General features: G+C 44.6%; 2 protein-coding genes across 3 annotated transcripts; one reads left to right on the top strand and one right to left on the bottom strand.

Annotated features, from left to right (window-relative positions):
- The first annotated feature begins 17,499 nt into the window (after nucleotides 1–17,499).
- Nucleotides 17,500–26,612, top strand: AGT (angiotensinogen). The gene is made up of 5 exons (XM_004578875.3): nucleotides 17,500–17,621; nucleotides 19,926–20,784; nucleotides 23,663–23,930; nucleotides 25,423–25,567; nucleotides 26,313–26,612. Exons 2-5 carry the CDS (start codon nucleotides 19,956–19,958, stop codon nucleotides 26,502–26,504), a joined length of 1,434 nt encoding a protein of 477 aa, XP_004578932.2. The 5' UTR covers nucleotides 17,500–17,621; nucleotides 19,926–19,955; the 3' UTR covers nucleotides 26,505–26,612.
- Nucleotides 26,613–31,976: 5,364 nt separating this feature from the next.
- On the bottom strand, nucleotides 31,977–80,573 carry COG2 (component of oligomeric golgi complex 2). 2 transcript variants are annotated; one of them, XM_058669332.1, is made up of 18 exons: nucleotides 80,369–80,573; nucleotides 68,340–68,501; nucleotides 66,455–66,520; nucleotides 63,971–64,051; nucleotides 62,354–62,457; nucleotides 59,014–59,122; nucleotides 58,281–58,460; nucleotides 55,701–55,825; nucleotides 51,930–52,056; nucleotides 48,653–48,792; nucleotides 43,767–43,828; nucleotides 42,526–42,677; nucleotides 39,677–39,874; nucleotides 38,139–38,211; nucleotides 37,755–37,897; nucleotides 35,727–35,866; nucleotides 34,463–34,643; nucleotides 31,977–32,625 (listed from the first exon to the last, which is right to left on the bottom strand). In XM_058669332.1, exons 1-18 carry the CDS (start codon nucleotides 80,438–80,440, stop codon nucleotides 32,530–32,532), a joined length of 2,211 nt encoding a protein of 736 aa, XP_058525315.1. In that variant the 5' UTR covers nucleotides 80,441–80,573; the 3' UTR covers nucleotides 31,977–32,529. The 2 variants fall into 2 exon arrangements, with proteins under 2 accessions (XP_058525315.1, XP_058525316.1); XM_058669333.1 differs by having other exon boundaries at nucleotides 80,331–80,430.
- Nucleotides 80,574–118,100: the final 37,527 nt, after the last annotated feature.

Below are 118,100 nucleotides of genomic sequence, written 5' to 3'. Positions count from 1 at the left end.
CATTCACTCAGCCCAGGGAGTTCTGAATATTATCTTATAGGGAAGACAGGGAAATAACAGGCCTGACACGACAGACTCCATGTTGAGCTGGGCTCCAACTTGGATGCGGTAACTGCTTCGCTCATAAGACTGTAGCCAGACTGAGAAAACCACATGCGGCTAGACAAGAATACTTGAACCCCTGGTTAGACTGCTCAAGCATGACTAGGAGAAACCTGACTTTTACCTTGTACAACAACAAAGGCTTGCAAAGTTAGTGATAAGTAATTTTTCATCCCTAAGATCGTTCTGCATTAGCTCAGCCCCCCGGAACCCTTCCCGGTTTGTGGCTTTTGCCTTCATAAATCCTGCTGTTTTGTCGTTCAGTTTGGGGTCAAAAGGTCTTTAGGGAATGGCTCCCCTCCACTACTGGCCAAAAAGGACTTTTAAATCTTTTCAGCGCGTGGCGCTCCCCCGTATTGGCTTGCTTGGGTACAAGAGCAGAAGACATCCAGGTTGAACTCTGTTGTCATTTGATTGCTGTATGTTCCCAAACTTTGTGTTAGGATCCTGCCCATCGTGATGCTGGTTGTTAGAAGGTAGAGCCTGTGAAAGTTGGGAAACCACAGCCCTGGGGTCCTAAGGAGCGGGATGAGCGCCCTCAGCCGTGAGACTCCAGAGAGCTGCCAGCATCCCAGGACACAGCCAGAGGGCACCAGCCGTGGGCCAGAAAGCAGAACCTCACCGGACACCACATCTACTGGTAACTGGATCTTGGACTTGGATCTTGGACTTGCAGCCTCCAGAACCACTAGCTGTAGATGTCTGGGTTTTGGTGGCTACTCCATCTTCAGGGTTCTGTGACTGCAGGTGGAACAGGCTCAGTGGAACCCCAGCTTTTTGCCCAGAGGTTTTTTTTTTTTTTTTTTTTTTTTTTTTTTTTTTTTTTTGCCCAGATTTTGGATGAGTTACTCCTGATGTCTGCTGTCTCCTCCCACCTCCGCAGTGTGTGTTAAGACCATCAGTGCTGCCTGCCACCAGGGCTGGGCCAAGAAGCAAAGCCTGGCAGATGCAGGGGGCAGAACTGTGGGCCTGCATTCCTCCTGTCCTCCACAGCCTCTCTCCATCTCCAGATGCTGGCTGTCCTGGCCCCCTTCTGAGCCTCGCTTGCTCTCTGGTCATATCCCTTAGTCCACCCACCAAAGACCCTGGAGTGTCACACTGCGGCAGGAGCACACTTCTGGTACAGACAGGTGGTTGTTCTCTGCTCACTGTGATGGAGAAACCCCGAGCCCTGTCAGCTCTGCCTCACAGTGATTAAGGAGGTCAGCTAGGGAGACAGGTGCACAAGGAGAGGGCCATCCATTTCTAGTGACACCTCAGTAGGAAAGCGATTACCAGCCCAGATTTCAGAGAATGTCCCCTTCAGATGCCCCAGCAACCAGCAAAAGGACCTTGAAAGAACATTGTCAAGAACCGTAAGACACATCCTTAATACTGGGTCTTCTGCAAGCCCTGAGACTCATATTCTTAAGAGTCCTAACCTCCACAGGGCCTCGCTATGTGCTACGAGAACCAGCCGTTCTCCTTAAAACCTTTCTTTATTTACCAGATAATCAGAGAGCTGTATTTGTCATTTGTGAATCAAACAAAAATGCCTTGGAGTGGGGAACATCTCCCACCACAGCCTTAGTTCATATTGTTACCTGCTCTGCAGGACCCTGGAAGTGTCTGCAGCCAGAGTGTGTTCTCAGGGGTTGCTGCTTATTCATCCCCAAGGTCTGTCGTCTGGGAAGCTGGTGATCTGCCGGATGCAGCCAGCCAGCTACCTACAGCACTGCTCTGGCTGTCTTGCATGCAGTCCAGGACCTTACACAGCCCTGGATTCCCCCATGCCCAGCTCAACCCCACCTCCTGCCTATTTGCTAAATGAATACTGACCCAACGTTGACCCCAGAAAAGTCAATATTGACCTTGAATCTCTCAGTGCCACTGCCCTGCACTGTTTGAAGCTTGCTGGACCCTGTCCCCTTCCACTAAGTCAGAGAGAGGGTCCTAGCCTCGGGTGAGAAGTGCCCTTCTTATAATAAAGCCCTGTCCCGTTGTCACCAGCCTTGAGATGTGAGTGGCTTTGAGCTCTGCAGGTATTTCCAAGGACCATTTATCATGTCAGCAGCATCTTCCTCGCCTGGGCAAAAGCACCTGCTGAGTGACTTCTACATTCCATGCTCCTTACCCTGGCATCTGGGTGTGCCTTTCGGGTCTCTCGTTTCTGTGCTGTCCTTCCCACTGCCGCTCTCTCTTTACTGCATGTCCTAGGGCCTGCTGGAAACAAGTTTTGTTTTTCCTCCTCCTCGTTGTCTAGCAGGGCACTTGGCATGACTCTGGATACTACAGAGCAAAACTTCAAGAGACCAGGGCCTTGGCTCAGTCCCTGCAAGGCCTGCTGCTCCCCAGGCACCCTCAGTGGTCTCCAGTTCATTTTTATCCAGTATATGAACAAGTCATCTACTCCTACCTGGGACACTCTCAACCTGGATGTTTACATCTGAATCCCATGGGGTCCTTGCAAAAGACACTCTTGGCTGGCAAAGCTGACATAAGTCCTATCCAGTCATCTACAGGATGTTTCATATACATTTCAAATACAGAGAAAGTGTTTCAAAGGCCAAGTCTTCTTTGTTAATACTCTGCGGAAAAGAAGCAAAGGGGACTCGCCTCCCCTATTTATTTTGGGTAGGTTAAAGTTCTTGATTTGAAGTTGTGTTTGTCCTTATAGGTGTCCAGGAGCTGCTGGAATCTGCCCAGGCAGCCTGGGCGAGTAGTTCTGGCTGGAGGCTGGTTGAGGCCAATGCGTTCCTGCAGGCTGGGAGTGAAAAGTCCAAGAGGAAGCGGAATGTGGAGGCCAAGGGCATGGGAGCTGTCCTGGAGTGGGTGTTGGAGAAGCTGCTTCAGGCTACAGCTGGGCCGCTGCAGAACTGGAGGGTTCCACGGACAGAGATCTTCGGCCCTTCTTAGTGCTAATGTGGGCCCACAGCTGGAGCTGAGAACCCGGTCAGTACAGGGGCGAATTCACAAGAGCAAACATAGGTTTTGTTAAATGCACATGCACGCAAGAATCTTCACAGGGGGGTGACATCTAAGACGTGGCCGAGGCCCCGTGTCTTTACACTTTTCTGGAAGGAATGATAGGACTAGGGGGTGCCTGGGTTAGAGCAGTGTGTCCTAGCAGTGTCACTAGGAGCTACTTGGGGACAGGTGGGAGGAACAAAGGGAAGGAAAACCAGGTTTGCTCCAATGTGTTGGTTTGTTTGGGTCCCTGCAACCACTGTCACGAGCCTCTGGGATGGGAAGGGATGTCTCCTGGAAGCAGCCTTAGAACTGGTTGCAGAATGGCAAAGGCAGACCAAGCGGTGCTTTCCGACATCTCAGCTCCTCAGGTGACCCTGGCGTGAAGTTATCGATAGAACAACATGGCATAATCCTATGTAGTATGCCCTTTGCTCCTTCAGGAGTCTGCTTGCCTTGGCATTGTTGCCTCAGCCTGTAAGCCTCATGGTACCGGGCACGCCTTCCCTGTCTGCTGGCAGAGATCCAGTTCTGGGGAGGGATTTCCACCACAACTAGCAGTGAGTGCTTATAAAGGCTCACTATTCCCTTCCTTCTGCTCGTCCCTCCTCTTCCCTTCCTCCTTCCCTTCCTTCCTTCTTTTCTTCTTCCTCCCTCCCTCCTTTCTTAATGGTTCTTTTCGTATGTGGTAAAATATCCACAACAGGAATTGTCATTGTTAAGTGCACAGTTCAGTAGCGTTGAGTACCTCCACAATGTTGGGTAACCGTGACCGTTATCTATTTCTTTTCATCAGCCCAAACAGAAACTCTGTACCCATTGACCACTACCTTTCATTCTCATCTCCCGCTTGCTCCTACTGACCTCTATTTTCCTGTCTGTGCCCATGCATCTCACTACTCCAGATACCTTATATAAGCAGGAATCACACATTATTGATTCTTTTGTAATCGGCTTGTTCAATTTAACATAATGCTCTCATCTATGATACGGCAGTCACAGTATGGCTTGTGTTAGGAATTAGTGTGCCATAATTTCCTCCCCTTTTAAGGCTGAATACTATCTCATTGCACAAATATCCCATGTCTCATGCTTAAAAATAAAAAGGAAAAGAACGGTAGTATGGAATGGTCTCAAAAACTAAAGGTAGCAATACCATATGAACTATCGATCCCTCTACTGGGCATATATCCAGAGGAAAGGAAATCAGTGTGTCCAGGAGGTATCTACACTGCCATGTTTACTACAGCACTGCTCACAACAGCCAAGATTAAGTATCCATAAACAGATGAGTAAAGAAAGAAAATATAAGTATTTCATTAGTGTATACACACACTTATTCAGGCATAGAAAAGAATGTACTCTGTCATTTGCAGCAGCATGGATAAGCCTGAAGGAAATACGTTGAGTGAAAAGCCAGGCACAGACTAATTAAATCCTCGCAAAACCCCACAAGGTAGGAATTTTTCCACTGGGGGTTGCGGACGACATGTAAATATGTCAGAGATCGTTTTGACTCAGTGAGAAAGAATATAATGGCAAGAATAATTCATGTGCTGAAAGAGGTGCAGTATTAGCGGATTCAACATTACCTTATTATCCATCTCCCTGCTACATATGTGCTACGTTCCCTGCTACAAAGGGCGAAAGTGAGGAAGAGAAGTGAAATGCTTGGGTGACCTGCATCACAGAAGTCTTAGCAAATGACATCATTGGATTGCTGTTGCTATTGCGTCCTGGCTACAGTTTAATGCATATGAATCTTCATGTGTCATGCCATCAGACCCTTGAAAGCAAGAAAATATGCTCTGTGTCTCCCAGCACCAGGGCAGCACCTTATGCAGAATGGCCACTGCCATTTTTCCCAAAAGATGAGAATAGTTGGTTCCTCAAAGGTGTGCAGCATTTTTTCACTCAGGCACAGTGTCTGTGGGGTAGAATTCTGATAGACCCATGTGGCTCCTCCTTTGCTATTTAGTTTCTGTTTCTTCTTGGGTCTTTACTGGTATCAAATTTTGATGGAAAACTGTGCATGTCACTTAGGTTTTCCACCTGATGACACAGAGCTGCCTATAGTATTCTTTGTCAACTTTCCAACTTCCTCTGTAACTGCCATGTGTTTATATGTGCTCAGTAAATATTTGATGACAGTCTGATTGATGGGTTCCGGTTACAGCCAGGGATCAACCAGATGGAGGAACTGATGCCTTGCTTTCTGAAGAACTTCTGGGGTTCATAGTTGGGACACTTAGTGTCATGAGCAGGTCTGTCTGCTGTAACCAAAGGGACTTGCCAACAGGAGTTAAGATGTAAGAAGCAATTCCTGGCAAAGAGATCTTGAATGTCTGAGCAGGAGTGAATGGGATTGTGCTTTTCCCTTGTTGCTTTTGGAGGGGTGAGAGTCCCTTTTGGGCATCAGGGTCACTTCTAAGCAGCACCAGCGAGACACAAGGGCCCTCCATAGCTCACTGGAATGCTCATGTCAGCCATCTTGCCTAAGTGTGCCTCTTTGTAGAAAACAGACTTGGAACCTTGATCCCAGAAGAACAGGAGAAGGGAGAGCTTCAAGATTCCCCACCCAAATTCTTTGTCCCTTTCGCAGAGAGCGCAGGTGTGCTGTTGCCAAGCATTGAGAGACTCGAGGATGTGGTGTAGGTAGGGTAGATGTGGCATTTGGCTTCCTTCAGTGAAGCCTTGTTGCCTTTTGAAGGGGGCAAATGTGGTGATGGATGCAGGGGTCCCCCAGGACCTTTGGTTCACCAAGTTTGAATGCTGCACACAGAAGACCCTTCACTGACTTAGGGGTAAGGATGCTTGCAAAGGATGATGGAAGAGGCTCACTCACTCACCCACCAGACTCCTCACTGTTCATTAATCTAAGCGGTCTAAATAACTAAGTGCTCAATCAAACTAGGTTTTTGTGTTTGAAGCATTTTAACTACAACAAAAGGTCTCTTGCCCATCTTGGCAACAAAGGCACCTTAGGCCAAACACTTATAACTAGTCAGCTTACCTAATTACTATGGAACCATCTATGGGGTGGTCTGTTGGTAATTTGGGTAAAGTGGCTGTTTGGGGTATTCTTCCTCTTACCAGAGTCCAGCTAGGAGAGTCCTTTAGCTCTTCAAGGGACTGACTGAGAGGCTTGAAGGAGACTGAGGAATCCCATGGACACCTGTACTGTTGTCTCTGCTTAGCAGACACTCCTCACCTTACCAACCTCCTGCGACTGATCTTCCTAGCCCTCTCTGAATTCTCTCCTCTACAGCAGGAAGGCATGAACTCACATCTCTCCAAATTTCTTTGCGATGTTCTCTATAAATGAAGACTGAATATTCAATAAATATTATTGCTAGGACACAGTTTTTGCAAGAGTAGTATCTCGGGGCAAAAGGACAGCATTTGTATCACCACAGCCATGGCTTTGATGGGAAAGGACTGACAACATTTTCCACTGGGACAGCCATTCCTTACCAAAACTGATTCAAAGGTGAGCAGAGCTGTTTGCTGTACACACTCCCCGGTGGCAAGCACCAAAGCAAATACACAGGGTTCAGACCAGTGACACGCTGGCTATCATAGTATTTATGCAAATAAGTCTGCATGGAGGTAATAGACTTGGAAACAATATTTTTGTTCTAATCTTCCTTGGACCTCACCCTCACTCTTATAAAAAGCACCCCAAGCCTGGCCAGTACCATTCGCAGATGAGGGAATCAGCAACAAAACAGCAAAGGGTATCACAAATTTTTTCATTTTAAATAAAAATATTTTATTCAAGATTTCTGGTGATAGTGATAAATTTTCACTGAAAAGTATTTTCTGGAATAAAATCTGCTTAGCCAATTTAATTCCTGAATCAATTTTTATGTCATCTACTTAAATCAGTTTCATTTTTCTGAAAGTTAATTGATTAAACATTTTCTATTTTTATTACTTGAAAGTAATTTTCATCAGGATAAATTCTTTTCCATTTAAAGTTTATACAGAAGAGCTGATTAATCACTTAGCACCTGTCCTCCTTAGGTTGTCCTAACAACAGCTTCTTCTACTGACAGTTTTCTTTTATCAATCCAAAGTTTCGATAGTGTCCAAGGCTCAAATTTTGCATATATAAGGTTTGCCAACAGCAAGTCTTCATTAGGCAGTTCTAGTCATTGTCCAGATAGGCCCCGATGACTGTTTCTGCCTGGGATATTCATTACGAGTTGGATAAAGTATGTTGTCAATACTTTTGGTTATGCTTATGTTCAGAATTCCCTGGGAGGTCACTCCTTCCTATAGGGAAAGAAAAGTAACAACATACATTACACAGGTGCTGCACATGATAGATGTATCTAAAGCTAATATTTACATGGAAACATCATATTCAAATGCAGCTCTGGCACCTCTGCCATTGGCATCTTGAATTAACAGAGCAGGATTGGGTTCAACAAGCTTGCTCTGTAAGGGGCAGGTTATAAATGTGCTTGGTAGTTGCTACTCTCTTACAACCACTCAATCCTGTTCACAACATGAAAGCAGCTGTCTACTATCAGTGAACTAATTAGTGTGTCTATGTTCCAATAAAACTTTATTTGGACAGGCAGATGGCATTATGTGTTGGCACATGGTATATAGCGGGCCAGTTTTTAGACTAAATGAGTGTTTATCCTATTATGACTCGTACGAAGTATTCTTTATTTGTCAGAATTGACCATAGACTACATAAACAGGGAGTTTCTGGGATGCACACTAGAAATGTTTCTTTCTACCCAATTTGTCAGATCCCAGCTGTTACAAGTAGCTCTGTGTACTGTGCAGCTCTGTGTAGAACCCACTGGACTCAGGCACAGTTTTCCTTTTTGTTTTTCATTTTAAGTTAGTTTTTAATTAGGTTGCTTCTTTTTCCTAATATTTAGACTTAAAATTTATTTATATGTTTTCTTAAATAGCGAGTTATCCTTGAAGGAGATATTTTATATACAGTTATTTTTTTCTTTTTTTATTGATTACATTGCATTATGTGACACAGTTTTATAGGCATTGGGATTCCCCCCCACCCCTCCCCCAAACCACCCCCATGGTGGATTCCTCCACCTTGTTGCATTACCACAGTTCAAATTCAGTTGAGATTCTTTCATTGCAAGCATCTACCAAGCATAAAGTCCAGCATCTTATTGTCCAGATAAGTTCAACGGTTTCTTGGGAAGACCATCTCTGGTCTGAAGGTAGAGCTGGCAGAGTATCATCTCGATCAATTAAAAGCCCCGACATTACATCAGCAACAATTTATAACATTATGGAATTAGTTGACATGGTATTGAGTAACCAATATGTTAAAAGAGAAAAAAAAAAAAAAAGAATGCAAGCTCTGAACCACATCCTGTGACTTCTACATTGACATTTCAATTATTAGTTTATATACAACCGGGTTCTATACACCTTAAAATGGCTATAGATTACTATTCAGCTGTCTTGTGTCTATTTTAATTTTAGTATTTAGCAGTTTATAGCGATGAAACATGATTTTGCTGAACCTGGCTGTTTTTCGGGTAATCTAACTCTATAATTCTAACAAGACATATGTCAACAGTTTAGGTGAACAGTTTCAGGAAGGGTGTGCAGAGAAATGTTCAATACCCCAGTGAGGAGGAACTAATCTTTGTGTCCCACCCAGTGAGTTATAAGTGCATCCCCACTGACCATTTCCTGTCTGTTTCTAAGCTTTCCTTGTTGTTCTCTGTCTATCTCTTCTAGTGTTTTTGTTTGTTTGTTTGTTCGTTTGTTTGTTTTGAGGGGGTTCTGGAGTGATCCTGATGGTCATTACGAGAGGGGGGTGGGGACCCAAAGTGGGAACCAGGAAAGGACCAGAGAAAGCTCCTCTCCCTAGCCCCGAAGGAAGTTTACTGTTCTTCTGTTTCTGCGGACCACTCAGTGCTCCTGGTTGTCGTTCTGATGACCTTGGATCCTGCAAGGCAGGATTTGGACTTCTTCCACCCCATGTGGTAGATCCAAATGGGGGTGGGTGACCTCAGAGTTCTTGGCCTCCAAAGGCACTCCATTTCCCTGTGATCTCCTTGGCAGTTGGGATGTAGTCCTCGGTGCTTGTAGTGATAGTCCTTGGTGAGGATCTGGGAGTCTTCAGGGTTGGGATAAAGCCTCCTCCTGTCCATCAGGTACAGTTTTCTTGGAAGAGCTTAACATTCTGTAGACTTCAGTTAAGATTCGTGAACTTTTCTGGGGATGGAAAAAGAAGATAACCGCTATTCTGTCTTGCTGAAAGCAGAAGCAAAGTGATCTCTGAGACCCTACAACAGGGGTAACTATCAGTGGAACATGTTTCACAATAAGACAAAATCTGAGAGCAAAGCGAGGCACTCCATTAACCTCGCTCTTCAGTTACAGCTCAGAATTGCTAACCTCATCCCGAGGTAGCAGACAAGTTTTGGACTTAATTGGAGAATTATCACACTTTACACTTTGACAATGCCCTGAAACCAAAGCTACTCAAAGTAAGTGCAAAACTCAAAACCCTTACACAGAAGCCAAAATTCAACAGGAAACATCCAGTATTCCATGAAGTTGATTTCCCCTGGGCCCCTGAGTGGGCCTGAAGGCTATTCGCTCTGATATGAAGAGCTTCTCCATGACTCCTAATGAGGTTTCATCACCATCAGGATGGCATTGGAGAGGGGGTTAGTCAGAGCAGATTAGGTCACAAGGGCTCTGCTTCCCTGAGTGATGAAGGTCATTACTGCAGAGTGGGTTTCTGATGAAAGGCCAAGTTTGGACCTGTCCCCTCTCCATTTTTTTTTTTTTTTTTTGCACTCGTTTGTCCTTCTGTGTTCCACCGTAGGAAGATGCAGTAGGCAGGCCCTTGCTAGAGGGCTCAAAGTTCCTTTGAGCAGGGACTTTGCTGTCTCCAGAACCGTGGGCCAAATACATTTCTGTTCATTATCCGTGCCCTGGTCCCAGATATTGGTTTACAGCCACAGAAAAAGACTGAGTCTTTGGTACTTTGAAGCACTGTTGACAGCTATACTCGAGAGTCTGCTGTGCTACTAAAGGTGCTCAAACACAGCTCCAGAAACAGGGACTAGATTAGTGACTGTGTGCTGATCAAAAGCTCAGGTTCAGAACTAGACATTTTGGTATAGCAGGTTAAGTCACTGCCTGCGTCACTGGCATCTCACATCAGAATGCTGCTTTGAATGCTAGCTGCTCCATTTCTGATCCACTTCCCTGCTAATGTGCCTGGGAAAGCAGTGGACAATGGCTCAATTATTTGGGTCCCTGTCACCCATGGTGGAGATCTAGATGGAGTTCAAGGTTCCTGGTTTCAGCCTGATCCAGTCTCAGCCATTGTACCATTTAGGTGGTGAACTGGGAGATGTCTTTCGCTATCTCTCCTCCCACCCTATCACTCTGTTTTTCAAATACTGATTATTTTTAAAACCTCAGGATTTTTTTTTCCTAGCATTCTTAGCTGCCCTGTGGGCCTTGCATTTGTTGTCTCATGGTTGCACAATGGTTTCTTCATCTCTTGACGTTACGTCAGCAACTGAAGGATGAAGAAGAGACAGAATCTGAGCTTCTGATTCTGCAATAAAAATACAACAGAAGCTCTCCCAGAAGCCTGCAACAGAGTTCTGCCTACGTCTCACTGGCCAGAACTGTCTTACTTGATCAGGATTGGCTACTTAGGAGTGTGGGAAAGTGAGTGTATCACTTTCCTAATTTCTTTGTGGAGGTAGACAAAGCAAGTGGGCATCAGGAATTGGGGGTGGGGATGTCCAGTATCCAACAGTATTTGACATAAATGTTAATTCTACTTTTCACAAGAAACTGTAACTAATGTAGTTGAATTCATTCATTAGATCAGCCATTGTTGAGATTGACAGATTCAAACAACTCATTATGCACAAGAAAAGTCACTGGCATGGCTTTGACTTCTGAACTGTGCTCCAATCTAATGACTTAAGGGAATTTTATTTTCTCAGATCACGGTTCTTCTTTAGCCCATCACTGGCTGGTTCTCCAACCAACAGCCACATCGTTGCAGACAATGACCCTGCATGGCTGTTCCAGGGTGCTGCTCTGGGCAACACACAAAGTCAACAAAGGGTTCCTCAGAAGGAGCAGACTGCTGGTATACACCCAAAGGTAACAAAATCAGTACCTCAACTCATTGAGGCATTGTTCACAGTAGCCAAGGCAGGGATACAACATATGTCCATCAACAAATGAACAAAGAAGGCATGGTTTATATAGGCAATGAACACTACTCAGCCTTGGAGAAGATCCTGCCATTTGTCACAACAGGAATTAATTGGGAGGGCATTTAACTCGGTGAAACAAGCCAGACCTGAAAGGACAGCTATTGCATGAGCTCATGGACAGGTGGAATTTTTTTTTTAATAAGGCAGATACAGGGGCCAGTGCAATGACTCATCTGATTAATCCTCTGCCTGAAAATGCTAGCATCTCCAATGGACACCAGTTCACCTCCCAGCTGCTCTAGTTCCAATCCAGCTTCCTGCTTGTGGCCTGGGAAAGCAGTTGAGGATAGCTCAAAGCCTGCACCTACTTGGGAGACCTGTAAGAAGCTTCTGGCTCCTGGTTTTGGATTGGCTCAGCTCTGGCTGATGTGGCCATTTGGGAAGTGAATCAGTAGATGGAAGATCTCTCTTTCTCTATCTTTCCTCTCTGTAAATGTGCCTTTCCAATAAAAAAAAAATTTAAAAACCTTTATTAAAAAATAAAGGACAGATACAGAAGCATAGATGCAATTAGTGGTTATTATAGATATCAGGGGAGGGGGGAGGAAAGAAGAACATATAGATCAAAGGAGGCAGCAGAAACGGAAGATGAACAGCGAACCTGCATCTCATGTTGGAGTGCCTTGGTTTGAGTCCCCATTCTGCTTATGATGGCAGCTCCCTGCTAAGGTGCACTGTGGGAAACAGCAAGTGATGGTTCAAGTAAAAGGGAGGTGGGTTCTAGGCTCCAGCTCCTGGTTTCATCTTGACTCAGCCCTAGTTGTTGTGGGTATTTGTGGAGACAAGCAGTGGATGGAAGAGCTTTCTGTCTCTGCTTTTCAAATAATAATAATAATAATAATAATAATAATAATAATAGTAATAATAATAGTGTTATTAAAATGCATGTTTTTAAAATGATGCTGAGAGCACCAGCCTGACCCATGCATACCAGTGGTCACACCTGACTTCAAACCTGGCAGCCTCCATTGATCTGATTCCCAGACACAATGTGTTTGGTTTCTATGTTGGACATTGACTTTTCACTCAACAGTCTTTGTTTAATCACAGATAAATGCTGTTGCTAACTTTGCTAACTTGCCCTGATGGAATGAAGAGGAAATAGTTCCTGTTGGGAAGAAAATTGCACTGGATCTGAGCAGGGTTAAGAGTCTATGGTCTGCTGAACAGCTGCTCACTCTGGGAATAATTTACTTTCTGAGAAAATGTTCTAGTGATTTTCTGATTTATTCTAATGACCGTAAAATCCCTCCATAGAGGAGCCACCCAGCTGAAAGCCTTGGGAGTGGATTAAGGGCCTTTTGTCAAACAGAAATCCTGCACTGCTTCCCATCTAACAATTATTATTTCCTTATTCTTTCACCAGTAACGTGTCATTAGGAGAAATCTGGCTCGCTTAGAGACCTCTGCCTTTGTAAAAAGTTTGCCTTGAATTCTGCTGGTACCATGTACATCTTTACTCCTCGTGCTGCCCTCACCCTTGCCCCACAGCACAAGTGGTAACTGGCTCCTGTTGACTGTCCCCAAGGCTTGTGTGGCACCCTGGTAGGATGACCATAAATGCAAGTCTTCCCTGTAAAAGAAAATACAAATTACTGGATCATACGGTATGTTGATTTTGAGTTGTTTGAATGTTCTCCATACTGATTTCCATAGAGACTGTACCAGCCTGCAGCCCCACCAGCAGTGGAGTAGGGTTCCCTTTTCCCCTCAACCTCACCAACAAATGTTGTTGGTGCTTTTATTCATGTGGGCCAGTCTTACTGGCATTAGGTGGTACCTCATTGATGTTTCAAATCAACATACCGTATGATCCAGCAATAGCACTCCTAGGAATATATCCAGGACACTTGTTTTATGAGAAACCAACATACACTGCTATGTTCATAGCAGCACAATCAGTAATTGCAAAAACATGGAAGCAGCCAAAATGCCCATCAGCAGAGGATTGGATAAGAAAGCTATGGTTCATCTACTCCATGGAATACTACTCAGCTATTAAAAAAAACAAAATGCAGTTCTTTGTGGCCAAATGGGCCAAACTGGAAACCATAATGCTAAAGGAAATGAGCCAATCCCAAAAGGTTAAATACCAATGTTTGCCTTAATTTAAGATGATATGATGTTATGTATAACATGTTATGTTATGTATGTTATATGTTGTGTATAAACTAAAATTGAAATGTCAATGAGGTGGTTACAGAAGGTGGTTAAGAACTCGCATTTATTTTCAACATACTGGTTATTCATTACTATGTCAATTAACTCCATAATGATGTAAATTTTTGCTGATGGTATGTTGGAGCTTTTAATTGATCGGGATGATACTCTGCTGGCTCTGCCTTCAGACCAGAGAGGGTATACCTAAGAAGCCGTTGAACTTGACTGGACAATAAGATGCTGGACTCTATGTTTGGTATATGCTTGCAGTGGGGGAATCTCAACTGAACTTGAACTGTGGTTATGCAACAAGGTGGAGGAATCCACCATGGTGGGAGGGTTTGGGGAGGGGTGGGGAGAACCCAAGTACCTATGAAACTGTGTCACATAATACAATGTAATTAATGAATAAAAAATAAAAATAATTAAAAAAATAAAATACGAATTACAGTTCTTGGTCTAATTACATTTAATTTTCTGTCTGGAATTTTTATAGTGTAGGTTTAGATCCACACACCATCTGGCTGTGCTTTCTCTCAAATTCTGTAGGGTAGCCATAGGGTGTGCTCCTACAGTATGGTCTTTTTCAGTATTGTCCAATCTCTACCCTCCACTCCCTGGGCACCACTGCGGAGGAGAGTCTGGGCATAACTGAGAGAGAAAAGTGGCTTCATTTTCCCAAGAATGCTTCTTGCTCATGTGGCCTGGCTGAAGACCAATCCCTTAGAGCAGGATGTCACGATGTCCATCTTAGGTGGGGGCAGGAGGAGGAAGGACCTGCCATGAGGACCCTTGGTTCCCCTAGCAATTATTTTGGAGCTCCTTGGACAAGATAGGACAGTTCCCCTTGTGAAAGGTCTGAGATGGAGGTTCAAATCCTCCTGAGGGCATGGGGTGGCTCTTCCAAGGACCAGAGGCAGAGAAAGCATAGGGAGCAGAATGTTTGTTGCTGTCCACAACAGAGAGGACCCCATGGAACACAGGTGCCTGTTAGCAGACATGTGAGCCACACAAAAGCACAGCGGCTGATAATGGGTGATCAGCAGCTCAGGCTGTGAAGTCCTATCTATAGTGAAAGCGTCACCATCCTCTTGGAAGGCCAGTTTTATGTGATCTTGCCATTTCCTATCAGTGAGACAGGCATGGTACCAGTCTGTGAGCACCATTTGATTAGCAGACTGCTCTCTTCAAATAACAGAATGCCTGGCTAATTAAAGGCCAAGAGAAACTTAGACATCTGGTCAACCCTAGTGCAGCCTGGGGGATGAGTAGAGAGCAGAGGAGTGCATTGAAGGGGAGAATCAAGAACCAAGACCACATGGTTATGATTCTGCCACTTCTTAGTCCCAAGCATCAGAGGAGGCCTTAGAAAACTCAGAGGAAATCTCTCCCAATCCTAGCTTGTGGAATCTAATGATAGCACATTTGGAAGGTTTCTTGCAGTCCCATAGTTGGTACCATGACACATCATTGGACCATTTGTGGACATTACAGAAAACCCAGTTGGATATACACCTGGGTTTAAGGACTTCTTTCCTAAACTTCCTTTAACTTCAATTAAATTTAAAAGTGTACAATATGGCTTGTCTAGAGAGGAAGTAATCCCCTACCCCTCACTATTGACATTTTTATAAAGATTTAGAGGTCTTTTAGAAAGCTGGGATAAGACTCTTTATCAGAAATTGACTTTGGATTCCACATCAACAAATTGAGATTTTTAGCAAAATCTAAATTTTACTCATCAAGCTCAAACTGCCTGCCAGAAAGTAAATAGATCCTCAGATAATTCTAAAGAGAGCAGCTTTCCCATACACAGCCTTCCCATGGGCTGGGAGTGGGTTTCTCTAGTGAATTTCTCTTGCAGAGAAACCTGCAGGATGGATTATGTTTACTGATGCTTATGGTCACTCAGGGAAGCTGGGGGGCTTTTGTCTGAGGGCGGCAGGTGACAAAGACCTACCTGGGGAGCAGAACCATCCCCATAGCTAGATGGGGTTCTGGAAGACTCGTGACTCATCTGACCTTGAAAGGGCCCTGGCTCTACCAATATTGTCCCGAAGTTGTTCTGATCATCCTCCATGATTGTTCCTTTCCATAGGCCAGTCCTTCTCCGCCCCTTGGTCTGGGCCAAGGTCACTCCCTGCTCCTTTCCTCCCTGACACTTGTTCCAACCATAATGAAATCACTGTTGTATAGTCATTGATAAGTTCCAACTCCCCTCAAAACTGCAACCTTCATATTCTTCCTGGGTGACATTGTGTAACTGACTAGAGTTTCCTCTCCTTAGACCTAGTGTAAAAGCCCTCCAACAGCCCCAACCATCTCGCTTCCGGAAGCTCCCCGTTTTGTTGCTGAGCACCAACTCCTGTGTCCTGCATGGCCCCTCCCTGACTCTGGGATTTCTATCCTCCATCTTCCTCTAATCTGTCACTCTCCCTGGTAAAACATCTCTGTTTGTGGGACTCAGATGTTTCATCTGCAGGCTCACTCCCCAAATGGCTACCATGGCTAAAGCCAGACCAATCTGGAGCCAGGAGCATCTTTCAGGTCTCCCGTATGGGTACAGGGGCAATGGGTTGTGCTCCATTGCTTTCCCAGGCCATTAGTAGGAAGCTAAGTAGAGCAGCCAGGACATGAACAGGCATCCATATGGGATGCTGGTGTCACAGGCTTATGATTAGCCTGCTATACCACTGCGTCAGCCCCCCTGAGAACAGTGTCATATTTTAAAAAGCAGGTCTGGCATGAAGCTCTTTATGTTGAGCTGGGATCCATCTTAGGTAAAGTACCCCACCCCCTCCCTTCCACACACACACTTTTGAGCCTGTAGCTGAGAAAACTGTACCCTGCTTGGCCAAAACGCTCAAACTCTGACTAGTCTATTCAAGCATGTCTAGGAGAAAAATGAGTTTCATCTGGCTCAGCAAGAAAAACATGCAGTTAGTAGTTAGTAATTTTTCATCCCTAAGGTAGTTCTACATTAGCTCTGTCCCCCTGAAACTCACCTGTTTGTGGTTTTTGCCCTTATAAACCCTGCTGCTCTGTAGTTCTATGTCCAGAGATCTGTGAGACACGAGCCCCGTCTCCACCATCAGCAATAAAGGACTTTGAAATCTCATCAGTGAGTGGCACTCATCTGTATTGGCCAGATTTGACACAATAATGCCACTCCGTCAGGGGGCATCACCCTTGCCCAGACGCATCAGTCCCTCCCTGGTGACACAGACTTCATCCTCCTGAACATCAAGTCCAAGACACTCTATTACCCAGCACTGACCAACACTGTGTTTCCCAGTGTCTGATGGAGTCTCTTTCACAGAACAGGTGCCCCAAATGGCCTCTTAGAGCCGTTCAAGGTCACACATGCCATAAGCACACAGCAGGGTTAGAAGCAGCCTTGGTGGTAGGTGTTTGGCACAGTGGTTAACCTGCCACTAGGGATACTTGCATCCCACATCAGAGTGCCTGGGTTCGAGTCCTGGTTCCACTCTCCATCCCATCTCCCTGCCCGTGCGTATGCTCGGAGGCACTGGATGAAGGCTCAAGTGGTTGGGCTCCTGCCACCCATGTGGAAGAGCCAGACTGAGTTCTTGGTGCTTGGCTTTGGCTTGACCCAGCCTGGGCACACGTAGGGAATAAATCAACAGGTGGGAGATCTCTCTCTGTCTGTTTCTCTGTTGCTCTGCCTTTCAAATAAAATGAAAATCAACAAAGAAATATTTTCCTTTTAGACAGAAGAAGTAGCTGCCAGGTCCCCTAAGTGCAGCCCTTTGCTCTGCTCTCTGCTCCCCCATTCCGGTCCCCAACCCTCAGAAGCACATCACAGGGAAGGCTCCTGCTCCCATAATGGGGGCCGCGCTCCTGCCAAGTTCAGTCAATGTGTAACTCAGCACTGTCTGAGCTCATTTTGTCCAGTAGGGGAACAGCATCGATCACCAGGACTTCCTGGAAGGGGCCCAGGGTGAGTGAGCTCCTGGCCACTTGGCCAGGCTTGGCTGCTGGTGGCTCCCACCCCTATGGGCTGACCAAGTACTGTGACCCTCCCTCTGTAGCCTGGGAACCACTTCACACCCGCCCCTCAGTTATAAATAGGCCTTTTGGGTGGCCAGTCAGGAGAAGAGGCTGTGCTTGCTCTGGGGACTAACGTAGCAGGTAAGCGGGGGCTCTCACTGTCAGCCAGGAGGAGACTACATGCCATGGGGGGTGGGGTATGGTGACTGCACTGCCACCAGACCTGGGCTGTCGGGCCCGGGTGTCACCAGAGGAACAAAATGACAGGATGGCCCTGTCCCATTTCCTCTGGGCAGAGCTGAGGTCCTCAGGGACAAAAGGGCTGGGCCCAGGGCCTGAGTCACTGTGGCCAAGAGTTCCCCCAGGTTTCTCCCCATGTAGATGAAGAGTGAAACCACTCTCTGGCACACAGGAAGAAAGAATATGAGCTAAGTAGGAACACAGTACAATAAAAACGCCGAGAAAAGCACTGTATGGTGCCAACACAAGAGAGCTGGGGAGGCAGCCTTAGAGGCCAGCCGGGCAGACAGCAGCCTCAGGAGAGGCAGGGCTGCAGTGGGACTCAGAATAGCACAGGTGAACTGACCATGTCCTCCTTAGCAATGGGCTGCAGAGGTCTCAAGGCTGGTCAAGAAGTGGGACAAGAGAGCTGAGACTGAACCCACTGAACCCCAGAAACCCTCTGTCCTCGGGCCTGGCACCCTGTTGACCTAGCCTGGCTTGAGATATATTGACAATGACAACCACCTTTACTTTGAGGTCCACAGAATTGCTTCCCTTGGAGCCCAGGAGTTATAGAGATGGGAGTGTGTGTGTGTGTGTGTGTACATGCACGCGCTCTACGCTGTGTTTACCCTGTATTTACTGTGCCCCAGCTTTGGGTATCTGCCATGGATTTCCCATCCATTGGCCTTCATTCAGTGCCTGGATTTGATAGGAGCTGTAAATTAAGGCCCACACGAAGGCCTGCACGAAGGGGGCTGAGTCTTGAACCCCATTTTGCCATGGTGTGTGGCTTTCTGTGAGAGCCATCCACACCATCAGATGTATGGGAAGGAGGCTGAGGTGGTGGTCAAGGTCAGGAGTCCAGGTTCCTTTGGAGACTGGATCAGCAGAGCAGAAGCAAAGACATCACACCTTTTAGCCGAATGTGCTGGGCTGAGGACGGTGCAGCCAGTCACAGGGGCATGGGGAAGCCAGCTGGCAAGGTAAGATGATAATTGGCAAGGCACAGGTGAGGAAGGGAACTTGTCCAGGTGTGATGGCATACCAGCGCCCTGCCAGTACCAAGGGAACAGGTGGTGAGTCAGACAAAGGATGGGGAGGCTGAGAGGTGGCAGGGCAGTATAGCATACTCCTTCTTGTAAGAAATAGGAAAGGTGCAGTGGAGACCATGAGAATTAAATGAACCAGTAGAAATCCCTTTGATCCAGTAAAGTCAGGCAGAATGCATTAGCAGAACCAGCACCAGCCCTCCTAGTCCAGGATCTCAGTCTAGCTCCCATGTGCTGCTGGAGTGGAGGAGAGGGATTTGATAAGAGAAGGGTCCTGGAGCTCCTCTGTTCTGCCCTGGGGCAAGAGTTGAAGACCTTGGTTGTCCAACAGCCAACTGAGTAATTAAGAAAAATCCTGTCCTGGCCCCAGCCCAGAGGAACGAGGCAGACTGCTGGTGAATGGGGCTGGGCAGGCACGGTTCTGGAGCTCCATGCAGAAAACACAATGCAGAAACAGTTGAGAGCTTATTTCAGGGTTGTGACAGGTGGGGGGATACCAGAGGTTCAGCTGAACCCATGGTGTTTAGTTCTGTTTCGTATTAGGATCATAGGGAAACGAAACCCCCACTGCCAGGCTCTAGCACAAAACCATTATTTAACAGCTGGGAAAGTTAGGAGGCTCTGACTGGCACACACTGGGTTCTTCAGGGCAGAACACATAGCTGTAAGAGTGTGTGTGTGGTTTAGTTGAGCTGCTGGGGGGTCTTCAACAACACACAGTTATTTTCTCTCTGTTACGGAGGCTGTAAGCCCGACAGCAAGGCTTTGAGCTGAGGGCTCTCTCCTTGACTAGTAGAAAGCCATCTTATTGTGTGCTTGTGTGGTCTTCCCTCTGTGTGCATCTGATCACTGGTCAGACTGGCTTAGGACATACCTTACGGCCTCATTTGACCTTCATCACCTCTATGAAAGCCCTATCTCCAAATGCAGTCACTTTGAAATGATGGGTGCGACTAGGGTGCAACGTGGGCCGTAACAGGTGCATTCTGCATCTGGGGCAAGAGCGTGGAGCTTCGCTCCCACCTTTTCTCTTCTGTAATTGCAGACTTGGGTGAGTTTCTCTCAGGCTAATTGACTGCAGGAAGTAATGGGGACACCCAGAAGTGTGGCTCAAGGGAACTTGATGATGGTCTAATCATCACCTTTTCTCCCTTACAAAATGCTATTTCAGGATACGCAAAATTCAGCAATCTGATTGGAGATGGCTCCTGCCAGCGTGAGCCTGGGACTCACCATCATCTGCCTCTTGACCTTGTCTGGCCCGGCCGCTTCTGACCGGGTGTACATACACCCCTTCCACCTCCTCTTCTATAGCAAGAGCAGCTGTGACCAGCTGGAGAAAGCTGATGCGCAGACACCCAAAGAGCCGACCTTCACTCCTGTCCCCATTCAGGCCAAGACAGCCCCTGTGGACGAGGCAGCCCTGCATGACCAACTGGTGCTGGCTGCCAAGAAGCTAAGGGCTGAAGACAGGCTGGGGGCCACAAAGGTTGGCATGTTGGTCAATGTCCTGGGCTTGCGCATGTACAGGACACTGAGTGAGACATGGGACAATCCACGTGGGGCTGTCCTCTCCCCTGTGGCTCTCTTTGGCACCCTGGCCTCTCTTTACCTGGGAGCCTCAGACCCCACGGCCACCCAGCTACAGGCATTCCTGGGTGTTCCTGGGGAGGACCTGGGCTGCACCTCCCGGCTGGATGGGCACAAGGTCCTGTCTGCCCTGCAGGCCATCCAGAGCTTGCTGGTGACACAGGGAGGGATAGGAAGCCAGGCCCCTCTGCTACTGTCCACAGTAGTGGGCCTGTTCACAGCCCCCCATCTACGCCTGAGGCAGCCGTTCATGCAGAGCCTGGCTCCCTTTGCTCCTGTCATCCTTCCACGCTCTCTGGACTTGTCTACGGACCCGGATCTTGCTGCTGAGAAGATCAATAGGTTCATGCAGGCCGTAACAGGCTGGGAAATGAACAGACCCCTGACCGGAGTTGGCACGGACAGCACCCTGGTGTTCAATACTTACGTCCACTTCCAGGGTAAGGAGAATGGCTGCGGGCCAGTGTTAAGGGGTATCTCCATGGTGTTAGTGCCCCAAGCATGGCTGAGCTTAGCAGGCCAGGCCTTGGAGACAGGCTGCGGCAGTGTGCAGAAGGACCACCCCCTGGGAGGGAAATGGCTGCTGCTGGTCCTTGGATGAGCAGCCTCCCACTCACCTATTGCCCTACTATGTGCAATCACTAAACAACCAGAGAGGGGCTCTCCAGAGAATAAGTGCATTTGTTTGGGACCAGCAGAGCTGTGGTAAGCCAGGGATATATTCAAAGAGACCAAGGCCAACGGAAGTTTAGGATGATAGAAATGAGCAAGAGTCCCTAGGGAGCCTGAACCAATAGCCCTTGGCCACCAGAATTAACAGCAAGCGTGACACCAGCCCGAGGTTGAACAGACAGTTGCTGAGCAGAGAGCCTTGTCCAAGTGTCTTCTGCACGAGGTCATGGTGACTTCTGGGCCAGGCTGGGGTTCTGACAGTCCTTTATGCCAGCCACCAGCAAGCACTGTGTGTGAGAACCATGCTTCATAACCTTCTACCTGATGATGTGTGTGTCAGGATGACACAAGGGACTCCAATTTGGCCCTGAATCTTTGCACACTCTGAGCTTTCCTCTCCCTGCTGAGCTGGTGAAAGAGGTATTAGCACCTGTGCCTCCTTTAGACAATTGGCACTGGCAAGAGTCAGAGAAACAGTGCCTCTTGTTTGAGATGACATAGCTATCCAGAGAGGTCCAACCTCCTCATCTCCTGGCCCCATAGGCAAGCTCTAGTCTCTGAAGGGACAGGGTTGTGTTTCTTGAGAAAGATAAGACCCATGCAAAAATGGCCAAGTTGCTTGCTGAAATCACTTCTGGGTTGAGAAAGGGCTATATATGCTACCAAGATGGCGTATTCCTTTGACAATGCCCTTGGAGGATTTCTCATGTACTTGCTATATGATTCTGAGCCCAAAGTCTCAGAGGCAGCATGAAGAAGGAGGTGCAGGCCCTGATTCCGTACTGCTGGTTAAAGGCCAGGCAGGGAGGGAGATCCATGGGCAGGGAAGAGCGAAGAGCCAGGAGCCCTTGGGGGCTGGCGGTGGTGGAGCTGTTCCTGGGGTGTTGAGGGAAGCTGGAGCTGGCAGTGGGGTCCAGGCTTATGAAGAGAAAGAGTGAAGGGTGCCAACTGCAGGTTAAGGCAGGAGGACACAGGCCAGTGAAGGCAGGGCTGGAGACAGGAAGGTCAGGCTGTGAATGTGGAAGCCCTTGGGGATATGGGCAGAACAAGGGAGAGCTCTGCTTGTAAGTCACCCGGGTGGTCAGCAGCATGTGGACTGGAGGCAGAAAAGGTTGTCTGCAGGCCAGGTGACTGTCCAGGCCTGGGCATGGAAACAAGCACTTATGAATGCATGGGACATGGGAGGGTAGGGTACATCTGTTAGATAAGATGAGGTTCTGGCAGGAGGATGTGTGACCCTGCAGGGTACACACCCCCCCACTATGCAGCCAACAGCAGTCTGTCCATCTGATTGGGAGGCTGTCACAAAAGCTCCAGAGTCCCTTCCCAAAACGGCAGTGCTCTCATCAAGTGACATCAGGAACAGTGCGACATGTCCAAGCAGCAAAGACCTGCAGGATTTGCAGCTGGAGCATGCCAAGGTGCCCTGTGCCCAGCACTCCCTGTACCCCGGGACTGGTGACGCTGGCCCTGGGAGGTTCTGTGACACAGTTGACGTAACCTGGAGAGATTTCACCACCCAGTGGAGGGTAGTGAGCCAGGCATGGCAGGCACATGAAGAGGAGAGGGCAGCCACTCACATCAGATCCCAGAGTCATGTTGGAAGTGGCATTCCTTTCCTGGTTTAGCTTTTTAGAGGGGACAAATAATGTAGCCCTTTTCTCCCCCAGAATGAAACGCCGCCTGCCAGCCAGGTGGGCCAGCTTAGGACTCACATGAGCAGTGACCTTCCAGAACTTGTTTGTGCCTGCTCAGGTCACCTGCCAGCATGCTGCTTGGGGCCAGGGACACACCACTCTGTTCTCACAGGACCCAGACCCAGGGGCCTGCTCTCCCTTGGCTGCATGTTCAGTTGCCCACCCTCTTCTCTCCCAAAACATCCACAAAAATGTCACAATGTGCCAGAGGACTGAGGGGACATGGGGATGTGCAGCTGTGGCTGACTGGAGACACCTTAAGGAACAGTGCTACAGACAGGGCTAGGTGTCCCCTCCCATGTGGTCTGCCCAGGCGAGCTCAGCTCTCCATTCTGGCTGCCCTTTGTCCTGCCTTCTGAGCTCAAGGTCTCATCCACAGTCTTGCAGATGGGAGGGGAGGAGGGAAGAGAGAGAGAGAGAGAGAGAGAGAGAGAGATTGAGATTCAGTTGCAGTCCCTTCAAGGCCCAGTGCGCAGCTCCACAGGTCACAGTGAGGTCGTGTGTCTGTGTCTCATGTTGAGGGAGAAGCAGAGTCTTCATTCCCAGAGCCTGTGCCCTTAGCCCTGTGTCCTGGCAACATGAGAAGGCAGGGTGGGGACTGAGGACGGCAGCAGTCTGAGGCATTGGCATCCCATGAGGGCACTTGTTTGCATCTCGGCTGCTCCGCTTCCAATCCAGCTTCTTGCTAATGTATCTGGGAAAACAGTAGAGGATGTCCCAAATGCTTAGATCCTTGCAATCCTATGGGAGACTCAGATGTCATTCCTGGCTCCTTTAGCATCCGTGGGTTGTGCTGTGGTGGTGAAGTCCTATACCTGGGCTTTGCAGGAGGAAGACCTGAACTGCTGTTGGAGCAAGACTGAGATTAGCGGCAGGCAAAGTGGTCAGGGGTGGGATGGGTTGTGACAGGAGATGACCCCTCCTTTCTCACGTCCTGTCTGGGTTTCAGGGAAGATGAAAGGCTTCTCCCTGCTGCCTGGGATCCAGGAGTTCCAGGTGGACAACAGCACTTCGGTGCCAGTGCCTATGATGTCGGGCACTGGCAGCTTCCCACACTGGAGTGACGCCGGGAACAACTTCTCCATGACCCGTGTGCCCTTGGGTGGGAGCACCTGCCTGCTGCTGATCCAGCCCCACTGTACCTCTGATCTGGACAGGGTTGAAGCCCTGGTCTTCCAGCATGACTTCCTGAGCCGGATGAAGAACCTGTCTCCCCGGTAGGAGCTTTTCCAGGGACCCCCAGGAAGTCAGGGCAGGGACAGGGGGTGCTGGTGCTTGCTGAGCTGTGGGTACTGGGAAGGGTTGAGCTACTCAATGCCAGGAAGGTGGCTTTTTCTGCCCTTCTATTTACCCCTGATTCTGCAGAGACTAAAACATTTCAATGAGAGGGGTCTTTAAACATCCCGCTTTCTCCCTAGACATCCAAAGCAATAGGACCCAAGGGCTTCTTGGGACAGACACCAGAAGGGTAGGCACATCTTTGCAGCCTGGGGTGAAGCCTTCCTGGGTAGCCTCTATGTTCTAAGGCAGCAGCCCCTGGGGGTTGAGGCATCCTTAGTTCTTAGCTGCTGGACTGGAAATGAAACGTGACTTTCAGTTGCATGTTAGACTGACCTTCATAGCAGATCTGGATCCGCTGTGAGGCAGACACCTGCTCCTGAGACAGGCACTAAAGAATGCAGACAGCTTCCTGAAGTCTGCTCCACCCTTTTAGAGCATGGTTACTTTCATTGAGGTAATACACATATATACATACAATTGCAGTCCTAAACACTTTTCAGTGTACAGTTCAGTGGCATTCTGTCCATTATTCTGTGCAACCATTGCCATCAGGCATATGCAGAACTTTCTCCCAAACTGAGCCTCTGATCCCATTCAACAGCAGATGCATGACCTCACTGTGACCTGTGGAGCTGCATGCTGGGCCTTGGAAGGACTGCAACTGGATCTCTCTTCCTCCGTCCCTGGCAGTCAGTGTAACGTCTTCAGGGTGCCTGCATGCTGTGACCCCTGTTGAGGTGGCTCTCCTTAGCTCAGTAACATCCCATAGTGTTATGCACAGACCATGTGGTGTTATTCCACCCTCCTGGGTGCTGGACACTCAGGTCACTTCCACCCCTAGGCTACCACGAACAATGCAGCTGTACGTGTGCGGGTAGCATCACCCTTCTCAGGATGTACGGTGTTGCTGGAAATGTCTCTGGGTTCCTGGGAAGGCTAAGGAAGGAAGTGGCTCCATGTGGAAGTCAATGGAGGGTGCATGACATGTGCCCAGTGTAGGCATGGACAGGACATGTATGTTCCCTCCTCATTCCCTTCCAGGGCCTCCTCCATACAGAGAATGCCAGCAATGGGTAGCTAGTGAGCCACAGTGCATTGATTAAAACTTAAAAAAAAAAACTTATCCAAGTAACACACTTGCTCTCTTTCAACACAACCAACTTAAAAGCAGAACAGAAGAGAGAACCACAAACCATCATCTGTCACCAGATCATCCCCAGGCTTATCCACCTTGGAGTGTTCCGGATTTCATGAAGGTTTCTTATGGTCTTTGTTGCTGATGTTTTTCTTAATGGCAGGGTGAGGGGCAAACATCTCTTTCAAGAACAGGAGTCAGGGGCAAACACACTTACCCGGCTTCCCTTGTGGCCCAGAGCCTCATGGGAGGAGTCAACTTGGTACCTTGCTAACCACTTGTTGCCTCTCCAGGGCCATCCACCTGACCATGCCCCAGCTGCTGCTACAAGGATCCTACAGCCTGCAGAACCTGCTCGCCCACGCCAAGCTGCCCACCCTCCTGGGTGCTGAAGCCAACCTGAACAAGATCAGTGATGCTGATGTCAGAGTGGGGAAGGTTTGTGCCTGTCACGGTTCTGAGTATTCACGGGGTGGAAGGCACACATAGCAGGATGCAGAGGAAGTTGTGGGTGGGGTTCCAGCAGGACAGAAGGGACACAGGGGCAGAGCCCAATGAGGATGGGCTGAGGGTGTGAGAAAAGAGGGAGAGCTACAGACTCCAACCTATTCTGCTCTACCTCTTGCTATGGGCATGTCCTATAGCCTCATTCAGCCTGGCCTAGCCTTGCCATATCCCCAGCTGCCACAGCAGGTGCAAGGCTGGGAGTGAGAGTCCCCAGGCCTTGTGCCCTGTGTGGCATGGCTCCTCTTTCAGTGACATACTCAGCCCAGGACACACTGTTCCCAAGCTCCGGGGATGAAGGTAGATGCTGGGGGTGCCATGTGGAATACTGTGGAGAGGAGAGGGACAGTACAGGAAGCCTGAGCCCTTGGTGCCAACTTAGCTGGGCTCGAAGCAGCTGCAGGGGAGGGAGCCAGGGTCTCCGCCTAGGACAGCAAGGTAAGGGGTAGGGATGGCAGGGTGCATGGCCATATCACAGAGGAGAGCTCATGCGAGTCGGGCCATGTGGGTGATCAGGGTTGCCTACACCAGCAGACCCTTATCTACACGCAGCAAGGGTGGGGGGGTGCATGTGTGTGCATCTCTGTGGTAGGCTGTGTAGTGTCTCATGGCAGGGCAGCATGGCACAGCTGTCCCAGGGCAGCATGGCACAGCTGTCCCACCATCTGTTGCTTTGCAGGTGCTGAACAGCATTCTTTTCGAACTTCAAGCGGACACGGGCGATCAGCCTACAGAGTCCATGCAGCAACCTGGTGAGCCTGAGATCCTGGAGGTGACTCTGAACAGCCCATTCCTGTTTGCGGTTTACGAGCGTGATGCCAGCACCCTGCACTTCCTGGGTCGTGTGGTCAATCCTGTGCTTGAGGCCTGAGACTGGGTCCCCAGCAGGTTGGGCCCTGCAAGGCAGCTATCCTTGACCTTTGAGATGAAGGCCAGCAGGCCAACCTGGGCCAAGTCAGCAATTCATCACCACTGTTCTTCTAACAAATCAGCCAGGACTCTGCTTGGTGAAGGGTGCTGTGTGTAAGGCCCTTTGACAAACGCATTACCATAGAGGCGTCTGAACTTCTGTCACAGTGTAACACCATGAGTGATCATCCCTTGTGTTATTAATAAATGACTGGCAACAACCACCCTTCCACCCCCATTTCTAGGAGTTCAACTGATAAGACAGTGCAAATAAAAGCTTTTTTCTGGCACCTGGAAGTGATTTCCTTGAAATGCCCTGGCCAGAGGTTAGCAGTCTGTTGCTGTTCTGGGTGATGTTTCTCCAGGCTCTTCTGTTTGTAAACAGTGGCAACCAAAGGCAGGATGAGCAGGGGTTGCCCAGTGGAGGCTCTGCCTCCTTCCTACCAGCAGAAGAAGCTGGGCATGTGAACACTGCTTCCTTTCCAGGGACCTATGGTTAGGTGCAGTTGTATGGGAGATGGAGAAATAAATGCCCACAGTGTTTTCAAGTTTCTTTCCAGCTTTTGAGGGCTTTTGCCTGTATTCCTTCGGTGGGACTAGACCCACAGCTGTACCATTTGGGCCAGGTTAAGGAGCAGGTGGGCAGCCAGCAGGCCTATGCTGTTGGCTGGGAACAGTAGTGATGTGTGTGTGTGTGTGTGTGTGTGTGTGTGTGTGTGTGTGAAGCACTTTGTCCCCTTTTCCTTCCACAGACTTTGGAAGAAGTCAATTCCTGGTAAGAGCTGGGGAGAAAGCTGCCACCACTAGGGACATGAACCGGCACCCATCTGGGATTCCAGTGCTTATAGGGGGAGGATAATCAATTGAGCCATTGTGCCAGGTCTTCAAGGGTCCTCTGTAGGCAGGAGCAGATGGTGAAGACAAAAAGGGAAAGCAGATGTGACCACGGGAACAGGGAGAGGTCAGGGATTTGGGACAGAGGACAAGCAAGGCAAACAGCCCCGGAGGTTGGCAAGGCAAGGTAGGGAACCATAGTCCCACTCACTGCCTGCCAAGTCCATTGTGTTCTCCTGGTTACAGGGCTGTCAGAGACAACATTTGGGCCATTGCAGAGTCAGGCACCTGTGAGAAACCCACACAGCAGCCCTGACACTCACACTCAGACATGATTGATCAAAGCTGGTGGTTGGAGACTTTCCAAACGGCTCCTGACCACCTTGGAAAGCACCACGAATTAGGGGCTGGTGTTGTGGTGCCCTGGACTGCCATATTGCAGTGGCTGAGTTAGAGTCCTGGATCCTCTGCTTCCAGTCCAGCTTCCTGTGGAAGCACCCGGGAACCAGCAGATGATGAACAAAGTACTTGGGAGACCCACATGGAGTTCCTGGCATCAGCTTCATGGCTTGGCCCAAAAAGAACCTGTTTGTTCTATGTTCAACAGGTTGGTACAGGGTTGAGACTGGTGCTTGTATCGTCTCTGAAACAGCTGCTGGATACTGGCTATCTTGACAGAACCACAAGCCCAAGAGTCAGAGATGCTTTAGTCTCACCACTATCCAATACACAACAGCAGCAATGTGCAGAATGCCTCGCTCCAAGCACAGGCCTCGGCAAAGGACTTTGGCTAGTCTGTATTACCTCTTGACCAGCCCCCGCCCCCAACTTGAGCACTCAGAGCCAAAACTGGGGGAGTTGCTTAGGTACTTCCCAAATCACCTGTGAATGGGAAACGATTTCAGCCTAGTGCATTGGCTCCTGGATTCGGAGCTACTTTTCCAGGCCCCCAGCACACACCTCCCCTCATTGAACGAGGGTTTGGGAGGTCCTGCAGCATGCCAGGGTCCTGCCCTCCCTGTGGTTCTTGGGCTCCCTGTGTGGTCCTGAGTGGTGACCTGGGATGGCAGCAGCGTGGGATGGAGGAGCAGACTGCTGGGGCTTCTAACTTTATTTAAAAGGCAGCTGGCAGCAAGCCAGCCAATTTCTTCTACATAGTGGGCTGCTTCTGCTTCTGGAAGCTTCTAGGAGCACAGCACTGCCAACTGATTATTCTTGGGTCATACTTTCTGCGCAGTGTTACAGATGGGAAGCTGGATTCGGGCTGTCTCAAGCAGATTAATAACAGACATTTCACAGGTTACTCAGCACCGAGATATCACTTCTAGGGGCTCCTCTTGAAGAGTTCCTTGCCAAATTCTAAGTCTTCTTAGTGCTGCACAGTGCCTGCCCACTAGACAGTGCAATAATTCAACTGCCATCACTTCCCATGTGAGATTTTGGAGGGACCACCAGCCAAGGGAAGGCCTTCACCAGGTCCCAAATCTCTTCACGGGTATGAAAGATCAAAAGATACTCGTCACTCCTCTGGCATGAACACTCAACCTGAGGCGGTGTTTGGCTAAGACCTTCATAGAACAAGTTGGTAAGTAGAGCAGGCACTTGGCCTAGGGGTTAAGAAACAGGTGAGGAAGGCCCCACCTCATTTAGGAGTGTCTGACTTCAGTACCTGATGTGGCAGCAGTTCCCAATTCTCACACACCCCGGGAGGCAGTGGTGATGGCTCACGTCACAGGGTTTCTGCCACCTAAGTAGGAGACCTCGATGGAGCTCCCAACTCCTGGGGCTCCTGGAGCTCTGATCATGGACTCAGCAGGAATGTCTAGGTGTATCCAAGGCATGGTCATTCTGGCATACTCACAGCACCCCCAGAGCTGATACTGCACTCGCAGTAACTTCAGAACCCCAGACCAGAGTCTTTCACAGTATATTAAAAAGGCAGAGCCATGGGAAGTCAGCACCTACCCTCTGCATTACAGACTGGTGGAGTGACCACCCTTTCCAGCCATCACCAGGTCAGTAATCCATGGGGCAGTGTTGTCCTGTCCCTCTGTGCAGCTCTCATGTAGGCAACTCCACAGAGAAGTTCAATGGAACCTTGGGGTTCCTTTCAAAAGTCTTGGAGAGTATGTTGGACCATTTCTGAAGTAGCTCCAAACCCAAACCCATTTTCTTTCCTCCCCCTCAACCCCCGAGGACATAGCTGGAATGCTCCCATGACTGAGCTCTGTGCCCTGGCTGTGCCCTGCACCCTCTTGTTCATTTTTGGTTGACTGCAGTGAATTAGTGGGTTAAATGGTGATCTCCCAAAATATAAGCCCACATCCCAATACCTGGAACCTGTAACTTTAATTGCGGAGAAGTCTTTGCAGATATAAACTAGAAGTCTGGAGATGAGATTCTCATGTCTCAGCTGGGTGAATACAACATCCCATAAGGGAGGGACATAATGAGAGAAGACACAGAGAAGGCCATGCAAAGATGGAGCTCTACTGCCCTAAGCCAAGGACTACCTGGAGCTGTGGGAAACTTGGAGGAGGCACCTGCAGGGGGAGCACAGCCTCACCAACTTTGAACTTGCCCCTCAGGACTGTGAGAGCATCCTTTCCTATTGGATTAAGCCATTGCTATAGCAGCCCTGGGAAGTAAATACAAGAGGCTGCCCTTGGCTGAGTATGGAAGCCAGAGCTTGTAGATGGTTTCCTTCCAGTAAGAAAGGGTCCCCCACAGCCTCTTAACAGCCTTCCCAGGGGCATTCTGTCACACCAGCAACAAACTGCTGTGTCTGAAATCCTTTTTGAGTTTAAAAATTACAGAGTTGAAATCAGTTGGTTTTGCAGCAAAGGAGTACTACATCATCCTTAAACTATTCAGTTTCGACTCCCCAAAGCAAAACTAATAAAACACCTGTCAAACAAAGAGGTCCTGGGGACAGCTACAGGCAAGTGTTTTATTAACTTTCAACTTACAGAACTGTTTTTTAAGCCACCCCCCCACAATAACTGACATCAGTGCCATCACTAATTGAAACATTCCGAAAGGCAGTGCTGCTGAATCTAGCTTGAGACTGGACCTGACCGGGTCAAACCAGCCAACAGTTTGGATTCCAATCTGAAAATGTTGACTCCATCCTAGTGCTGACACTAGGCAGCATCAGTTAGTGACTGGTAGATTGAACTGCCCTGCCTGGGTTTAACTCCTACTTAGTTTCTCTATGTTTCCTCCATAAACTGGGAATAATTCAAGCAGGCGAATGAATTGCATCCTTCTTAAAAGGCAAAGCAGCCAGGGAAATGGGGACAGACACAGAGGTGAGCTGTTGACAGAGACTGAGGTTGCTTCCTACTGGGTCAACCTGAGGATGGCTGCAGCTCTAGCCCCGTAATGTACACGGTTTGGAGCCACTATCAGTTACCAGAGAAACCTGCATGGAATGTGGAAGCTGCACCCAAGCAGCTAGTTGCTCATTTACACTCGGCAGGGTGCTGCAGGGCTGGGTGGATGCTGCTGAGACCTGTGCACGTAGAACAGAGCTGTGGGCCTTGCTCCAGTGGATGTGGGACACTGGTGGGCCTGCAGCTCCTCTAGCTCCCATTGGATCTCTTCCTTTGGCTTCCTTAAATCCTGACCCACATACTTGGACAGCTCCTAGGTGTCAGCTTCCCTTGTAGCTTGCCTCATCACTGAACTTGGGAGGCATGGAGGGAGCTGCAAGTGGGGGCAGGTTTTATTTACCCACAAGCCCCAGTTCATTTCTGCACTTACCACACCTCCCAACAGCCTCGTGAAGCTGGGAAGTGGGATCTCACCCAGAGCAGGTCAAGCCCTGAGGACAGCCCCCTTCTGCTGCGTCTCTCCTGTGGTTCTGTTGCTGACAGCACACCTCAACACTGAACTGTAGGAGCAGACATTCCCCCTGCCTGGGGCAGGGCCTATGCTGCTATGTCTACACCAGGAGCAGAAAAGAACTCTGAGCACCACTGCCTGAGGACTGTCACCTGGGGACGGGACTGGGGGGATCCTCCCCTGGTGGGGGCCTGGGGCCAGCCTGGGTCCACACACACCTGTGCCTCTCGGTGCTTCCGCTGAAGTTCCCTCATTTCTCAAACCAGATCTTAGTAATACGCTACAACATTCTTCCCTCAGTCCAGGATCTGCCTTATTCAATTCTCTGCTGTTGATTTCTTCTTTGCCTTCTTCCTCCTGCAGTCAATCTTAGTGAGATGTGAAGAACCACAAGGTGGGGGAATCTACACTGCTGCTGTCACACAATCATCATAGCTAAGCAAGAGGTCCACGTGGTGCGCTGACTGCATGTGTACCCAGGTAAGTGAAGGAACACACTACCTCCTTCTAGTCTGCTTACCAGTATTCCTAACTCTTGGCTTAGCTGCCTTCTATGGCCATGCACTTGTTACTTCTCCATGCAACTTAAGTCCCACAGACCTAAAGGGAGGTTCTTGCTGGAGAGCCCCTTTTCATGGGTGTCTTTTAAAGGGTTGCATCTGTAAGTAAGGTGACAGGTGCATTACTGACAAGGTATACTTCACTTGTCTTGAATTCACAAAGAGGTGCAGACACTGTTGGCAGATGCTTCATGTATTCTTTTATTTAGGAAGCAGACCCTTCCCAATTGGTGCAGCTCCTGCTGGAGACCTGGGTGCTCTCACGGGGTGGGTGAAGCCAGAGCAGTGCCATCCTATAGCCTCTTCCTGAGAGCCTGGGAAGGGGCAGTCCTGGCCACAGCAACAGCTTCCACCCAGTGCGGCAGTGCAGTTGTTGTTTCCACTGGCAGGACTGTAGAGACCTTTTATATTCATACATATATATTTTACTTCAGTAATATTTTGGAAATCAGCTCTTCCACTCTAAGATTTACAATAAAAATAAAATAATTTGTTCTGTAAACTATAGTAGAAAGTTTCAAACGTCTTAAAAACTGTCTTCCATACAATGGAAAAAGGTGTTAGTGTTCTTTTTTTGGGCAAAAGACCCAAATGTGCTGGGAGGATGCATGGTGCTGGGAATGAGGCTGGGGAAGCTGGTGGCACTCCCTCGCTGGGGAGGCACAGGAGAACAGAGCCGCTTTCTTCCCTTAGGGCGCCGGCATGCAGTCAGCTTCTCTCTCCCTGGGGTGGTCCAGATGCTTACGGCTATTCTGCTGTTGCCAGGTCCTTGGCAGCCACAACCAGCTCAGACAGAGCTGGGAAACTTTTGATGCCACTTGTTTTCAGGCCCATCTTTTGTATCTGCAAAGGGCACAGAATGAATTATGTTACTACTATTGGGCTGAATGTGAAAAGGAGACCTTAATAAACAACAAAACCCCAATATCCACCCCCCTATCCTCTACTAACCTAGAATGAGATGGTTCCCTAAAGACTGGCAGACAGCCTTCTCCTTCATGGTGAAAGGGTTATCCTACTGCAAAACATTACTGTTCTGGGGTCAAACACTGCATCCTGGGAAGCCAGGATACTGATTTATCTTGGTCTATCAAATCAGACTTTTGCCAGGATGAAAGTCTCTTTTGTGAACTTGGTAAAGAAAAATGCTAGTGGAGAAAATTCACATGCAAAAGAAATTTTAAAAAATCAATTGTTTTTTAACTGGAAAACTTTCAGAAAAGCATTAGCTTGAGTTTTCTTTCTTAAATATCACTAACAACGTTTGCTTAGACTCTGAGAATTGAGGAGATTGGCATAGCAGCTATGAACAGGATCCCAGGGACCAGGGAATGGCACACACTGTTCTCACGTCTGTTTAAAAGAGGCAGCAGCAGTACCACACAGACACACAACCACATACACAGCACACAGAGCGGGGAAGACCTGCCCTGGTCCTCTGGTTCTGGGGAGCAGGACTGTGGCACCGCCTTTACTTCGGCTCCTCCTCCCCCATCCTCCCTTCTCCTACTTCTCTCTGTAGCTTATCTGCTCTTCACCTTCTTGCTGGTAAAAAGTTTTCAAGTTTCTTGTGTGACACAAGAAACCAGACCATTGCTTTTTGCCAAGATATCTAAAGTCATCTCAGGGTACAAAAAAATGATTTGTAGGGATGACTGTGACGTATAAAAGAAATTCCTTAGTTAGCTAGAAAATCAAGTATCTCCTGATGGAGAGTTACTGTTTCATTGATTTTTCTCTAGCAAAAGTCCTTCTTTTGTAAAGAATTATTCATTTATTTACTTATTTAAAAACCAGAGGAATAGAGAGGGAGAAAGAGAGGAACTGAAAGAGATCTTTCATCTGATTCACTCCCCACACAGTCACATGAAATAAAGCTAAGTCAGGCTGAAGCCAAGGGCCAAGAACTTGATCTGGGTCTCCCACCTGAGTGCCAGTATCCCAAGTACCTGGGCCCTCATGGACTGCTTTCCCAGGGGTGTTATCAGAAAGCTAGATTAGAAGTAAAGCAGCTGGGACTTGAAACAGAACTCTTCTCTGGGAAGTTGGTGTCACAACCTAACCCATTGGCCCTGAGAGGTCTTCCTGTGCTGAGAACCTAGTTTCTGAACACCTTGGAGTTGCATGACATTCTGAGGATGTCACCTCAGGAAAAATGAAAGGCACTGTGTTTTCTCCACACTGCCCTCTATGTGGTAAAATACGCACGTTATTAGTCAGCTGTATGCAATGATTCTGAAACCTGGGTGTTACGGAAACCCAGGCAGAGAAGCAAAGCTGCACTGGACGCTTTCTCACATACACCAGGAGAGGAGTACTTGCTCTCCTAGTTACTTCTTTTGAGTATTTCAAAAGCCCTTAGGCTGGCACTAATTACCAATCAGGCTTTGTCCCAGAAGAAGAGGACACCATCTCTGTCATGGGCTCCCCCTTCAGCGGCTGCATGAACCAGTACACATCAAGAGCAGCAAAGGTCAGGCCACTGGACGCCACATGGAACTTCCCAGTGTTCCTCCTCACAATTCCTATGCACAAACCCTAAATCTTTCAGTCATCCAGCCGTGACTCCCCCACTCTAGACCTGGAGCAGAGACTCAGCCCCTACCTCAGCCCCCCTGTGCTAGGGTGGGCCTCTTTGGTTTCAGACCTGCTGGCACTGGCGGCAGCTATGACAACTTACCTGCTCTCCTAGGTACTGCACATCCAAGGCCAACTGCAGCCTGATCTTGTCGTCATCGCTCATGCCGCTGCTGGGACCAACGGGGTTGGCCACGGTGGTTTTTCTGGCTTGTTTTAGCCTTTTCAGGCTCTCTTCCATCTTCCTCACAGAGCTGAGAACATGTGACACGGTCTCATAATACCTGGCACAAGACACAGTTATTGCTGAGAGGAAGACTGTGTCACAGCAAAGTTACTGGCTTTGCAGATTTATAAGGTTAAAAACTCATTCCCAGTAAACATTTAGTCATGGTAGATATTTAATGCTTCCTAAGACTGTAATAAAAGTAGAATTTTCAGTCTCCAGCCTGGTACCCTCTTAAGAATTTAAAAGAAGTATGTGCATGGGCTATTAAAAATTTTAACACCAAACACTAAGAGGAAAGTCATAGACCAATTTGTCTTTCACATACTAAGAGTGGAAAAGCAGTTCATTCCTTGTATCAAGCAACAACTTCACTCACAATCAATTCTAGAAAAAGTTCATCTTTTAAAGTATTTACGATTTTAAATAAAAGTTACTGCCTTCAAAATATTCTCAACATAATTTTCATTCAAAAATGAGCCTCCTTTCAAAGCTTTGCCCATAAGCTGGTGATGTGTTTGGAATGCATTTTCCATGAAAGCTATATTAGACATCATTGTCATGTTCAAATGGCTTTTGAATTCATAAGCAATGAAACAAGATGAACTGCAAAATTAGTAAATCAATAATTAAACTAGGTCCTATACTTTTTGGATGTAGCTCAATGCTGTCATTTGAGGGAAAGCAGAGTTAACTAGAAATGAATGGACACCTCAGGGTTATATAGAAATTGATTCTCTCAGCTGTAATTTATATTTTAAAGCATATATTTTTTTCCAGTTGCATCTCACAGATGTGAAGTCCTTTGGGTGGCATGGTTCAAGCCTTTCTGGGCTGAAGAGCCCGGGGAGAAGGACGTCATCGCTCTGAGAGAACAGCACTGCAGTGAGAGGAAGCAGGCACAGTGAACACCAGTTAGCATGGTAAGACCAGGTGGAGGGAAGGAAGCCCACAGAGCCAGTGTGTCTGTTTGTGTGTGTGTGTGTGTGTGTGTGTCTTGGGATGGGGGGTAGCTCATGTGACCCCATTCTGATTCATCCAAGGACAAAGTGCTCTGATGGCCTCTCTACATATCTATGTGCAACTTCTGCCCAGGACTTTTCTAGGCAGGTCCCAGGAGGCCTACGTTCTAGTTACTTACTTATGTGTGCTCTCCGAAAGAGCTTCTTCTAGCCACTGCTGAATCACTGCGTGTTTGAGCTTATCCTGGTGTCCATGCTGAAGCTGGTGAAATGGCTTCAGGGCACTGTCCACGTAAGAGGAAGCTGCAGTTGGGACCTCCTGGAATAACGTTGGTAGGGGTGAAAGATGCACAAACAGAAAGAGAGCAAGAGGGGGAAAGAAAAAAAGAGAAAATTTCTATGTTTCCGTTTTGAGACAGGAGCCTCTGAAATACAGATGTTTACAGAAGGCCATCTGCAGAGCATTCAGGAGTCCAGAGAGGACCCCCAGAGCCAGGCTGCACTCCAGGCTGTAGGCAGCGGCAACTCCAGCCTTAGTGCATGGCTTCCCCAACTTGATGTCCTCACTACTCACCTAGCCATCCTGCTAAATCCAGCTTCAGACTCAATGCTGTGTGGGGGTGCGGCTGACTTCTGAGATTGTACATTGCTAACAAGCTCCCACAGGCTGATGTGCATGCTGCCTACCGATAAACTGTCACCTGAGCAGGATCTAGGGACAGTCATTCAAGCTTTTGTAGTTCTTATTTTAATCTGTAAATAAGGATGTTAGCAACCATTTCCTAAAAACAGTAACATGTATGTAAATACTTAGTACAGTGTCTGATCCACAATGCAAACTCTCAGTAACTAACAATATTATTAAAAGTCTTGCCTAATAGGAAAGTTAATAGGTTACTGAAAATAATGTATTTGGCAGAATAAAACAAGTCCCACCCACTCTCTCAGCTTCAAGTCAGACCAAAAAGAGCAAATTGGGTGATAAGAGGCTTCTGCTTACAAGTATTAATTTTAGTTCAAGTTCTAGATTTTTAAAAAAGTAGAGTACGAGAGAGACTGAGCGAGCTTATTCTTCCATCTGCTAGTTCATTTTCCAAATGGCTGTAACAGCCAAGTCTAGGTTAGGCCAAGCTAGGAACCAGAAACTTTTATTGGGGCCTCTCACATGGGTGGCAGGGTCCAAGCACTTGGGCCATCTTATGCTGCTTTCCCAGGACCATTAGCAGGGATCTACAGTGAAAGCAGAGGAGCTGAGACTCAAACCACACTCTGATGTGGTACGCCAGTACTGCAAGCAGTGGCTTAATCTACTGCATCCCAGTACTGGGCCTTGCATATCCTAGAATTTAAAATGAAGTAAGAAACAGCCCTAGAGGGGACTGGCACTAATCTCAGCAAAGCTACAAGGAGCCATCATGTCAGACAGAAAGAGCCTCACAACCAGCAGACAGGGGCTCGCATTCAGCCAATCAGCAAAAGGTCAGATGTAAGCCAGCTGTGCTTGTAAGAACTGCAGATACTCCAAAATGGTACATCTTAGGACATTTTCAGAGGTCCTGAGAACACATTTTTATAGTAAACTAACTAAAAGACTTTAAGTCTAAAGTCTAATTCTAAAACCAGGGGGAGGGGGAGAACAAGAGGGAAAATTAAGTGAGATCTTGCAAGAACGAAATGGGAATGGATGTATAAAAACGAGCATTCAATAGGGAAAACTAAAAGAGTAATTCCCCAAATCATGACCATACAAAATGGGGAAATATATATATATACAGATCTCCAAATGTTATTCAAAAAAAGGACCCGATAAAGCAGGTACTTTCTTTTATTCCAGACTAGCTTTTTAACTCAGCCAGTTTTTCCCCCCAACCTAAGTACTTTCAATACCAAGGGAATAACTTGAATAAGGATTTTTTTTTTAGAACAGAAAAGTATAGGACATACAAACATTATTAAAATGATTTCTTTGGAGAAAAGCATGCATCCTTTTGCTCCAAGAATTCTGAAAAAATCGCATCCTACAGAGACTCATCTGGGGCATCTGCTCATCCAACAAGTACAATGATCTCTCTCCTCACAGATGCCTGTTCTGAATGGGATGCAGTCAGCCTGCCTCAAGCCAGTGAGGAGCACCTGGTCCTGCCTCTCCTTGGCCATACCCACCTCCTGGGCCTTTCTAGCAACCTCACTCAGTGCATGGCACTTACCTTGTTGGTTCTTCGGTAAAGCCTGGGAACCTCGAGGGCGCCTTTCAGGTAACTGAAGCACGACTCACTCAGGTCCTGGATGATCTTGCTACTCAAGGGAGGGATACAAGCTGATAAAGAGCTTTGAGAGTCCTCAAGGGCCGCTGTGGGGATGGAAATCTTGCCTTTAGTCATTTTATTCAGGTCCAGGCATAAATTTTACTGTAAATGGTATCAGAGCATTTAGACAATGTCTTATAATAAACCAAATTATAACACAGAAGTTAACACTGCAGAACAGAATGCAATCAAAGCTATACAATTAGAAAAGAAACTGTTAGGTTACATATAACCTAAAATCTCAAATTTTAAATTATTTCCTATTCAAAGATTTGTTGCTGTTACCTGAGATAGAAGAAAAATTCTTAAATCCAATTATTTCAAGTCTGGGCTTGATTATTTCCAAAAGTTCTGGAAGCTGAAATAAAAACATACTTTATACATTTAGTTACTTTTATAAATCAAAGGAAGGGTCAATCTGCATCTACAAACCACAGAAATATTGTTCATGAGTGGTGAAACTAAAACCTGGACATTCAGTGATATTAACTTAAGGAAAGTAACAGGCTTAATGCTGTCACTAGAAAGGAACTCTTGGGGCTGGTGTGGTGGCCTGTCATGCTAATCCTCTACTTGTGTCCCAACATCCCACACGTGCCCCAAGTCCAAGTTCCAGCTGCTCCACTCCTTTGGCCTGGGGAAGCAGCAGAAGACGGCCAAAATGCTTCAGCCCCTGCACCCATGTGGGAGACCTGGAAGAAGCCTTTATACTGGCTCAGCTTTGGCCATGGTGGCCATTTGTGAAGCGAGCCAGTGGCTGAAGATCTGTCTCTCCCTTTCTTTTTCAAGTAAAAAATGAATAAATTAAAACAAAACAAACCTCAACAACAAGGGAGCCACAGCTTAATGGTTATTAACAGGCACACAGAATAAGCAAAAGTGTTTTTGTTTAAAATATTTATTTTATTTATATTGGAAAGTCAGATATACAGAGAGGAGAAGAGAGAGAGAAAGATCTTCCATCCATTGATTCACTCCCCAAGCAGCCACCACGGCCAGAGCTGTACCGGTCCGAAGCAAGGAGCAAGGAGCCTATTCCTGGTCTTCCACATGGGTGCAGAGTCCCAGTGCTTTGGGCCGTCCGTGACTGCTTTCCCAGGCCATAGGCAGGGAGCTGGATGGGAAGCAGGGCTGCCAGGATTAGAATCAGTGTCCATATGGAACTCGGCACGTGCAAGGTGAGAACTTTAGCCGCTAGGCTACCTCTCTGAGCCTAAGCAAAAATTTTGTGTTCTGTGCTTCTCCGTGATACCAAACAGCTCTTGTGGGAGCCCACATCTTGCTGAAAATGTAAAACTGCATTTGTTCAAGCACCACAAAACATTTAAACTTGAGGGAAGCAGAATCTTGTATGAGAACTGAAACACTAAATTCATCCCACAAAGTTTTCCCAATGTTAAAAGCAAAAAAACATACTTTCAATGCATGAAGATGAAGTATTAATAGATATTTTTAAGTGAATTAAAAACAATTAAAATCTAGGTCACTGCAGATCACACTTGAGCCAAATTGAGCTAATCACAGAGCAGGTGGATGATGGAGCCTGAGAGCTTGTCGTGTCATCACTGAGAGGCAAGCAGAGGCAACAGGCCAACAGGACGTGAGAGTGCACTCATGGGCACAGAGCAGGTGCGCGTTCTCAGAAATCTGGTATGCAACTGACCTGTGCCGGAGCAACACCAAGAACAGCAGTGAAATCTGTGCTTTCTCAGTGCACCTGTGGGCCCCACAGTTGTAAGGCCTCATGATAGTGTCTGCTTCCTGCTGCACAACCTTCTGTGAAAACACAGAATTGAGCCCCTAAACTTCTGGAACCAGCTCACCTGCTCCTGCAGCTGGTGCAGGTCTGCAACCACAGAGACGAGCTGAGTTCTGGAAATGGAAACCACAGGTTTTGCTTCTGCCACGGCATTTCCTGGGTCTTCGTTACTTCTTGGGGACACGGAAAGGTCCCTACTACCAGCCATCAAAGGCTTTTTGCTCTCCTTGGCAGTTTCATTACATACGGGCCTGAGTGAAAGCTGAAAAAGGATTTCAGTGATTAACTGCTTTTAACTTACTATATATACTAGTTTCTGTATATGCGAGGGTCAACAATTAACTACAAAATGCCAGCTGTCTAGTGAGCACTCAATAAAAACTAAATACTGTACTGTATTTCCACTGATAGGCATAAAAAGCAGATTATTACCCTTTTTGCTCATATGCTATATTTCTGGTTATGATAAAATGAAAAAATATGCAAAAAATACGTAAGTCCCTAAACTACAAATTAAAAAAAAAACTATATTTAGTGCTACGGTGTAAACATAACTTGGCCCCCCAGTTCACACGGATGGTTAAGTCCCAGAGTCATGGGCTGAGGGTACTAAGAGAGCAAAAGCTAAAGGTGGTGACAGTGTTTGGGGGAGGTACCCAGGGAAGGTAGCTCTCTCAGGGTTGGTTACATAAGCAGCTGTGGGATGCAGTCATTCTCACCGCAGGTTCACTAAATCATTGTTTCTCCACTCACACGCTGCCATGGCCAACCTCAGACCTCACAGCCAGCCACACCAATGGGGCCTGCCTGACCTTGGATCCCCATACTCCAAAACCATGAGCCTCATAAAAATCTTCTTAAGGAGCTTCTCCTAGGTATTTGTCATAGAGATGAAAATCTGACTATACACTAAACAACTTCCCAAGTTAATAATAAAAGATCAAAATTAATGATAAAAATCAAGATTGAAATCTTGTTAACCTTCAAATAACAAAAATAAAAGAAGTGCTCTGTGAAGATATGTCATTAAAGGAAAAAACCAAAGAGAAGCACAGCAGCATCAAGAAAAGGCGAAGTAATTTATTAAAGACAAAATGAGAAGAATTACCAGCTAAGAAGGCCTTATGCATGAATTATAATAACTCCACTGTCCTAGGAACTGTACAGAGGTCTTCAGAAATGGCTGATGGACCAGTGCCATCTGCTAAGACTCTTCTGAGCAGAAGGAAAACAACAGGGGAAAAGCTAACTTCCACCAAGCTCCTACAATACGTCAGGCATTCCAGTTCACAAATAAATCATCTTAATAGTCATGCACAATAGCTGCTTCCTCATTTTACAGATGAAGAATATGAGACTCACAGCTTAAATTCTCCAAGTCAGAGTCAAAAAGTGGCAGAGTCAAAATCTGAGTTTCTCAAAATCTATATTCTTTTCATTAAAACACAATGACTGGGTTTCTCACCTACTTCAGATAACAAAAGATTTCATTGTTCTCAGCATGTGTGATCTTCAAACTGTCTTTTTTGGCCGCAATGCCAGCATCCCATATGGGGGCAGGTTTGTGTCCCACTGTTGCTCCACTTCTAATCCAATTCCTTGGTGATGCCTGAAAAGGGCAGTGGAGGATGGTCCAAGTGCTTGCGCTACTGCACTCACCTGGGAGACCAGGATGAAGCTCCTGGCTCAAGGATTTTGCCTGGCCTAGTCCTGGCTGTGGAAGTCACCTGGGAAGCAATCCAGAAGATAGAAGATATTCTATCGTTCTCTCTTTCTCTGCAACTCTTTCAAATAAATAAACAAATCTTCAAGAAAAAACAAAAACAAAAAACTTTTTTGTTTTAAACAGCAGCAATGTTTTGTTTCCATACAGGAGCAATGCGCATATGTGAGCATTACTGAGACTGCTTCCCACTGAGCTACACCAATCCTCTGTGGATCAAGAGTCTGAGGCTTTACATACAGCAAGAATAACTCTTCAGTGTCTTGTAGACATTTAGTACATTTAGCTATTTCAAAAGGCAGAGGATCATCTACTATGGAAATAATTCAAAAACTATTTTATTTATTTCCGAAGTAGTTAGACTAAGAGATACCCAAAGCACTGGATCACTCCCCGAGGTGCCCTAACAGCTGAGGCTGTGCCAGCCTGAAGCTGGGTGCCAACAACCCAATCCAGGTCTCCCCTACAGGTGTTAGGAAGTACTCGAGCCATCACCTACTGCTTCCTAGGGTGTGCATAAGGAGAAGCTAAAATCAAGAGTGGAGCAGAGCTGGGGCTCAAACCCAGGCACTGTGATAAAAGGCATTTTAATCACTACACCAAACACTCAACCATTAAACTCTTTAGTGTACTGATTACATGGTTTTGAAAACCTCCCAAATATTAACCATTAAAAATGTAAATTTCAAATTTCGAGTCCTTTTAATTAAAATGAGCATCTTTGTTTTAACTTGGGAGCATGAGATTTTGGATTTGAGGAAGAAAAATGAACTCCCCAGGGTGTTGCTTTTCAACCAGACAAGATACCCAAGGGCATCACTAAAGACAATACTTGCAGGGGTAAAGATGAAACACAGAACTACATTCAGTCTTGGGAAGTCACTGTATTGTGGTCCTCTGATCTAACTTCTCATGACAACATGGTATTTTATTTTATTTTATTTTATTTTTTAAAGATTTATTTTATTTTTATTACAAAGTCAGATATACTGAGAGGAGGAGAGATAGAGAGGAAGTGGAGCTGCTGGGATTAGAACCAGCGGCCATATGGGATCAAGGCGAGGACCTTAGCCACTAGGCCACACTGCCGAGCCCAGACAACATGGTATTTTAAAACTTTCCATTGACTATGCAGGTTAATCTTCTCCATCATTCTTTTCAACACTGATGACTCCACAGCTGGCCCTTACCTCGTTGATAAACACAGAGTACCGGGCCAAAATCTGCAGAGTGAGTTTCCAAAGACGGTGTGCCAGCAATGGCAAAAACAGCTCATCTGACCAACACTTCCTAAGGCTGCTCCATGTTCTGTGAGAAGCCAAAAGGCAGTATGGACTTCCAGCTAGAGAAAAAAACATATTTTTAAGGAATTCAGACAATTATGGGATAAATACAGTTTCACCTTTTCCAGGTGTAAATCACTGGTAAACAAAGGAGCATTCTGAAGAACAACACATGGTCAGCAGGGCTACCACTACTGGATGCCCAGGGATGAACACAACCTATTCCCCATCATCATGCTACGTGCTTGATAATTTCACAAGAAGTCCCTGCCAAACACATAGCATTCAGAAGCAACATTTACAGCAGGCATTTTACATTATATCTAGAAACACAAGTTGGAGCAGCAGTCATTTGCAGGGGACTGCACTTTAGAACTGAATGTACCCTGCTTCATTGTCTATTCTTTCCATCTACTACCCACCGCCCCCCATATACCTACTAGATATATACAGGAAGTCAATTGAATATGAGCAGTTTTGGCCAAGACAGATGAAAACTAACTCTGAAGGGGAAGTAGCTTAGTTTAGATTGACAGTGGACTTCACTGCGTAAACTAGAGCAGAAACTGAAGCTGAGGAACCTGAACATTGAACCAAAGTAGCTACATGGAGAGGAACAGAGTAATAAGCCTTTCAGTTGTCACTGGGAATGGAGACAGTATGATGCAGAAACCAACGAGGCTGTCAGGGTATGCAAACATACTGTGGGAAGTCTTTATACCCACACCTCAGAGTTCCGGGACAGCTGCAAGGAAGAGGGCAGGCAGCACGCTCCAACTGGGACTCCCTCTCCGGGAGGGGCGGGAGCATCCTGCACCCTCTACTGCATAGACCCGCCCTGAGTCGGGCAGGAAGCCTGGCCGCAGCCACTTTGCCACACAGCCGATCACTTCAGCACTGCAGGATTACGTCCCCACCACTGGACAAATTCTCTACTGGCCTGCTGCCCATTACATAAAGCATTCTTTTTTTTTTTTAAATCAATTCCACAAAGCATGAAGTTGTATAAACCAGAACATTTGGTTTCTCTTTGCCATGTATTTCTTTAATATCTGAATATTTGAATGGCAGGAAAATGTGAAAGTAGCCTCTGGGTATGAGGGTCCAGAGGACTGATAGTTTGTCACAGATCACTTTAGACAAGTTACCTGGGGCGTCTTCCAGCACATCTGTAAGTGCTGCTTCTAAGGATCCCGCTATTTCTCCAAACCTGAGATTAAACAAGAACACAAGTAAGTGCTTATGCCTCCGTACCTACCATTCCCTCTCCAATCTTGCTTCTTCCTGGCTAACAGGGACTTCCTCCACCAGCTCATGCAGGAGCACATTGTTCTCAGAGATGCTCAACCACCTCGGAAGGCCCATCCCTCCTCTTAATTATTTTTCTGTGCAAGAAAACTATCTTAATTAAGCTACTGTTAGGTATGCAGCGTTACTCTGCTACTTGCAGGTGGCCTGAAATATAACTTACTCAGGTATAAGTTATAATATCTATATATGCTATTACATATAAAACAAACTGCCATTCAATTTCCATTGAGAAGCAGTCCTGGTAACTCTCCTGGGTCACAATCAGCTACTTAGTTCAAGGCCACAATACCTGAGTTGCTCCAACCCTTGTATTATTAGCACCATCATGGGAAGGTAAATGTCTCCAAGCACAGAAACAAAAGCATATTCTGTGCTTGTGTTTACAGTTTAAGGGAAAAAAATCACTACTTGTGGCCACTGATGACTGGCCCTTGCTGCTGAGCGGCCTCCAATGCCTGCAGGTTCCCTCACACGCTTTCATGGACTTTGGCCCAAGGGTCCCTGCTGCCTGGCACCTGGACCTCAGTCTCCTGATGGGTTCCCCTTCACTTCTGATGACAGCAAGTCCTCCTGGCTTCTCATATCACCCCATTATAGACCTTTGTCTTAATAATGGATATAGACGTGTTTTTATGGCTGTGAAATGTAACTTCTAGTTCACTTCTAGCTGCTTTCATATGTATTCTATTTTCCAACTACTTAACTCTTGAATCCCAAATCTCTTTGTACCTGCACACTCTTTTGTTCCCCTTTAGTTTCCCTCCTAGCAACAAGCTGACTCATTCTTAAGATGAATTTATCCAAGAGATAATTTTAGATTCTGATAATATATCTGATGCTCCTTAAAGCGCCCTGCCCCACAGTGGCTGGCCCCCTTCTCTGTGGAAGGAAAGCATTCTGCAACTGTCTAACGAGGCTTAGACAGGCTGGTCTTTGCAAACCGCAGCTGGGAAGGGAGAGGTAACAGCAAGTGAGACAACAGCCCTGGAGATGGGTTTAGAAGTGATAGCCCAAGGAAGCAGTGACGCTGAGCACTGTGACAAGAGGGGACCAGGAGTTGCTCTGCAGCTAGGAGAGCAAAGCAGCTCCTGGAGGGCCACCCTGCTGCCTGAAGTCTATTTGTTCAAAATCTATACAGAATGCAGGAAGCCTGAAACGACCTAACAGCTAGCGCAGCATTGTTCAGATCAGGGAAATAACTAGAAACAACTTAAATGGCCAAAAGCAAGGAACTGGTTACACAACCTGGGTACCTTCAGTGCACTAGCTTGTGGTGTATTAAAGCAAAAAGTCCAGTCTGTACCCCAATGACTGCAAATCTCACAGAAGAAAAAGTACGGGAATCAAAATGCAGCAGAGCACGACATCTAGGCATCCCACGCAGATGCTCTGCCCCTCTGTGAGCAAGCAAGGTCAAAGATACACATACGCAGGTTTCTACCTTCTCAAATTTAGATCTGGGCAAAGTCTCTAGCCATATTCTCCCATGAACACCACAGATCTTTGGCATCTAAAAGTCCCTCAGTAAAGGAACACGCTGGCAGTGAGAGTGGGTGATGTCTCTTCCTCTGCTCTGAAGTATCAGAAACAGTGTGTGGCACATCACCAACTGTGGGTGTGCATGTCTGAGGAAGGAGTGAGGGAGGAGAAGCAAAGTGCTCTCTGTACCTTTATCCTACAGAGATCCTACCTCATAAGGATGAGACATATCCCCTGGATAGAATGGTCTATATTAAATACAGAATACACAGCACAGGTGAATGCTTTGGGAGTGTGAAGTGTTCCCAAAAAACTGTAATTAAAAACAGCATTACCAAGATCCAGTTTTTGGCATTACCAAGACTATTTCATTTACTATAATTTGAGCATGTTTTGAGCACACCTGCATTCATTTTCCTCCTATTAAGTCCTAAGTTTACTTTAAAACACTTATCTAGGGTCCAGGATGGCAACCTAGTGGCTAAAGTCCTTGCCTTGAGCACACCTGGATCCCATATGGGCACCAGTTCTAACCCTGGCGGCCCCACTTCCCATCCAGCTCCCTGCTTGTGGCCTGGGGAAAGCAGTAGAGGATGGCCCAAGGCCTTGGGAGCCTGCACCTGCATGGGAGACCCAGAAAAAGGCTCCTGGCTTCAGATTGGCTCAGCACGGACTGTTGTGGCTACTGGGGAGTGATGGAAGATCTTTGTCTCTCTTTTACCTGTAAATCTGACTTTCCAATTAAAATAAACAAATATTAAAAAGTCCTTGGGCCCTTGCAACCATATGGGCGACCTGGATGAAGCTCCTGGCTTTGGCCTGGCTGGTCTCAGTCATTACTGCCATTTGGGGAGTGAACCAGTGGATTAAAACAACTCTTTCTCTCTCTCTCTGTAACTGTCTTCTTCTTTCACTGCAACTGTCTCTTTCAAATAAACAAAATAAATTAAAAAAAACATGGACAATGTGAATTAAGAAAAGAAACCTACATATAGATTTCAAATTTATTTAATATCAAAAGAAGATTTATCTTTTTGTTCCATTTTTTCACAAACTTTTGGAAGTATCCTCAAGACCAAATAACATGTAGATATAATGGGGTCTCTGGAATAGGAAAGGACACAAGTGTGTTCCCAAGAGTGGTGGATGTGGTTGGGGTGGATGGCTGCTTTCTCCTTTAAGATGATGGGAACACAGGCATCCAGTCAGACCCTGGAGCTTAAACTGAGTGTAAATCTGCTACTGAGAGTGCAACCTTACTACTTCTCAGAAAAATATCTCCAGCTCACTGTCTTCAGCTTTATTTTAAATGGCCCTGAAGTGAATTTGATTATAATGCAACTCTGACCTTAGCCATGTTTACAGAACTTTTTGTCACCCCTCAGAGTAAACAATCTGACACATGATAAAAATCAATAGGAAAGTCCTGCAGTCTTGCTTTATTTTGCAGGATGAAAAAACAAATATACTGAAAACAAGTCTAATTCATAATTCAAACATCTTTTTAAAAAAATTATTATATTTTAGATAAATGCTATAAAGAAAAGTTAAACAATCTCACTGAATGCTGAATGTCAAAATTTGGTAAACATGAAAGTCCGTCAGGCAGGGAGACAGAGGTGAGAAGAGATGCGGCTGGGGCCAGGCTGGCCGTCAGTCTGGGCCAGGGCCAGCAGAGGCCAGAGCTGGCTGGGGGCTCTACAGGCACAGTGAGGGGGAGGCACATGAGGTTACCAGGCAAGGGATCACAGAGCCTGAGCAACAGGACTAGAAAAGAAGGCAAGAAGTGGAGAAATACACTTTTGATGTGGCAGCATCAGAGTAACTAAAGCAGGATTTGTAACTCTTTTTTTCTGCTGGGGCCATCCACCTGGATCTTTATAACATCATTCACAAGTCAGACAAAATCATCAACTTAAAAACCAGCCTGCCACAGATGTATTGGACTTCGAGTCCCACCTGAAACTGCCTTGGCCAAGGACAGACTTAAATGATTTTGGGAGCCTTGTACAGCTCATGGCCAGATATTCCTCACTCCTGTTACTACAGCAGTTGAACTCCAAACCTGGGCTACAAACAAAAAGGAGAAATTCTAATATTATTTCTCTATCACAATCTGACTCTGTGAGAAGCTGCTTCTCTATTTTAAATTCTCCCCCTGACTCAGAAAGGCTTCTTGTTCAGTCCTGGTCTGGAAGATCATAAAATAACAGAATTCCAATGCAGTCCTACATGAACAAATCCTTAATGGCCTACTTTAAGACAAACTATACGATAATGTAACCTTGGACATTAAGCATAAAACACAGTACGAAGGGGCACCCTACTATTTCATTCTGAGAAATGTGATTCAATTTTCAAAAGTTGATTCCACACATTTTCAATCATGACAAGCAATTATAATCAAGGTAACTGATCTTGATTTACTTCTATATAATTTTCCCTTAGAATTCCAGGCAAAAGGACTGCATCATAATTAATGAAAGCATTCAACAATTTACACAAAAAGACCATGATTCTTCAAAAATCATTTCAACTATGACTCTAACTAATGCCACTCTACAGAAGAACTTATTACGACCTCACTCTAGAGAATGTGCAACAAATGGCTACTAATGCATATTTCTATGGAGTGACATTATGTTGCTAAGGGTTTATCCCAAATTTTCCTATGTATTTTACAGAATCACTATCAACATGAATGTGGCATCATCACGAAATGTGGAAGGAAACCGTCACTGTTTTCCAACAAAGAAAGAACACATGTGAAAGGCTATGAGGCACTGGGATTCTCATGAACTGACAGATGGAGCAAGTTGCCGGGAACACTTCAAGCTCTGCTTTTCCCACTCCCTTTGCTGAGGAGCAGAAATGCATGTGGGATGGGTCCATTACCGAGCAGATGATGAAACCCAGGGCAAAGTGAGCAAGAAAGCTGCAAAGGGCCTCCTCCTCTCTCTGTCTCTTCACAAGGAATGAAGTCAGAATGTGTGAGACTGAAGCTGAGCCTAGAATCCACTCATTCCAAGTCTAGTTCTGAGCTCTCCGATGATCAAACAGTAAAACTTTTTTGTCATGCAAGCCAGATTTTGGCAACTAGCATTCTTCCTGTGCATTTCCACTATGACTTTCATTTCCCAAAGAACAACATGATGATCACATAAAGGAGTTATTAATTGGGGCAACATCCTTACTGATACTCAATTCTAAGAAGGGCAAAGGTGGGGATGAATAAATGACTGACCTTATTTGAAAATAAACTGGCAAGTTCCATTTATTATTAAAGCTGTGATAGGCAGGATGTGCTCTTAATCTTTTTACACTGGCCTGTGATCCACACTGCTGTTCAAATCTTCTTAAAAAATCCATGCTTATGGTATATTTCTAAAGTGAAACAAACAAAAAAGATAGAATTTTCATTATTATCAAAGTAACCAGAATTGGGACCATAAATGGAAAACTACATCAAGATTTTTAAAAAGTCAACATTTGGAATCACAGCTTCTGGAGTTGATACCTTATAAGATCCTCCTTCTGATGGTCCACTAAGAATGAGGCAACATGTTCCAAGTCTTACTTGGTAAATCCCATCTTAAACCCAGATATCCCAAGTATATAGCTTTGTAAATGGCAGTTTACATGTTCCAGGACACCACCAACCCCACCCATTGGCAAGGACACAGACTTCACAGTATGATTTCCACAAAGCCCCTCCAGAAGGAGAGGAAGATGCAAACAGACTCAAAGTACGTAAGTCATCACATCACTTCTATAGATGACGCAGCATGAAGAATGACAGGGACTTCACCAAGACCACTGAGAGGAGAAATGTCATCATCTATCATTGTACAACACACCCGGAACTACACTATTTAACTGACAAAACTATTCTACACCTTATATTAATACATAAAGCTAAAAGTACAAGGAGATATCAAAAAGCTAATGAAAAATGAAATTTAAAAATAAGCTTATTTTAGTACAAAAATAAAAATTTTTCCCAAGAACTTTCTGAAGGCTCCTAGTTTGTGAATGAGATTGACAGCTAACTACCAGAAACTACCAATAAACATTAAGCATCAATCTAGAATTATAAAGTCAAAGTTCTAACAGAAAGGTTCATTCCTAGGGTGGGCACATAGTGCAGTGGTTAAGGTACTGCATGGGATACACCCTTCCCGTACTGGACTGTCTGGGCCTTGAATTCTGCCCCTGCTTCTATTCTAGCTTCCTGCTAACACAGACCTGGAGCAGGTAGGTGATAGCTCAAGTAGCTGGTCCCTGTCAACCCATGTGGATTGTTTCTGGCTCTCAGCCTCACCCTGGCCTGATCTGGCTACTGTGGACATTTAGGGAGTCAGAGAGTAGATGCAAATTCTCTATTTCTTTGTTTCTGCTATTCAAATAAATAAATAAATCTTAAAAATATATTTTGAAAAAGAAAAGATTACTCTCCGACTTACCGCATTTCCTGAGTTTAACTTAACATGATCATCAACACTCTGTACAGGGCACAACATTTTAAATTGCTAGTGTTTAAAACTCTTATTTTACTCTGGTTATTTCAACGTATCCCTCTAAAAAGGTATACTTTTTAAGACATAAAAGTAATTGATTCACAAATAAAAATATCACAAGTAACCATATTATTCAACATACTGTAACATGCAGCAGTTAAGAAAGTGGTATCAATGAGACAATAAAATCCTAAATTTGCCATCTTTACTATTTTGAAGTCTATCAAACTCACTATGTTTATATCATACCTCTCTATATTTGTAAAAATAAAAAAAAGCAATTAGGAGAGAAAACAAAGGACCTACAGATGTGAAAATTGTGATAATTAAAATTGGAACTTCAACGTACAGATAAAAGAGCTTAGATACAAGAGAAGAAATAAATAGTAAACTATAAGATTGAAATTCCTAGAAATTATGCAGAATGTAGCAAATATAGAGTGAGAAGGTATAATCAGAGGTCTTCTAGAAGGAGATCCTAGAAGAATGAGAGCAGTTCCAAAGGAAGGGAACTAGTAAAAATACTCCAGAAAGAATGAAAGACATCAATCCTCAGATTCAGGAAACCCATGAAACACCTAGGAAATAAATTCATACTAGACACAGTATACTGGAGAGTACCATATCAAAGCCAATGATCTTCAAAGCAGCCAGAGAGAAAGGCATTAACTACAAAGCAGCAACAATTAGACTAACAGTTGAGTTCAGAATGCAGTCAACAGCCAACGCTCAATGTGCTGGGCATTCTATGTCCAGCAAAACCATCTTTTAAGACTGAGAATGTATTTTCAAAAGCAAACTAACACTTTATTATTAAAAACTGAAGTTCATTGTCCAAGGCCCTCAGTAAAACATCTTCTACAGGACAAATCTCAGGACAAAGGAACATGGTTCAAGTGGGTGGGCTACTACCCAAGAAGGAAAAGTAAACAACTGGGTGATACTCAGAGGACAATGACCATAGAAAACAAAAGGTTAGTGTCTAGTCTTTAGGACAGAAAAATCCAAGAAGAAACAAGAGCCCAGAAACAATGCTCCACCTTGCAAGAAAGGAAACCAGGCAGTGGAGTGATTTTAAATTCCCTATACTGTTCAGGAGGCTACTAACCAACCCCAATCAGGGTGAAATTGTATTAAGTAACCGCCATTAAATAACACATATGAAAAGTCTCCAAAATTTAATGGAACATGTGTATTATGAAAAACCAGTGCATGCATTTCAAAGATTTTCTGTGAGAAAATAACTTGGCTCATAATTCTGTTTCTTTCACAAACGTTTTGAAATATGTTGGCATACACAGAACTAAAGGGCATGACTTCTGAAATAGAAGAGGGGAAAGCACAGAATATGGAGGAAAACAAATCCCCAAAAGTCTAAACACAAAGAACCCGGAAAAGAAAGAGGGGGAGAAGGAAAGGAGAAAGAGACACTAGAACAAAGAGCAAGTACAAAATAAATCCCAATGCGTCAGTAATTACGGTTATGGTAAATTTAATGAACAATCGAATTCAAAGGCAAGGATTATCTTACTGGATGAGTAAACCAAAATCCAGGGAAGGAACAGGCAGAAGTCATCAAGAAGCTAAGCAACACTGGCAGGAGAGCTGGCATCAGAACTCTGGCCATGTGTCTTTATTCTTACCATGAAAGAGCACAGTCTTAAAATAAATGATACAACAGAAAACACATGAATTTACCTTTGAAATTATGTCTTTTAAGTGATAATATGCTCCTTTATTTTTTTGAAAGAAGGAAATATTAGAGCTTTCTATTTTTTATCATAAACATTTATATATATATATATTTATTTATATAAAACACATCCTAAAATCCAATCAGTATCTTGATTATGCAGTAGAAATACACAAGTAATTTGCTATGGGTCACAACTGTAAAGATTTTAGCTTTCAATGGGCTTTAGAATGCTTTTTAGAAAACTGAAAACCTGATTTTTCTGAAGTCTTGGGTCTTTTCAAGAATTAAGTGGACAGGGGAAAAGTTACCTCATGAAATGCATCGGGATTCCCAGGATTAAATAGTGAGGGCAACTTTTCTTCTAATCCTTGTACTATTTCTGGCCAGACAGAATTCACCAAAAAGTCATACCCAGGAACAGTATTGCCTTTTTCACTGCAAGGTAAGAGCAACATTTCAGTCAAATACACCATAATATTCTCATAGAAAGCAAATGTTCACAGTGTGGCTTATGCTTAAAGGTCCTCAGTCTAAATTCCCACAATCTTTTCCAAAAAGAAACCACACTTGTCAGTGTATGTCTAGACACAAATTTCTACTTCACTCCTTTGATCTCTGTCTCACCGCGAGTCTGGTATTCTGCTCACTTGTCTCCTACTTCTTGTGTCAAAGATAAGATAAAAACCACCACACAGAATTATCTGGCATAGCTCTTCCCTCTGAAATAGGCTATAATCCTTATACTCTCATCCTGGAAAAAAAATTTAGTCTAATATGGTAAGAAAAGTAATCTTTGTGTTCAACCCTAGCACCACTAAACCCTAAAGCAATGTGTATTCTGCTAGTTTAGTAATGGCTAACTTACCGCCTACTGCTTTCTTTAGGGTAGGAAACTATGACTTTCACATTAAAATCTGGATATGAAAACCTGATAACAGAAATGTTTTCTCTGTGGGCATGCTTTATGTTGCCTTTTTTGGTGTTACACATTGAATTTCTAGTTCACAGGCTACAATGAGGCAGTATTGAGATTAAACACACACATTACAACACATGTGTACCTGTATTTAACTCTTGGATCTTAGGCAAATCATTTAACTTCTAGGTGCTTTGGTTTTTTCAGTTTTAAAATGAGGTCAGTAATTATAATGATTAACATTCATAAGGCACTTAACAGAATACAGCACATAGAACGTGCATGTTAGAATAAAGAAATTATAAAAAAGATAAATTATTTAAGTTTTTCTTGACTGTAAAAATCTGTAAATGGGGCCCAGCGCAATAGCATAGTGGCTAAAGTCCTCGCCTTGAATGCGCCGGGATCTCCTATGGGTGCCAGTTCTAATCCCGGCAGCCCTGCTTCCCATCCAGCTCCCTGCTTGTGGCCTGGGAAAGCAGTACAGGATGGCCCAAAGCCTTGGGATCCTGTACCCACGTGGGAGACCTGGAGGAAGCTCCTGGCTCCTGGCTTCGGAATGGCTCAGCTCCAGCCGTTGTGGTCACTTGGGGAGTGAATCATAGGATGGAAGATCTTCTACTCTGTCTCTCCTCTTCTCTATATATCCGCCTTTCCAATAAAAATAAACAAATCTTTAAAAATCTGTAAATGTCTTCTAGGAAAATACCATTTCATAGATCTGCCCACTTTGAGACTATTGTATATTGAACAATACATCCTAAATATGCTCTTTAAAAATGATAAGCAAATTAATATTTCATTATTTAGTAAAATTTGCACTTTTGCAGACAACTTATATAAAATTGGGACTAAAAATGATGCTAAGTATTTTCACAATTTTTCTGCTAGTTCAGAAGGATATTCACAAAACAGATTATTAAGGCAATATGCTTCACTGTGCAGGAATAGTTACCAAATCACATTACAGTTTTATCTTAGAAGCAATCACTGGGAAAAAGGAGCAGTGGAAAGAAAACACCTACTGTCCAGCTAATTCCATATAGCTGGTTGAGCATCCCTAACCCCAAACCTGAAACACTCAGAAATCCACAATTTTTTGGGCATGGATATCACCTGAAATTTGCATAGCTGACCCCATATGTGTGACTGGATGATGTCAAAACACATGTGCATTAAAATATTATATAATATTATCCTCAGACTATGTGTTTTAGGAGTATATAAAACATAAACAAATCTTGTACTCAGACTTACATCCCATCTCTAGGATATTTCTGCATCCAAAGCCCAGAATAATCTGAAACCCCAACCTTATCTGATTCCAAACTTTGGATAAGGGATACTCCAGCTGCATCACGTTACAGTCCTCCAATCATATTTAGAGATGGCCTGTTCACCGAAGGAGGAAAGCCAAAATCGAGGACCTTAAACTACAGATACACATGGCGTAATCAGTATGAAACGACATCACCTCCTCATTCCCAAAGTGAATGTCTAACTTAAACCTCAAAGGGAAAATTTTAAGTCTGCAAAATTAATAGCTGACACAAAGTGCTGATTAAAACAGCTAAGCTGCACCTATTTTCTTTAGAGGATATGCCCTGAGTGCTGCAGGTACTACCGGTTACAAAGCTAATGAAGGGAAATTTCAACAAAAAGCAAGGGAAGTCTCACACATCTGGAAATCTGAGGCCGGGAGCTGAGCAAGAAGGTGAAAGACATGCAACGGGTGGGCTAGCAGTGGGTGAGGGTGGTCCAGCAGGGCACAGCTTAGATTCTTCACATTTCTGAGGCCCAGACATGACTCAGTCACACTGAAAGGAACTCCTAAAGCCTCAAAACTAGAGACTTCAAGACCAAGGCTTGCCTCCTCAAACCTAACAACTGCTTGTCTGGCAACTGTGGTTTCTTTAATGTTCTATATGATGTCTAAATGCTTATCCCCAAATCTAAACCCTCATGATTACTAAATAAAGGTGGCAAAACCAGCCTTCACTTGAAATGATATGATGCAAAGATCAGATGTTAATTGCTTTTTTTTTTTTTTTTTTTTTTGGGCAAAGCACAGAACTTTATGACTCATCTCATGCAGAGCGGAACTTTGTCTTTCCCTCAGTTCAATATTTCACCCTACTAACACTGATCTCCAACACAGCATCAAGAGGGAGGGAAAACGTGGGCAGCCCAGGAGGCAACTGCACTGTAAGACGCAACTGCACTGTAATACGGGAACAACAGCCACACATTATGAAGCCAGAGGATGCCGCCTGTGCTGCTCATGAGGATGCAGGATGGTCTCCTGAAGGAAGCAGGTCTGAGCTGCAGCTTTCTGGGGGGTGGGGTGAGCGGCAACACCTCAAAACAAAATCAAAGTAGATGGGAAAAATAGGAGGCGAGAAGAGAGAAAAGGTGCTTACAAAGACCTGGGTGTTGGGGAAGGCAACCGTCCTGTGCAGTCAGAGCACCTGGGGGGCTGGCGGAAAGTTCTGGAGCAGAGTGGCTCAGCTCAGTGCAGAGCTGCCAGGTCTAGATCCTACAGGACTTACACATTGAATCAAGAGGCCTGGACCTTCCCCTGTGAACACTAAGAAGCCAGTGAAGGAGAAAGAGGGAGGCAGTCTAAGGAGGCATTCCAGGAAATGTGACAGTCCCAGTGCTGGACCACAGAGGGTACAAAGGAAGCCAGGACACCAGGTTGGGGGATCCCTTCATTCTGCACAACAGGTGCCAAGGCCTGGACAGGGCCAACAGCTCAAGTGAAAAGCAGGGGGCTATTTATGAAAGAATTAGAAAAGCGCGGAAACTGAATACGAGGATGGAAAGGTGATGACTTCCTGATTAGTTTATAACTTGAATTCAGCTGAACTGATATTTATGGAGATTATGACATTTGAATCATGGAAGGAAAGCCATGTTGATTTCAAATTAGCATCAGGTGAAAGATCATGCAGAGATGCAGAAAGACAGACTCTAGATAGACAGCAGCCGGTCTCAGCTTCATGCTTCCTCATCTGTGACACAAGGACCTGCCTCAAAGAACTGCAGGAAAGACAAGTGAGACAGGCAGGGCCGCATGGATATAGCTTGTTTGGGATCGGTAGAATGCACCATGTGCTGGCATTATGTGTGGGCATGGACACAGAGGGGCAGCCTCAGTTACCTCGAGATGGCTCCACCTGTGACTTCCCGAAGGAGGCAGCAGTGGTGAGGCACAAACTCCAGAAGCTTCTCGTACATGATCTGAAGGCCACCAGCATGAGACTCAACAAAGGGTTTCACAATCACCTGGAAAGAGGAACACCATTTTCTTAAAAGGCATTTGAATGAGAACAATAACCTAAATATACCAGAACAAAGAATAAAGAAAACCTTCAATATATTCTTATTCTCTTGTCTACCCTTTTCTTCAACTGACATGTTTCTGAGACAGTAACACAAGTAATAGAGCATAATCAAAGCCAGTGCCTAGGACTTAGTCAAAAATTCCTTTTTTAAAAAAAAAAAGGTATTTATTTGAAAGCCAGAGAGAGAAGACACAGAGAGAGATCTTCCTTCCCTTGATACACTACCCCAGTGGCCTCAATGGCTGGAGCTGAACCAATCTGAAGCCAAGAGCCAGGAGGTTCTTCCAGGTCTCCTAGGTGAATGCAAGATGCCTAGAAGTTGAACCAGCTTCCGCTGCTTTTCCAGTCTATAAGCAGGGAGCTAGATGGGAAGTGGAGCAGTTGGGACACGAACCAGCACCCATATGGATGCTGGCATGGCAGCTGGAGGATTAGCCTATATAGCCACCATGCTGGGCTTCAAGCCACAGCATTCTGCTCATAGAGCAAATGGAGAGTATGGGCAGAGGTTGGTGTGGAACTGATGAGCCAAGCACATTCTTCTGCTGCCCCTCTGAGCTTGGAAGTAACATCCTTAACACAACCTAAACCAGAGCACCTGACTCTCACTTTTAAGTTCCCACTGTCTCGACCATGGCCCTTTTTTCTATATTATCAAAATCAGCAGAGGGCTTGAGACACAGAAAGAGGAAGGAAAATATATTTCCTCTTGGTGGTTTTTGTGATAAGGTTGGAAGCCCAGAGAATATGTACATGAAGGACAAGTACACAGGGCTAAACAAAATCAAATGTGGCTATAATGTATTTAATCTGCCACAAACTTCAAATATTTCTTTAAAACTAGCACACCAGACTTAGCTTAATACAAAAGACATAAATTATAGGTGTTGTGGTTCAGTGGATTAAGCTGCCACTCAGGATATGTGTATCTCACAGTGGACGGCAGATTTGACTACTGGCAAGTCTATGCTTCCAACCTAGTTTCCTGCTAATGTGCCTGGTAAGGTGAGAGATGATGGCTCAAATGTGTGGGCCCCCCACCCATGTAGGAGACCCCGATATTGGAGTTTCTGGCTCCTTGTTTTCAGCCTGGCCCTGCCCTGACTGTTAAGGACACTTGACGATTAAGACAGGAGAACAAAGCTCTCTCATCTTGATACTTTGCTTTTTAAACAAAAAATCACTTTTGTACAACAAAAAGAAAGCACAATAACTCTTCACCTTACTGTAGAGAAATGATTGCTCGTCTTTACCCTACACAGATCTCTATGGAATGTAAGACACAAATGGAAAGACTGGACAGATGATTCCTTTCCAGCCACGTTAGCAAAACCAACAGCGTTACCAAAATGAATCCCTACATTTCATTTTTACCTGTGGGACTTAATTTTTGTCTTTATACTTTCACCCAGAAATTATGCTGAGTGTACTGTTGTACTTACTGGACAGAAAGAATACATACAATGATGAGGAGAAGATAGTCTCCAAACATTGAAGGCCTCTGTGATTTCTCTTGTCTTGTATCACTTGAAACTGTCACTTTTGGGAAAGATTTTTGGAGTGTCTTCTGGGTCTCCCACATGGGAGCAAGGGCCCTGGGACCCAGATTGGAAGTGGAGCAGCTAGGAGTCCAAACCAGCACCTCCATGGGATGCTAACACCAGAAGCAGAGGCTTAACCTACCATGCCACCAGCACCAACTCCATCCCCCACTGCCATTTTTTAGATACTGGAAATTACTAAATTTCAGCAATTTCACATGGCACAACCTTCAAGCTGGCAGTTCAAAAGTAAAATACACTGGGGGCTAGCACAATGGCGCACAGGCTAATCTTCTACCTGCCAGCACCGGCATCCCACATAGATACCAGTTTGTGTCCTTGCTACTCCACTTATGATTCAGCTCTCTGCTAATGTGCGTGAAAACCAAATGGTTTTCACCAATTGCCTGGTCACACATCTCCCTCTGCTCTCAGAGTTCTACGCACATCCTCTGTACAGGGCAAAGTTGTTACTTATCCACTTATCTCATTCCACCCATCAGAACAGTGGTTTTTAAAACAAGTCATTAAGTTACAATTTACACACTATAATTTACACTGATTTACACCATTGCAATTTACACCACTACAATGCAGACCATCTTTCTAGGTGAGACAGCCATTACTGTGAACATAGGATGAAACCTGAGCCACAGCATGCCCAGAGCCCTAGGGAGAGCAAGCCCAGCTCCCGCCGTGCCAATATAACCGACAGGGCCTAGCCCTTCCTTACAACTGACACTGCAGCAACTACAAGTGTTTATAGGAGCATCTCTGTCGGATCTTCTTGTGACCTTCACATTCAGTAAAAAGTCACAGCCAGAAATGGTGCTCCGTGAATGCCTGTGGACGGACCTCATCTATGTATGGCTTCACTAGCACTTGGCCAACCAAGGCCTCTGCATCCCGGGTCTTGTCAATGGTGGCGTAGGTCCGCAGGCAGTGCCGTACGATGTCCACGTTGGAAGTCTGAAGGCCTTCTAACAGGAGACCCTCCAATGACTGCTGCAGCATGGCCGTAATACCAGCAATACGCTGTGAGAAAACATGGATGAGAAAAGAAAGCTCCAGCTGGAGCAATTTCTGGAAATACAAAGAATAACCTACCAAGTATCTTTCCCTTATAGAGGAATATATGCAAAATTAAAATATTAACATGCCCAGGGAGTAAGACTGAATTGCTCTTCCTCATTGCAATCTGTCTGTAAATGAACTCTGTTATACCAAGGAACTCAGTTAAAAATCACAAAATGAGAAAGTTATTTTCTTATTAAGTCACCTGGTGAATCTTTACGATACACGTCATGGATTTTAAGTCTAGCCAAGGGTTTTAGGTAGATTAAATCTGTCCAAATTTTAAGTCAATTACACATAATTTAGAATTTCGCTCTTACAATTTGGACAGTGTAACTTAATTACATAAAATACATAATGTGTGACACATAGGCAGCAAGTGCCCCAAGACGTAAAAAATTCAAGCTTGGCTTTAAAATTCTGCAGATTAACAACATCTGGTGCATTACTAGGTTAAACCAAAATTATTTAGCAAATCCTGAGACACCAAAGTGAAAACCAAAACAACACTTACTGGTCTTATTTTATCCAGAAGAGGCATGCCTTTGCTTTGCACAGCATGGAACTGTAGCTGGTTAAATTCTGTGGCAATTCTTTCCAATATCTGTCCAGTTAAAAGTGGGCTGGTAGAGACAATATGGAAATGTAACTCTTAAAGCTTTTCTTTCCAAGAGAATCCAACATTTTATGCTTTAACACCACTGTGTGACTTTCATTAGGGAGTCTTCTTCCATGGTAACCTTGTCACAAGGTGAGACCTGCAGCATCCTCTGTGCCATCAGCCAAGGCCACTACCAGCTTTATACCCAGTATGTTATAGCTGTAGTGTGGACTCAGTTAAGTACCAGCTAGTGACGCTACAAGACATTGAACCAAAGGGCCCAGACAGAAATGAGGCTAAACTAGGCCACTGTAGGTACATATACGTCTTTTTTACACCTTCTCTAAGCACTTCTATCCACGACTCCTCTCTCTTTTCTTGCCTGAGTGCTTAACACCTGAATCATCTTCTTTCTTTACCTGCCTCATTTTCCCTTTTTCTAAAATACTCCAACTTTTATTTCCTTCATAAATAAAACCAGTCCTTAAGCAGTGATAATACAATATCTCATAATAGATTGCTTAAAAATTGAATTTGCCAAATAAATAAAAGAGCAGTCACTCTCTAGGCTCTAAGTGATAAGGTTTTCACTTGTATTTGCCATGAAGTATGATGAACACACTGTTCTTCTGAAGCACCTTTTATAAAGGATCACCACCATTCCAAAGAATACGCCAATTGCAAAGGACGAGAAGCACAGAGCACAGAAGCACTTACTGGGCTCTGCTGAGGCAGCCTGAATCTGACGAGGATAAATCAGTGAAGATGCCCACATAAGGGATGTACAATGCTCTACCAACAGTGATCTGTTTGGTTCTGTACTCACCAAAACTTGCAGAGCAGGAGAGGAAAGTAACTGTCCAACGCAATCAACGCAAAAGTTAGCACTGAGTATCCCTCCTCTCTCCAGTGTGGGCCTTTTACTTAGAAATTTCCTAAATGGTTCTGGCCTCTACCATGATAAACATACTAGTCACTAATACGACTCCATTCTACCTTCTTGACAAGTTAATATTGCTGCTATGAGCAAAAAGAAACCTTACACTTGATTCAGAGTAAGAAAGGGTGTTAACATCTATCATGCTTAAGGTGGAATAGTGACTACAGTAAAGTCAATCAAAGTCAAGCAAAGCAGGTCCATCAATGGTTGCTGCGCCACATACAAGTCTGCTAGCCTGTCCTGAAGCCCTGATGAAAGAAGCATGGAGACAGAGAATCTAAATGAAGGAACAATTTCTGGAGAAGGTAATTGTACAACTGAGTTGTATAGAAGGTAACTTCCTTAGTTCTCACTTATCCATTCAGTATATAACTGAAGGAAACAGAGTTTAAGGAAAGCAGACAACAGCAACAATACCCCAATGCAATACAGAAATAAATTTAACAAATTCCTATCATTTTACATGTTTTTTTCCCCCACTTAGCACAGCCACACCATGAGCATGTTCTGTGCTGGATCTATTAGGAATAAGACGCCATCAGGAAGATGATGTGGACGTGAAGTAACAGAAAGGACCATTAGTGCAGATGGACGGCTGCACATGTCAGCAATTTTTATGGAAATCAGGGATGCATGCGTAGTTCTGAACAAATACCAAGAAAAAACAGAGGCACAGTGACACAGAGTGGCTTGGGAGTTCAACATTTAAACTAAAAACACTGGGGAGCCAAGAAAAGACTTTCAGGCCGGCTGAGATAGGATCAGACAGAGCAGGGAGATCAGCCTGGCCGCTGCAGAACTGCTGTCCTTCAGGAGATGAGAGCTCAGCGAACAGGCTGCTTCTTGAAATAGGCAATGGAGGAGATAGAAAGCTCCCAGACTGGCAGCAGACTATCCTGGACTAGTGCAGTAAACAGAAGAGGGAGAGGAGTGAGGAATGAAAAAGGAGAAAATGATCTGCCCACAATTTCTGACATTACTCAACAGAGTGCTGCTTCAGAGCAGAGCACTGAGAACAGCACTCGGGGCAAAGCCGGCACTACAGCAGATAGTGGAGTACATGGATACAGAGAAGGAGGAACAGGTACAAGATGAAAAGCAAAGGTGGAGGCTGGGATCACAGATGCTGAGTGAAACACGGTTGGGAGGGGCTGGTAACACAACTGAGCATAACAGAAAAGAGAGCAAAGACAAACAGGACAGGCCTCACTGGCCTTCTCAGAATGGGCATGAGTGGCGTCTCCGGCAGGTGCACAGGCACAGGACTGGAAGGGACAGAGCGCAGTAGGCCGAGAATACAACAGGAGGGGCTGACCACCTGTGTACACATTATGAGACCCAAGACAGTAGAATCACCTCCTTTTTGGATGTCTCATTTCTTAATCTACAAAATGAGTGGTAGGAAACACATTGTCTCTAAGGGTCCCCCAAATCTAAAAATCTGATTCCTATATCGAAGAAACCCAACATACTTTGTAGTTTGCTCAGGGCTATGGATTACAGGGATATTCAATTAAATTTTGGCTGGTTTTCTGGCAGCCTATCAAACATACAGCTATCCTCACTGACAGTCTCTCGAGCTGTCAGACAACCCTGCAAGTGGGGTACTGTGAGCCTCACTTTGCACATAAGAACACTGAAATACAGACGGGTAAAAGAACTTGACTCAGGCAATCCCACTGCTATGGGTAGAACAAACCATTCCCTTTACACCATACCAAGTGGTTTCCCACTAACGCTGAAACCAGCTTTCCAACTCATTTTGAGCCCCTCATGTGGCTGATTTCAAATTCAGAACAGAAAGGTAATTAAGACTATGACAGTAAAACAAAGAAAATGATCATCATTTTCTTATTGCATAAGCTTTTCCTTAGCTGTTTACGCATTTTAACTAAACATGCATCACACTTCTTCTTAGTGATAAAATGCTAGTTCACTTTGAATCTCAAGATATGTCAACTGTAATACCTGGGCCAGTTTAAAACATTTACAGTGAATGTTATTTTCACACACTGAATATCAACAGGGATTCGCTAGCCCACAGACAAAAACGTTCTAAGAAAAGCACACTGTCTCTGATTCACTCAAAGGGGATATTGGAACTGAAGCCTACCCATGAAGGCTTTCTAATAAAACGTATCATAAACTGTAATGACTCACCCACCCTGCTTTATGTGAGCTCTACCTGCACTTAAAAACAAAGGACCATAGATATAGATTTTTTTTCAGATATGAGTTCAAACTAAAGAAAAAAAAGTCCAGCCCAGAGGTAGGGTAATGTATCAGTTTATGCTTCATTTAGTGAATACTTACCTGCTTGCTTCTAGTGCCGATGTTTCATTAGAATTCTGAGAGTTTAAGATTTTTTCAATTTTCTCAACTGATCGAATAACCTGTATAAGCCTCAACACACACATCTGCAAAAATGAAAATTAACCAAAAAAGTTTGTGTTTAATCTTAATTGCGTTATTTCTTCACAATAAATCCAAAATTCAACATAGAATATTTAGGATTTCTACATAACATAAAATTCTAAGAGGGCAAATCTTTGGCTTTCCAAAACAAGTTTATTTCAACAATAATATAACTTTTTAGTTTAAAAGCAAGAGTTAGATATGTTTCCTTTCTCAGTTTTCATTCTTACTCTTTCTTTTCCCTATCTTAAATGAACCTTTCTTTTGCCACTACGTTTATTTTTTTAAGACCCTTTCTTCATGTTTTATTTTCTGATCAGATTTGTTCTATTTGTATGTGCACAATGCACCTAAGAATTTACTACAGAAGGCAAATATTATCAAGGACTTTGGGTAATGTTATAAAAGTTTCATCTTTGAGGCAATAGTAAGTTATAAAGTCATTCATTAAAGAAACAGCTACCAAGTATCTATTATGAACTAAGGCACTCTTCATGGAGGAACAGGAATGAATAAAACAGGTAAGAGTTCTCTGTAACCCATTAAGTTCGCAATATTTTCTAGAAATGACCTCTATTGCTGTATTTTTGGACAAAAGCTGGGAAGGGAGTAAAAAGAGAAACAGACAGAAAGTCTCTAAAATGGGGTTCTTTTTCGGGACTTTCATATGTAGACTAAGGAACAAATTTAGAAAATGCTGGCCACAGAACCAGACTAGTGTTAGAAGCTTTGGATTCTAATTCCAATTCTGTCAATATAGTATTAAAAAAAACAGGAAACATAATTAAAAATACAGAACCACTAAAAAGTAAAGGCATTGCATGCTGAGGTAGACACAAAGGGGGAACCAGAAGCAACAACATAACAAAATGAAAGCAACACACTCCTTTTTCTCAAGAGGGGTTTTCACAGAGCTTGCTTTAAAAGCCCACTTTCCCTGCACTTTGCAAGTGTGACTCGGAACACTTGGTTTCTGGGTTTCCAGCACTGCTAAAGACGACATGCCTGGTATACTTCACAGTGCTTCGCTGTCAGTTAGCATTGTTTCTCATCTTGAAATTACAAGGAACTTTAATTTAGTGACTACTCAGGTGCCTCTAAAGTTCTGTATTCTTATTTCAAACAGGTGACATGAATGGAAAGGATAAAAAAACAGGAGGAAGGGCCTTTAGCTGGCCTGCAATGTAGGAATCCTTAGCTTTCTTCAAAAAAAAGAAATGTTAATGCTATTGTGAATAAAACAAAGAACAAGAAAAAAACAAGAAATTTTCTTCGCTTTTGAAAAAAAATTAATAACTTGCCCTGCCCCTCCTGTTTATAGGATGTTAATGACACTGGCGTGAAAAGACCCAGGCTCTGCTCTTCACAAGCCTCGCTTGGTTACTGACCCCTCCACACAGGAGACACTCTTCTCTGCAGTGTAGCAGGACGAGTGCCGGGGGCCATGGGCCTGAAAGTGCTTGTGATCACACGAGGCAAGGGTGAGCAAATGCCGCAGAAGTAGGATTTGAGTACCTTTTTTTTCCTGATGTCCTCTTGTTTAGACATTCGTTCGTCTACTGCCCGAATTCCTTCACTGACAGATGACCTAAGACTCTTAAAGAATAAAGAAAATTTACTGCAAATGTTATTTTGTGACATTATGAAATGTATGCATTTAATTAAATTCACAGGACTAACCAGCTACAGGTCAGTTTTATGCAGATACTGACAAAATTGTAAAATCTTAGACACAATTGCTGCCCAGGGAAGTCATGATTTAGGGGCAAAATGATACACAAAGCACAGTCATGCAGCATTTACGGCCAAAGAAAAATAATGCACATATAGGAGCCCGGCGGCGTGGCCTAGCGGCTAAAGTCCTCGCCTTGAAAGCCCTGGGAGCCCATATGGGTGCCGGTTCTAATCCCGACGGCTCCACTTCCCATCCAGCTCCCTGCTTGTGGCCTGGGAAAGCAGTTGAGGACGGCCCAATGCATTGGGACCCTGCACCCGCGTGGGAGACCCGGAAGAGGTTCCAGGTTCCCGGCTTCGGATCGGCGCGTACCGGCCCGTTGCGGCTCACTTGGGGAGTGAATCATTGGACGGAAGATCTTCCTCTCTGTCTCTCCTCCTCTGTGTATATCTGGCTGTAATAAAAAATGAATAAATCTTTAAAAAAAATAATGCACATATAATCAGCATCACAGCTGGTCAGAATGGAGAAAAGATAACCTTGGTCAAAAGGGTGCTTAGTTACTAGCAGAGCAGGTGGAAGACTATGAAAATCTGTTAACAGCTGATGGGTGAGAGGATACTGCTACAAGAATGAACTGGCCCACATTCTCAGGGGCAGGGACGCACACACAGGTGCATGGCAGGTTTCATTTCAGAGAGGATGAAATAAAAATGGAGGGGGAGATTTAGGAGGACTTTGTCCAGCAAAGGGCTTCAGATTATATTCTACACAGTTGAAGTCCTGATGTTGGAGCATGACAAAAATGCTGTTTTGTAACAATTAGGAATCAAAAAGCCAGGGTGGTTGGGAAAAGGGAGAGTTCACAGGTGGAGAATATGTCCAGAAGCTCATGAGCTAAGCCAAGTGTGAGGCTAATTAGAAACTGGGGCCAAATGGAGGTGACAGAAACTAAACTAGACAAATCACAAATCTGCCATAAGCAAGTGAATTCATTTACTCACTCAACACCTAAGATACCTGTTTTGATGTCAACTGTTATACAAAGTAATAGAGACCACAACGAGTAAGACAGAAACAGCCCCATCCCTCAGACTGAGTGGCTTTAGGAGTAGCGGTGAAAAAGCAAAGAAAGTTCTGTGGCTAAATCAGCTAGAACAAGGTGGCCATTGAGACTGCTGTGGGAAAAGGGAAGGGATGTGATACAGGTGAGTGGTGAAGCAGGGCTAGACCACAGAGCCAGTGCCATGGCAGAAATCAGAGAGGAGAGTGGAAGGCTGAAGACACTTGGAAAGATCTTATCTGCATTGGTTGGAGATGCGTGGGTAGGAAGAGGAATGCCAAAATGGCGGTGGGAGACCCAAAGACAGCCATGTAAAGGCCAGCGTGAATCCAACAGTGGACCACAAGATATCATTTTCTTATGAAAAGTATTTAGCAAATTTTATATTAAAAAAAATTAAGCAAGATGCAAACATTCACAACTCAAGAATTAACGAGGCTCTTTCTCGCCTACCCCTCCTGTGGACTTCCAAGCACTGACATTTCTGTAACTCTGCATGTTTTTCAGCATAGTACACAGCACTGTAAGTTTAACCCCTGAGAGCCAACTGTGTGCCACGTACTATCTTAGGGGCTTGATGGATAAGGCCTATGAAACTCCACAGGATCCTGTGATGACACACACAGATGATGCTGCTACAGTACAGCAAGTTTCTCTGGCTCCTCAAAGCTAAGTGGGCTCATTAGCCTGGGGACCTGATACAGACTGAGTGGTGCATTGACAAGGAGAGGAGAGGGTAATGCAGTCTGCCAACACTGCTCCCTCAATCTGTTCGCCCAGATGGAGTCTCTGACTCCCATGGCTTATGGGTGAGGAGTCCCATTCCCACAGCGCACACCAACATACAATGTTTATTAGGCACTGCAGTAATTTCATATTGTGTGTCAATAGCATTAAGCTGTAAGCAGCTTTTGTGGACTCACCTAAGAATCTAACTACAAATGCTTAAAATACTAGTGTTTATAAACTGATGATCACGTACCTACATACAACAGTGGTGTTATTAACAAGCTGCGTTTTCAAACAGCTTTCTTCTCTCTCTCCATATTGTAAACCTGTCTAGGCCAAGAAGCTGTCATCTTCAAATCAAACATTGTTTTCTACTCGCAGCATCACATGTAAAAAGGAGTGAATCATTACGACTGTTACCACTGACCACTCAAAATCCCACCATCTAACAGATAAAAAAAAGTTCTTGGAAGAGGGACATAAGCATATCATTCTTCATGGAAGATTATTTATTATTATTTGTGGAACTTACCAGAACCTCTTCCCGTAACTGTCCCAAAGGTACAGAAAGCTGGTTGAGAGCTTTGTCCATGCCAACCTAAAGGCAAAAAAAAAAAAAAAAAATTGGTAAAAATACATCAAAATTAAAAGTAATAGCTAGAGGCTGGCATGGTGGTATAGCAAACTAAGCTTCCTCCTGTTGTCCCAGCATCCAATATGGGCAACTGTTTGAGTCCCAGCTGCTCCACTTCCCATCCACCTCTCTGCTAATGCACCTGGAAAAGCAGTGGATCATGGGCCAAGTGTTTGGATTCTTATAACCACGGGAAATCTGGAAGAAGTTGCCAGTTACTGGCTTCAGACCAGCCCACATCTGACCACTGCATTCATTTGAAGAATGAACTAATGGACAGAAGATCTATACCCTTTTCCTCTTCTCCCCGTTGATTCTCTCTCTGAAGTTCTGACCTTCAAATATATATTTTTTAAAATAGTACTAGCTAAGTACCTACTTACTGATCAAAACAGACTCTATCCTTTCGATATGACAAAGGGCATGCGCTAACTAAACAACAGAAATGTTATTTTGGCATGCCTCGCCACCCAGCAGCAACACTAAAATGACAAGGACACACACTCTAGAGGGTCTGGAAAAACAGGAACCGCAACCGCAACTGGAACACACAACAAACGAACACACAATGAACCGAAAAACTCTTACTGCCGAAAGCGGGCTGCTTATATACAGTTCTCCACCAATCACTTCTCCCTGTGGATCCACTTGGCGCTACCTGATAGGCAGGCATCAATGACATAATCACAGCGAGGGCATCAGCCTACCCCCGTGACTTCCTGTTTGCCTACTGGCGGGACCAACCCCTCTTCCTGGCCCTCGGCCAGCCGCCACCTTGCCACAGCCTATCATACGCGTGGGACCAGCTTCCCACGCACCGCTCCCCACAGGCATGTAACTGATACTGCCCTCATCTACTGGTTTACATGAACTTTCTACAACCAAGGGAAGCCACAGTAAATCAAAGCTTCCTCATGCACAATTTGCTCCTCAAACAAATTTCTTTAGTGAATTTAAAAAACTATAACTGGCCATGAAATAGCCACCCATCTGTACTTTACAGAACTCAGCTGGTTTATGGGAAAGTCAGATGGAATGTCTCCCTTCAACATTATAACACTTGAGAAAAACCCAAATTAAATAGAATGGGAACAAACTTCTCTGGACATCTAATACTGTTGGCACATATATCGTAGGCATTTCCCCATAATAAATATGGCTCATTAACTTTAATCCTTCTTAAAATTCCCGAAGAAATGGCTACTTTCTACTTTTCTCTGGATAAACATACCCGAAAGCAAAATAAGATATGATCAAGAAGGCTAAATGGCAAACATTGGGAGCTTTAAGACTTAAGAATTTCTAAATAACTTTTATAAACAACTGATACTGTCATTACAATGATTTTTACATCTTATAAATCCTGACTAATGTTTCCTCATTCTAGCTCTGGCTAGCACGTGTGTTTAAAAGTAAACATTTCCTGAAGAACAGTTGCTATTTGAGCCAGCAAATTAACTAACACAGTAACATTTCATGGCAATGAGTTAGCAGCTAACAAAAACAAACCACTCTGCCATCACCATCTTCTGCTCTTCATTCATTCTTACCACCTAGTTTAAAAAATTATCAAGTTAGAACTATCTGAAATAAGTGAAAACTAAAAACAGAAACCTATGCTAAGAAGCTTTAGTTCTTTTATTCTTTTATTCATGAGATTAGTGAGCTCTTTAGTGTTCTCGTTGAAAACCAGCTAAAAGGTTTCTAAAAACATGCAGCACTTTTAAACCAGAGAGAGAGAGACTATACAGTGACAGACAGGATCTGTGAATTTCAATTATACCAAGTTTGTTGAAAGGTTGACAAAGTCTGCATAATCCTTGTTGATGAGTTCAACCATGGCTGTTTTCAGAAGTTTGTAGTAGAGTTCCAGGTCATCTCTCAGTTCTTCCAATTGAACCCGCTTCCTGCAGTCAGACACAAAATGATCCACATCGAAATCCTCCTGAAACGTAAAACCAGAAGAGAAAACAAATTACTGCAATGACATTACATTCGTTAAAAAGAGAGAGAGAGAGGCCATCCCAGTCATTGACAAGGCCACACTGCTGCAGAAGGGAAGCCCCTGCCCACAGGTTACACATGGTGGCAGAAGGTGCTTGCTGACTTCACAAAGGAGTCAAGAAGGGGACCTCTAACCAGAGAGATTCTCTCCTGCTATTTAAATTCTACCATAGTTTATTTTTTAAAATGACACATTTCAATTTCAGTCTTTAGCAGTTTATAGCATTGAAGCATGATTTCGCTGAACCTGGCTGTTTTTCGGGTGGTCTAACTCTATAATTCTAACAGGATATATGTCAACAGTTTAGGTGAGCATGTTTAGGAGGGGTGTGCAGAGAAATCTTCCATACCCCAGTGAGGAGTAACTAATCTTTGTGTCCCACCCAGTGAGGTATAAGTGCATCCCCGCTGACCGTTTCCTGTCTGTTTCTAAGCTTTCCTTGTTGTTCTCTATCTATTCTAGTTTTGTTTGTTTGTTTGTTTGTTTTGAGGGGTTTCTGGAGCGCTCCTGATGGTTATTATGAGAGGGGGGTGGGGACCCAAAGTTGGAACCAGGCAAGGACCAGAGAAAGCTCCTCTCCCTAGTCCCGAAGGAAGTTTACTGTTCTTCTGTTTCTGCGGACCGCTCAGGGATCCTGGTTGTTGTTCCGATGACCTTGGAACCTGCTAGGCAGGATTTGGGCTTCTTCCATCCCATGTGGTAGATCCAAATGGGGGTGGTTGACCACAGAGTTCTTGGTCTCCGAAGGCACTCCATTTCCCCGTGGTCTCCTTGGCAGTAGGGATGTAGTCCTCGGTGCTCCTTGGTGAGGATTTGGGAGTCTTCAGGGTTGGGATAAAAGCCTCCTCCTGTCCGCCTGCTCCACTCTGGGGTCCCGTCCTGCTCTATGCGTATGACCGACTGTTAAGAGGTTGTTAGGATTACCCCTGATTCCCCCATATGCCTTTGTAGTTTTGCTATTGTCTAATGCTAATTCGAGTCTGTTGTCTATGAGTTACCAGTTATGATCCTGATAGGTTATATTTCCCATCTTCCTCACACCTTCTAGCGTGATGTAAGATTTCTCTGCTCTCCCTCCCCATTTCCAAGTATCATGGGGCCTTACAAGTACATTAGGTTTTTTTTTTTTTTTTTAAAGATTTATTATTATTGGAAAGCTGGATATACAGAGAGGAGGAGAGACAGAGAGGAAGATCTTCCATCCGATGTTTCACTCCCCAGGTGAGCCGCAATGGGCCGATGTGCGCCGATCCGAAGCCGGGAACCTGGAACCTCTTCCAGGTCTCCCACGCGGGTGCAGGGTCCCAAAGCTTTAGGCCGTTCTCGACTGCTTTCCCAGGCCACAAGCAGGGAGCTGGATGGGAAGTGGAGCTGCCGGGATTAGAACCGGCACCCATATGGGATCCCGGGGCATTCAAGGCCAGGACTTTAGCCACTAGGCCACGCCGCCGGGCCCAAAGTACATTAGGTTTTACAATTCTTCGATGTAGATCATAAGCAATCTGCCTCATATCATTGGTTACTTCACAATATCTTATTGCATGAGATACAGGCTGAATAGCAATCTAAGCCATTTTAAGGTGTATAGAATACGGTTGAATGTAAACCAAAATTGAAATGTCTATGAAGAAGTCACAGGTTGTGGTTGAGAACCTGCATTTTCCTATTAACACATTGGTTAATCAATACCATGTCAATTAATGCCATAATGTTGTAAATGGTTGGAAATATTATGTTGGGACTTTTAATTGATTGGAAGGATACTCTGCCGGCTCTACCTTCTTGATGGTCTCACCAAGAAACCATTGAACTTACCAGGACAATAAGATGCTGGACTTTATGCTTGGTAAATACCTCCAATGAAAGAATGTCAACTGAATTTGAACTATGGAAATGCAACAAGGTGGAGCAATCCACCATTGGGGGAGGGTTTTGGGAGAGGCAGGGGGAATCCCAGTGCATAAAAAAATGTATCACATAATGCAATGTAATTAGTTTTAAAAAAAGGAAATGCAATAAAAATATATGTTAAAAAAAATGACACATTTCAGGCTCTTCTCAAAATGGAAACAGGAATGAATACTCCCTATAAAACTTTCAAACAAAGAATTTACATAAAGAGGAAACAGTCGCTCAAACTCAAGCTCTGGAGATAAACACTGCTAATATTTTTTGTAACACTAATTTGTATCCTCCCAGATCTTTTTTTTTTTTACAGACAAACTTCAAAATCAAAATACTCATGCTGCTGTGTAAACTGCACCAAGAATCAGATGTGATGATTCCCACACTTGCTAATGCTGCCTCAGCTAATGATCACAATTTCATAATTATATTCATCATTGTGTAAAATACCAAAATATGAGGGAAAATTACTGTACCGAGGAAAACTAAGGCAGGTGGTCTAGAAAACCTTGATACAGGCAAACTGTCAAGAAAATTTTGGCTGAATTAGGTATGGGTAAGATAACCATAAATTTGGGAAGGATTCTATAACCAAGTTGATTATGCCTTCAGATTCTCTCAACTTCAAGAAACAAACTGAAACTGCATGCAAAAAAGCGCAATATGGAAATCTAACCAGGCGATCAATTTTTAGAAACAAGAGTTTGGACCACATCAATAAAAACTAAATACACACACACTTCAAAATCTCTTCTTCCCTCTCTATAACGTTGACTTCTCAAATAAATAAACCTTAAAAAGGGGGACGAACGTCATTGTGGCATAGCAGGTAAAGCTGCCCTCTGCAACACTGGCATCCCATATGGGTGTTCATGTCCCAGCTACTCTCCTTCTGACCCAGCTCCCTGCTGATGACCTGGGGAAAGCAGCACAAAATGGGCCCCATTGTTTGGCTCATTCTATCCATGTGAAAGACCCAGCTGAAGTTTCTGGCTTTGGCTTCTACAGCCATGCGGGGAGTGAAACAACAGATGGAATCTCTGTTGCTCCCTCTGTGTAATTAAACAAATGTTTTTTATTTTAATACAAAAAGAAAAATATTAGGGGTGTCTATATACCATACCCGCCTGTAGTATCAGATAAGAGGACTTGGCAACCCATCATTTCACAGCTGCCTATTATCAAAACAGTGCTTCCTTACCTGGGCCTGGACATTTGGCTTGCTGAGATGACTTCAGCCAACACCTTCAGTCACTGTTATGCAGCATGTGATGGAAAGAATACAGGAGCAGGATTCACCTTCTAATTCTGACCTTCATACTAACTAGTAGTACGATTTTAGGCATGATCATATTACCTGCCTGGTTAAATACTCTGTGAAGTTCTATCCAGATCTGAACTTCATGAAATCATTCTAAAATGTGCAACTCAGTTTTTGTGAAAAAAAAAACACCACTATATAATAATAATCCCCAATTTGGTGCTTACATAACTGTCCTCCAATAAACCAAAGTTGGACAGTGTAAGAACCAAGTCACTCAGAACATCTCTACAGCCAGCTGCTGCCAACAATGTCCCCACTTCATAGGGACTTGTAACAACAAGTATTTCAGGTGCCAAAAAAACTTTTACTTTACATAACAGATGTACTAAACATTGAAAAAGAACCTAAACCCACTGTGGTCAAATGATTTTTGACAAGGTTGCCAAGATCTTTTGGTGGGAAAAGAAGTGATACAGGAACAACTTGGAATCCTCTATGTAAGACAATCAATTCAGACACCAACCGCATACCATACCTCAAAAACCTTAACTCAAAATGAATTAGACATAAATATAAGTGCTTAAACTGTAAAATTCTTGGAAGGAAAGAAAGCAGGATGAATATATACAGCACTTGGGATCAGGCAATGGCACCGAAACAACAGAAAAACTGAATTTAATGTCCATTTATCAAAGGACATCAGGAAGAAAATGCAGACACAACTCATATTTCCTCATCAGAGAAAATATCTAAAAATTCAGGTATATGACAAATACACCAAGAATTCTTGCAACTCTGCAGCTAAAAAAACCAATAGCACAATTTGAAGTTGGACAAAAGATAAGAAAAGACACTTTCTAAAGGATGTGTATATGGATGGCACAAAAATGGCAAATCAAAATCACAATGAGACATCATTTCACACCCACCAGCAGGTCTGCAATTTTAAAAATTGTGGGGGATGGGGAATGACAGGAAGGAAAGCAGAAAATAACTATTAGTGAATACATGGAGAAGCTGAAGCCCACATACACTCAGAATGCAAAATCATGCAGTGTGGGAAACAATTTAGTAGTTCCACAAAAAGCCAAACAGAATTACCCAGCAGTTCCATATATATATATGTGTGTGTGTGTGTGTGTGTTTATGTCTGCCTGTCCGTCTATCTATCTGAGTTGAAAATCGATTATTCTTGGGGATGGCATTATGAAATGCAGCATGTTAATCCCTTATGGGTATTGGCTTGAGTCCTAGCTGTTCCACTTCTAATCCAGCTTTCTGCTAATGTGCCAGGGAAAGCAGCAGAGGATAGTCCAAGTACTTGGGCCCCTGCACCTATGTGGGAGACTTGGAAGCAGTGCTTGGCTCTAAAACTTCCACCCGGCCCAACCCTGCTCAATGACACAAAGGAGTGAGTTGTGGTGAATGCCACAGGGAGGGCACCCTGACTCAGAGAAGAGCAGGTGTACAACACATCCCTGGAGCTCTTCCCTCCACCCCCTGCCCTATTCTGCCTCCGATACAGGGTGACCCCACTAGCATATGACATTGTTGGGAACTTGCATCTCCTAAAGCTTTTTCTAAAACTTCATTTGGTTAGCAAATTATTTAAGTTTGAGAAATTCAAAATGCATACTGTCCACCATCTGTGGACAGATCTATGGATACCGTGGACAAATGATCTTAAAAAGTAATATAAAATAGGGCCTGGCACGATGGCCTAGTGGCTGAAGTCCTCGCCTTGCACATGGCTGGGATCCCATATGGGTGCCAGCTCGGATCCTGGCTGCTCCACTTCCCATCCGGCTCCCTTCCTGTGGCCAGGGAAGGTAGTGGAGAACAGCCCAGAGCCTTGGGACCCTGTGCCCCTGCACCCACGTGGGAGACCAGGAGGGCCTTCTGGTCATTGTAGCAGCTTGGAGAGTGAGCCAGTGGATTAAAGATCTCTCTCTATATCTCCTCTCTGCATACCTGCCTTTCCAACTAAAAAAATATATTATAAAATAATAATACTTAAATTCTTTTTTTTTTTCAGATTTATTTTTTTATTGAAAAGGGTGATATACAGGGAGGAGAGACAGAGAGGAAGATCTTCCATCAGACGGTTCATACCCAGAGCAGCTGCAATGGTTGGAGCTGAGCCGATTTGAAGCCAGGAGACCACAGTCTCTTTCAGATCTCCCACGTGGGTGCAGTGTCCCAAGGCTTTGGGCCATCCTCAACTCTTTCCCAGGACACAAGCAGGGAGCTGGATGGGAAACAGGGCTGCCAGGATTAGAACTGTTGCCCACATGGGATCCCAGTGCATGGAAGGTGAGGACTTCAGCAGCTAGGCTACCGTGCCAGGCCCTAATACTTAAATTCTAAGGAACTTATATCTGATTGTGTTAATTAATCAGGTCTAATTTCTTTATTTAATATTATCTGTGTCTGATGTATTTATGAACGGGCAAAGCAAGTCTACACGCTATAACATCCATTTAAACACCCTGTAACATCCATTTAAAATTTGAGCTCCATTCTCTCTCCTTTATGTCCCAGTTTAACACCAATGATGATCTGTGTAGTGTTTTAGATTCCTTTTTTTCTGGCTTTTTCTTGAGCTATTTAGCAGAACGACCTAGTTCTGAAGTGCTCAACTCTGATTATTACAATCAAAAGCCTAAGCCAACTTTGTGATTGCCAACTTTGTGATTAGCCCAACGTGCACAGAAAACTGATTGTGAAATGTTAAAAAAAATCTGTTCACATCATACTTCTTGCTATGTGTTACTTAATGAATTAATTCTACAAGTAAGATCTCAAAGGGCTGTAAGGCAAATGTTAAATTCAAGGATTAAGTTGTGTAATACTGTAAGAATTTAAGTGCAAAGTCAAAAGCAAGGACAACAAGCAAACATTTTCTTTTTCTTTGCAAACAAAAAAACCTACATTTTACCATGTGTTAGTGAATGAACTGTGTATGCCTAATGTTACTCACATCAGGAAAAGTATTTCATGTAAGACAATTTTTCTTCAAAATGAAGGGACTATTCAATTGACTTCCAACTATAGGTAATCAGGATTTTCATGGTAGTTATGAAAAATATTATTTATTTCCACCTCAACCTGAGGCCGAAGTGAATCTAGGCTTTCAATTAAGAACTGGAGTTTACATTGCTATAAAACAACGATGTCCTGAATTACGCAGGGTACTCAGCAACACTGGGCGAGGCTTTCAAACATACACAGTACTTACTGTCATTTCTGCCTGTCACTTTTCTGTCACCCACCATTCTTACCACTGTCAGGGAGTGTATCCAATCTCCAGGCCAAGGGCCCAGATCGCTGCATGTGCCGGGCTGCCTTCCAAGGTGCCACGGCACACACTGCAACACAGGCTCCTGACAGTTGCAGGACTGCAAGCTGAGAGTCAGTCTTCACTAAGCTCCCGCCCTCTAGGGAGGAAAGTCAGTCTGTTACTTGTTCTCCAGGACTGAGTCCTGGCTGGGAGGTGCGGGACACAGGCTCAGCTTCCCCGACTCAACTGAGTCACACGTCCTGGGTCTCTATGACCTTATCTGCAAATCTCAGAAACCAAACAGCTTCTTTTCTCACAGAAATATAAAAGGCTAAGAGCTGAGACAGACAGTAAATATTCCAGTGCCTCCAACTAGCGAGGAACCGGAAGGTCACAGAGGCCTGATCCGCAGAGTCCCCCATGAGCAGCCAGCAGAGCCCACACTGTGGGCCACAGCCCTAGGCCACTGCTACTCCAGCAACCCATAACACAGAGACAGGACCAGCTGACCACCTGCCTCCTGCAGACAGTCCTATGCCCATGCTCCCATTTCACCCTGTTAGAGTAGGCACGAGCCTCAATAACTGATTTATTTCCTGCTGGCTTATGAACACAAACTGGAGGCTGACCAGGAGGATCTCAGGAGAATTCTAACTTCTCTTTTCAATAAAAAGAAATTACATACCAAACCAGAGGACCAACAAGATCAAAGGAACTTATGAACAGAAGGTCACTCGAAACAAACCACATGCCAATTAAAAACCACCCAGCACACAACAAGCTGCTTTGGAATTCTTGGAAATGTCTGGGGACATGTTTTCTCATAAACAGGTAGGAACTGACTAGTTGCCAGTTGTAATAAACTAGACCAAACAATGCACTCTGGAAAAAAGCACAGAGATAGGGCCCGGCACAATAGACCAGCAGCTAAAGTCCTTGCCTTGAACGTGCCAGGATCCCATATGGACAACAGGTTTAATCCTGGCAGCCCTGCTTCCCATCCAGCTCCCTGCTTGTGGCCTGGGAAAGCAGTCGAGGACGGCCCAAAGCCTTGGGATCCTGCACCCGTGTGGGAGACCCAGAAGCAGCTCCGGCCTCCTGGCTTCAGATAGGCTCAGCTCCAACCATTGCAGCCGCTTGGGGTGTGGAAGATGGAAGATCTTCTCTGTCTCTCCTCCTCTCTGTATATCTACCTTTCTAATAAAAATGAATAAATCTTAAAAAAAAAAAAAAGCCTGTGGTGTGGAGCTGTCACTTGAGATTCTGGAGTCCCATCTCAGTTGCTTCTAATATAACTTCCTGCGATTGTGCCTGAGAGGCAACTGATCATGACCCAAGTAATAATAAGAAAAAAAAAACCAAAAAAACAAAAACAAAAACAAAACCAACCACACACAGCTTACAATGTAGAAAACAGCTTAGGAGAAGCTAAGATGGGAAGCAAGGAGACTTACAAGAAGACTTTATTAGAACAACAGCTTAACCGCAAGGTCACTCTAAAGGTGGGAAAAGAGGAGAATGAAGAAAGTGGATGCAGACAGGAGGTGTTTAGGAAGTGAAGTAACAGGGCCTGGGAAGGGTGAAGGACAGATGTCATCAGGAAAGACTCCTGCTGTGCTGACTCACTCCTAGACGGATGACAGCATCCACTGAGACACGCAACCACAAGCAAGCTGCATGTGAAGGCAAGAGTTTCAGATTTTTGTATTTTTGCTCTTCATTTGTTCAGTTTTCAACATACTGAGCCTCAGCGAACAGCGATATCCAAAAAGAGATGTTGAGGAGTCAGACACTGGTGATCAGGACATGTGTGGGTCCACGACATGAATGTGTGTCACCCGCCAACAGGTGGTAGTGCAGCTGCATGGGGCATATCATGCAGGAGTAAGGGCAGCATGTAAAAATGAGAGGACCTGCAACTGACACCAACACCAACGCCAGCCTCCGAAGGGCTAAGAGGAGGAAAATGACTACACCAAACAGATAAGATACTGAGAGGTATAAAGAACACCAGAGAACAGATGGTCTCAGAAAGCAAATCAAGGTAGCTCAACTAGCTAATCCTCTACCTGCAAGTGCCACATCCCATATGGGCACTCATTTGTGCCCTGGCTGCTCCACTTCCCATCCAGCTCCCTGCTTGTGGCCTGGCAAAGCAGCAGAGGATGGCCCAAAGCCTTGGAATCTTGCACCTGTGTGTGAGACCCAGAGCAAGAGCCTGGCTCCTAGTTTTGGATCAGCTCAGCTCTGGTGGTTCTTGGCCACTTGGGGAGTAATCCAGAAGACAGAGGATCTTTCTCTTTGTCTTTCCTTCTCTCTGTAAACCTGTTTTTCCAATAAAAAGAAGTGTTAGAATATATATAAGAAGAAGAATGAGGAGGTACAGGAAAGGTTTTTCTTGGAGACAAAAAAGTGTCTGCTGCCCTAACGATGAGTGAATTCTGGTGAGAACTGCTTCAGCGGAACTATGCAGCCAGAGCCAGAATGAAGAGAATGTAAGAGTGAAAAGTTGAGAAATCAGAGATAATTCTTGAGCATTTGGTCATAATAAGGAAGACAGCAAGAGGGCAATAAATGAAGGTGAGAGGGTGGAGGGGCAGACACTAAAACATGAATGCATCTGAAAATCAACTGGGGAACCTAGCATTGTGGCATTGAACATTAAACCCTACCTGCAATACCAGGTTCTTATACAGGTGCCAGTTCATGTCCTGGCTGTTCTACTTCTGATTCAGGTCCCTATTCATTGTCTGGGGAAAGTAGCACACAATGGCCCGAGTGTTTTTGCCCCTGCCACCCTTGTGGGAGACCCAGATGAAGTTCCTGGCTCCTGGGCAGGAGTGCCCACTTACTGGCCTCTTATTTTGATGGAAAACAGGTGATGGAGTTATATTTTGAGACAAGGGTAAAGGATGTGGTTTGACATCATACATGGGTAAATGAGTCTATTTTAACCTTGTGAGCATACCACCTTCTCTCCTTCAACCAGTTCTCTCTTGTATCACTGTATCTATCAGTTGGCTGTCATCCCAAGAGTATCCCAAGTCACCCTCTTGCTACAATGCAACAGATTAAAACCATGTCATTTCCTGCTCTCAAGCTGATTATAATGCCACATCTGATGGAACTGCAACCTCTCAGCCCATTCCCTGGTGCAGCCCCAACCTATTAACCTCCCTGGCCTCACTGCTGGTCTTTCTGCCATACTCCAGCCACTAAGGACTGAACACCATCTAGTGCTTCCTGTCACCACAGGGTGAGAGCCATGGTGCCAGCCCAAGCCATGTCTCACACATCTTTGTGCTCTGTGTGCAGACTGCTGGTTAGCACAGAGGGTATGGTCAGTGGGTGCCTGCTGACTGACTGAACAACAACTTCCACCACACTGGCAGACCACTACTCTCGTCGGGCAAAAGTAACTCCACAGCTTTTCATTACCTGATTGGGTTTCAAGAAACTCTGGCTCTTCCAACGCAAACGAATCTGCTAACTCCACCTTCCCTGGTCTCATAACCCACCCAGCCACCACACGTGCTGAATGAGCTGCAACTGTGGAAGGACAACCTGCCCAGAGAGCACCCCACCCAGCCTTTCTATCACAGAGCCAGAGAAACACAGCACCTCCCAAAGGAAACACCCATCACAAGGAACACACATCTTCCGGTCCCACCCAGAAAATCAACAACTGTTTCACCATGCTACAGCTGTTTCGTGTCTGTTCTACATACAAGGAAGCGGTAGCATATATAGCACTCCGAGCTGTAGCGGCAGAGTGAGAGGCTAAACAGCCAGGAAGAACACAGAATTGCCGACATTCTAAGCACCTTGCCCACCTGCTCTCTATCTCTGTTTCAGAGTTTACGTCTAACTTTTGCGTCCTGAAGCTGCATGGCCCAAAGGCATTCTGTCAGCTCAGAGGCAGGATGATTGGGGGGCCATGAGCCAGTGAGGCTGCTAGTGCTGGGCCTGCAGGAAGAGGCGGACCAGAGGATGCTGTAGTCAGAGACCCCTGAAGTCAAAACGAGGTTGCACATCTCCGCAGGTGCCTGGGCTTCCGCTGTGTTCTACCCCATCAGCGCATCTGTAGTTCTCTCTGCCCTCCCTTCCAGGTTAGTTCTTGAGCAATGAGCTTCCGTAACAGTGAACGGACTCCAAGCACACTTATGGACATCATACCCAACACAAACCTTCTGCACCTGGTCTAGCAGGAAAACATTGTTCCAGAAAAAGATGTGCTTGCTGTTGCTGCTCTAGACACAAACCACACGTTAAAGATGACACTGTCACCCACTGCGCAAGATCCCAGCAATCTGTTGAGGGGATCTGAATGCAAGTATCAAAGAGGCCAGGTAATCCCCCAGAAGAAGAAAACATCTTGTCAACTCAGAAAGTCATCCAGAAAGGCAGAATAGCAAGAGATCTAAACTTGCTGGGCCAAAAGTTTAGGTGTCTACCAATGGACCCAAACTTTTAATTTTTTAAAGCTGAAATAAATTATACAACAATGTCAAAGTTCTAAACCATTAATATATGTGTTAATATATAGAGAGAGTGAGAAGAGAGAAAAAATTTTGGGGGGGAGGGGATATGGGTGCAAATGCACGCAGAGGGAGTTGCTGAGTGGGTTAGCAGAGGTTCTCCTAGCGCCGATTCAAAGCCCTGATGCAACTGTACTAGCATGTTAAAGGTGGCCCAGATGAACCTGTATCAGCAATGAAATGTTTAGAGTTTACATTTCCTATCTGCAGGTTAATGCCCTACAATTACCTGCAAACCCACTTCAAGTTAGCGGAAGAATGAATGGTCACCCTGACCACACTGCAAGAGTCAAAAGGAATGCTTCAGGCTCTCCAGTAGCGCATTCTAGAAGCTTTAGACAAAAACTAGGCAAAAACTTCAAGTGCGTTTGTTTTCCCGACGCGACCTCTACACACAAACGTGGGTAGGTCCGGGGGTTTGCAGATTTGCTCCCTACACATTCATGCAGCAACAAGGCACTGGCCAGCAAGCTTCCTGCGCCACAAGGGTGCTGACAAGCTGATCGTACAACACGAACACGCAGCCGAAGAAAGACAAGGGCGGTGACAATTCAGCTTCAAAGCACCTGTCCCTTAACTTTCTGGCCTTTCACTTAACATGCACTATTCTTACAGAGGTGATGTCTCCAGGCTGCACCTGCCAAACCTGAGGACAACGGGCTGCCCACTGCAGCTGGGCGCCGGCCCAGAGCCCGCGGTGGGGTTCTGCGCGGCCCAGGGCGCGGGCAGGAGGAGCAACCCCAAGGTAGTGGACCCCCGAAGGGCACGGCGGGGACACGCACCCCAGGGCCCGGCTCCGGGGAGCTGAGGCCGCGCGCACCTTCAGGAACTCGTCCTTGTTGAAGCAGAGGTTTTTCGGGCCCTTGGGCAGGTTCATCCTACTTTTCTCCATCCCGCAAGCCGCAGTCTCTCAGCACCCAGACGCGGGCGAGGCGAAGACGAAGACGCAGACGGACGCGGCGGCCACCGCCACGGACACTTGCCACGGCACAGGAGGCTGCGCTTCCGCCAACATGGCAGCTCCCGCGCCGCAGCCAATGAGCTGGGGCGCTGCGGGCCGGCCTGTGCCTGGCCGCCAAGAGAGGCGTGGGGACCGCCGCCGCGGGGCTGTCCGGGGCGTGCTGCCCCCGTGTGTCAGACTGCGGCATTGCAGAGTCCCGCGGGGTCTTGCCAGGCCCAGCTCTCAGGAGGAAGAATTGAGACCTAGGAAGATGGGGTTCGCTGTCCTCCCCATCGATTCCACTGAGAAAGATCTCCCTCCGGGGTCTTCGCAGCTGAGATTTCTCCGCTTGGTTATGCAGAGAGGAGTAACCAGGGTCCACAGCTGGCACCCTGATACTTAGGTCCACTTGCCAGGTGGGGGCACTTCCCTGTGGTCTCAAACTCCTGCGTGCTGTTTGAGCACTGAGGGATCCGAAGGGAGTCTCTCCTTTGCTCTCAGCCTGGGAACGCATAGAGGAGAAGATGGTCAGTTGGGCTGACCCTGCTCAATTTTGGGCTCAGTCCCAAGATGGGCAGCCCCGAGGCCAATTTTGGGTCTTAAGGAGGTTTCTTTACTGCCTGTCAAGTCAAAATACACAAAAGAAAAGTCAGCTGAGTAGGACAGTATGATAATCCACCACCTGTGGCACAGGCATCTCACATAGGGGGCTGTTTGTGTCCCAGCTGCTCCGCTTCTGATCCAGCTCCCCCCCCCCCATGTGCCTGAGGACACAATGGAGGATGACCCAAGTCATTAGGTCCCTGCACCAAATGGGAGACCAGGAAGAAGCCCCTGGCTTCAGGTTAGCAGGTCTGCTCATCTCTAGCCATGACAGCCATTTGAGCAGTCTATAATTCTGACTTTCAAGTAAAATAAGCAAACCCATTAAAACACACACACCAAACAAATTTGAGCCTCTGTGTGTGTGTGCATGTTTATTTTGAATCTCAATGGGAAATTTTTGATGTTGTGGCCAATATTAGTGTGCTACCCCCACACACCAATTTCGCTCCCTTGTCCTCCCCCAACTCATTCCAATTTTATTCTGAGAAGCAATTCCTTCTGCTTTCCTTGCCTTTTTCTTCTCATGTCCCTTCCTCTGGCTGTGAATACTGTGGCCAAATAAAGATGATTCATTTCTCTTTTTCTCTCCTTGGGCTTGATAATGCCATCACAAGCCTCACTTCACGCCCTTCACTCGGCAAATCTCTGCTTCCTGCCATGCTGCTTTTATAAACCCGCTCCTTCTGGCACTGTTTTCTTCTTGGAGATGCATTAACACCGTGACGGCCTTTAGAAAGGAGTGGGATGGAGGAAGGCAACACCTCTATGTGAGAATTTCTATTTGAAGTTATCCCACATTGGAAACTGGTCACTTTACTGCAAACTTGAGCCTAGATCCCAAAACAGCACACTCCTTAGCACTGAACCTGGTCAGCTTTGTTGAAGCAAAGTTTCTCTTAGCGTGTTAAAAGAAAAAAAAAAAAAAGATGGTGGCTAGGATTGATGTGGGCTTGGGGTGTATTAATTTCACTCCAGGCTGATGTTTTGCAGTAACACAGTATTCCAATGGTGCTCAGGGAGAAGATGTGAGAGCAGTAACTGTGAAGGGTGGGCATTGGGCCAGAGGATGGGGCACGTGAACAGGTCCTTAGGCAGGGGTTCATGGCCAAAGAGAGATCCCCTTCCAGTTGTTGTTTTTTTCATGAGCTGTCAGGTTGTAGCTGTAGCAGGCAAGCAGCCTGCACAATTCCAGGTGGAGCTTCATCTCCCATTTTTGTCCTGGATGAATTAGCTGCATCATGGGAAAGGAGAATTTTGACTGACAGGAGGATGGAGTTACACCTGGAGACTGGCAGGGACTTCCAGCCCAGTTGATCTAAATGAGCTACCAAACGAATTGTCCTATGTCAAGATGAGTACTGGGCTGTAGCTAGAGACACTGAGTTAACTGCAGAGGTGCCAACCTTCTAAGAGTACCCTCAGTCACTCTCATTTTCTGTTTTTGTTTATTCTCATAGAAATGTTCAGCCATACACATCAGTCAAAGGAACAGAACCAACTACCCCCCATCCCATGCAATTACTGTCATTTCTCTACTCCTCCACCCACATGACAAAACCACATTTTTCTTACTGTTGTTCGAATGTGTATTAAAGCAAACCCCAAAGTCACAACATTTCCAGTTCTCTAAGGTCCCAGTGTACAGATATATAAGGCAAAAAGACATTTGCTTACTAATTTGTAATGCCATTATCACACCTGGTGAAATGAAAATTTCTAGTAATTTAGACTGACTCTGAGAGACCTGGCCTTTAGTCCACAGTTGCCCACTGTTAGTGACTGGCAAGTTGCAAACCCAGGTAGCCTACTTGAAGATGGCAAGAGAGGGAAAGAAGATGCTGGGTAGATGACGTGACATGATTTGCAAGCTCTTACTTTTTTCAGGATGCACCAGGAGTCTAGACGAGTTGGAACTTGAACTCTGTCATTCCTTCACTGTCATTGCCTTCTGATGTTGCTCCAGGCCTGCAACCAAGAAGTGAAACTGAATTAGCACTTGCTGGTGTGATCAACTTGGCTATGCTGAAGGGATTGGGTGGCAAAGAAGAAGGCAGGAATGAGAGCCTCCTGCTATCTTCTTTTCCCACACCCCATTCAAGATTTGTTAGGAAGCAACCAAGGCTCCATCAAGAGGACTGACTTTGGGGCACAGGGGTGCAGTTTGTCACGGCCCGGAGCAGCAGGAAGGACCCTGCTGCTAGCGGAGAACTCTACAGAGATCAAAGGCAAGAGAGGAAGGAAGCCCACACCTGGACAGAGGACATGGCCTGCTGCGTGCACTCAGAGCTGACATCCAGCTGGCGCACACCACATCAGTCATGCTCCTTGGTACACACTGTACACTTTGGAGCTTGCCTGCTGTTGGCCCAGGCCCCTGACCTGGCCTCAGGTTCCGGCTTCAGAAGGTGACTGTGTGGCTCAACAGGGGTCCTCTGGCCAGCTTCCAATCAGCTAATGCTATTTCTGGTAGACATTTGTAGGTCATCTCTAGTAATGCCAATTAAGCATGAAGTCCCTCATTTGGGCAAGACCTAATAAACAATTCATATATCCCAGTTTTCTTCCTCCCATCTCTGATCTACACTTGTCTTCAGTGTGAGACTGGAAGTTGACAGTGTTGTATCCGTGTAAGGTTCCCTTATCTATCCCTAACTTCATCTATCTTTATCTTCAGTAGTTTCCCCCTTCTATCCCTTAGCTTCATCCTTCCTTACCTTCCGTTCTTCACAAAGAATGCCTCTGTGACTTCATTTCTAAATCATATTACCCATCCCCACCTTGACTTTGCATCTCTGGAAAATTCTTAGTGCCTTATTTTCAGTGGTATGTGACTAGTCCCAGTTTTTCTTCCCACTCTCTCCTATTTATAGGTTTCCCATTTTTGACAGGTTTGCTACCAAGCCCTCAAAACTTGTGAAACAAGATGTTATGCTCAGGAAATTCATACGGCCATTTCCTGCAGTAAGCATCACTGTGCTCTCATGCTGCTCTCCCTGACTGTTAGGCAACGGCCACTGAGTGTCCCAACAGCAGCCATCGCAGCCTTGTTCACTTCTGAAGAAAAGATGCTATGCTTGAGCTGCAAGCTGGGTCTGCAGTCTGACAGTCACAGGTGCTGAAATTCAGGCAGCCCTGGGGCTGGGGCTGAGGCTGGAGAGGGCTGGGGTTGGGTTGGAGCTAGGCCCAGGCTGAGGCTGCACCTAGGCTGGGACTGAGGTTGGGGCTGGGCTGGGGCTGGAACCTGGCTGGGGCTGAGTCAGGGGCTGGGTTGGGGCTGGGTTGGGGCTGGGCATCTGGGCTGGAGCTAGAGCAAGAAAACACCTGTTATGGTTTTGACCTCCACTGTGACTCAGAAAGCTCATGAGGATGAATCATAGGACCATTTTAACATTTTCCGTATTTTATCTTATTTTATTATGATTGTCCATGAATTAATTTTGTAGGCATAGGAATTTGTTCCTCTGGCTTCTTTTGCTCCCTCCCTGTTTTCCCATCTGGCCATCCCCCGCCATACTATTACAATACAGTCTTTTAGTAACAGTTATGAGTTTAACATTCTGCACTTAAAGTGTATCATGGCATTGTAGGTATAGGCCAAGGTAGAACATCTAGTATCATGTGGTCAAGGGATATTTAACTGTTTCATGGGGAGTCCTAGTTTTTTGGGGGAAGTAGCTTCTGACTGACTTTGGTTTCTGCCCTTATTGTTGTCCATCTTCCTGAGGTGTCTCTGTTGGCGTGCCCTGAACCTCTCAACTTTCTAACGTTGTCTGGCGCACTCCAATATTCAGGACTGTCTCCACAATATACCACAGAGTAACAAACACTACATCCTTAGTGGATCTAAATGACACACAGTGATGATCTCATAATTTCTGCTTGTCAGGGGTCCGGGCACAGGTTTACTGGTCTGCTCCTCCACGCTGAGTCTCTTTCATGCAAGGCAGAACTGAAGGTGCCAGCTGGGCTGTATTCTCATGTGCAGGCTCAACTGGGGAAGAATCTGCCTCCAAATCACTTGAAACATTGGTAGAATTAATTTCCTTGCACTTGTAGATCTGGGGTACAACTCTTCTCTGACTGTTGAATGGAAATTGCCCCAGCTCCTAGAGGTGGCCTGGAGTTCCTTCAGGGTGGTAGACACAGAGACCAGCAGGGTGTCCTGCTTCAATCAGCAAGAACGAAGTCTCATGTGACGTCATGGAATCTCAGGAATGACAAGCCCTTACTTGTCATATTCTATTGGATAGGAGCAAGTCCTAGGTCCCGTCAACACTCAAAGAGTGTAACTCAAGGGATACATATCAGATGGCCATATTAAAATGCTTCCTAGCACCCCTTCCCTATCCATACTCCCAGTCTCAGGCCTTCAAATTTTTGTTCTTTGCTAGTGACTCTCCAGCCTGCACCCCTCCATGAGCTAGACTTGGGTATCCAAGACTACCTCCTTGTTATCATCTCTGCACAGATTCAACAGGCATCTCAAGGTCAACATGTCCAGAACAAAACTCCTGATTTATTGTCCCACTTGGCTCCTCCTATGATCCTTCCCATCTTGATCAAGATCAACTCAGGCAAAAATCTTAAAATCATTCCAACCCTTATATTTTCCATACACATCAACAAACCCTACCTTTTCCCTTTAAAATCTACCCAGAATATCAATTCTCCCCACCTGCTTTGTCTACCTCTGTGATCTTTGCCATTTGAATCAGGTCTTCTGGATGGGACTGGTTTTGCCCAGTGTATGTCCCAGAGGAATATGGCAATATCAGGATACATTTTGCTTGACACAGTTGGAGGAAAGGACGCTACTGGCATCTAGTGGTTAGAAACCAGGAGTGCTGCTCAACAACCCACATCCTGGAGGACGTGCCCCCAAATGTCCGCAGTGCTGAGCCTATCAAACTCTGAACTAGAAAGAACACAAGTGGCTTCCTGTGATATTATTGGTGTGTGTGTGAGTGTGTGTGCGCACTTTGCTGTCCTTCTTAACTCCCTCCTCAGAACATTAGCATTTCTCTTCCACAAGCTGGCTCAGATAAACTTTGACCTTCTCTACTTTTCTGTCTCAGAGATGACCGCAAACAGAGTCCCCGATAGTAGACCTTAATATTCCCATTCCAGGGGCCAGCACTGTGATGTTGTGCATTGAGTCTCTGCTTGTGGCACTAGATGTTGCTTTGAAGCTGGCTCTTCTGATCCAGCTCCCCACCAATGCTCCTGAAAAGGCAGGTGATGGAGCTCAGGTGCTTGGGTCCCTGCCACCCACATGAGAGACCAGGATCGAGTTCCAGCCCCCTGGCTTTTGGCTGAATCAGCCCTAGCCATTTGGGAGTGAACCAATAGATATATTTTTTTTCACTCTCCCCTTCTCTCTCTTTTTCTGCCTTTCAAATATATGTCTTTTTTTAAGAAAAAAATTCCAGATGGAAGGAATGCTATACAGAAAGGTAAAGAAAATCTGAAGAGCCAACTGGCTTTGCTGGGTTTCCCCCACCCAGTTTACTAGTAATCATACTTGTGAAATAACTTTTCCATAAAATTAAAAAAGAAAAAAAAGCAAGATACAGGACAGTCCACCATGTGGCAGCTTGTAGGAAGGCCACAAGGGCTCATCCATGTGCTGGGAGGGTGGCATGTGGAAGCTTCTGTGCTTGGGATCTTCTATACCTTGCCTTATGAAACCTTCATCCAACTGCCTTTTTGTATGCTTCAAAATGTTCTATAGATAAACCAGTACCTTTTTGTGAAAGGCAGAGAGGCAGAAAGAGAGGGACGGAGAGAGCTCCCCTTCACTAGTTCACTCTCCATAGGTGGAGTCCTGCGAGTCTAGAAAGTTAATGCAGTTGACATCATGGGAACCCCAATTTGCTGCTGGTTCCTCTAAAGTTCTAGAGGCCAGGCTTCAGGACAGTAGCTAAAGTGAATGCATTTTGAGGACTGAGTCCTCTCTTGGGGACCTGATGCTCTCCAAGTACAGAATGTTAGAACCTAACAGAGTTAAAGGCCATCAGCTCTTGTCTGCTGCAGAGCTGAAGGCTGGCTTGTTGCAGGTGAGAAATCTCCCAGCCTTCTAAGGTCACTCAGAATAGTAAGCACAAATTAGACACTCCTGGTGATTCATTTGAGAAGTAATCACGTTGGATTAAGAAGTTCTCTGAGTTTTCAAAGCACAATGTTATGAATCAACTTTTATTTGCAATTACTCATCTTGTAATCAAAATTTTCTCAGGAAACAAAATACAAATGAACACAATATTAACCATGGGTATAATTTGGACGCTGATTCTCAAATTGCTGAACATAACTCCTTATTCCACAACTGTAGCATACCATCATTTTTGCTTGTGAAACAGAATATAAGTACAAACAAACAGAAGCTGCTTGTTTCTTTGAGATTGATTGTGGGTAATGAAGATTACCCTCTCTCCAAAGACAAAGTCGATGTGTCTTCAACCTAGTGTGAACTTACATTTCCTTCAAGGCTTACATTCATACAGTCAAATCATACAGGCTCAGTAAAGACAGCAAGTACGATTGGAATCAAAGCAGCCATTGATCATCTTGGAGTTTTAGAGTTGAGGGCTTTTTTTTTTTTCCAAAGAAAAAAAATCTATAGCTAAGAAAAGCATCTTCCTTTGTATCTTCTGAGTGCTAGGCCTCATGGACTCTGATCCTCTTTCCATCACTGAAACTGAGCCAAGAAGCTTCGTGTCTTTGAATCCAGGCAGCTCCAGGCAGTGGATGACTCAGTGTGGAGGCAGTGGTCCCAGTTTCACACAGCCTGCCTGCAATGCACAGCCCCCATCTCTCAAGCCCAATCAACAGGAATGCAGACGGGATGGGCAGGTTCAGTGTATGAGGACTCCTCAACAGACTCCGACAGCGGGAGCTCATGAGATGTGCCCACGGCACTCACAAGTCAGCATCCTGCAAGACCTGTGTATGGTGCCAGAGAACACAGTACAAACCTAAGCCCTTCTGCTTCCTGCCCTGAGATCTCAGCTCAGAACCACTGTCAGGAGGAAAGGATGCTGGCGGGCTTGAGGCCCCTAAAGGTCAGATAACCACAGCAGGAGCTGAGGTCATTGTCCCCAGAGATTTTGTCTCTTCGCCAGCAACAATAGATGGACAGTGGCAAGGGCAGATGGGTCACGTGGGGCTTCTAGAATGGAGAATGGGGCAAGAAAGCCTGACTCTATAGTTTGGGTGGATGGGAATCATAGTCTTTACTTGAATAGATTGTTCTGGTTTTCTGACATGAAAATGCCAACATAAATGCATGATTTGCAAAGTGTAATTAGGAGCATTCAGAAACCTTAAATCCAGGAGGAAGTCCCAATTAGGTGTCAGAGAGGCTAAGCAGCTATCAAAGATAGGGGGGCAGACAGTGTCCGACTTCAAAGATATTTTCTTTTAAATTAGTTTTATTGATTTGTAGGGCAGAGCTACACAGAGAGGGAGAGGCAGAGAAGGAGAGGCGTTCATCCTTTGGTTTATTCCCCAAATCACTGCAGAGACTGGGTCTAAGTCAGGTCAAAAGCAGAAGCCAGGAGGTTCTTCTGGGTCTCCCTCATGGGTGCAGGGATCCAAGCACTTAGGCCATCTTCTGCTACTTTCCCTGGCACATCTGTAGGGATCTGGATGGAGTAGCTTGGTCTAGAACTTGCACATATATGGGATGCTGGCACTGTAGGTAGCAGCTTAACTCACTATGCCACAGCGCCATCCCAAGATGCTTCTTTCTGAGAGTTTCATGTTGATAGCAGTAGATTTCTACTGGCTCAAGCACACCTGTGACATTTCTTGTTCAAGGCTGCTAAAAGGTACTGCTCAGCCCCCAACAGAGTTTTGTCCCCACATCAGACACAGAACACATTTCTCTGAATCCTTCTACAGTGCTGGTTCTTTACCACTTTAAATTGATTTCAACATATATGGCATTCGTTGAGTATTGGTAGAGAAAAAATTCTAACTTGAACTGGCTCAAGGGGCTGGCAGAAGGACTAACAACAAAATAATAGGAGAAAAGATGGCATTTATTTACTCACATGCATCTGAGTGTGCCCCAGTAATGGCTGACTCAGCAAGCATCTAGGAGCAAGGACTTTCCTAACAGCTTAATGGAGAGCATATGGAGAAATAGAGCTTCTAGAAAAATAAATGGAGAGTGGCTGATTTTTGATACAGTTTGTGCAATTTCTCATTATGGGGCTAAGTGCTGAGGCTGCTTCCTCACTCAAGGCACCAGAATAGGTTTATTCTTAGAAGTCTGCCTTTTGTCAGATAAGGGAAGCTCCAAAATGGAAGACCTTTGTGCACTTACTGTATCCAAGTGTCTCCCTTTCCTGTGGATTCCACATCTTGTGGATTCAATCAACCAGGGAATAGGGATATTTGAAAAAGGGCAGATGTTGTATAACAATGGGTTAAGCCACAGCCAGCAACACAGCATCCTAAATAGGGGCAGCAGTTAGAGTCCAAGTTGCTCTACTTCTGAGTCAGCTCCCTGTGGATGTGTCTGGAAAAGCAGCAGATGGTTGTCCAAGTACTGGAGTCCCCACACCCACGTGAAAGACCTAAATAGAGATCTTAAATCCTGGCTTTGGCCTGTCACAGGCAAAGTTGTGCTGATCATTTGGGGCATAAACCCAGCATATGAAAGATTCTCTCTGGGTGTGTCTTCAAATAAAGAAGCCTTTACTTTTTTTAAAAAAAATTTGCATCTGTACACAACATGTACAGCCCTTTTTTGGTCATTATTCCCCAAACAATAACTGCATAATAACTCTTTACGTATAGTATTTTTATTGTGTTTAGGCATCCTAAGAAACCCGGGGATGATTTCAAGTATATGGCAAGATACGCACAGGCTACAGGTAAATACCATGTCACTTTGTATCACGCACAGCAGCATTTGCGGGGGCTGCTGGAACCTCCAAAGAAAGTCTCCCTCCAAAGACATCCATACTGGCTTTTCATAGGAGGGAAGTAAGTTCTGGGGGAGCTAACAGGTAACTGTATACCACACCTGCTGAATGACAGTAGAGGAGCCAGATACAGGCTCTTTGGCTCCTGGAGCCCCAGTTCCTGCAGTCATTCTTCAGCACTGCAAAATCAATTCCCTGAAATATCATGGCCTCACACAATAAGCATCCATTATTTCTTACAATTTTCAGGATTAAAATATTTCTAAATTTATTTTATATATCTGAAAGAAAGACCCCATCTACTAATGAATGGATAAAGAGAATGTAACACACGTGCCCCTGGGCTACTGCTCAGCCAAGAAAAAGGATGAAGTCTTGTTGTTCACTGGAATTCAACTGGAATTCAACTAGGCTTAGTGAAATAAGCCAAGCAGAGAAAGACAAGTATAGTCCAATCTTACATGTGGAATCTAAAATCAAGTGATCTGGTAGCAATTCGGAGTATAATGGTGGTTATTAGAGACTGGTGGGAAGAGAAATGGAGAAGGGCTGATTCACAAATGTGAAGTTACAGCTAGGCTGGAGTGAGAAGTTCTGGAGTTCCGTGGCATGATGGGGTGACTTTAGACAATGTTAATGCACTGTTTCTCTCCCTTTAAAGAAGACCATCAGAATATAGAATTTTGGGAGCTTTTACCATTTTACCATAAAGAAATGTTAAATGTTTGAAGAGCTAGATATATTTACCCTGATTGAACATCACACAATGTAGACATGTATTGAAATATGTAGTACTCCACTTTCTCCCTCCACTTGGCCCAAGAGAGAGACAGAGAGAGAGAGAGAAAGAGAGAGAGAGAGAGAGAGAGAGAGAGTGTTTTATCTGATAATTCACTCCCCAAATGTCTTCAATAGCCAGGGCTGGGCCAGGCTGAAGCCCATAGCTTGAAACTCAATCTGGGTCTCCCACATGGGTGACAAAGACCAAAAGCCTTAAGCCAATCACTGTACTTCCTCCCAGGACCCACTTTTATCAGGAAGCTAGTATCAGCAGCAGAACTGGGACTGGAGCCCATACACTACAGTACAGCATGCAGGCATCCCAAGCAGCATTTTGACCACTCCAGCAGACATGGGCTCCAATTCTGGGAATCTTAGGGAGGTTCACTGAGATGTTAGACGGGTCAACAGCTGTCTGCAGAATTGTTTGGGGTGCCACAGTCCACTTCCTGGGTGGTGGATTCCCACAAAAGCTGCTGAATGCTGGTGGGAGGGCTCAGTGGACATCACCTCAGAGGGCCCTCAGCCTGGGAGCTGGCCGCCCCAGAGGCCAAAGCAGCAGCTGTAATGAAGTGTAGGCCCTGGTCCCAATGCCACAAAGTTTGACTTCTGCAGTATCCTGCTGGTCACGCAGATCAGGTGAGGAACTGTGGGAGAAGATCACACAGGGCACAGGTTCCAGGAGTGAGCATCACTGGGACTATCTGCCCCTTTATATCAAACATTTCCTCTGTCATTTTAGGGAAAAACATCATAATCAGAGCCCACTCTTGGGACTGTAATCTTACCCCAGGCCCCAGTAAACTAGACCAAACCAAACCAGAATGGAGTCATTCATGCTAAGTGCCACAAGGTCAAAGCAAACTTACAAACTGGTCAGTTTTCAAAGCCAAACAACTTGCTAGATTCACTGCAATCAATTCAAAAGAGCCCAGTGAATCAGATACTGAGAGGGAAGTCTCCTTGACGTGAGTCCAACAAGGAAAACCACTTTGAAACAAGCAAGTCACTTCTTGCTCCCCGCTTCTGCTTTCTTCCATGCTTTCAAATCCCACTCCTTCAGCTCAGGCATCACAGCAATTTCCTATTGTACCGACAGAAGGCTGCTTGATTCTTGAATCCTAATAGAGGTCATTGCAACCTTTACACGTCTGTGTTTCTGATGCTTCTTCAGGTGTCTGGTACCTGGAAGTTTTCTGTAATTACTTTCTTCCATTCCTAGAGTCATCAGTGTGTGGAAAATCATAGGCATCAAAAAAGACAGGGAGCAAATGAGCAGACAACATCCCATAGTGAGATCTCTGGTGTTAGATGAGAAAGATAAACTGCAAGGGGCTCATTGGTTTGCAATAAGGAGCTCGCTGTGGGGAGAGTGAATGCTTACTTATGGAAAAACAGTAATGCAGAAGAGGCCTGAGATGGCAATGGTAAATAGTTATTTCAGTAGTATGATGTGAAAAGAAGAAACAGGTGGGCAACAGAGAAGGCAGAATCTCGTGTGTAGGATTTTTTTTCTTCTAGATTGGAAGTTGCGAAGCACAATGACAGGTTAAAGTTAAGGAACTGTTGGGAAGGCTGAAGCTGAGGGTGAGAGTGTAGGAAAGAGGGGAGTTTGCTAATAGTCTAAGATTTTAGAGGAGACCACAAGGGAGGGTTCCAGTTATCTGTGTTGTGTGACAAGGCACCCAAAATCTAAAGGCTTAAGAAGAGTTGCTTTTTGTTCATTTGTTCTCATGAAATTGCAAACTTGTACCCAGCTAAGTGAAAACAGTTGGTCTCTGCTCCCCTCTATATTAACAGTCCAGGACTTGGGGCTGGAGACATCTGAAGACTCTGCCGCTCTGGTGCCTGCTGATTCGTTCAGGCTGTCTCCTGGGACACTTTCATGGGTTCTTCCCCCTCAGCTTTGTGGCTGGATTCCAAGCTACCCAGGAAGAGAGAGGAGGCATCCCCCTTTTTCATGTCTTAGCCTGGGAAGTCAGTCACAGGTCCAGCTGGGTTCAGTGGGAAGGACCAGAGACCCAGAGTGTCAGTGCCCCATTCTAAGACAGAGAGTGGGAGGGGACATGTTGGTGCAGCCATCTTCGGGAAACAGTTTACAGTATACAGATGGTCCGCGTACAACTTGCCATTTGCAAGTTCAGCATGTTCATGAGTCAGTGGTTCATCTGGTGTCAATGCTATACTAAATGAGGAGGAGCTGGAGAAGACAGCACGAGCGTACATTTGTGGGAGTGCTTCAATATGTGACACCCAAGGGGCATTAGCCCGTTGCAGTGAGGCACACCATTATATCTAGCACGCTTGCAGAGATGAAATCTGCCCAAGCCAGCCTTCAGGGGGAGGGCACTGAAGAGCTCTGCAAAATAGGGGCTGTTGTGTGGAGCGATTAAATGAGATCAGTAGAGTCCCTTGGGAGGAACTGGAAGACAATTTCTGCAGTCAGTTGCTATAGTCAGAAGTGGAGGCAGAAGCAGGAAGACACAAAGAAAAGGCAGAAGACAATGAGGCAACCATAACGATGAATCAGCATAAGCTATGCCTTAGAGAGAATTCTGGAGATGAGAGGGAAGATAATTCACAGTGACAGGTGCATAGAAGGAAGTGATGATGAAGCTGAATCACAGTAAGAACCCAGCATTAGAGCCAGGCAGGCATCTGCTGCTGAGGGTGGCCCCCAGACAGTTCCTTACCGCAGCCAACAGCCATTTGAGAGCGTACCTTAGCAGCAGCCAGTGTTGAACCACATCTCTCAGTCTTTTAACTGGAGCTTCCTTGGACCAGCGAGAGCTTGCCTGGCACAAAATTTCAAAATTAACCTCAGGGGAACTTAAAACCTCACCAATACTCATACACTAGGGTTGACAATGTGTAGCAGAAGATAATAAAATAATTGCTTAGGCTACATTTGGTTTTCTGTATATTGTTTAGAAAGACACTGTAGAAAGGGAATTTAGGATTAGGGAATCCTATCCAACCATTTCACTCTATATAATGCTCCTTTCAGGTAGAAGATGGTTGTAAATGTAAAAATTATTTATTTCATTACAAAGCAGAGAAAGAAATGGAAAGAGAGAGAGAGAGAGAGAGAGAGAGAGAGAGAGAGAGACAGAAGGATCTCCCGCATGTTGGTTCACTTCCTAAATGTCTGCAACAGCCAGGGCTAGGCCAAATCAAAGCCAGGAGCTGGAAACTCAATCTAGGTTTCCCACATGACGAACAGGGGTTGAAGTACTTGAGCCATCAACTGCTGTCTTCCAGGGTGCGCACGAGCAGAAAGCTGGAGACACTAACAGAGCTGGGACTTAAACCCAGGCATTCTAACACAGGATGTAACATCTCAACTACTGTGTCAACGCTCACTCTTAGCAGTTGTAATCTGTCAGCTGGTTAGCTGGAGATCTCAAACCACAATGCAGATCTCTCACTTTCAGGCACTGTCTCCCCAGGACATTTCTGCGTTGAGATTTATACTAAGCGGAAGGTTTCGGCAACCCTTAGGCCTAATAAACAGCCTCCCCTGTTGTCCTCTCTCCAAATGGACAAGGTCGAAGGTCAGAGTACAGGCCACAGGAATTGCATCTGTGAGTTCCTACACCAAGAATGGTCCTGGCAACTTTTTAAAACCCATTTCCTTCATCCTGGCAAGACATGTTACACAACTAAGGAGGAACACCTCTGCCATTTATTCTATGATCTACATATGACTTCACCAGTTGCCAAACATTCAACAAGCAGTCCATTGATTTACAAACTTGATGCCTCCTTGCCTGGAAGTACATATACATGTTCTTGGTCATGTTCTTGGGGATGTGTTCTGATAAACTTACCTTCAGGTGATTTTGTCACTAAGTGGATGGTGTAGAATAAGCTTACAGCAACCTGGAAGGTACAGGTCAATCGCTTGGCATGGTCTCTTGCTACAATCAGAAGGATGCACAAGAGATGTATAAGGTATCAGCTGGCACCACACAGCCCATTGTTTATGGTGCGTTTTTAAAATAAGTGGAGTAGTACATACTAAAATAATAACAAAAAGTATAGTAGGCACATAAATGGCAAGTCATTGATGACCATTTTCAAGTATTACATGCTATGAACTATCATATTGTTACACACTGTTATTTGGTGGACAATGTAGCTTCTTAGGAGCTCTGATAAGGCAGCATATTCAGACAGCCTACACTGTGGTATCAGTTGACACATCCCGTGGAAGAGTCCTTTGGCAGAGCTATCCAGCTCTGTCACAGTACAGTTTCTGAGTTGGTTATTTCATGTCCTATTTGAAGCAGAGCTCAAAGCTTGTACTCAGTGGGATGCTGCATAATTGTTTTAGTCTGTTCTACATAATTGTTTTTCTTCCCTTCTATCCTCCTCCTTTGATATATGCTCTGCAACGTGCTCCCTAATGAATGTGATTAGTGCCTCCCACGGTGTGCAAGGGAAGAGGTGGTGACATTGTTAAGCTGGGGACATGTCTTCATTTCATGTTTCCTCTGACATCCAGGGACTGAGTTAATAGGAGAATTCTCTGCTTGCTTTGAGAGAGCAAATTCTGCCAATCGTTTTGCACCAAGGGAGTTGGGAATGAGGAAGAAGACAGAGAAAGAAAAATGGGATGTGTGCAACTCTGACAGCAACTTCATCTTCACCCCTAAACCCAGAAAATAACTATGAATGTTTACATACATAGGTTATGGTTTGAGTATGTCTTCCAAACTGCAGGTGTTGGAAACAATCCTTAGAGCATTAAGTGCTGGGAAATGGGGCCCAAACGGCAGTAATGAGACCATAAAGGCACTGTCCTCATGGGTGAATTTGCACTGAGGTCACAGGAACTGCCTCTTCATAGAAAGACGAATTCAGTTTTCTCGCTCTCTCTCACTCTTGCCCTCTTTTTGACCTTCTGTCTTCCACCACAGGCTGATCCAGCAAGAAAACCCTTGCCATATGCCAATGCCTTAATCTTGTACTTCCCCGTCTCCAGAACTGTGAGAAATAAATTTCTGTTCATTACAAATTACCAGTCTGTGGTGTTCTGTTACAGTGGCACAAGCTAAGACGTCAGACATCTTGAGACAGATAAAACACAGGCCCTTGGCAGCAGCACGTTGGAATACACTCTTGGGAAGAATAATTACTTTTAATGGTCCCATGTAAACATTACACCTCCTTCTTCTAGAGCATTCATGATTGTGTGAGGTTGACACAACTCACTGCCCAATCCCATTCCCTACCCCAAACCCAGCCATGTCTTGTATGAGACAGATTTCCTCAAGTCTGTAACACCTAGCCAATATTAGTTCCAGGTGATATTAGATGTCGGTGGAGATACCAATGAATCATCCCTTTTTGGGGATCTAACCTAGACTGATAATAGATGTAAATTCAATTCTGCTGAATGTATCAGATATTTAGAGTCAGATGGGTCAGCATACCTTAGACATAAGACTAAAACGGAGTTCTGTGTGTTCCTCCTGAATTGGAAAGTAGTTTCCTGTATCTATCTAGTTTAATCCCTGCTTTGCCTACCCTAAGCGTTTTTGAAGAGTTTGTGCTACATTTGCTTTCAGCTTCCATGTGTAAGCCCATCATCCATTTCTAGATAATCTAGGAGCATGTTATGAGGTATTAGTAATATACATTTTCCCAAACAGGTGTCCAGTGATGGACATGCTTCCCAGCAAATCACAGAGGAGAATCGGGGTCTTTTCTGGTACATTTTTCAGTGATGTTCCAGTACTGCTAGTTGTGTGAAGAGCAGATGATAACTGATTCAAGAAATGGAAAGAGGGCTCAGTGCAATGCAATGGCTCAGTGACTAAATTCTCACCTTGAACATTCAAGGATCCCATATGGGCACCAATTTGTGTCCCGCCTGCTCCACTTCCCATCTAGCTCCCTGCTTGTGGCCTGGGCAGGAAAAGATGGCCCAAAGCCTTGGGACCCTGCACCCACATGAGAGACCTGGAAAAAGCTCCTGGCTTTAGATTATCTCAGCTCCGTCCGTTGAGACCACTGAAGAGTGAGCCAGCAAACAGAAAATCTTTTTCTTTGTATCTCCTTCTACGTATATTTGCCTTTCCAATAAAAACAAATCTTTAAAAAAAAGAAATGGAAAGAAAATCACCCAATTTAGCATTGATCTCTATTGGGCTTACAATGGAAGTTGATGAATTTTATCCTCTTTATTTTTAAATTGCCTTATGTAAGTGAATCAATTTAATTTTTAAAATTAAACATGAGAAACTGCAAGACAAACCTTTCATGAATGGTCAAACATGAATTGTTTGATCTTTTATTCCCAACCCTGTTACCAGCTAGAAGTCCTACTTCTATGGGTAAAAATAGACCAGGCCCTCCTTCCTCCGCACACCGTGATTGGGTGTCTAGAAGTCATATTCAAATAAATCTGAGGATTTGGATGCCACAGAGAACAGAATAAGTGTGGTAATGCTCCTAGTCTTTGCATCTTTGACTTGTAATAGTTGACTTATATGCTTTTATTTATTGAACATTTTCATGTTTCATATGATTCATTACGAATTCTGTTCTATGAAGAGTTTCAAATTTTTCATTTAAAATGCTGATCTTCTAAATGCATACACTGACAATTATTGCACACACTGTTCACATTCACAGTATTTATATATAAAATATGAACACATGAAGGTTGACAGCTACTACAAAGGACAAAATCATAGGCATCAAATGAAAGAATCTGGAAATAAGAACTGTTGATATTGAGAAGAGGGAGAGATTGTGATACTTTAGGGTACTAAGGGAAAGCTCCTAATAGACTTGGATCAAACCTGGTCATTTAAGACACGAAAAGGACACTGTGGAAGAGTCAGCAGGGTCAAGGGTACAGAAGATGAGTTGAAAGGCAGAGTGGGGAACTTACCAGACTGGGCCCATGAGCAACTGTAGTCCAGGCAAGTAGCCAAGAGCTGGGAAGCCACCTCAAACCCTGGAGGTGCACATACGAATTTCCATAGGTAAGGCATCAATTATAATTAAAAGGATTTTTAAATGCATCCCTAAATGGGAAGCTTGCCAATTAAGTTTCTTCATACATATTTATCTGAAAGAATGGAAAGAAAAAAAGAGAGAGAGAAAGAAATCTTCTATCTGCTGTTTCAATCCCCAAATGCCTACAATAGCCAGGGCAGGGTCAGGTATTCTATCCAGGCCTCCCATTTAGGTAGCAGGGACTCGAGCACTCGAGTCATCTTTTGTTTTGTGGCTTCCCAGGTACATTATGAGGAAGCTGACTCTGGGTTGGACTGGCTAGAACCTGAACCAACATTCTGACACTGGATGCAGTCATCCCAAGCCGTGGCTTAACCCTCTGCACCACCATGCCCACCTCCTGACTGCTAAACTTGGACATTCTGCTGATTATTCCAATCTCAAAGATGTTAAAATATGTGAAGTGAAAGCAGGGTGCAGTGTGGTAGCCAATCTCCAGGATGATCAGCAACATTTCCATTAACTTGTGTTGGAACCCTGGCATGAGGATGTACTTAACACTGTTAAGATGTGTGTTTTAAAATAGGTAAGATGCTCAAGTTTGTGTTATATGTATTTTACCAAAATTAAGTATATTTTAAGTTGACAAAATGTTCTATGGTGATAGGGTGTCACCCTCCAACATCCTGTGTGGCCAAGGGGATAGGGCAGAAATGAGGATATAGAAGTTTCAAGATTGGGCTTGTTATTATTATTTTTATGTTGTTTACATAGCTGACAAGGATGCATACCCATGAGGACCACTGATTACAGAGTGGGGTGGGTTGAGGCATGGGAGAAGGTGGGTGGGGAAAATGCTTCCAATTTTCCTTTTATTCCCCTTTCTCCTGTATCTGGGGGTGGGGGGGTGGGGTGCAGACAATTCCCATTTGCCAAACTAATCAGTACACAGGGATGGGGGGTGTCCACTTGATGTCATCTTAGAAACCCCAACATGGAGAAGAATGTCTCAAGGGTATTGCTTGAGTAGTTTTTATAGCTCTGGAATGCTGTTGGTTTTATTGCTCCAAGGTCCATTGGCTGACAGAGCCTATTCCAGTGCATCCACTTACCCAGACACTTGCTATCAAAACTCAGCCAGGAGAGTTGTCCAACCCATTCTGATCTCCATCTTCCAACATAGCACTCACCATCCTTTGCAGACCTAAATGAGCTGGTTGTCTTTCCCCCACATGCAGCTGGGCACACTGCCCATTGTACAGGTATCAGCAATCAAGGAGGCTCAACACCAACACACGCATTCCAAGGTTGGACCACGAATCCTGTGATTGCCCTCCCTGTGACTAGAGTTTTGAGTGCAATGGTCAGGTTGGGGAGTTTCCCAAGAAGCCTTACTTGGGATGACCCCAAGACCTGACTCTTGCATGTGCCAGCTAATACAGGCTCTGATTCAGTCTGTCACCCACATCAGACTACACACACACACTGCCTGGAGGCAGCTTGCTGGTCAGATCTGACCCAGCCCTACGTTCTATGCAAATCTACAGATGCTGCAGCCCAGACCAACCCATTCTGCCACAGACCTGATTCTTATGCATACCAGCAGAAACTACAGCCTAGTTGGGGGCAACACCCAATAATCCCTACCAGGCCCACCCTGGCCCTGGTTCCTACACATGCCAGTATATGCAGTAGGCTAGTCTGGACCATGCTGCATCCCAATCAGGATCTTATATGTACTTATTGGTGTTGCAGTTTAGCTTAGACCACCCATCTCACCATCCAGGACGTACATATGCTGATAGGTGCTGCCACCTTATTCCACCTGCAGGTCTGACTCTTATGCTCACCAATGGGAGCTGCAGCCCAGCCATAGGCATGTCCACAGTTTCTCTACCAGGCCCATTAACAGCCCCAGATCTTGCATTTTCTAAGCAGTGCTGCAGTCCAATCTGACACAACTTGCACCCTGTCCCAGCACTTACTAGCAGAAGCTGTGGCAAAGCCTGGCCAGTCAAACTTATCCCGGCCCTTAAATGAGCCAGCAGATGCCATGGCCTGGCTTAGCCCAGCCCTCCCCGCAAACCCAACTTTCATACAGGTTGACGGTTATTGTAGCACTGCCCAGCCTGGACCACCCCCAGTCCCAGCTCTCACACTCCCCAGTGAGAGCAGCGGCTCAGCAGGGAGCCCCTCCGCACCCCTCAACATGCTCACTCCTGATGCAGGATCCTGTGTGCTGGTGAGTGCTGCAACCCAGTCTGGCCTGGCCTGTCTCGTCAAGATTGGTTTTCACAGACTCTGCAGCTTCTGTTTTATCTCTGCCTCACGTGTGTCTCTATATCTATCATTATCTCTTAATTGACATTTGAGGTCACTCAGCCCTCCAGAGAGGCCCATGTAGTAAGGAACTGGAGCCCTCCAACCACACAAATGAACTTGAAACTGGATTGTCCAGCCTTCAGATGAATGCCACTAGGGCTCAGTTTGCTGGTCAACACATGGAGACCCTGAAAAAGCCATTCAGCAGTTTTCAGAAGTCTTACCCTCAGAAATGGTGTGAGATAACAATTAATTAAATATTTACTGGCTTCAGTTGATACAGTTTGGGGGTTAATTTGTGAGATAGCTGTAAATAGCCAACACCCTTAGAATCAATGAATACCATATATGACGTAGCTATATGAGGGGATTGTCAACCTTGGGCACAGAAGCAGACAGAGGCATTTGAGGTGAGGCCTTCTCCTGTGGCCACAGACCTTGTAATGCCCCATTAGCAGGAGACAAGATCAGAAATAGACAAGCACAGTGACTTTCGGGTGGCAGCTACTGATATAGTGAGTGAGGATGACTTATGGAGACAAGATGTGGACATACTGAGCCAAATCCCAAAGACCAAGTGACTGAAAGAGCTGTCTGCCATGGCAGGGAATATTTCCCCCGCTTCCTGTTCCAACAGGAGCCAATGCCAGAACAGCGTTCCATTCTATGTTATGGAAAGAAATAACTGGAATCCTTGTACAAAGTAAGGAGTTTCTGCGATACTGTAGTGGTTAAAGTCCTCGCCTTGAATGCGCCGGGATCCTATGTGGGCGCCGGTTCTAATCCTGGCAGCCCTGCTTCCCATCCAGCTCCCTGCTTGTGGCCTGGGAAAGCAGTCCGAGGATGGCCCAAAATCTTGGGTTCCTGCACCGGGAGACCAGGAAGAAGCTCCTGGCCCTGGATTGGCTCAGCTTCAGCCATTACGGTCACCTGGGGAGTGAACCATTGGACGGAAGATCTTCCTCTCTCTCCTCCTCTCTGTATTTCTGTCTTTCCAATAAAAAGAAATAAATCTTAAAAAAAAAAAAAAGTGAGGCATTCCAGGGTGGCTGTGTATTCAGATGTTTCTAAGATACCTGGATGTGGGGACTTTAGAAATTGGCACTTAAGTCTGGAGGGCCTACTCACTCAGCTAAAGTACCTTAATTTTTTCCTACAAGCAGACAGCAGCCTTGACTGACATGAAGCAGGTGAGGAGCTGGGTAGAATCATAGTAACGACATTTAGGCAGATTAAATTGGTCCTCGGAATGGCAGAAATGATTGAAGTAGCAACTGATTTCCAGGGAAAGGATATTGGTTTGGGTCTCCCTGAATCTATCCTTTCTTGCCCCCTTGGCCACCTGCCCAGTTTATGGTTAAAGGTAGGCCTAACTTCCCCTTTTCTGGCACCCTACTACTGTAACCTCACCACACTGTCAATCTCTCCCTCTTCAAAGTCCTTCCATAGGAACATTCTAGAGACTACTATGAAGGCAGATGTACTGATACTAGGACTGAAGGGCTGTGGGAGAGAGATTGGGATGTACTGGGGACCCTGCAGAGGGAGGACAGGCAGGACAGCCTCCTGCTGCGCACAGGACGAGTAGCTGATTGCAGATGGAAGCACAGGGCAGCGAGAGTTAAGGCTTCCTGCAGACAGACTGTCCAATGTGCTGGCGGGGACTCTAGAGAGAACTCCAACTCAGAGTTGTGTTTTTAAGGCGTGGACCCAGGCACCTACACAGGCAGTCTGCGGACAAACTCTCGCTTTTTAGCCAGGTTAACAGAACCTGCTGTTTAGCTCTCTGTCCTCTTCCCAGCTTGGAAGCTCAGCTCTCACCTGTGTCTCAAAATGTGTCCCACTTCCTCACAATGGAGTGAGGCAAAGAGGTGCTCACGGGAATCTTTTTGCTCATTTTCTGGATAAGTCAAAACAAGAGGACTTTGTTCTAGTGCATCCCCAATTTCACTTGGACAAAATCCATTCTTTTATCTGAATGAAAGAGAAAAAAATCCTGTTTCATTGAATTTGCTTCCTGGTTTCATCTTTATGGGACTGTTAGCAGGCATTCTATATTTTTAATAAAGGCTGCTTTAATAGTGTCAAAGGATTCATGTTGTTTTAATTCAGGATTATTTGTTTATATTCCTATACTTCTTTGACACTGGTTCAGACTTCACCTTCCCTTGGAAATGTCACAGTGGGAACCATGGGGAAGGAATTCTTCTTATCACTTCAATTCTGTAATGCATTTCCTTCTTCACATTTTCTGCTAGGATGTGACCCTATTGACTTGTGACTCCTTGTACCACCTGAGAAGAAAAGTCACTTTGTGCTTTACTGATGTCATCGGATGGAAACCCTTGTTTACAAGACGAGCAGCAGAGTGCTATTTACCCACCTGTGCACTTTATTAAACACCGTTCTCTTCTTTTTACGTTTCACAGAAACAGCCCTGTAGGGTTCTCTTTCTGGCAATATGGCATTCTAATTATCCGAATCATTTCTCTTGGCTAAAAATAACTAAAAAGGCTGAAAATCAAAGCTTTCTTAAAAAAGCTTTCTTAAAAGCACAGATGAGCTGGCAAGAAACAAAGAAATAGGACAAGCTTTGGCACAGTGGTTAACACCCCTCTTGGGAAGCCTGCATCCCGTACCAGCATTCCCAGAGTCCTGGTTCTGTTTCTGATTCCAGCTTTGTGCTAATGTGCAACTTGGTAGGGCAGCAGTGATGGCTCAGATACTCAGCTCTGCCAGTCAACTGCATGAAAAAAATCAGGATTGAGTTCTGGGCTCCTGGCTTCAGTCTGTCCAGCCTCTGGTTCTTGCAGACACTTGAGGGTTAAATCAGTATAGGTAAGATCTCTTTGTGTCTGTATTCTTTTTTGGGGGGAGGGTAGCAAGGCTGTTATTGTGAGAGCAATCTTAAGAATGACAATCTCCGGACATGGTCTTTCCTAAAGCTTCCTGGGCGACTTCTGTGGACTCTTCTCCTTTGGTGAGTTGGGACTACAGTCTTAAGCCAGTCTCTTCAGACCTGCAGAGAGCCAGAGTTGTCTGATAATTAAGATTCTTTGGAAGTAGATCTTAACAAACAATATATGGCACAGGATATGGAGAGCCCAACTTTGCCTGGACTGGGGACATGCTTGGGGGGTGTCATGCACTCTGGAGATCTCCCCTAAACCATCAGGCTAATGCTGGGGCCTTTGCTTCCTTGGGGCTTCTCTTGCCTTCCTGACTTGGCTCGCTCATTCATCAGCCTTTCTGTGACTAATTACAGGTAAATGGCCCTTCAACTCCAGGTCTGCATCTGGTGAGCACAAACAAACAAAAGAATCCTTATATACTAACCCAACTCAGCACAGTTTTTCCCTCTGGATAAGGAATACTTTCTCTTAAAGGTTACATCAGCCTCTCTCTTGGGCATCGACAGTATTTGTTGTACCAACTCTGATGATCAGTTTTGTGTGTCCGTACACATACTATTTCTGAGGGTGTCTGCCAAGTTGTTTCTGCAAGAGATTAACTTTTGAATTGGTGGACTGAGAAAAAACAGTCTTCCCAGGAGGAATGAGCACAAAAACTGAATCCACTGAATGCCTCCGTGGAGGCAGGTTCCATTCCTGTGCCTAGCTGCCAAGCTGGAATCTTGTGTGGATCTTCTGCCTTCAGCTCTCCTGGCTGTCGTCTCAGACAGGAATTGCCTTTTCTCGCCCTCAAGCTTTTGCACTGCACCACAGGTTTTCCTGGATCTCCTGCTTGCAGAACACAGATGGTGAGGTTTCTCAGTCTTCCTAATTGCACGTTTCAACATGGTGATGGAGAAAGCTTCTACTGCTTCTCCATCTCTAGACAGCCTGAAATAATAGAAGGAAGCTTCAAGAATTCATGGAAAATGGAATTCAAGAGAACTTCAGCACAAAACAATTTTGAAAGCCATACACATGAGTGCAGATGCGTCTATAGCTCAGGACAGAATTGAATATTTTGAAAGGTTTTTTTACTGTTGTTATTGTCATAGTTGTTTTTTGTGTTTGTTTTGTTTTTCCCTGGTAAGGACATACAGTTGTTGAGCCCTCAGGGAGTAGGGCAGGATGGTAATAGAGAGGAAGAGACAACATGTCTCTGGCATTGCATGGAAATGAGAGCCCCCTTTGCTTAGTTCCCTAAGGTGTCAGTTTGCTATGCTTCTACCTCCAGCTGCTACTTCAGTTAGGCAGATGGAAAATGGCCTGGGTTAACAGCTGAGTCCTGGAGAAGTAAGGGTGAGCCGTTGGTCAATGAGGCAGATGCTAATAAGGCCCATTTCCTCCAATTCCTTTGGTTAGCATGTAGGAGGCAATCTCTGATAGATATTAGCTGGTCGTTAGTGCAGGCCTGCTTATCTAATCAGCTTGCAATGAGGTGTGTGGGATTTGCTGCCCTGAAAGCTGCTCCCTTGGCTTGCCTTTGCTGTGGGGTGCCTGTCCACATCTCCTAACAAAAGCAAGTGGGTGTCTGCCTGCTGCTTTCTGCAAACTCAGGTCTGCTGCAGTAGAGCGAAACTTTGAACCCAAACTTTCTGACCACCAATGTAATATTCTATGTAGTCTTTACTGAGACTCCCTGGTTGAAAGCAGGAGTGAAAAATCCATTGTATATATGTAATTACATATGTTCAATAGGATCTTTGCATTGAAATATCTACTGAAACCCTAAAAATGTGGCTGTTTTTCTATTTCATAGCCAGGATTGGTTCTACAATAACATTTAGTCACTCATGACGATAACAGTTAAGGGTGCAGGCCAGGGGCTATTTAGGATGGGCAAATGCAATGAGAAAAGAAAGAAAATAAAATTAGGGTGTGCGCTGTGGTACAAAGGGTCAAGTTGCCACTTGCCACTCCCAAATCCCATATCAGAGTGCCTGGGATTAGGGCCCATCTGTTTGCTATTCAGCTTCCTGCTCACGTTCCTAGGATGCAATAGATGTTAGTCCAAATACTAGAGTTTCTGAATCGTCCACTGGTTCACTCCCCACATGCCACAGTGGCTGGAGCTGGACCTAGGAGACAGGAATTCGATCTAGATCTTCCACAAGGGTGGCAGGGACCCAGCTACTTGAGTTTTGCTTCCCACAGGTGTGAAGCTAGAATCAGGAGCTGGACCAGGAATTGAACACAAGCATGCTGATGTCTTAAGCTCTAGGGCTAATGCTGACTTCTCCACAAGCTTTTTTGAAATACCCTGGTATATTTATCTACCCTGACTTCAACACTATAAGTTATGACAACTTATGGGACTTTAAGCCCCTGACCAACTCAGCAATTCTTGGCAAGTTACTTATCACTGTCATCTGTAGTTCTTAACTCCATCTATCTTCTTTCTTCGAACTGTAACAGGAACAATTACCGTTTTCAGAACACAGATCTTTAAAGATAATCATGTTGCATCTGAAAGAAAAACCCTAAAACTTACAATATGACTAAATGTCAACTTTTTGATTAAATGAATATTATGTTACCGATGTTCACTATTACTTTCCTAGAGTAATTTGCAAGTTAAAACTGAGAAAGAGCCATTAATACAAAGACATTTTAAAATCGAAAATGTTAGGAATATACCTAAGTCTCTTTCAGCTTTTTTTTTCACTAACCAGGTATCTTTAGCTCAAAGGGAAGTCCACACACACACACACACACACACACACACAAACACACACACAAAAAAAACATTTGAAATACCGTACTCTGAGATGGTTTCCAATGCTTCTGATGTCACATAGATCAGAAATAGGTTGACACGCATTTAAGGAATTTGATGTGTGATCCTGAGAGTTTAGAACAGTTTAGTGGATATGGAGTACTCTCACATCTTGTCATCTACAGACTTAATGACCTCAGAGTCAACTTTGAAGCATCTGTAATCCTGTGTAAGTGAAGTTTTGAAAACTCATGCATGTCTGTGGATGAAAGGGAGGCTATAAATAATGGTATTACATAGGTGAATTTTATAATTTGCCCAATACTTCAATGAATTCGGGGCAGTTTTGCAATGAAAAGCACCAGTATGTAGAACTACGCCTGGGAAAGGTAACTACAGCAACACTGCTTCAGACCAAAGGAGAATCCATGGGCGCTGCTCCACAAACTGCCTTTTTGACTCCAGCATCCATGGTGCTGTGTTTTGGGTACCAAAGCTGTCCCTTTTTAAACTCATTTAACATTCAGGGATTGTAGTGATTCTCTCCCTTTATAGAAACAGATGTCTTAAAACCAAATAATCCTAGCTTTTAAGTTTATCAACAATTAAAATCAGCGAGAGTAATTAGGAAACTCTTATTTTTTAAATGTTCATTTTGATAACAGTTGTGGAATCATTTGCCTAAAAGCTATGAGTTTGAGTAAACTAGTGAGTCTGATTAAAAGTGATGTGATAAGGGAGTGAGGGGAAAACACCTAGATAAAGGAAATTAGTATTGAAAGTAGCAGTTCTGGCAAGGGAAGGGGGACATGGTACCTTACATGATGATGGGGCAGACAGGGAGATAGCCACACACTCCATTATATAACACATGCAGAGTAGATAAAGAGAATTTATTTGAGCTTCCACATGGTGATAAACCTGGTTATCACAAAGATTTGGATAAGAAATCTGTTTTTCTCTCGCTGTAACTCTGTTTTTCAAATAAATAAAACAAGTCTTAAAAAATTTTTTCTGTCCTGTTATCTGTGACAATTTGGCAGGTCCTAGAGGCTGATCCATTTTCTTCTGGGTAACTTCTTGGCTAGCGGCCATGCTTATGGAAACCCCCAGTGAAAGCCAAGCTCATGGACTGTTGGTGGGGCTCTTGCTATGGGCATTACTGTTGCCACCATGCTAGCTGCACAAAGAATGTTCCATGTATTTATGGCTCCAAGAGTGGTCTTGCAGGCTCTGATCCTGCACGGCAAACCTAGATCTGAAAAGTTTCTGACAGATTTTAATAGTCTTTAGCCCACCTGCTTACCTATGCACCTGCCAAATTATATGACTATCACCCACATATGGGTAGTATTGAGAGATGAAAAGTGGTTGCTTTTGCAAAAGCAAATTATACTATGTTATTTTATAAACTGCCTTTTTTCCATTGATACATCATGAAAATTTTCATATTCACTTTATGTTTTTCTTCTCATAGTAAAATGACCATATTGGTAGAAATGTACCTTAATTATGTAAGCAATCCATGTACCATGACCATTTTCTTTTGAGTTTTTCACTATCTGAAGCAGCCCTAATGATGAACATGCCAATAGCTATGTTTATGTAAATACCTGTAATTACTTCCGTAGTGTAAACTTTCAACTGTAAAGCTGCAAGTGAAGAGCTGTTTTGCTAAGTTGGTGATAGATTTACCAAATAACATGCCAAAAAGTTTGTATTAACACATAATCACCTCCCAATATGTGATCACACTATTATATGTTAAAATGCTCCTTTTTTTCATGGAATCACTCAGTACTAAGTAACAAAGTTTAAAAATCATTGCCGGAGGGTTTGGGGAGGGGTGGGGAGAACCCAAGTATCTATGTAACTGTGTCACATAATACAATGTAATTAATGAAGTTAAATAATAAATAATTTAAAAAAAATCATTGCCAATTAATTTGGTGGAAAATGTTATTTAGCTATTTCCAGTTCAACATCTTTGATTTCTGGTGGAGTTGAACTCCTTTCTATTAGTCAATTGTAATTTTAAAATAAGTTGTTGGGCCCGGCGGCATGGCCCAGCGGCTAAAGTCCTCGCCTTGAAAGCCCCGGGATCCCATATGGGCGCCGGTTCTAATCCCGGCAGCTCCACTTCCCATCCAGCTCCCTGCTTGTGGCCTGGGAAAGCAGTTGAGGACGGCCCAATGCATTGGGACACTGCACCCGCGTGGGAGACCCGGAAGAGGTTCCTGGTTCCCGGCTTTGGATTGGCACAGCACCGGACCGTTGCGGCTCACTTGGGGAGTGAATTATCGGACAGAAGATCTTCCTCTCTGTCTCTCCTCCTCTGTGTATATCTGGCTGTAATAAAATAAATAAATCTTTTTAAAAAATAAAATAAATAAAATAAAATAAGTTGTTTTATTGAAGCAAAACATGAATGTGTTCAAATCCTAGGTATATCTCAATGAATTACCACAAGGGGCACACAGGCATGTGACCAGATACAGATCAAAAAATAGAGAATTGCCAGCACCTCAGAAGACTGCTGTCCTTTTTCTTTATTTGTATTTGAAAGACAGATTTACAAGGAGAGAAGGGCAGAGAGCAAGAGAGAGAATCTTTCATCTGCTGGTTCATGCCTCAAATGGCTGCAAAGGCTAAGTCTGGGACTGTCTAAAGCCAGGAACCTGGAAGCTCTTCCTGGCTGCAAGGCTCAAGTACTTGAACCATCTTTTGCTGCTTTCCCAGGCCACAGACAGAAAGTTGGTTTGGAAATGGAGCAGCCAGGACTTGAACCATTGCTCACATGGGATACCAGCATCATAGGCAGAAGCTTAACCTACAACGCCCACAGCATAGGCCCCAGAAATCTTTTTGTTCCTTCTGGTTACTATACTCACCTCCCTGCTCAGAGGACAGAGTACAACTTCTAGATTGGTTAGCAAGGAAAAGTGCTACGTGACAAACCACCCCAAACCCAATGGCTTAAAGCAAGAATCACTTGTTGTGGCAGATGCCTTATCACTTATGGTCATGGTTACTTGCACGTGTGTCAGCAGAGGATCAGCTTATTGGCTTTTCTAATCTTGGTTTATCTGTGTACCTGAGGATCAGGTGACCTGAATGGGCTTAGATGGGTTGCTATCCTCAAATAGCTAATGTAACAGTTAAGTTTCACTCTTTTTAGCTCTTTTTTTAAATTTCTTTTTATTATTATCATTTTATGATACAGTTCCATAGGCCCTTGGATTTCCCCCATCCCCTCCCCAATTCCCTCCCTCCTCACTGAGTTCCTGATAACCTCACTACAGTATAGCTCTTCATACACAGTCATATGTCCATCATTGTGGGCATGGACAATGGCAGAGAGCCCAGCATCCCACTGTCAAGATGTAGTAAACAGTTTCACAGGGAGTCCATCTCTGTCTGGAAGTAGAGATGCATACTGCATTATACCCTCACATCTGGATATGCTAGTCTCCATTACACAGTTACCACACATCCCCTTAAATGAAAAGTCACAATACAAAATCAATAACAGGAAGAAAAAGAGAAATTTACAATGCCATGAAGTTAAATAACATGCTGCTAGATATGATAGTCTCCTTTACACAGTTACTACACATCCCCTTAAATGAAAAGACACAAAACAAAATCAACAATAGCAAGAAAAAAAAGAAACTGACAACACCATGAAGTTAAATAAGATGCTACTAAATGATCAACGTGTCATTGAAGAAATGAAAAGGAAAATCAAGAGCCTTATTGAGGAAAATGATGTTACTGTATGATCTAGGAGTCATTGAAGAATTTAATCAGGAGAAAGTGTTTTGAAGAGATGAAACTAACAAAAAACAAATCAAAATCCGCAAGATACAGTTTCCACTGATTTTTGTTGGTTAAATGTGTCTCCTACAGGCAACAAATAGATGGACTTTGTTTTTCAATCCAGTCTACTAACCTATGACATTTGATTGGTGAGTTTAAGCTGTTTACATTCAGGATTAATATGAATGGGTGTTAATTTGGTTCTGTCATTTTAGCAACGGGTTGTTCATTCATTTAGTCTTCTGTTGTCATTTTATTGGGACGTTCTTTGCATTTGCTTTTGTTTTTGGTGGGTGCTATTCCTTTTCTCTGTCAAGACAACATCTTTAACATTAACCTAACATTTCTAGGGCAGGTTTGGAAGCGGCATATTCTTTTAACTTTTCTTTACTGTGGAAGAATTTTATTTCACTTTCAAAGACAAAGCAAAGTTGTGCTGGGTACGTTATCCTGGGCTAACAATTTTTTTTTGCTTTTAGAATCTGGAATATGTCATTCCATACTCTTCTGGCCTGTAGAGTTTCCTGTGAGAGGTCTGTGGGTTTAATTGGCATTCTCTTATATGTAAGTTAATTTTTTTCACGTGCACATTTAAGGACCTTTTCGTTATGTTCAATTGAAGAGAGCTTGATTATCATGTGTCGTGGTGAAGATCGCTTTGGGTAAAACCTGTTGGGAGTTCTGTGCCCTTCCTGCATGCTGTTTACCAATTCTTTCTCTAGATTAGGAAAATTTTCCCTTATTATTTCATTAAATACATTTTAAACCCAGCTTCTCTTTCTACACCTTCTGGGACTTCCATAACTCTTATGCTTGGTCTTTTAATAGTGTCTTTCCATTATTGAATATTTTTTTTTTGGTCTGATCCAGCTTTTTGTTTGTTTCCCCCTGGTGACAGGAAATATATTCTGATTTTGAGATTCTATCTTCTGCTTGCTTCATTTTGGAGACTGTCCACTCTACTTTTAAGTTATGGCACTGCATTCTTCTTTCTGATATATCAGCTTTCATTTGATTAATTTCCAGGGTGATATATTCTGCTGGGGCCCATGCAGTAGGTGTTGATGAGATTAAGGTGTGAAGAGAATAGCTCTCCTGTTTGGCAGGGCCCAGGGGAACTTCCTGCTGCATGGCAGGGCCCAGTGGATGTCTCTGCAACCACCTGAATGCAGTTCCACCTCCCTTTGCAAGGACACCCGACCGCCCTGTTAAGAATTCTGTAATCTATTGAGGCATTGTTGTTTGCCCCTGCAAGATGGCTTTTACAACCAATGTGAGCTTGGGAATCAATGTTGCTGACAACGTCTTGGTGAAAGGGCCTTTAACAATGTATGCTGTCTTAGTTGCCCTTATGGCCCTTTGGCTGGAAGAGCTCAAGAATGTCTGTACTAACATCTTAATACATGGTTTCAAACTAACTTAGGGTTATTGACTCCATGGGTGTAGTGGGAATGCATGTTTAGTGTTTTCTTTCCTTGATCTTTAGGTTTATCCTTCTGTGATGTATTTTCTCTTCCAACTGGTAAGTTGTAGAATGAGAATTGTAGTAGGAGTGTATTACTGATTAATATGTGTTGTCTACTGAGGAATTTCTGGCTGCAATGTCAGAATGGATAATGCCCTGCCTTAAGATGAAACAATTTGCAGAATTATCTTTGGAAACACTCACTTGTCCATTGTAGAGTTGAAATCAAAATGGAGTAAACATGGCTCATTGCTAACTGCAATTCTTTTTGCCTTTATAACTCCTGTTTTACTTGCTTAGCTAACAAACTGTGTGAGTTTGCAGGCCTAATGGCCAACTAGTGCCAATGGTCCCAGTCCCCATAAACCAATGCCTCAGACTTATTAACCCATAGATAAGTCAAGATCGGGGTCTGGTTGTCACAGGTGGTGCCAAGGTTAGAGCCCAGATTTGAGGAGAGCTGGCAGGGGCTGGCAAGCTGAGATAAGCAAAGAATGCATAATCCTTTCTTACTCACCTGTTGTAAATTGTGCCCCCCTTGAATCTGTGTCAAACTGCCCTTAAAGAAAACTTTGTAATTGTACTGTTCGGGACCTGCACTCTGCAGTCGAATGGATGCAATACTATGATGTAAAAAGTCTGTGCCAGAGCTTGTGACTGCTTCTGTATAAATAAAGAGGACAGCTTCCTTTCATTGTCCATTATGATCCTGAAATTGTAGTGTTCTGCTTCTTTTCTCTCTATGCCTATTTCATGGACCCTTCTTGAGTTCCAAACTTGGCTGGAACTGGCCTCCAGCAATATTCTTTAAATTCCTTGAATGCTTGCTTTATGTGCTTGATAAGAAGTTTTATGACAAGTGTTTTGAATTCTCTGTCCCCCATTTTCTCAATGTCTTCCTAAGTGAACTCTGAGGTTGGCAAAGGCTTTTGTTCTTTTGCAGGGGAGTCTTCAATAATATTCATTGTGCCTCTGTCTCTTCTTTTGCTCTTGGTCATTGTACTTCTGGTTATCAGATTCTTCTCCTTGGGGCAGGTTTCTAAGCTGTGTCATCCACAGGTCTACACTGCAATTTTACTTATTGCAGTTTCTACACAGCTCTTGGTTTGTAGTCACTTGTGCCACTCTCTCCAGCAAGTTCCAGGTCTGAATCTTATGTTAGATTTCCACCATGGTCTCCATAGCCCTAGCTCTTGGCTCACCACTCTCCACCTCCTATGATACCGTGCTGAGTCTGCATTGTCTGTACAACCTTTCTCCCACTTCTGGTTGGAGCAGGTCCCAGGATTAGGGAGACACCAGGTGTCCTAGGTTTTTGCTGGTGCTGATTTTGCTGAAATTTGTATCTGCAGGAATCCCTCTGCTGTTGTTCTGTCCTCTTCTATTTCCTGCAATGTGCCCGCTCTTCTTCACACTAGCTAATATTTCTCCTTCTGTTTAAACGTTTCTTTACTCTATTCCACCGTCTTGATTCTCTTTCCTTTTAGCTCTGTATATAAATGGATTCCTACAGTAAATGTTCTTTTATGTCTAACTAACTTGACTTAATGTTATTGCATGGGTTTTGTCCAACAATGTGTCCAGGAATATGTTCCATACCAGCTTCCAGGAGTCAATTGCTTATTTTTCGAGAATTTTGAAATCCATTTGTTAAACATGATTATTAGTAAAATTTAAATTACAAAAGTCTACAATTAAATCAACTTATTCAAAACACAAGCATACTCAAAACTTTGCACTTCCTAAATATCTAGCATTGTATCATGAGCTCTATTCCTGGATTGCTTATGTTTATCATAACTGTAAGAAATAAATATTATATAATGGGTTCACATTGTATGTTTCTTCCATATTTACAATAGTGTCAACTAGTTGGTTTATAATTGAAGTATTTGCATCATGGAAACCAACAAATGCTGTAAATAGGACTTGATTTGTTACTTTGGTGATTGGTGAATTGGTTAGGCTACAGATAGTGATGGGGAAAATATTAACATCACAGATTAAATTTAAAAGCATCTTGGGTCTGTGGCCTTATATTGTGAAGAACACAAAAACTTGAGGAAATGTCCTTCTTACAGTCATTGATTTTTAAAATTCAATTAATTAGCTGAGAGAAAGAGAGAGTTCACTCTCCAAACGTTTGTAATGGCTAGCACTGGGCCAGGGCATTAGGAGTACACATGGTGGGAGAAATCCAATTACTGGAATCATTAGCACTGCCTCCCAGAATCTATTTCTACCTCTAGTCTACTTCTCAGGATTTCACTTGCTCTTTCAGTTTCTTAACTTCTGACCCCCGTAGAAAAACAATGAGTGCTAAGCATCAGCTCATTCAAAACGTTCTATGCCCATGGCCAAATGGAGGCTGATGGTGGCCACGGCAGACCCTCTCTGGGGCTATTTCTCCAGTTTCTAAATATTTGGCAACAAGAGAAGCAGTGGTAGGAGATGCTCAATAGAAGCCTCTGGAGCATCCTTTGCCTATCAGAATAGTACACTGGAAACAATACTGCATCCCAGAGGAACTATTCAAAGGGGTGCACTTTACAGGCTTGAAAGGAGTAGGAGGCAGGGTGAGATACTTAATTCATCTGTTATCCTGTGAAGAAGCTAGGTGTATCCTGAAATATGACAGTAGACCATCCTGTGAGTCTCAATACTTTGGGTCTCAATACTGTGGTTAGACCCGCTTACAGCTGCTGATCCCTATGAGATGGCTTTATGATAGTAAGTCAACGTGGCTCCTTGCACTTGGTCTGCCATTGTGGGTACCCGATCAATGGATGTGCTTTCTCCACATCAGTCTTCGAGGTCCCCAGATCAGTTTGTTTTTATTTGTTTGAGCCAACAGTGTGTTCTCACAGAGCCGCCTCACCTCAGAGTGACAAAAATTTACCTTCCTACCATAATACAGTCTGCAGAGATGTTGATGGTTTTCTTGTCCCACACAACCTCCACAGGTGCATCACATTGATGACATTGTGTAGATAGGCTAAAATCGTGGATTATCTGGCCCCATTTTGACCGCAGCTACATGACAGAGTGAGGGAGGACCAGGTCTGGAAGTCCAGCAGCCTGCATAATGGAAGACAGAGCTGGAGACACTAACCACAACAAGCCAGATAGCAAGAACTGCGGAAGTTTCACATGTGTCTCCTTGGCTTTTGACATGCAGGCATATACTGACCATTCTCTTCTGCTACCTCTTTCCCACGGTAGTTTTTTACAGATGTTGTATGAGCTAAACTTTACAATTTTGTCTTTACATGACAAAATATCCCAGTGAACTGTGATCATCTTTTAAGAGTAATGAATAGAACCAGAAATGGTCACAGTAATTGTTGAAACTGTGCATCTTCTTATTTGGAGAAAAAGAGACAACTCCTTCTAAGTGAGGAAAATATGTCTAATAAGGTAGAAATACTGAGTTGCTTTGTCTTGTATAATGGTTAAATTTATGTATAAGGGTGAAAATGGAGTCTGAGTAGCCAAATGGATTAACTGCACCTGGGGTTCATTTATGGCTTTTCAGCACCAATTCACATTTCACTAACTGCTGTGCCATAACTAATTGTTCAGGTTTTCTCTTTCTACACTGAACATGATGCTAAGCTTTCTCAGTAAAGGTTACTGGGGAGGGAGGTGGCACTCAGGGAATGTTCATTCTGGTTCGAAGTGCTGTGCTTTGCCCTTCTTGCTCTTGGTATTTTGTTAGCATTGCAATTGCAGGGACATCACTGGTGCTCTGTTCTAGCCACACATTCAGCACCTGAGTCTCCAGAGGTTTGCCATCTTGGTTGGGGCCCAGGTGCCATGTTGAGGGGTTCTCCTGACACAGACACTGCTTCTTTGATCTTTAACTGCAGTGGGTCTCGTCTCCCTAGGAGTTCCCCCAAGATGGCCTGCACCCCAGATGCCTGATGAACATGAACGAGCTGCACACTGGGCCCTGGAAACTTGTGTTTAAGTAGACAGCAGTCGACTTGACTGGCCTGCACCCCAGATGCCTGATGCTTGCTTATGAGTGACTGTGGACAAGGTCTGGCTCCAGCAGTCCAGTAAGCTCCCTTGCCCTCCAGGAAGCTGAGCCATACTTTCTCTAACAAAGTGAAATCTTGGGAGGGGCAGAGGCCTCATTTCAAGACTGCCTCTCCTTGGGTATTCTTACTGAATCCTAAAGTATAGTTTAGGTTTTGCTTATATATTTGCATTCATTCACTTCTAACAGTTTAATAATTCCTTATATTAAGTTCTCTCTTTTATGTGTGCTAATGAGCAATACATCAATACACAGTATGAAATGAAGGGAAAGCTCTAGAATGTTAGGCAAATGTCTGGCCTATCTATCAATGAAGTCAACTTAAAGCAAGAAGATGGAGAATTCCAAGTAGTGATGTCTCTGGGACAAAATAACAACTGCTAAGTTTTCTCACCACATAAAAAATTTAGCTGAAAGGCTGCAGAGAGATTGGGAAAAATATCAACACATGTATAGAATCACAAATGTTATATCAAGGAACTGTGAAGAAAACATGAAGCGTTGGATAATAGGAACATAAATGCCAGCAAGATGAAAATGATACAGCTATGAAATTTAGAATTAGCATCTAATTATAAAAGAAAGGAAACACAATATACTCTTAAAATGATCTAATCAAGATTATGGTAAAACTATGATTGAAAGATAAGGACAAGAATAGAAAGGCGAAGAAAGAGGGGTATGAGAATTTAAATCACTACAACATTATAAATGATATGGGCAGAAAAGGGAACATTATTAAAAACAAATTGCCCAGAAAGCCTATTTTGGAGCCATGTAATAGTGACAGCAAATGTAAGAGTATAGTGCAGACATATAAGAGTAGGAAGCAAATGTACAGGGAGCTAGGACTTGTCCAAAAACAGGTGGAGGCAAACTCACAAACCCTCACAATGTGTTTTGCCTTGATATGTAGGCATTGGAGGAGCAACCTTTCAGTTGAGAGTCATTGTTCATGAGGACACAGGAGATGAGTGAACGTGGAAGCTCAAATGACATGAGAATGAGTGAAGATCTCACAGAAGAACATGGCTAGGTCAGCGCTGGGGAGAGGTGGGTGCCTGGGTCTTCCACCATGCAAAGTATAAGCCTGCATTTCCAAAGCTGTGACGAGCATCTGGGTGACCCAGGACCCTGTGAAAGTGCAGGTTTAGATGTAGCCAGTTTGGGCTGGGATGCATCCTGAGATCCTGAATGGTCAGCAGTGCCTAGGAGATGCTGACAAGGACAGTCTGCTCATGTGGGACTAGCAAAGCCTGCCACAACACCAACTTTAAGTAAATGCACATGTACACCCTGCACAGGTTGCTCTCCCTCAGTGGGGAGCTGGCCCACCAAGAGCCAAGCTCTACAGAAGCCTGTCTTATGCAGCAAGGAAACTCTGGAGAGAATCGAGACACTCCACTAGGAGTCTTTCCAAAGTACTTAACACCAAAGACGAAAGACACAAAGGGGCTGCATGTGAGAGACTCCCACTTCTGCGCCACCACAACCATACTGTCAGCGGTGAAGGCTGGCCCAAACACCAAAAAAGAGTGACTCGGAGAGTCTCTGTCCACTTGGATGGCATTGCTAGACAGACAGGTCTAGAAAACACAAGAGAAACTTAATGTAGTTACAGACTGTGTAAAGAAATATAGATTAGATGCTATTTACAATTAAATGGAGTAGACACTGGTTTAATAGCCATACCCAAAGGATATTGATTAATCGACTGCTGTCTACTTAAACACAAGTTTCCAGGGCCCAGCGTGTAGCTCGTTCATGTTCAATGGTATGACCCACCAGGGGAATGGAATTCAGGACGTGAGCAGCATATATCAGGACTCATTTGGAAGTGACAGGAAGACCAGCCCAAAGCGGCTTAAGCACAAAAGGAGAATGTGTTGTCTTATTATTGGGCAGATCTGACATGAGTTTCAGGCAGCTTGGCAACTGAAGCAAGCTCTCAAACTGCTCTTTGTTCTCTATAAACAGAGAGCCTAAGAGTGATGGTAGGAGTGTTGTAGAAGGATGTACAGTAATAGTTGGGATACAGTGTAAAAGATAATTAGATCTGCTTAAGAAGACAGAATAAGAAAAACTTCACAGCAAAGATTTGACATTTACAACATGGGTACAGTCTTCAAGAGCCAGGGACCCCAGAGTGGTCATTAAGAATGAGGGTGCTAGGTAGAAGCCCTCAGTTCAACTTTTGGCTTCCTTCAGGATATTTGACCTTGGACCAGTTGCATTTCACTGTTCTAAGTCTTTCTTGACTCATTCATAAGTGGATGTGTTGGTAGGGTTGATGATAATAACCAACACTTACTGAGGGCTTAACATACACAAGCTGTCTTACATGGGTTTCCATGTCTACAACAGAATACCTGAGGCTAGACAAATTTATGAAGAGGAGAGGTCTGTTGAGCTGACAGCCCTGGAAGTGCAAAGCATGTCACCAGTAACTGCTGAAGATCTGGTACAGGCTGAGTTCCTGGTGGAAAGCAAGAAGAAAGGGAATAGACACATACAGGAAAAGCGTGTGTAAGAAAGACTCAGAGGAGATGTGAATCCAGCTTTATCACAATCTGCTCTTCAGAGAACTAAGCCATTCCCACAAGACTCGCCCACTCTCTCAAGAAAGGCATTAATCTATTCATGAGATAGCAGCCTCCATGACATAATCACCTCCCAAGGACTCCACCACCCCATACCACCAGAGCAGAAACCAACTCCCAACATGAGTTTTGGTAGGGACAAACCATATGCAAAGCACAGCATTCTATGTCATGAAAATTTCCAGGTGTGCATCACATTTACTTAAGAGATAAATGTTACTATTATGACTTCTGTTTTAGACAAAGAAATTGAAGTTCAGAAAGTAGCATTCTCCGACATAGCCGTGAAAAGTAGATCAAGGATTCAAACTCAAGTTCAGGCAGGGCCTGTGCTTTTACCCTGACACTTTTCGTGCTTTCTACAAAGTATTTTTAAAACGAATTGAGCAACTCTTGTCTTAGAGGA

The sequence above is a fragment of the Ochotona princeps genome, chromosome 10, assembly GCF_030435755.1.
Source record: "Ochotona princeps isolate mOchPri1 chromosome 10, mOchPri1.hap1, whole genome shotgun sequence".
NCBI lineage: Eukaryota > Metazoa > Chordata > Mammalia > Lagomorpha > Ochotonidae > Ochotona > Ochotona princeps.
This window is presented reverse-complemented; position numbering and strand designations above follow the sequence as displayed.

Bases quoted from the DNA above. Each gene is read 5' to 3' on its own strand.
- AGT (XM_004578875.3), top strand. From the start codon at position 19,956: ATGGCTCCTGCCAGCGTGAGCCTGGGACTCACCATCATCTGCCTCTTG. The intron at 23,931-25,422 runs GTAGGAGCTTTT...TTGCCTCTCCAG, and splicing joins ATGAAGAACCTGTCTCCCCG to GGCCATCCACCTGACCATGC. The intron at 25,568-26,312 runs GTTTGTGCCTGT...GTTGCTTTGCAG, and splicing joins CTGATGTCAGAGTGGGGAAG to GTGCTGAACAGCATTCTTTT.
- COG2 (XM_058669332.1), bottom strand. From the start codon at position 80,440: ATGGAGAAAAGTAGGATGAACCTGCCCAAGGGCCCGAAAAACCTCTGC. The intron at 59,123-62,353 runs GTAAGTATTCAC...TGTCTCTACCAG, and splicing joins TCGGCACTAGAAGCAAGCAG to CCCACTTTTAACTGGACAGA. The intron at 35,867-37,754 runs GTAAGTGCCATG...ACGTTATTCCAG, and splicing joins TTTACCGAAGAACCAACAAG to GAGGTCCCAACTGCAGCTTC.